The 106,688-nt window shown below is 46.5% G+C and overlaps 4 protein-coding genes across 9 annotated transcripts; 2 read left to right on the plus strand and 2 right to left on the minus strand.

The window, feature by feature from the left end:
• Nucleotides 1–253: 253 nt before the first annotated feature.
• RAG1 (recombination activating 1) lies at nt 254–3,358 on the minus strand. The gene has a single exon (XM_010201405.2). It carries the CDS (start codon nt 3,356–3,358, stop codon nt 254–256), a length of 3,105 nt encoding a protein of 1,034 aa, XP_010199707.1.
• Nucleotides 3,359–10,418: 7,060 nt separating this feature from the next.
• TRAF6 (TNF receptor associated factor 6) lies at nt 10,419–32,345 on the plus strand. 6 transcript variants are annotated; one of them, XM_061998353.1, is made up of 8 exons: nt 10,419–10,905; nt 11,979–12,110; nt 17,782–18,108; nt 24,259–24,409; nt 24,976–25,134; nt 26,021–26,092; nt 27,405–27,482; nt 28,269–32,345. In XM_061998353.1, the coding sequence occupies exons 3-8, from the start codon at nt 17,813–17,815 to the stop codon at nt 29,148–29,150; spliced, it is 1,638 nt and encodes a 545-aa protein (XP_061854337.1). In that variant the 5' UTR covers nt 10,419–10,905; nt 11,979–12,110; nt 17,782–17,812; the 3' UTR covers nt 29,151–32,345. The 6 variants fall into 6 exon arrangements, with proteins under 6 accessions (XP_061854337.1, XP_061854339.1, XP_061854342.1 ...); XM_061998355.1 differs by having other exon boundaries at nt 10,419–10,526; XM_061998358.1 differs by having other exon boundaries at nt 10,419–10,526; nt 12,006–12,110.
• A 3,254-nt stretch (nt 32,346–35,599) lies between these two features.
• On the minus strand, nt 35,600–60,894 carry PRR5L (proline rich 5 like). The gene is made up of 8 exons (XM_061998180.1): nt 60,716–60,894; nt 59,137–59,217; nt 55,806–55,854; nt 45,242–45,299; nt 42,305–42,396; nt 38,906–39,046; nt 37,230–37,356; nt 35,600–35,931 (listed from the first exon to the last, which is right to left on the minus strand). Exons 1-8 carry the CDS (start codon nt 60,883–60,885, stop codon nt 35,600–35,602), a joined length of 1,050 nt encoding a protein of 349 aa, XP_061854164.1. The 5' UTR covers nt 60,886–60,894.
• Nucleotides 60,895–90,562: 29,668 nt separating this feature from the next.
• Nucleotides 90,563–94,961, plus strand: COMMD9 (COMM domain containing 9). The gene is made up of 6 exons (XM_061998551.1): nt 90,563–90,833; nt 90,913–91,038; nt 91,421–91,560; nt 92,282–92,316; nt 93,253–93,356; nt 94,078–94,961. Exons 1-6 carry the CDS (start codon nt 90,777–90,779, stop codon nt 94,216–94,218), a joined length of 603 nt encoding a protein of 200 aa, XP_061854535.1. The 5' UTR covers nt 90,563–90,776; the 3' UTR covers nt 94,219–94,961.
• Nucleotides 94,962–106,688: the final 11,727 nt, after the last annotated feature.

Consider the following 106,688-nt stretch of genomic DNA (forward strand, 5'->3'; position numbering starts at 1 on the left):
AATAAACTGAAGACCCTTCTTTACAACCTATGCTCTCCTCTCACATAACAACCAGTAATCACACCACTCCGTTCCCTTTTGGAAGCTCCCAACAGGTGTGGTGCTGGTCAAACTCCACTCAGCACCCTTAACAAGCAGTGTGAAAATGGGTATTTCAGAATTCCCTGTACCTCTACAGGCCTGCAAAAAAAAATAATGCTGCCTCCTTGTAGGAAGACACCATCATAAACCCAACACCAAACACACTTCGCATCTAGAGTTCCACTGCATCGTTGTTTTCCGAGACCTCTGATAGCACAGAATCACCTAAACTGTCTGCTGGGTCAATGGTGAAGCCCTGGCTCTTTAACGTTTTATGAGCATTCATGAACTTCTGCAGATACTTGGAGGTATACAGCCAGTGGTGCTTCAAGACATCCTCCATCTCATAGCACTTGGACTGCCTGGCATTCATTTTTCGGAACCTCCTGAACAGTTTGTTTCCCGACTCATTTCCTTCACTTGCCCAGGCCCCAATGGACCCGTCTCTTTCAATGATCTCAGGAACATGGGCAAGGGTTTTGTGGAAATAATTTGTAATCTTGCCTTCATATCTGTACTTGAACTTTGTAGACAGGAGCTCAGCAAACCGCTGTGAATTGTAGCTATACTGGCACAGCAACTCTGGACACTCCTTGGCAGGGCATGAGGATCGCCACACTGGCTTCATCTTTAGGTAGAGGTCCATTAGTTCTTTTAGGGCTTCATGCCTTTCCTCACACTTTATCAATTCACACACTGCCTCTACCGTCTCTTTGGACATGAGCTTTCGAGCAAAATTTCCACTCATCCTCATCACAGGCTTCAAGTTCATCTTCTTCCTGAGGTGTTTGTCAAGAGTCAGCTGCCACCTCTTCCTCTCCTCTTTAGATGCATCAGGATTCTTGTAAACTTCACCGATCTCCATCTGGAAGAGCCGGTAGAACTCTGCCGCATTGCCAATGTCACAGTGCAGCGCGTCTATGGAGGGGACAGTCTCAATAAAAGGCTTGGCTGAAACACCCTTCACTCTGTCACGGAGCTCCTGAACGGATTCGTGGTATGGGTTGGACCTCCATATCTCATACCGCTCCAGATTCTCAGCGTGGCTTCTCGTTATGGAGTGGAAGACCAAATTCTGGGATGCCTCCAGGCGGGTTGCATCACACAGGGTACAAATATAAGTGGAGCCCGAGGCCTCCAGCCCTTCCACCTCCCGCACGAGCTTCTCATCATATCCTGTACCCCTGAAGATGAATTTGAAGGTTCTCAGGATGCCTCCCATTTCAAGTAGCAGTTCACTGTTTTTCATGGCCTCTCTCTCTGCTATGAGGGGGCTCAGGATTGCCGTCAGAGTCTCATGGTCTGACTCGTCAGCCAGCATAAGGCACAAGGGCTTGCAACACAGCTCTGAATTGGGCTTTACTTCTTCGAAGATCCTCTTGCTTTCATCCCCATGTGCTATAGCAATGTTCATGATGGTGAAAGAGAAGCGAACAGCCTTCTCTGGGACAGCAGGCCCACCTCCGTGCTTCTCACTGACATCTCCCATCCCATCACAGGACTCTTTTACTACCACAGTGAAGGGGCCATTCAAATAGTCATCCAGGTTTTTTGCTTTCATGCCTTCCAAGATCTCCTCCTCCATGTCCTTTAAGGCACAAACCAAGGCAGCATCGTATCGAAATCTCTTTGCAATTGTGTCTACTGGGTAGTCATCAATCAAAAGTGGCAGCCCCGAGAGTCCATCTATAATCCCCACTTCTGTGTTGGTGGATACATTTTTCAAGGGAGGTTTCCACTCAAAGGGGTGATACCCTGGCAGGAGAGCTTTCTCAGCAGTGCGGAGCGCGTGCAAAGGCTGAAAGATCTGCCTCCCAGTGACAGCTTTTACCGTTCTGTACATCTTATGATATTGGCTGCAGCTGAGAAACGTGTTGACTCGGATTGCCAAGCAGACAGCAGGGTGAAGTCCAGATCCCCTGCCTTGCATTATAGCCTCCAGTTCATCTGCTTGCCTGTGCTCATTTTTGGCTCTCAAAGCCAGCAGGAACAGGGTCATGCATACAGCCTTTATATCGCCACCCTCTTCTTTCTCAGCAAAAGCCTTGACTTGCCGTTTCAGTTCTCTCAGACGATGTTTCTGAGCTCTCCTGGTCAGAGAAAGGAGATGCTGCCTAGGTCGGCCACCCTTATTTATGTAGCTGTAGAGCTCTCTATCTTTCATCTCCTTGTGGCGGGAGAGGTGTTGCCCATATTTTCCATGCAAGATCTCTTCATCACATTCTTTTACAGGGCATCTTATACCCAGGCCATCAAGGATGTTCAGGAAAGACTTCACAGGGGTGACCAGATCAGTGGGAAAGCAAGGATACCAGCAGGAAGGGCAGTAGCTGCCCATAACCTTGATGCACTTTAGGATGCAAGTTCTGCAAAACAAGTGTCTGCACATTGTTTCTACTGGATCTGCCAAAATATGCTCACAGATCTGGCACGAGATGGATTTAATGAAATCGACTGGGTAATCGACTGCAAGCAGCTTGGTGCTGAGATGCACATTCTTGCAGTTGACAATCTCTTTCATTACCTTTTTGTTGTTTATGTGTGCTTGGTTCTTTAGAGCTCTGTTTTTCCGAGTGTGTTCCATGCCGGCCTTCACACGCTTGCTGGGCTGTGCAGCACCAGCCTGGCTTTTCCTCTTGACTCCCCGGCTGGTGTCATGGCACACAGCACAGCTTGGGGAGTGAGGCTGCCAGTCCATCGTGCTGTTCCTGGGAAAATAGACTTCACATGGAGTATTGCTGAATTTTCTATGGATAATACTCCAGCAATTGTGACAAAATCGAGTGGGATGGACAGTATCGATGTCCCCTCGCACATCGATCTTAAAAACCTTAGCAATAAGGTCTGGCCAAGAGGTTGCTTTTTTCTCCTTCTTTCTCAGAAGCCACAGAGTTTCCTCATCCACTGGCCCATGCACTGGATAAGTTCTCTTGTAACAGTCAGTTTTAAAGGGAACTCCACAGATGCGGCAGAGTTGCTTCAGGTTGTTTTGATGAACTTCATCGTCATGTGTTTTCACATCATCTTTCTCCTGTGCCTGACCTTTGCCTGTTAGGTCCATCTTTCCTCCTCTTGGCACTGCTTCATCCTTATGCAGCAGGATTTCATTGTTGAAAGAAGTGGCCTCTTCTGCCTGTTTTTTGTTTACATCCTGGCTGTCATCAGAAAGGTTTTTTTCAAATGATCTCACTTTAAACAGCTTGAATTTCCATTCAGAAAATTTTGTATGTGGGTGCTGAATTTCTTCAGGCAGGTCCATTTGCGATGCTGTTGTCATCTGCAAGCTGCGAGAAACTAGATCACCTGAGAAACAGACAGAAGCTGCAAGTTAGCTTATCTTCCCACTTAATAACAACACAACAATTAGTGGTTTCTAATAGGACAGTTCTAATCACTTTAACTGAGAAATGCTTTCAAAGTGAGTTACTCCTCCAAGACACCCACTGATTGAGAGTCCCAGACATATCTGTCCACTCAGGATCTCAGATAAGTACCCTAATGTGTTTTGACTTTTATCCTGAGGTACCCATACATTGATTAGATCACCAAGACACCTTACATACAACCATTAGTCACACAGTATGAATTTCCAAATCTGCCCTTTCCTTCTTACACCAGACTGAGCTTGCCTAAGCAAAGATGCTATAGACAATAGAATTACATTTGGAAAGTTCAGTGGCTTTTTTGTCTGAAACTGAACTCAATTGGTGTGTGAAAGACACAATTTTGTCTGCCTCATGCTGTATGACCTCAATCAGCAAGACCACTGCTCTCACACAACCTGTTAGTCCCTGGTCTGTTCTGAAGTGTCCCATATACGTCACTTGATGTAGGCAAAGCAGCACATTCTACTCCATTCCAGGGCAGACTTTATTCAGGCCTCAGTTCTGTGAAGTACTTCAGCATGAGCTTAATGAATGTGAGTAGCTCCCTTAAGGCAGGAGGAGTGTATCATCTGTTGCTGCATAGTGCTCTAATCCCCAGACTCTATAGGAGACATGGCAATTCATACAGGCTGCAGATTTGCTCTGGAGAGAATGTCTATACATGGTAACTTAGTCATCTGTTTAAGTACTTTGCTGAGAACTCTCTCTGTGAGGATTACTGGTACTGGAAAGCAGAAAAAATGTCTGTTCAAATTTGACACCAATTTTAGCCTTCATAGAGATTCAGCCAGAAGTAATATCAGCATGGTTGTCATGGAAATATGGTATTGTATGGAAATCAAACGCAAGACTTTCACCTCAAACACTGAAACTTTTTGCTGCTGTGTCAGACTTGCATAGCAAAATTGTGCAGGGACAGCAACAAAAGTGACTGACCTATTTGTCATGACCTGGCTACATGAAGTGCACAAAGTAAACCAACTGCATAGAGGTGATACAGTTATATTTTCTGATTTTTTTGTTTTTACTGGTCTGGTTGGTCTGAGTAACAAAAAGGAGGAGGAAAACTGTACTTGAAGACCATATAGTAGAACTAGAAATGACGTGGGCATGGCTGTGGTTTCTTTAACTGATTATATTGCCACTTAACAACGTCCACAGTCTGCTAGAAATCTCAGCTCTGTGACTGTTTGGAAGGTGTCCTTCATAGGAAACACATCCCAGTCATGGTCTAAAGTAGTGATGCCCTGAGTGTATTGTAGTCTCTGAGATTTATTTCATTTATAACCTTCCAATAAAGCATCACTTCAGTACAGTCTTTCAGAGTCCATGGGGAAAGGACTGCATGCTTCCAGATCCAGCGTGACATCTCACCCCTCTCAGCTGCATTTAACTTCAAAATTGCTTATTAGGCCTTGGCAACCAAAATTTGGGTTTGCTTTCTTCCCAGCTTCTCTTCATTTCACCCCACTGAGAACAAGCTGTCCCCATTTGCCTGCATTGCTTGGTCCAGCTGCCTGTGCTGCTCAGCGCCTGTCTCTGCACTGCCCATCACCTGGCTAGCCTGGCAACACACTGCCATGTACACTGCTGCTCACAGATCCGTGGTGCCTAGCTGTGCCCAGGTATAGTCAGAGTATTGCTACTGTCTTGCATCCTTGGCTGCACCCTGTGGCAGACCTGGTAAAATCTAACTACTAAGCAACAGCCCATTTGCCTCTGCATAGTCCTCTGTTCCCATTACCTGCAGGGTAATTGAATAGCAAGTCACCCTATGCTGTCCACAGAGCCTTTTCTTCTACATAACACCCTAAGTGATTCTGTGAAATTTCACCCTCTCCAGTAGCACCTTCAGAGCCTCTTAAACCATGAGCAATGCCTCCTCAGGGCAGTATCTAAGCCATTGTAAAGAAACAGCCAGCACCAAGTACATTTAGAGCAAAATATGTAATACTTTCTCTGCTCTTCTAACCTTTTGACTAAGTGCTGCCACAGTGCCATACTCATCTCCAAACCCATGACCTAACTCTTGCTATTAAATCACCAGCTCCAAGGAATCAGACAAGGTTAACCCCTGATAAAGAAAAGTTCAAGCATTCTTTTTCTTTTTTTTTTTCTTCTCTTTCATTGAACATGCCCTGGAAGAAATGAATGACAACGAAGCCCTCTCAGGTCACCTGACCTTTGCCTTCTGCAGCAGATAATTGTGGCCAACGGGCTATTCATCAAACACTTTGAATTGCCCACCTCCCAGGCAGTGCAGATTTCAGCAGCTCTCTTGGGAGAGCTAGAAACATGCCCAGAGCTATGAGTATTTCCTTCTACTCACTCTAAATTTGCCTGTCTTCTCTTATTCTAGTTGGGGGTCACACTGACTGGTCTTTCTTCTCACTGCTCATCCCATCCAGATTCTTGCTGCACAAACCCCAGGTACGAACCCCTAGCCGTGGTTATTTAATCGATCCTGACAGTTGTGTTCAGTACCACTTCTTTTTATCTTGAAAAGGGAGAAGAAATCCCTTTTCTTTGCAGGTTGCCATATTTCAGATATTTCTAAAGATAAGCAAGATTGCAATACTTTTACTCACATCAAGGAAGGCCTTGCTTTAGTCTCACCAAAATTACCAGAATGACCTCTGAGGTGAGGAAGCACATATAAAATCATTGACCTGCATGTTAAACCAGGTAAAGGAACCGACATTCAGATGTCCTACAGAGCATCTGGGTTTTTGCCATGAGTGCTGCCAGCCTACCTTTAGCTCACTGTCAGTTTGTAGAGCTGCTGCTATGCCTGCCCAGTTTGCTCCAAATGTCAAGCTTGCTTGCTGTCTCTCCTGCATGCTCTCACTCTTTCTGTGTCCTCTCTGCTTTTTAAAGACACTGCAGTGCTGTTTATCTCACTTATCCCTGTCCCTCTGAGCTCTCAGTGCCACCCTGGTGCTAACCACAGGTTACTGCAACAATACAGAACTCAGATCCAGGTGGCACCTGGCAATTTATGAGGCTTAACCACAAAATTCATGTAAACAAGGTCTTCTTGTGTGAGACTCCTGGGCTCTGAGACAAGTATGCAGACTCTCTCTGGGGAGCACCTGCGCTGGTTTCTAACACAAAAGTTTGCATTTGGCTTTCTTCTTTATTGTTTCAAAACTGTTTTTCTTCACTGTTAGCTCTTGGAGACGAGAATCTGGTGTCTGGTCCTACATCAAAGCTATTTCATTCAAGTTCAGTGGCTCACTTCCTCAGGTAAAGGGCAGCCAAGCTGCTGGCGTTTGGGAGAATTCACAAGAGGAATCACAAAATGTCCTTCCTCCCAATATCAGTAATTAATTTTCAAGGATATTACCTCTTTGGTGGTGTGTATATAGGGTCTTGAAGACTCTGGGAAGACAGGACAAATCAACAGTGTAAAAGCTAAGCTATATACATACTGAGTAATCAGGTGTAGGCCACGGGTGATCGCAAACAGTGAACAGTAGAGTCTCTGTTTGGGAGAAACTCAAACACCTGTGCTTGGTTTCCACAGAGCAACTGTCTCAAAAACTGACTCAAAGTGGAAAGCGACCAAATTCTGTCACACAACAGCACCCTGAAAGTTTTCAGTCTCCACACATAACATTATGCAAAAATTCTACTGATCCATCAAGTCCTGCCAAATGTGAACATAATTTCACACCCTAGAAGTACAAATTTGCAATGGCAGCATAACTACATAAACACCCACCCAGTCACTTTCCTTTCTCGGTAGACTTTGTGATCCTACAGGACTCAAATCCATTCCCAACTTGCACACTCCTCCCTGACAAGGTGCCTATGAGGGAGGCCACTGTGCTTTTCCTGCAGCTCAGAAGCTCCCAGTTACTTAATGCAGATCCTACCTGACAGCATCTTACATAACACTGATGGCAGCCAGAGGGAAAATCAGCAAAAGTTGTAATATTTGGCATTTGCTATAGCTAAAAGATGTGAGAGGATTCCCTCTCTAATATCTGCTCTGATCTTACCATGCTTCCAGTTCTTATAATCGTAGAATGATTTAGGTTGGAAAAGGCCTTGAAGACCTTTGAGTCAAACTGCAAACGTCACACTCTGACTACACCACCACTAAACCATGTCTCTAATCACCGTATCTTTAAATACCTTCAGGGATGGTGACTCTACCACTTCTAGGCAAGAAATTGTTCCCAAGCTCCAATCTAAACCTCCCCTGTATGTATGGAATATGTAATGCGTGGAGAGAGTAAGCAAAGTTCGAGGCCAAATCCCAGTCCAAAACAACTGAAGGAGAGTGTGAGGACCAAGTGGAGTAGAGGTTATTCTATCCTAATCATGGAGATTATTCTGGACCACAACAGTAAGGGTCAAGAATGTCATGGCTGAGGCATTTATAGACCTCTGAGAACGTTAGATGGCTAGGCCCTGATCCCAGCTCCTCTGCTATCCCTGCCTTACTTAGACTTCTTAACAACCTGCCTGTTTTCACCATTTGCTCCCTAGCATTTGAAGAGATCTTTTCAAAAACGTATCAGACCTGGCTGCAATACCAGATATCAATCAAAATCACTCTCTGCAGTCACATATTAGTTTCCCCCCTTATCTTGAAATGGCAGGCACAGCTCCCTCACAATATTATATTGTTAGTATTGTGAGATTTTGAGGCTCTTTGAGAAGTAGTTAAGCAAATCCCTCCCTCTGGGGTGCTTATTTAAAACTTCACTCAGGTATCTGGGTACCCTCTGGCCCCCAGGGAGCTCGAGTTCCTGTGCAAACAGCGCTAGACAGACCAGCCTAGTTATCGAAGCAGCCACGTGAGCATGTGCCAGCCTGGTCAAGTGCTTTACTTCCAAAGTACACAGGAAATCACCTTGAAAAAAATATTGTCTTGTAGGGATACTGTAGGCAACTAAAGGTTTTGATCGATCTCAAATTGCTGCAGCTTTGTATGTGTTTTACGTCCTTATGAGTGTAATTGCTCGACGGTTTCAGCTGTTGAGATCCGACAGTTTCAGCTGTTGAGATCCAGTACTGGAAATGTTTTCCCTGCGCGACTGGCACCACCGAGTGGACAAAAGCATTTTTGCATCGGTATCTGTTGCAGCGTGGGCTTTAATACACGACTGCGGGCCTGAGCGTCACGTAAAGCACAGAGATTGAGAAACTGCTCTGAACAACGCCATTGCCGTTACACTTGGAATAAAAACTTCAGAGAAGTTCCTTGAATTCTCAGTTAAAACAGGCTGGACATCAGGGCTCTGGGTACCTTACAGATTATTAAAAATAGTACTTAAGCTCGTAGAAAACTCTCCATTTCAGGATATCTGTTTTACAAAGCTATGTAATGATAAATTTCTTCAGTTTGTAGCTGATGAAAGTAACATTCAGCTTGTTCCTTTGGCAGGAGAAAAAGAAAAGCCAAGAAAGAATCCACAAAGCTTTAATTTTAAAATTTATTCTTAATATAACTGGTTTTCTATTGAGACAATATAAATCACTGGAAAACTGTTACCCCAAAACCTCCTCCCTCCACAGTTTACACCCTTCCCAACACTGAGAACAGAAGTGTTTGTTGGATTCAAATATGTGTTAGTCAGAGATTCTTGCCAGGAAATCGCACTGAGCAAAGAGCCAAATTCCCCTCGTTTTTTTTTAAGGAAATGAAGCTGTCTTTGTGTTCACCCCGTCCAGTTTTTCGCTTCCTTAAAATTGCCCCTTGTAGCAAGCCCCCAGGAAAGGTTGGCCCCCTCACCCACCCGGAGGGAGGGCACCTTGCTCTGGATCCTGTGGGACTCCCCTGGGTCAGCTGAGGCCGAGGTGGAAAATTATTTCCATTTTATGTCAAGAAACGGCTTTTTTTTTGTGAATCCCAAGCCATTTGCAAACACACCCTTGTTACCAGGATAGAGAAAATGTCTATTTTGTTGTTCTTCACTTAGTTGATACCAAATTCCAAAGACTTAAGACTCCTATAGACTCATTTACAAGCATGATTTGGAAACTAAAGTGGGTGATGAAGAGGGAGAGAATTACAAGAAAAGAGTTTAAAGTATCCAGAGTGACGGAAAGTATCCGGAGTGACGGGTCTGCTCATCTGTTGTGCAGACCCCTTAAGGAGGAGGCTGCAAAATGGGCCTGAGCAGCCACTGAGGGAGCGAGCCTGACGGCAGCAGGGTGGTCAGGTTTTGTCTATAAATGGAGGGACAGAGCAGAGAAATTACTTCAAAAGTTATTTCAGCAAGACCACAGCGTCCAGAGCAGGGTCTTTGCTTCAGCAACTGAGAAATCAATACTACAGTTAATAGTTGAGCTAAAGAGCTCAAATGAATACATGCCAAGCATATCACCAAGATCCTCAACTCTCCACCCAAAACATGCCAAATGTCACCCTGTAGTGTTAGGTAGTGTTAGGTGGAAATAGGCGGGGAGTTGTTTTTCTGAACTGCATCTAAGCTGTTGTGCTTTTGCCTCTTTAGGTGCCCGTGTCAGAAGCCCCGATTCCCCATGCACCCTGCACTGAACAAAGGAACGCAGCTTTCTAATACTAAATGGAACGTTAGACAGTCCCATCCAAACCGGTTTTCGGTAACACCCTCCACCAGCTTCCAGCACCTTAATGGTGCTCAGGACCACATGGAGGGAATCCTGATGGTCATCCCTAACGCCACCCGTAAGCGCAGCGTGAAAAATGGCACGGTGGTGATATTAACAGCTGACACAAGAACTGGAAACGGTTTTATTTGTGTGTGATGAAAGGGATGAGGGCTGCACCGGGGCCTGTGCCGCACGGCACGGGGAGAGCGCCCCGACGCTTCCCGCGCAGCGGCCCGCACGCCTCAGGCGCCCGCCGCCCCGCCCCTCGCTGCATTGCGCCTCCGCCGCCGCGGCAGGGGGCGCTGTAGCGAACGTGCCGTCCCGGCGCTTGTCTCAGAGAAGGCGGAAGCGGCGCCCGGCAGGGAGCGGCCCGTGGGTGAGGGCGGGCGGCCGGACGGACGGACGCTGCCGGGCCCCCGGGGCCTGGCGGGCGGAGGCTGCGGCCGGCGGCACGCCGGATTCTGCAAAGCTGTAAGCAGGGCCTGGGTTCGCGGAGGGCGGTGACTGGGGCCGAGCGAGGCGCGCCGACCTCAGCTGCCCCTAAACTGGAACTGTGCCGCGGCCTGCTTCGCCGGTCTGGCGGCGCCAGGGCCCGGGGCCCGCCGGAGCGGCGGGAAGGGGGAGGTTGCCGTGTGCCTTCCGCGACCCCCCGCGCTGCCCGCCTGTGCCGCCCGACAGCCGCGGGAGCCTCGGCAGCCTCGGCAGCGGCTGTTGTCCGAGGTGTTGGCTCCTGCGCAGCCTCCGGGACGTCCCCTTAGAAGAGCGCTCTGTTTTTCCGTCTGTGAGACGCAGACACTCGATGAATGTTTCGGGAAGGTGTTGAAGGCCTGTAAGAAAGCCTTGCAAGAAGGTTTGCTGGTTTTGGTTCTATTTTGTACACGGTGCCAGCAGTACCTAATGTTTAAGATAAATTCATTAACGCGGTTAGTAAGTTACGACTTCGGTAGTACTATCAGTTTCATCTGGTTCAGATGGGTCACGCTCAGCCTTTTCGTACTTCAACGGAAATCTCAGTCGTAGGTGGGAGGAAAATGATCTAATTATATCCCTTATACCCAGTGGTTAAAGCTAGCCGAAAGTATTTCTCCACGTTTGCCTCTGACAAGCTCTGCGTGGTACAAGGCTGACCGTGAGTTATGTGGGTTTTGTTGTGTCTTAGCTGCTGCTGACTAGTTAAGAAAATACTGGTTTTAAACTTTTGGGGAGGGAGATGTAGGAAAAGGAACGGGGCATAGGGGAGGGCCAGGCTGTTTCTGGCTGCACTGACAGCTCATTTAACATCTCCTGTGTGTTCTGCCTTTTGTTCACTGCAAATACTCGTGAGTGAGCTGCTTTGTCCTTTCATTGTATGATAGGGCTGTAAAACTAGTCCCACTAGTATCAGAAGGGAAAAAAGGTCACAGAAGTATGCTGATAAAAGCACATGGATTTATTTTATGTTTATTTTCATGGCAGGTATTGCTTTGGTCATAATTATTCTGCATGTTCCACGTTACCTTCAGCTGTTCCCAGCAGCTAAAGAGTTGTGAAGCTCAATCAGCTTTGCTGAATGAGAAGTTGTCAAGACATAAAATGACTTTTGTAGCATTTGTATCACTGCACAGCTGCTCTCTGTTTATAAAACGAGCTACTGTATTTAAAAAGCCAACACACACAATAGATACTTATACTGAGAAGATGTCAAAAGATGTCTGAGGTGAACATGCATTTTCTTCACTTGTTGAACTTTCATGAGTTTAATATGTTAAGAGTAACTTTTGTATCTCAGTAGCACAAATCATCTAAACAAATACTAAAAGTTTGGGGTCCTGACCAATTCTGAGTATGAAGTGTGTCTAAAAAAGTAAATGTAAAGTAGCGTGAAAAGGAGAAATGTTTCAATTGTTTCAAAACTTGTACTTAGTTCACTGTTTCTCTCTGCAGGGTCTCAAACTGTTTTACTTATGCCAGGTACAAGCCTAGTGCGTGCTGAGGTAGACTAAACCTGGCCTGGAGACTGTACCTTGTGGAAGTGATGTTTGTTCAGAACCATACTTCTCCCTGCCCATTTCTGAGGTACTTTCTGTCCTGGTGTCTACTTTGTCCCCGTTATGGCAGAATCTGAAATTCTCTACAGATTGACCGAGGGATATAAAGAGGCCTAATGCATCTCTAAAGGTGTTTGTAGTGTGCAGAAGGAGAGCAGAGTCCCCGCCAAAGTAAAGAGTTAAATAGTATTGTACTTCTCACTAACATGCTGTCCTTGTATTTGTTGTTCTGAACAATTCTCAGTGAAATGTCTCTAGAATCAGTAAGTGGAGGAAAGGTTTGAGGGATTTTATTTTGGGTTGGTTTTTTGATGATGGAACATTTTGTTGTTAAATACAGCATCATGCACTTCAACTGCTCACAAAAATGACATCTGGTTTAGACATGGTTAAGTAGGATAGAATAGAAATATAACTGGGAATGGACCACCATCTAGTCTCCTAACGCTTCAGCATAAAAATACATGTGTGATGGAGGCCTGACAGCATTCTCTCTGAGCAAAGAGAGATCACCCAGAAGACTTCAGGAACCCTCAAAACTGCTCTGCTCTGGCAGCAGGAGTTCTCAATAGCATCTAATGAGCTTTTAATGTTGTTCGATTGGGTTTATCTCAAACAAAAAGCCTTTAGGCTTGTGTGTTTTAAGTATAATAGTTATCCAAAAGTCTTGGAAGTCTTAACAGTTACCGCTATCGGAAAAGAAGTTGCTGTCTCAACATTTGCAACGTTCTTGCAGGCTTTAACAAGAAGCCAGAGTTTGGTTTTTTGTGGTTACAAGTTCTGCCCGAATCTCCTATTGCTTTGGCTTGTCTAGCCATTTGATAACTTTGAAATGAAAGTGCTTTATAGGTATTAATTAAAAGGAACTTGCATAATTTTAAATGTTCTGCCCAGATGAGGCCACAGTGATGATAGTTACAAACCTCATTGTGCAAACACACAGAACTTATCAGTTGTCAGTAGACCCTTGATTAATATGCCTGGGAATAAGTGTTGCAAGTGTTGCTTCATAAACAAATTATCCAAAAGTCACTCCACAGGTCTGTCAGTCCCATGACCCAGAAATCTGTATGTACAAAGCTGTTCTCAGCGAGGAAGAAGAAGAGAAAGAGGAAAGTTTTGCCAGTTTTCCTGTCAGATGTGGCATTTCATCTCTGACTCTGTCAATTATGTTTGTGAGCTTAAAGGAAAAGAGAGATTTGGAATAGGCTTCTGTATTGATTTCTCTATTTCTATAGCTGCTCAGTGTGAATTTTATGGAAAAAGGCATGTGTGAATTAACTGTATTAGATACTAAGTGATTAATAAACATTTTATCATGACTCTCTGTACAGTGTTCCTTCACCTTTGCCAAAGGTGAAGGCAATTGTTCCTTATTTCAGTGTAAATAGGATACAATGCCTGCTCTACTTACAGTGTAATTTTTCAGGCAAACTGAAGAAATCTCTAAAGAGGCTTCCGAGTTACACCTGTGGTTATTTAAGTTGCAAAAATCTATAAAAGTGCTACCTAAACTCCATTGCACTGTGGGACTTCAGATCAGAGCTGTGTTTGGTTGCATGCATTCATTTGAAATATGAGTGGGTTTTAATTTGGTATTGAAATTGGTTTTGTCAATCATAAGGTACATTATTCTTGCAGGAGTTTGCTCTTCTGCTGTGACTGTGCTTTCTCAGACCAGCCTAATCACTTGGCCAGCAGTGTAAATAGCAGCACAGCACCGGTTAGAGGAAGAACAGTGTGGGGATTCCCTGTAGTCTGAACTGTATCTTTTCTGGAGCATGATGGTTTGATCCTTAGGGCATTCTAGCTTTCTGCAGCACAAATAATGATCAGACAGTTTCTGTCAATTACCATTTGGTAATCAAACAATACAGTTGTCACCTTGGTGAGAGAAGTAACCTTTGCTGGCTCCAGGACTTTGGGTATCATATGTGTACAAGCTAAAACGCAGTATCTCTCCATTCAGCCAGCCTGATAGGGCTTCCTAGCTTCCACCACAGGAGGGCATTTCAGGTATGCTGCCAAACGCAGTTCTAAGGCTTTCTCTGCCTGAGAAGTATCGTGCTAGCAAAACCAGGAATTACTGTGTGTCGATCCAGTTTAATTTCAGTTGTTCCTCAATCTAAAGGCTAGATATTGTCCAAACAGAAAAGATCATATAACAGGCTACCAAAGTGCTTCAAGTATTCAACTATCAACATCAAAAAAAGATTGACTTCTAAAGGCTGTCCTGTGGTGTAGACAAGGTTTTATAAATCAATATTTGCATATTGTTATACTTGTGTCTGACTTCATTTTCTTGAGTGCAGAGGAAGAAACACAACACTTATCAATAGGAAGAAAAACTGGTGTGGTTTGGGGAGGATGTTTGTTAGGTTTTATTTCAGTTATGTTTACTTCACAGTCAAAAAGAAATAGTAGCAATTTGATGTGACTTCTGGGTTTGGGTTGGTTTGGGTTTTAAAATCCATCCTCTTCTTGCCTGTAGCAAAACTGCTACAGTAGGCTCACAAATTGTCAGCCCCATCTTCTTCAGGGGAAGGATCTATCATCAACATTGAAGTATACTCTTCTCTAGCTGTTTTTACTCTAGTACTGCTCTGTTCAGTATTGATCTATGATCTATTGATCTATGTTCCTACTCTTGGAGAGTAAAATAAGTGCCACAAGAAAAAGAACTAATTCCTAATAGATGGATTGTTTTAAAGAGTAAGAGCAGTGTGGATTTGGGTTTGGAAAACTGTACCTTTCCCCACACCTACAGATATGTGTGGAGGAAGGAAGATTTTCCTCACAGATAAGGGGAGGAGGAGAAGTCCTATCTCATATATAGAACATAAAAATCTGGCTCTTGATCACCTTGTTAAGTTGCCTCTTTGTGCTTGAGTTTCCCCATTTAAAAAAAGGAGCCAACGATGATTGCACTTTTTTTTTTTATGAACCCCTTGGTCATAGACAGACAAAAAGCTCCATGTGGGAGTGGAGTATGCCTCTGAATAAGGGGATTTTTGTTGAGACTGGGATGTTGGCTGGTTGCAGTGACTCATTCATTAAAATTACTCTCGCATAGGATTTTTTGTCTCTGGAAGCTGAATGTGTAGACCTGCCATGTCCGTAGGAACAGTTTAAACAGGCAAAGAAAGCAGCACTTGTGCAGTACTTGAAGCTACAAAGTGTTCATCTATCAGGATTATACTGAATCAGATCTTGATTTCTTCCTTATAAGAATAATACTACAAATAGTGTGGGTTTTCTTCCTAGATGCTGAAGGGATATAGGTTCTCCTTTTTTAGTCTCACTAAATGCACCCTTGTGGCTTAGAGTTATGTGAAGTTTTGAGTTGGCACTAGCCTGGGGATTCTTGTCTCCTGTGTGCCAGCATTCCCACTCCATTGGCCCAAGTTATTTCTTTCGTGAAATATGGTCTCTGCAGCAGCTCTTAAATAAAACTTACATTAGTTTAACAACAAAAATAAGTTGGATTTTTTTTCTCCAGAGAAGAGAGACCTGCATCATCTTTGAAAGCATAGACTCTTCTGCTTCTGTTCCGAGTCACTGAGGGAGCTGCTCAGTTCCAAGGGATCAAACTGATCCTTGTTAGACTATGCCTGCAGCAAGTGTTTACTTTGTATTGCTGTTGTGTTTAGGAGCCTTGTGATAAAGCCTGTTGTGGTAGATAGTGTGCAAGGCTAATACCTGGGGGCAAAGAAGAGGAATAAAAGTAAGTATCACTCTGTGGGTCCAGTTCCAGACAGCTCTGCTGCAGAGCTATTTGTGCACAGAGTGAGAACTGCTGACCAGTTCAGCTCAACCCTCAACTGTCAAACTGTGATTTGAGACCCTCTGCCTTAACTGCACTCCAAAAATGTCAGGATTGTTCCTCTTCAGATACTTCTCATACTTCTCCCTACCTCAACAAAATGAAAAGTCACATATTTACTCAACAGAATAAAAGTTATAGTTTGGTTCTAACTGTAATTGACCTAAATATAGTAACTTGGCCTGTTTGGGTTTGGTTGGTGATCTGCCTGTTTTATTTCTTTTTTGTCTGCATAACTGGAAGAAAAATAGCTGCTACATAGTTAGCATGGGCAGTACTGCTAATTGTTTATCATGTAAGTGGCCTAAAGCATGTTTCTGTAATGTTGCATGTGTTGAAAGGGTATTTCCAGTAAATGCTGGTTTAGACTTCTTGCCATTAGTATTTCTGTTTATGTGATCTTCAGGTGTCATGTAATAAGTACTCAGATAAAACTACCTGGTTGCCCTCCTCCTGTCCTTGAACATTTTGTTAAGATGACTTGTGATGTTCAAATTCTGATAAGAGCATGCAAAACTTCTGTTTTGTAAGCTTGTGTTCAAGGTCATACTGTTCATTCTGCATCCCTCACTGCCCCCAAAGGCTGTAGCCCTGATGCATGTGGACAATCCTTGCAGTTCAGCTCTTGATTAATACTTAAGATTTCCAACTGTAAGATGCTTTAAATGATGTGGTGGTATGGCTGAATGCAGTATTTGAACACTGCAAGAGACTTTTGCCTGTACTGCTGTGTAGAAGGAGATCATATCTGGGCTGAGAGGGCTCGTTTTGCATGCTGAGCTCTGTAACCTTCAGCCTACTCATACTGCCTTGCACCTGGTGATAACCTCTGTGTTTCAAAGAAGTGTCATTTATAGAAAACTAACCATGATAGGATTATAAGAAAATGGTTGTAACTATTAAAAAAATCAAGGGAGATTAAAATTTCTTGGACTTTTAGAATTGTTATTTGTTTTCCTGACCCTTCTTTAAAGTTCCCTCATCCAGTGTAGAAATATTGTCAGTCTGTTTGGGGTTGCTAGCATTTTTTGTTATTTCACACTTTTGAGTTCCACCTGCTTTGGGAGCTGTATTTTAGCAGCAGGCTTTACTATCCTGTTTACTGCTCTTAGGGAAATGTAACTTTTACCTTTTGTGCTTAGTGTCATGTCCCTTTTCCTCCCTGCCATCTACTTTGGAAGAGGGAAAGGAGAACAAGAACTCTATTTGAGTACTAGTAATTCATAGATAGCTCTTGAGCAGTGGAAGCACTAGCCTTATCTCACATGGCTTTAAATTGAGTCAAACTACCTGTTGACAGTTTTAAAAGATTATCGGTGGTGCTGTGTATTTAAATTCCATTTGCAGCACAGCATCTACTTGCTTTGGGTACTTGAACTTGCATTTTATTTGTGGGCATGCGATTTAACTGATTTGAAACCTATACTGTGGATCACTGTACACAGAAAATGTTAAATAACATTTATTCTTTGCAAGGAAAATGTGGAATTGGGCTATTGTCATGTGATAAAACTTGGGTTTGTGCAGCATTTTTCTCACAAATGAAATTTGAATGCTTTAGAAGTTAGTAATACTGAGACTGCTTATGTAAATGTACACGGCAAGGAGAAAGGGTATTCCTGTTACAGCAACTAGGTAGTCAGATGGAAGAGATTACAGAAAGGTGTGTGTTTAGACTGGGCTGACAGGATGCAGTGCTCTTTCCTATAAGATAAGTGAAAAAGACAGATAACAGAAACTGGGACAAAACAAAAACAGTCATTTTGACCAGAATCTGCGCCACTGTTCAGTGTTTCTCAGCAGAAAGAACATTTGTTCTCGGCTGGAAAAGGTCTTGGAAGATTTTAAATTAACGCAGCTTTTTGCCTCATTGCAGAGCATTTCAGTGCAGCACTTGACCAGCTACTATGAGCTTGCTACACAGTGATAGCAGCTGTGGGGCTCGAGACATGGAGAGCGGCTGCTGTGCAGCCATGGCCAGCGCCTGCAGCGTCGGGGCCAAAGAAGACAGTGTGAGCGTCAGCAGCAGCACTGCGAACCCACCCAGCTCTTTCACTGAGGAGACACAAGGCTATGACGTGGAGTTTGATCCGCCCTTGGAAAGTAAATACGAGTGTCCAATCTGTTTGATGGCTCTTCGGGAAGCAGTGCAGACGCCGTGTGGGCACCGTTTCTGCAAAGGCTGCATTGTCAAGTCAATAAGGTAAAGCAAAACACTGCTATATAAAAACAAACCTGCATCCCCTTAATCACAGAATCTTAAGGGCTGGAAGAGACCTCAAAGATAATCCAGTCCAATCCCCCTGCCAGAGCAGGACTACCTGGAGCAGGCCACAGGAACACAGCCAGGCTGGTTTTGAATGTCTCCAGAGACGGAGACTTCACAATCCCTCTGGGCAACCTGTTCCAGTGTCTTGTTGCCCTCACAGTGAAGAAGCTTTTCCTTATGTTTCTTTGGAACCTCTTATGCTTATTTATGATACGTTAAAGATGCTTTTTTAAGAAACACCATGTATGGCCCAAATGTCATGAGTTGGAGGTCGCATGAGCTTAAGATATTTTGTCATATATGACATCTACCAAGGTTATGAACCTTAAAAATTTTATTGATTAAATAATAACCTTTTAAAAGTAGCCACATCCTCCAAATCAATTACATTTTCGGCTCAGGATTATAAACCCTGTCTTTTCCCTATGATGAAAAATAGAGACAACTACAGACATGGTTTCTTGCTACACATACAGCAATTCATGCTTTCTGTTCTTCACTTGAAATCAGCTGCTTCCTCGTTGAGCTGGAAGAGGGAATGTAATGAGGGAATAGCCTCAAACAAAGCATTGAGAGAGGAGAGTAGGAGTGGGAATGAGATAAGGCAAGAATAGGCTGGGATTATAAAAATGAGTGATTCAGAGACCAAGGCAAAGTATGCTGGTAGAGTATATTTCCCTCAGACCTGGAATACAGTCATCAGTGTTCCTCACATGTCACTGAGTATTGGAACACATGGACTAGATATTATTATGCTGTAGGGTTTGCCCTTCAGCCTAAGCCGGATTTTTTTCCTTATCAATTGCTCCCTTAGCTCAAACCTCACTGTAGTTTGGTAGGAATTGAAATATTTAATTCTGTGTGACCCACATGTAGAATTGTTTAATTTCTGTCCTCACTTTGTACATCTTTATGTAAAATCATCAAACTATCTTCAGTGTTACATGGTTTTTCCTAGGCATTTATTCTTAGCATGCAAAATGGACAGTGCATTTTTGATTGCTTTCCAAACCATTTATCCACAGTTGTACTCCATTTTATTGTTGTTCTTGGTTGATCCTGTGTAAAGTCAGTAATTGAAGAGTATGCCAGCAACAGTCTTCTCTGAGTACAGTATTTTATGGGGTTTGTGGGCTTCTCTGGAGATTCTGTCACTGTTGTATCTGATGCTGCTGCCTTTCTCCATGGCATCCCTTTTAGATCAAGGAGGGAAATGAGTAGCAGAAGACAAACTTAATGTTGCATCCTCTACTTCTGATAGCACAAGAGCAGGCTGTTTTCCTTTTGAGCAAGCACAGGAATGTGTTGTGTGTTTACAGTACTGTTCTTGTTAACATTAGTTTCATCAATATTTCTCAGAAAAGGATGGAAATTCATTATCCAGAAAACGCAAAATACCTGTGAAAAGTGACTTGCTTGTGGATTCCGCAGAGGAAGCAGAGACACACTCAGTTTTCCACTAACCATACAATGAGATCACCCTGCTCCCTTAATCCCTTGTCTAGTTCACTGTGTTCACTTGCAAGAGAAGTGTGTCAGGCCTCACCCAGCTGCACCACTCAGTGGTACTCACATCACCAACTGCATGGAAGAGGCAAAGAACCCCAAACCCGAACTTGTTGCCTTTGACTGAATCCTGTTCCCCAGGCAGAAGCAGTTGACTTTGATTTCTGGCCTTTGCTTTGTACATTCCAACCTAAATTCTTTTGAGAGGTTGATGTACATCATTGCATACATGCTTGTAAGCGTGGAATTAGATGTTTATACTTGTTAAGGCTGTTACATTTTGGAATCCCTTACTTGCTCTCTCTGAGCTTGCTCTATTTGTTGATGGTAGCAGTTTTATACTCTTCAAGTTGGATATTTCTGTGAGATGAAAAACAAATCTTTAAACCTTCTCATGGGAGTATGATGTCTATAAATCCTTAAGGTAAATTAGTCAGCACATTACTCAGCTTTAGAAATGTTTACTCACCAATCATTTCAAAGAGAACAGAATTCCTAGGTTAAAAACTGAGAGAGAAAAAAGGACGAAATTTAAAATTACTGAAAATGAGTGCGTCATTTCCAGTCTTTCAGATCCTTAACAGCTACAGTGATCTTGTTTTTAAATTGCTCTACTTCAGGACTGAGTGAGGAACCACAGTGAACTCATGCTCAGAACATAACAGCTTGTAGCAGGTAGAGAAACTTCCTTCTTAAACCATGGGAAATGGTTTCCCTTCCTTTTTCAACCAACACAACGTTTACTCTGCACAAAGTTTTAGGTCTTAGTTTCAACAACCAGAAGCTTTTGCTTCTTTCACACCCTTTCCCTGTTTTACTTCACTTTTTTATAGATAGCATTGACTACTTCAGTGAATACTAAATGCAGGTGCAAAGCATTTTTCATCTTGGAGACTACAGTTCATCACTGTGCTATTTCAGGTTTTTCATTGACGGTAAATGTTTTCCCTTGTTGCCTACTGAAGTCTGTCTTTGGAGTGCACTTTGAGTGGGTGGTTGGGAAAGCAGAGCAGAGACTTCCAGTCTGAGACCCTTGGAATCCCCAGCAGGCTGATCTGTGTGCTTAAGTGGGTGGTTGGGAAAGCAGAGCAGAGACTTCCAGTCTGAGACCCTTGGAATCCTCAGCAGGCTGATCTGTGTGCTTAACTGGCATCCCTGGATCTAGCTAGTAAGTTGGAGTAGGTGATGGCTGCAGTGCGGTATTGATCTGGTGTGTGTAGTGCCAGCTGTACAGCATTGATTGATGGCACTGAGAAACTCCTACAGAACAAACGTGAAAACTGAAAGTGGTTTTTACATTTTCTAAGTATGGGGTTTTTTCCATTAAGTGATTGTCACAGCCTTTATTTGATCATGAAAAGATTGCTTCTCCTTGTTCTTCATTTCTCTACTGTCTAGCTCAAGTGAGTACAGGATTTTAAATGATAAAGGATGGAAAAGCAGTTTTTGAGTAATGGCTTCTTGTGACTTACACAAATAGTTGTAGTTGTCTGTGTTGGTTGTGGCTGCAACTAGAAAGCTTTTTTTTTTTAAACAAAAAAACCTTTCCAAGCCTGGAGTATTACATCTTACAGTGTCAAGGACGTGATCAGACCTGATGGATTTGAGCACAGTAAATGTTTGCCTCTCAGCTTCATTTAAAAAGATGCCAAAATCTTCTATCTGAAGTGTTTTGAAGTACTGAGGTAGTGAAGAAGCTTATCTACCAAAGGAACTAGAAATATTTTGTAGACAGTAACATTTGTAAACTATTACTGCATTAGGAATTTTAGAAGAACAAAGTTCAGATACGTGAGCTAATTAAATTTCACTCTAGTCTGTCTTCTCCTCAGTCTTAGGTCAGAGCTGCCTTAGGGCCTGTAGTAGAGCTCACCAAATATCAGGACCTGTTTTTTATGGGAAAATTAGTATTCTGAGCTGACAAGGGGCAGGAGGAGACTTGTGGGTGCTTGCAGCAGCCCACCAGCATGACTGCAGGTACAGTGTATGCCAACTGTGTCAGCCTCCAGACTGAATTGTTCTATGGCCACCATCACGGAGTAGCCTTTTCCTTCAAATAACATTATTCTGGCTTTACTTTTTATACCTATATTTTAATGTCAAGGGAAGTTATAGGACTGCTCATTGTATGTTGTGGGAGGTGCTTATTGTTTCACACTGTAGTGGGTGGCACGGGCCAATGTGATCAATAATTCAGGCATAGCAAAGCCTCCCCCGTCATTTAAATTACAACTGAGGTGCATAAACTCAGTTCTATGATAGCAAATGTATAGCAACATCTTTGTCTGTAGATGGACCTGAGCAGCCTTTTAAACACAATCCCAAAACTCATAAATGCTGTTTGAAGCCTGTGTAATATACTATGATAAGTTGTTGCTCTTTCCCAATGATATTCTTGGAGAAAACTCAAATTCTTTCTTCCTTTGCCTTTTGGCAGTTATTTGAACTTGGGGATCTGGTAATCATCATTTGAAATTCACGTGTTGTTGGCTTTTACTGTACATGATTGGCTTTTCTGTGTTGAAATAAGGCTGCTCCCTTATCATCAGGATACTGAACTGTACCATTACACTTCCCTGCAGAGGGCATTTGGCAGGGAGAGGTGCCTGTGGCAGCTGGTTGCCTGTAGGCTGTAGGCTGCCTGCAAAGCGCAGGCACGGTTCTGGGCCAATGGCAGCACGAGGGACTGTGAAACAAACCAGCACACGGCTCATTTAGGAGTGTGACTGTCAGACTTGTGGCAAGCTAGCTCTTGCAAGCAAAAGCTGGGAAAGGAAGTTCATTGTCTCTGTCTGAGGTCTCAGCTTTTCCCCGTTTCCTCTAGCAGCATTGCTGATGGAGATACTGAGCAATTGTTTCCTTTTCCGATGCAGAACACAGATTCCCTCCTGGTCTGCACAGCCCACTAGGTTCTACTTCCCCTCGCGCCTGCAGGCAGTGACAATGATCTGCCCTTTGATCTGTGTGCCACAAGTGCTCTCTGATATTTTTCCACCCCATGTGTTTTTCCATTTTATTGCTGTTTCCGTTAGCACTTCAGCATAGAAGCTTAGATCCTTATGCCTCCTTAACCATATTACTTAATTGTGGATGGATATGTTGACCTACTGCTCTCAGAAATGAACTGGTACAGGATATTTTTCCCAAGTAAAATTTAGTGGAGATGATCCCTTTTTCACTCGTTTTCTAATGATTCTTATGTTTAAAACAAAGGTAGACAGAGCCTCATGAAGCAGAACAGGCTGTTAATTCTTTTGTGCAAGTTGCATGCACCCATATTCCATTATCAGATTCCAACCTTTGGCCCATTAGTTAGCACTGACTTCCAGCTTGTTTGCTGTTTAAAATGGTTTCAAATACAACACCCTATTCCAAATTCAGTGTAATATAGAATCATAGAATGGTAGGGGTTGGAAGGGACCTTTAGAGATCATCTAGTCCAACCCCCCTGCTGAAGCAGGTTCACCTAGATCAGGTCACATAGGAACATGTCCAGACGGGTCTTGAAGACCTCCAAGGAAGGAGCCTCCACAACCCCTGTGGGCAGCCTGTGCCACTGCTCCGTCATCCTCACAGTGAAATAGTTTTTTCTTATGTTTAAGTGGAACTTTTTGTGTTCCAGCTTCATCCCATTACCCCTTGTCCTGTTACTAGCTACTATAGAAAAAAGGGATGTCCCAACCTCCTGACACCCACCCTTTAGATATTTATAAATGTTAATAAGATCACCCCTCAGTCTCCTCTTCTACAGACTAAACAGCCTCAGTTCCCACAGCCTTTCCTCATATAAAAGATGTTCCAGTCCCCTGATCATCTTGGTGCCTCTGTGCTGGACTCTCCAGCACTTCCCTGTCCCTCTTTAGCTGAGGAGCCCAGAACTGGACACAGGACTCCAGATGAGGCCTCACCAGGGAAGAGGAGAGGGTGAGAAGAACCTCCTTAATAATAATACTAACAACTCCTATAGTTATTAGCAATTTTTTTGTCTGGAGTTTTTTCACACTTCTTTTCTGTATAAATAAAACAAATTGAACGATGACCAACTGATCAAATGGTTGTAAAACAAAAACAATAAAATAAAAAGTAGCACCGAGTAGAGGAGGTGAATCTGGAGGGGAAAAAAAGAGACGTTTTTGCTTTTTCTGTCACCTATGATCACCTTGGCTGTTTATAAAGTGAGAAAGGAGAGAGGTCCAAGAATCTTTCAAAGGTTGCTTTGAAATGGTACGTGAAATATTCTTTGATGTTTGAGCTACGTGAAGTACTCGCAGAAGCAGGACCGTAAGCTCTTTGTTTCTTTACATCCTGCTCAAGTTTGTTTCCAGTATATGTGTCATGGCATTTGTCCAAATAAAAACTGCTGAGTTAGACAAGTGCTAGGATCCTAGCCCTGCCACCTCTAGTGAATTTCTTCAGTGTACTTCCTGGTCATTGACACACAAATGACATTGTTTTCACTGTTTCACTTTTTTAATGTGTTACTGTTTTAGCTGCTAATGTCTTGCTAATGTAAAAATGTGTTGAATGAAGGACAAAGGAAACTGGGAACCTCTTTTTCCTTTCTTTTCTGCATTGTAGAGATGCAGGTCACAAATGTCCAGTTGACAACGAAATCCTGCTCGAAAATCAACTTTTTCCTGACAATTTTGCCAAACGGGAGATCCTCTCATTAACAGTGAAGTGTCCCAACAAAGGCTGCAGTATGAAGATGGAGCTGAGGCATTTAGAGGTGAGAATAGTTTTGAAAATATGGAACCTTGTTTTCATAGACAGAAGTTTAAAATAACTTCACACAGACACTCATGCCCAATACCTACTGGTGCTGATTCAGTGCATTCAGTGTTTACTCAAGGCTGTAGCTACACATAGTTATTTTTTGGTCAGTCCTTAATTGTCATTAGGTGGTTCTTAAGTGAACACCATAGTGCATGAAAGTTGTACTAACGCAGCTTTCTCTTTAGGCTGGTTCCTGTTTGTCTTTTGATCAGCTGTATCTGTACAAGTTCCCTCGAGTCAGTTTACTATTCCCTCAATGCAGCCAGATATATTAGTTGAAATAGTAGTTCTGGAAAATAATATAGAAAGTTAAAGGTTAAACGTAAAGCTGGGTTTTTACCCGAGGGCATTGTTAAAGCTCTGAATCCATGAAGGCCTGGTCCTAGGAGTGGGCTGATAAGGCCACCTCTAGTCAGCACTGCCTGAAGGGAAGATGGTGACTTGTTCCTCTTGTACTGTGCTTCATCTTGAAAACCGATGAGGTTTGTAGTGTCAAACTCTTCTCTTGTCTTTGTTCAGGACCACCAGTTGCAGTGTGACTTCTCCACGGTGGAATGCCCACAGTGCCAAGGGGCCTTCCAGAAGAACCATCTGAAAGAGCACATGACTCAAGAGTGTCTCAGGCGTCAAGTCTGTTGCCCAAACTGTGCCACATCTATGGCCTATGAAGATAAAGAGGTACTTGGGAGATGTCTTGGCTTTCCACCTTCATTCACAGGGTTTTTTTTGTAAATGGAGCATCAGATTAAAAGCTATAGGGGTTTTGGTGTAGAAGAGCTGTTTGTGCTGCACAGACCAGAAGCTCCAAACTCAGGATATTAGTCTAGAACAGGTGAAAACTATGGAGAGGATTGGGCTTAAATACAACCGTCTTGGGAGACCCATGGTTTGAAAAGACTTGTGCAAGAATCATTGATTTTTAGCCTTGCCATCAGAGAGGCCAGTACCTGCTGCCATGTAACACACAGCAGTATTTACAGGTTTTGTGCCTGGTACAAAGGGTGTTGCAGGAGACACATCTTTAGGGGATGTCTGCGACATACTTGTGTCAGAGCATTTCTGAATTCTTCTCCTGGCTCTGTTTTTCACTTGGGTGACAACGAAGAGAGTCTTTTCCTTTTTGAGCTTCTGTTTCTTTATCGCACATGGATGTGTTTTATCTCAAGGACTGTTAATGTCATGGTACCATATTACAAATTGTCTAACAGAAATACCTCATATAGTCTGATGATGCAAAAAAAACTTAACATAGTGTTACTACAATTAACCATGAATTTCAGAAACTTCTGGATAAGTTCAGACTCCTTTGGAGTGAGGAAAAGATACCCCCAGCTTTATGAATCTTCTGTAAAATGAATGTCCAGTAAAAAAACAGCAATTATAGAAGAGATACTACTCAGGATAAGGGGGTTGTCATTGTTTCACAGTTGCAGTCAGCTAGATGCAAAATTTGCAATATAAATAAAAATGAACAGTGTTACCAGAAGTGATCAGCACTCTTCTAAATGGCATCAATTTATTGATTCATTCTTTCTTTCCTCTCTATTTGTGTCTGTTAACTCAGCTTCATGACCAAACCTGCCCTCTCGCCAATGTGTTTTGTGAGTACTGCAACACCATGCTCATCAGAGAGCAGGTAAGAGACCACCTTTCTCTCTGTTTAATCTGGGTCAGTGCTTTGCATTTACAGTGCTGCTTTAAGCTGAAATTAATCTTAAAGAAAGTGTGTGTTTTCTGGCTAATAAATCTCTACCTGGCTCTCTCGGAAAGTGCTGCACCCAGTGCAGGTGTGCTGCTCTTCTCAAATGCTACTGCAGCTTGCAAGTGAAGTCTGGTAAACTTCCATAGACTCTCTGGCTGCAAATCAGATGTTTAGCTGTGTTGGTGCCGCACAGGGGTGGGGCTGCTTGGCCTCGGTCTGCAGTGGAGGCTAAGGAATACCAAGCAACTGGCAGTGCTTGGGGTTGATATTGGAAGACAAGGAGTTGATATTGGAAGACAAGGTGTTGATCTGGGCAGAGAGGGAGAGTATAGTGGCTATAAACAAGTCACTGTCAAAGTGTAGATGCTGGCTGGAATTGTGCTTGTCTGTTACTATGGTGCTGATAGCTATCATTATTGCTTCTGTTCAATAACAACTTCATTGGCAGAAAAATGGTGTTATTTAATTTGCAGCCTATTGCTGTTTGAATGGGATGACAACTAGGGTAACAGAATGGGTAAAAACAACAAATCCTCTTGTCAAATCGGATGAGTGCTCTGAAGAACAGGATTGGGTTCAGTAACAACAAAGGCAAAAATCAGTTATTAGTTGGAATAATGAACTGCAAAAAGTTCAACAAGGGCAGAGAGAAACCAAAGTAGGTAATGGTTTACAGCTAATGGCTGAGCTCAAGTAAGCTCGTGATTTGCTTCACAGGGATAGTGAAAGAAGGCACCATGTTGGGCTGTGTCTGCTTAGGGCTTGTAAGGCCTCAGCCCAAGCAGTCCTGCTCTCGAGGTGAGGATGGACAGGGAGCATCCAGAGCAGAGAGATCTGGGAAACGTGGACCCTACAAAAAATAAAAGTAACTTGAGCTTTTTGAGGAAGAGGACAATAGAGACAAAAGGAGTGTATCCCAGTAATGCTTCTGAACAGAAGGAAGTAAGTGGCCATCTGCTTGAGGATAGGCCAGAAACAAAAGGCATTTGTTGTAGCAGGAAACCTTAATGCTTTCTGTAAGAACAATGACTACGAATTGTTAAAATACATCTGAGGAAGATACAGATTTTTTATCATCAGCTAACGTTTTTGTTCAAAACTTCCATATTCCTTTGAGAAATTACATAGGTATAAACTTCTCTGACTTTGTGTACCTGTTCAGAGCCCATCCAGCCCTGTTCTTGTAAGTTGTTATGAAAGAATACTCTTGATGGAAAAAATCATTTAAAGTCTGATTTTGTTTTAGATGCCCAACCATTATGATAACGATTGTCCTACTGCCCCCGTGCCGTGCTTTTACAGTGCCTTTGGCTGTCCTGAGAAGGTAAGCCTTCATCAGAACCATGAGTTGCAGGCTCTCTGCAGGGTTGTGGTGTTTGGGGCTTTTTTAATGTCTTTTCCTCTTCTTGTCTCGTTCACCAGCCAAATCCTCAGTGGCTTGTGGGGATTTTTGTTTTGAGGTATTGTAGTTCTGAAATACTACGTGTTCATGCATAGCCTTTCAAAAGTCCTTTACAAATTAAAACCTGTTGGTTTTAAAAACCTTGCTTTTATTAATTCCTGAGTAGTTTCACAGCTTTCATGTAATTTCTTCCAAAGTTGTGACCAAATACAGTTACAGCTCTTAGAATTCAGTGAAGAAAACCTGACAGTGCTTTACATTTTACTAAGTTGTAAAATTCTTTCATCTGGATACTCATATTTCTGGTTGTTTAATACGTAAAAATGGATCTTTTCCCTCCATCATTTCTACATCAGTTTTCACACACCTTTGCATTTGGTACTATGGAGCATTTTAGCAAATCAGTGAAGGGAAAGAAAATAAGTGTATGTTTATCTTTGACCCTTTTCACCGTGTCACTGCTTTGAGTTGAACAGTATTTGCCCCTGGCATTTGAACCTCTTTTTTATCGTGTGTCAGAACAGTGACTTCAACTGTGGAGCCCTTCGTGAGTAAAGTGCTGCTTTGTCACAGCACCTGCCTTTGATTCACTTTCCTGTTTTTCTCACGTATCAGAGGCTCATGTTTGATTATCTGCAGAGCCACCATCAAGGTGTGACTGCAGGTCGTGTTTGATACATTCCTAACGCCCCATCTCTTCAATTCCAGATGCAGAGGAACGAGCTGGCACGACACATGCAGGAATTCACTCAGGTTCACATGAGAATGATGGCTCAGAGTTTTCAGAATATCAGCGTTACTGCTGCAAACCCTGTGCCCTTCCTCAATGGGCTGCCCTTCGAGCCTGCCTTCTTATCACATGTGTCCCACGCCCCCTACAATTGTAACCCTGATGTTGAGAACTTCAAGGAAACCATCCATCAGCTGGAGGGACGTCTGGTCAGGCAGGATCACCAGATCAGAGAGCTCATTGCTAAGATGGAGACTCAGAACACTCACGTGGCAGAGCTCAAACGTACTATCCGCAGTCTGGAGGGGAAGATCACCGAAATGGAGGCACAGCAGTGCAATGGCATCTACATCTGGAAGATTGAGAACTTCAGTGAACTGCAGAAAGCCCAGGAAGAGGAGAGACCTGTGGTGATGCACAGTCCTGGCTTCTACACTGGGAAGCCTGGCTACAAGCTCTGCCTGCGCCTGCACATCCAACTGCCCAACGCCCAGCGCTGCGCTAACTTCATCTCCTTGTTTGTCCACACCATGCAGGGGGAGTACGACAGCCACCTGCCCTGGCCCTTCCAGGGCACCATACGGCTGTCCATCCTGGATCAGTCTGAAGGCCCTGACAGGCAGAACCACGAGGAAGTCATGGAGGCCAAGCCGGAGCTACTGGCCTTCCAGAGACCCACCATCCACCGCAATCCCAAGGGCTTCGGGTATGTGACTTTCATGCACCTGCAGACCTTGAAACAAAGAACCTTTGTGAAGGACGACACGCTGCTGGTGCGCTGCGAGGTGTTGACGCGCCTGGACCTGAGCAGCCTCCGCAGGGAGGGCTTCCAGCCCCGCAGCACCGATGGGACCCTGTAGCCTCTAAGGCCTGGCCAGGGCAGCCGAGCCACCAGCCCTGCTCCTGCACAGCAGAGTCCCAGCCTGCTGCATCTGCCATGTATGCTGGAGCTCTAAAAGGTCGTGGTTGCCAACACAGTTCGTTTTCACCTCAGTACAACTCGGTGGTTGCTGGTGTACACTTTTTTCTCTGTGTGAGGTCATGTGTTCAGGTATTTGGTATTGTTCTCTCTTAAAGTAATAAGCTACTTCTGTAGCAAGCTAAATGAAGTGTTGATAATCAAAACTTAACTGCCTACAGGAAAATCCTGTGCAGCTCAGTCAGGTAAAACTTAAGTCTTATCAGAGAAGACCTATAAGTCTTTTTGCCTTGGTGCCTTGGAATAGATACTGTTGCAAGGGAGGAAATGGCTACATTAATAAAGATGAGGGGTGGGTTGGTTGGTTGGTTGGTTTTTTCCACAGAGCTTGAGAGAGTTCAGACAGTTTCTCTATTGACTTACCTAGAATTTTGAATTGGTTGTGCTTCTCTTGAAATCTGAAGTCAGGTTCAGACTTTGCTGATGTCACTTGGGGCTGAGGTGTGCTCTGGCCCTTCCAACTCCCACGGACTTCTCAGGAAGTTGCGTCTCAATGTAGAGTTGACACTGGGATCTCTGAAGGACATGTGGTAGCGTTGTGGAGAAGGCTAAGTGACTCTGAGATGGGTTCACCGAAGAAACATTTGTAATGTCTGAAAGTGCCTCCTAATTCTCTTCATTTTGGTAAATCTTCATGTAAGTGTGTGTTGGGGTCTCCTCCCCATGCTGGGTGCGTTTCAGGTCATGAGCAGGTACATGACCAAAGGTTTGTGCTGAGCAGACAGGGTGATGCAGAGTTTGTTTTACTGCTGTTGAAACCTGAATCTGTACCAAAGTTGAAGCTGTGGCCTGTATCTGTTGGAGTGACCTCTCGGTGTTCGGGGCAACACATGACCTGCATCGTCTGATCTGGAGTCTCAGTGGCCACTGGCTGTAGTGGCACTGTGGGCATTTCCTGTCCTGTTGGATAACAGGAGCTGGGCCACCCTAAATGCTTTGGAGGGGAAGAAAAGCCTCTTAATTAGGTAGTGTGAGCTAAAACTGCAGTCCTGCCTGCTCTTAGGAAAAGAATCTGGCTTCGATGGTTACCTGTTTACCAAACACTAGATTCCCTATGCCAAGAACTCATCAGCTTCCTAATGCCCTGTCTGCTGCCATTTTCTGTTTGCATGCCTCTTGACCAGGCAAAGCTGAGTAGAGTTCAGGTTCACTGGTGCTAAAAAATTCAGTTTATCATGGTGCTGATAAAGTTCTGAATCTTGTCTTTAAAATGAGGGAAGAAAAAAGTTTTGTTCACCCCATAAGTTACATTTGTTCACACCATAAGGGCACAGTCTGATACCAAAGAAAGAACCAAACCATATATAAGCATCAGTTATTTCTCCACGGTAGTGAAACAACCTAAAGACTTGAGACACTGCAACTTAAGAGACTGAAGAGTTTCCAAATGTTTGGCCTTGTCAAAGCAATGTCATGGGCCTCATCAGTGGGGAAAGTGCCTGTGCTTAATGTGTACAAGGTTAATGACAAAGGGCCACAGTCTCTTGAACTGGGAGGATACTCTGCGTGCCTGTGTGAGATTATGAGTTCCAGGACCTAATGCACCACTTTGTCCATCATATCCAGATGAGCAGAGTTTCTTTTGCAGGCAGAACCCGTGAGCTGAAGAGATTGTGTTCGATGGAGGGCTGTCACTGCTGAGTCAGGAACTGCCTGGTGCGTGGTAAATGCAGTCAATCTTTGGCTTACTCTGTATATTCCGTATGTTCAGAGGACAGAGGAGCATATGTTACTCCACATAGGGAAAGATCCTTCCTTTAAAATTATTTTTAAACCTCTTCGGTAGTTCTTATATTGAAGAGCCACATCCTCTTCACTGATCTGTTTTGGATGTCTCAGGTCAGAGCATTCCCAGTAGTTTAACATTTCCAGACAAGCTCTGCAGCCCTTGACAAGCTCTGGTAGCCATTTTCCAGTGCTGCTGGTCCGTGGGTTCTGCCCCAACGTGGCCAGGTAGAACTCTGAGCCGTGCCAGATTCTTGCAGTGCCATGAGAGACTTTCCCAGCTAATCTACCAAGTATCAGTTAATTCTTACTGTGGTGAAAAATCAGAAATGTTCATGAAATGTTTGTTCATCTACTTGGTCTGTTTTCCTCTTCTCCCCCCATCCCCTTCCAAGCTACTCTTCGTTTCAGCTGCACTTCGAGAGCTTTCTCTTACCAATAGGAACGTGATCTTCAGCTGATGGAAGGATGCAGGAGTCTCTGTAGTCTTCATAGCTGTTGTCTTTTATTCAGCTTTCCAGGGTCAGCATGGAGAGCTGCAGTTTTGGTGTGAAAAGAGATTTTCACCAAAACAACCTCTTTCCTCTTCCTTCAAATCTAATCTCTTGAGAAATCATTTTACCATGGTGGATTGAGGTATGATTGCTAGAAGCAGAAAGGTATGCAGGGCTGAGAGTTGTCTATAACACCAATATGAAGAAATGGGGGAATTTAACTAGCTTCCTGGGTGATTTCTTCAGGAATGGGGTTCTTTAGTTCTATAACTCTTGATGCTTTGCAACGTTACTGTATTTCAAAGTGGTTTACAAAACAGTTTCTCTTATCTCCCAAACTTCTGTTGTGAGCGTGTTTTAAGTTGGCCACTCCTACTGTGTGTATTTGCAAAGCTGCTATGGCACAGATTTTCCAATTATAATATATTACAAATGTGTTTTCTTTTTGCATCTGAATGTCTTCCCCTGCAGGGCAGGGAAAGTTATTTTACTAGAAATGTTGGTATGTAATGTATATGTGGGAGCTCAGATAATGTGAGATGTATAGATTTTTTTAAGCAGTCTCATGATAGGCCTGGTCATGGTTGAATGGGTGAATCAAGGAATTCAGCTTGCTAACCAAGTCAAATCAGGATGGCCTTTCTGTTCTTACTTAGAGACACTTTCATGTCAAATACAGCGATTATGGATACAGAGGATTGTTGTGGGGTCAAAGGCTTGTACTGGTTTGCATTTGATCAGAAGGAAAGTACTCCTGTTCCCTTGGAGGTATCTACAGATCAGTTAATATATTTTGTAATTAATGCACAGCTATATTTCTGACAGGATTTTAAGAAATAAACTAATTAAACTCTGCACTTTCTGTTGCATCTTCATTGATAAGGAAGGCTGTTTGAAAAGATGAGCTGAGGCAGGACCTTGGGGCTTCTGTCTTGGGGGTTTCAGAGTTGCCTGGCTTTTAGTGAGGGACACCACGTGGGACAGAGCACCAAGGAGGCACAGAATGTATTCTAAGGTAGAAAACTTCTGTCATTTCCAAAGGGTGACAATGCTTCCTGGAAGGCCCAGCGAGGGTGGTGGATCATCACCCAGATGTTCTCATGGTCAGCCTCTCAGGTAAGGTGCAGCTCTGATGGGGACTGTGCTCTGTCACCTCTGGCGACATCCTGATCGCTTGTTACTTGCCACAAAAAGAGCACCAGGTTGAAGCTTTGTGGGAAGATGCTCTGAGCAGAAACCAGAGGGAGCTCCTCTGTCAAGAAGGGCATTGCTTCATGGCACTCTGCTCATGTGCCTCAGCCACACTGATGTGCTGGAGCCGGTTTAACAGCATCTGCAGGAAGGGAGACCTTGACCTTGGGCTCCAGGCCCTGTGGAGGGTACAACATTCAAGACCTTCAGATTCTGCTGAGGAAGCTTTGGGGTATGTACCAGATGTACATAATGTTTCATGCAGTGCAGGTAATGCCAAGTTAATTGTGACTGTCGTGGAGCTAGTTTGGTCCTAACAGCTGCCAGGAGTCCTAGCCCAGGGGCCATGCTCAGATACTCATAGTTAATCCATATTTTTAAGTGTACTAAATTCTGCTTTTGATGAGATGAAGTAATAATGGCCTTTCTTCTCAACAGGGAGGACAGGCAGCTGCACCTATGCACGGAAGGCCAATGTGCAGAAACAGGAGATGGCAGCAACAGAAAAGCAGGATCTCTTAGCACTGACAGTCCCCTCCATGCACTTACCAGCAGAGGTGTCCTAACGTGGAGAACAAACCACTTACCTTCAGCACAGGCGATGAGGAAAAAGGTCAGATGGGTTTGGTGATGGGAAGTCTCAGCTACCCAGATTCAGTGTGTCCATAGGCAGGTAGGGAGGAACAGGCCGGGACATGGTGACAAAAACCCCCTCCACTCAGACAGGTCTTGTGGGAGGTTTCTCCAGGACAAGCAGGAGGGCAGAGAAGAGCTGCCTCTGCACATTGTGCAGACCCCAGAGCAGAACCCCCTGCGCCAAGTGCAGGTGCCTTCCAGGCTGGAGCTCTGGCTCAGGGGCGGTATGTGCTCTCAGCTCCAGGGGCCTCAGCGCCCTCTTGGCCACTGCAGCCACATGGGCATCTTCCCCACATCTGCCTCTGAACGGGCTGGGCTTGCAGAGGCTGGCAAAGGAATGCTCATGACCAGACCCTCAGAGTGGTTTAAAGAACAAGTTTTTTTTACTTCAATTTTCAAAGTAAAGCCACCAGTTTTAATTCTCCCTAAAAACCAAAGGAGCTGTGGAAGTGCATGATTCAGAGTGGCTTGGTGCAAATTTTTGCCAATTGACACACACAAAATCAAAGTAATTCAAATTATACATACATGTAAAACAGAAGAAATTCAAGTTAAACCCAGGACTGGATGCCTATTAGCCCTAGAGATGATCCAAGAATACATCAGGAAATAAATAAATCATTCTAATTTCACCATAAACGAGGGTGCTGCTCAATAACCCATACGGTTTGGGTATTTACAGAAGGCAAAGGGGTTAGAGGAGAGAGAGAAAGCAGACAAGCATCCCTAAGAGTGCACTGAAATGCTGCAGGCTGACCCCTGAGTGCCCCACTGTGCCCACAAAAAGGCTTCAGCTGGCTGGAGGGGCCAGGGTCATGCCCCCTGAGCAGGATGCCAACGCCTGCCTCACACACTCCAGGGGCTGGTTGGAACCACAGGGACCCCACCACAGTCTGTGCCCATTCTGGGGCCTTAGGTAGGCTGGTCAGTCCAATTTATGAATAGGAGGGAACGGATCACAGAATGCATCTGAAGGGAAGGCACATCTTCCCCTTTTTAATGGGATTTGCCATTTAAGGCAGCAGTTCAGTTGCCCTCTAAGCCTGTAGTTACAGGTGCAGCTCTGCTGAGCAGGAGCTGAGCCATGTGCTCCAGTACATCTCTTCTGCTCCCCACCAAGCCCCCAGCCACACTGCAGAGCAGACGCTGCAGTGCCCACACACACTGGCACACTCCTAATCCTCAGAAGAAAAACAAACCCAAAGGCTGCCAAGGGGCCTCACTTTCTCCTAAAAGCAATGCTGCATTGAGCCAAGACACCACTGGAGGTCAGAAGCACTTCATGGGTAAGGGTGAGACGGGGCTTCTTCCTCACCCACACTGGCCATGGGCTCACCAAACCCACATGGTTGAAGCACCAGAGCAGCCCAAGAATTAAATCCTGTAGTCACCACTTGGTCTGGCACCACAGAATTACAATCCCTGAGTGGGGGGCGTGGGAAGGGGCCCTCCAGAGCTGATCCAGCCCACAACCCCCTGCTAAAGCAGGTTCCCCTCAAGCAGGGGCAGGTGGGTTTGAAAACCTCCCAAGGAGACTCCACACCCTTCCTGGGCAGCCTGTGCCAGGACGCCCTCAGCTCAGCACCAAAGAAGCTTCTCCTCCTGTTCCAGTGGCACTGTCTGTGCTCCAGCTTGTGCCTGTTACTCCTTGTCCTGTCACTGGCCACCACAGAAAAGAGACTGGCCTCATCCTCTTAGCACCTGCTCTGGGACTCCTGTACTCCTTAGTTCTGGGGAGAGAAAAGGAGTCTGATTTGTTCAGATTTGGCATTTTCACCCATGCCTTGGGAGGCAAAGGGAAGAGTCTCCTCTCACAAGCCACCTGAGCAGATCTTTCATCCCTGAGTTGAACTTTAAAAAGACAGATGCAGTCCTGGGCCATCGGTGCCAGCAGCAGGGAAACAACACAGAGCCTCTGCTGCCTGAACAGAGAGAAGGCAGCAGCAGCACAAAGTTGGTGCAGATGGAGAAAAGCAGAGAGGCGCCAAGGTTCTCATAGCAAAGAAAGAGAAGGAAAGCGGAGGCCAAAGGTCTGGACTAGCAGAGGGCGCAGCCTTACAGGAGACAGACTGTGCTACTCTGCAGGCCTCAGGGCTCTTTTGGGAGCAGCCCAGTACCTTCCCCCACCAACCACCATCCCAGAGAGGCAAAAATAAGTCCAGAGAGCGTTCCCAAAGACACGTCGCATCCCTTGTGGCCCCTCCGATGGCAGGGGAAGGCTGGGATTCCCAGAGCAAGGGCTGCATGGTGCGGCCCAGCAGGCGCTGACCCCCCAGGGCTCGGCTCAAGTGCCCATGCATGGCCTGGCCGCCGCCTCGGGCCCCTCAGCAATGCTGGGCTCGCTGCAGCACTGCCGCTGGCTGAAGCTGGGCTGCAGCAGGAGCCCCGTGTCCGCCCCGTCCGCCTCCTCGGCCACCATGCCCGCGTGCATCATGGAGGCCATGGCCAGCAGCTGGATGTCCGAGTGCGCGTTGGCCACCGTGTGCCGCCGGACGCTGCCGCACTTCTCCAGGTAGGCCTCGGCCTCCTGCTCGGCCAGCGGGCTCAGCGCCAGCTCGCTGGGCTGCCGGCTCGTGGGCCCTTGCGTCCTGGGGCGGGGGTGGGAGCACCTGCGCTCTGCAAGACAAGAGAGAAGCGGCAGCACTCAGCAGGGCGTGGGCAGCACCAGGGCACAGAGCGGCTGCCCCTGCTGCCAGGACGCCGGCAGCACCAGGCCACAGAGCGGCTGCCCCTGCTGCCAGGGCGCGGGCAGCACCAGGCCACAGAGCGGCTGCCCCTGCTGCCAGGGCACGGGCAGCACCAGGGCACAGAGCGGCTGCCCCTGCTGCCAGGACGCCGGCAGCACCAGGGCACAGAGCGGCTGCCCCTGCTGCCAGGGCGCGGGCAGCACCAGGCCACAGAGCGGCTGCCCCTGCTGCCAGGGCGCAGGCTCAGGAGCAGCTGCCTCCGCCCGGTGAAATCACACACAAATGGTTAAATGTGCCAGTGGCTTCTCTCCTGGGAGGTGGATGCCTGAGGGATGGATATGAGAAGCTGCCAAGGTAGGAAGCCCTGCAGAGGCAAGACAGTTCTGGTATGTCTATAAATGGCAGAATCAAGCAGACAACCAGCTTCCAAACAGTTTCAGGAAGGCCCCGGTGCCCAGAGTGAGATAACTGCTTTGTTACCCATTAAATGAATATTCATAGAATTGTATCGGTTGGAAAACACCTTTAAGCTCCTCGAGTCCAGCCCCTCACTTCCCCCTGCCATGGCTTTGGGCCTAAGTGCTGAGGAACACACAGCTCTGGGAGCCAAGCCTATGAGCATAACTTAAAACATCCACTTGGGCAATTATGTTCAGTAAAGCATTTTTTGTTAACCATAGAATAATTTCAGTTGCAAAAGCCCTGTATGCTCATCGAGTCCAACCCCTATCCTCACACTGCCAAGCCCATCACTAACCCCTGGCCCTCAGCACCTGAGCTCCATGGCTTTGCAATAGCTGCAGGCATGGGGACTCCCCTATCTCCCTGGGCAGCCTGGCACAGGGGCTGACAAGCCTCTCAGGGAGAAAAATTCTTCCTCAGCTCCACCTTAAACCTCCCCTGGAGCAACTTGAGGCCATTTCCTCTTATGCTATCATTCATGTTAAAGCTAACACAATGGGGAGCTTTAAAATCCAGCCCCTCTCCAGAGGGAGGGGAGTCTTTGCACCTCTGTGTGTAACAGTTCACTTGGGGTAGTAACAGTTCACTCGGCCCTGTAAAGCATCCAAGGCAAAAATCTACATTTGGAGCCATTTTGCTCAGGCCATTTGCTCAGGGTGTTTGAGCTGATGCTTCTGTCTCTCATGGTGTCATGCACTGTCCTTTTACAGCACAGATGTGCACTGCCTCTCATTAACCAACCCCACCAAGAGCTGTGTGTCTTACCAAGCAAGCAGGCACTGCCAGGGAAGCTGTGATCCTCACACAAGCCCAGGTATGGCGATACTACCTGCTTGACCAGCTCTTCCAGCTGGAGGTAGCCCTCGCTGGGGCCAGTAGGCTCATGGACACTCTGAAATGCAAACACAAAGAATCCGTGTTACCCTTACACCATTTTGAGTTGGATTTTTTGAGTAAAGCGTGGAGTCTGTCAAATACCTCTGTACTGGCATAGCCCAGCCCTATCGGTAGAGCATTTAGGGGAGCACAGCTGCTAGCCCCAGTGGAGGTTTGGGTGCCACTCTGGTCACCCTCCCTGTCCAAGCCATAGCCACAGCTCAATGGCCATCCAGCAGCTGGCTGGCTTTTTTGTGATGGAGGGCTGCTCAGGCTGAGCATCACACAGGATCAAACGGCAGCACTACAATCACCCCAGGGCAGCTCCCCCAGGAAACACTTCTCTAGAAAGCCTTAACGCAGCCTGGGCAGAGCACGGCCGTTGCGAGGCAGGACTGCAGGGAAAGCACGCTGTGCGCTCAGCTCACAGCTGGGGAGATGGCAGATAACACCAATTTAACAGCCATTTCAGAAACCCTTTACAGAAAACCTTCACTTCCTGAAAAGCCTCCACGAGCGTCCCTCCAATGCATCGCCCTGAGATACTCTGCTCTCGCAATTCTTTTATTCAAATATTTTAGTGAAATGGAGCTGGCATTTCAGTGCCTCCTGCTATTGCAGTCTGACTCACTGGGAACAGCAGAACAGCAAAAACTCACAGAATCCCCAAAGAGCGGGGCCTGAAAGGGCCCTCCAGAGCTCATCCAGTCCAACTCTCTGCTAAAGCAGGTTCCCCTCCATCAGGGGGCACAGAAACGTGTCCAAGCAGGTTTGGAAACCTCTCGAGAAGGAGACTCCACACCCTCATCAGAGAGATGTTCCCCTCCCCTCAGCATCTGCATAGCCCTGACATGTAACTCATACAGAAATAGCAGCTCAGCCACTCTGCAAGCAAGTTGCATTCCCTGCCACTCGTTGTAAGGTAGGTTGGAGAAGAAATAACGGTGAGAGGCACCCCAGCAGCCACCTGTACTGTGCTATTTTGCAGGACTGTAAGGCTGAGCAATATAAGAACAGTTGGTACACTTGGCTGTACTTGGCATGCTTGGAAAATATTATTTCCTTGAGGTCTGGATAAAGACCTCTCAGGAGTTCTGGGTCTCTCAGGAGAGGCCTTTGGAAGATGAAGTGTTCTGCCTGCTGCCAAAAGGCACTTCCCCCTTCCTGGGCACTCTGAGCCCCGCAGGCAGCCGAGAGGCCGGCACTGGGCAGCTGCAGCACAGGCAGTGCCACAGCCACTGCAAGGCAGAGTGGCCCTGCCAGTGACCAGCTGAGGAGCCAGGAGCACCAAAAGAGCCCTGAGACCGCACCTAGGTGGCGAGGAGAGGTAGCAAGGAAACACCAAAGAGCAGAATGTGGCCTTTTCACAGCAACATCCTTAGTTGTTCCCAAGAAAGCTCAGGACATTCAAGTTCATCCTTCACTCCTACATCTGCTGCTCCCAAACAAGCACACATCAATTCCCCTTTGTCACACCCTCCCCACTGTCCTTTCTAGAGTTCGTATCAGTTCACTGAGGCTGAGGTGCTCCCACAGTCTGAGGGAAAAGAGCAGAGGCTCCCTACCTGCAGAATTAACAGCATCTGGACAATGGACGCTGGGAGCTTTGTCTGGACCAGAGGAAGAATTTCTTCCAACTTCACTTTTAGTAAGACCAAGTCTCTGAAGCCAAGAAGAGCAATCTGGCGGATGGTCAACTCCTGACCCTACAAACAGAGAAGGCACAGAACAAGGGTGGTTGAAGGGCTGCGACAGCATCACACAGACATATGTGTGGGCACAGACAGAACAGTGCCATCCTGCCTGAGCTGCTGTGCCACAGCCACGCAGGCTGAGCTGCTTCTCTCTCAGTCTCTGTCCCACCATACTCTGCTTGGGGTGTTTCTCTCTTAGTCTCTAACCCACACAAATCCTGGCATGAGTAAGGCCTCAGGGGCACCACTATGTTTGGAGGGAAGCCAAGAACAAGCCTGTGTTTCACCAAAAGACTACATATTCATCCAACCCAGCTGCCAGCCACGTTGGTCACATGCATCGAAAGCCCAGGGTGGCTGCAGCTCCTGCTTCTGCCACTCAGAGCTGAGAAGTCAGAGATCTGGCAGGAAAAGAGGTTGGTGCAGAGTATTCCTTAACTAAGCCTCCCTCCAGTCTGTGTTGGACTCTCTTTTTGCTCAATGCACTTTAGATCTTGCTGACAAGACAAAATCCGCAATTCAGCCTATTACAGTGCTCAGAATTGAGGCTGGAGTGACTCCTGGGGCCAAACACCATGTAGAAACACAGCAGCTTTGATTCCCTCCTGCAAGGCACCTGGTGTCCTCCCAGTTCCTGTTGTGCCCCAATGACAGGAGTGAGCAGGCCTAACAGAGGAAGATGTCAGAATATTTCTCAGCACATTTAAACACAGTTAGCCTCCATTTGGCTTGCTGCTGTTACCACCTTTCGCTCTGCTCTGCTTCACATCCACACGACTTTCTCTTGCCCCACTGCATCTTAATTTTCCTCCCAGCCCTGCCCAGCGCTTTCCAGCCTGAACAATTTCCCCAGCACGTTAATCTCTGCCCTACAGTCTGTTTGGGAACTATTTTATGGTCTCCATAACACACTCAACAAGGCAAATATTTAGCTGGAAGGAATTAACAGCAGTTAATCATTAATTCGTAATCGGCTTAATGTCATAATTAACAGCAGCATCAATATGGAAATAGGAATCCAAGCCAATAGTCTGGAGGGCAGTTTGGCCATTACAAAAGCACCTTGCTATTTTAAACCATCCCTGTGTGCAGTGCACACAGAGGTGCAGAAAAACCCTGAACGTATCTCTCCACTATATCTCAGCAGCTGCACGGGTTTTATTTATATCATGCAGTTTACTCCCATTAACTTCATGCCCCATTTCAAAATGCAAACATCTTGTTGTGCCAAAGAAAGCAAGATTTGCTATTCTTTTTCCACACTGAGCAGTTACATCAACAGCCACAGCTACACAAAAGCCAGTGACCTGTTTACATAGTTTCCCTCTGTACAGCAATTTAACCAACTAGGCTGCTTTAAAGGTCATATTTCTGCAAGAGCTGCGTGCCTCGGGTTTACACTCAGCTGAGATAGGAAGTTACTTCTAGTTACTGCCTTCGATCCCACACGCTCACACCTTTGGCTGACTTACTTTCATTCTGAATGGGCAGTTGCTGGGATCATAGATGAGCACAAATAAATAACCACGTTGACATTTGCAGCAAAGGATGCAGAACCAACAACAAACTGTCTTTCCCACCTACCAGAGCTGCAGATGAACAACTGCAGCATGGGGAGAGGGCCATGCCTGCTGAGATCTCTCCATGCCCACACACCACACAGACAGGCAAGCACGGAGCCGGGACAGGAACGGCCCAGTCTCATCCCTAGGGCACTGTCCTGGCATAACAGCAATTTCTTGCCTCTTGTTGCACCAGCAGCTCTCTCTGTTGTAGCCCAGGGTAGTTAACTCAAAAATTCTTGCCTTTAAATCCATACATTTCTGCAGGACTTGGGGGTCTACAAAGCCTTAAATATGCTACTCGTTACCTTTCAGTTCCTCATCGTCAAATGGCAATACCTTCCTAACTTTACAGCTTCTATGAAGTATTTGAGTGACTCAGATATTGTGACAAGACAAATACAGTAAGAAAGTGATGCTTTCACAGAACCTAAGCATCCCAGTCACGTTTTTGTTACCACCACCAAGCCCCTTCCAAAAGCTGCATCCACTGCACAGTGACTTGTTCAGTTTCTCATTAGAGACATCTCATAGCAAGTGACAAGGCTTTTCTAGGCAGGGGTAGGATTCTTAGCACTGATAGGGATGGCACACAGTTCCCATGCTACACAGATAGCTGCAGTGCAGACAGCTCCCTGCCTAAATAGATAGGTCACTCTCTGACTGAGAATTAGTTGCAGAAGGGGAGGAAGGAAGGACACTATAATTGCACAGTGTTACCTGCCAAACACCTACCTTTAAGCATCTGCAGCAAGGAAAAAAGAAAAACAAACACAGCAGAAAGGTTAGTGTCTGTCTCTGCAAAAGTCCTTTCTCTGTTAGGAAATGCCAGCTTTAATGGGATTAGAAGAAAAGGGCAACCTTTAAGCTTTACGTGCTGCTTTTCAAACAATACAAGGGAAAAGTAACTTTAAAAGGCTGTGGAAAGCCCGTCATGTGGAAGAGGCAAAAGTCAAGAGGAGGAGGTTAGCATTTCCAAGAACATCAGTCTCCCCATGAGGTACATTTCTCTTTTCCTCTGACGGATGAGAGGATCAAAATAGGCTGGGGAGGTAATCAGACTGCTCATTTGGAAAACTTAACTAAAACTACATTCAAAAATAGTACAGCTCAACACTTGTGATGAGATACTCTGCTTTCAAAATGCCCAGTGGAAACAGGACTTACATAAAGTGCTTCATTCATCTGCTACCCAGAGATTTACTTGTCCCCTTATTAAAAGATTTTCCTTCCCAGAAGATTTTCCAAAGGTACAACTGGGGCATCAGCCTTCCAAAAGCAGTTTAAACTATTTAAACACACTTGCTCCCAATCTAATCTTCAGATATGTCCCCTTGAAGACAAGCTGTCAGCATTGTCATCTGCACCGACAGTCCCGAGTACTCCAAACCATAAGAACCGTAACTACAAATGGCCCACAGCTTCAGACCAGACAGTCCATCGGCTTCAGTGTTCAAACTCAGCTAGGCACTGGCAAATGGGAATAAGTTCAGCCTAAGGCACTGTGCTTACCCAGTACATTTCAGCAGCCCTTCTTACACAGGTAATGCTGACTTAGGCAAATTCTGCTTCCTCACAGATTTAGTTTAAAGGTTTGGAGACCAGATTAGCCACTGGCCAAACAGAGCTGCTGGAACACAAGTCTCCATGTGCTGTTAGCAGTTACATTGCTTCATCTGACTGAAGGCTAAATAAGGATTAAGATTACCTGGACTGGGTAGAAGATTGCCTGGAGCGTAGGAAGAGTCTCTGTGAAGTAGTGATCCCAGATTTCAGACAGGACATCAATGCGATCCTCACCTGTCAAACCAGAGATGAGGAGCAAGAGCTTTAGCAACAGTGACACTAAAATCAAGTTGATTTTTCCCACTACTCTCTAATTCCCTGACTAAGAGACACAAACCCACCCTTCACATTCACAGATTCCATCCAAAACTGGAGGTCACCCAGGTAAGCTTGGCTGTAGCTGGTGGGGCCCCAGGCTGCCACCAGCAATCTCCCATAAAGGGAACACAGCCGTGGTCAAAACCCTGTTAGTGATGAGTGAGAGGGCAAGAGGAAACGGCCTCCAGTTGTGCATGAGGAGGTTTAGATTGGAGCTGAGGAAGAGCTTTTTCCCTGAGAGGGTTGTCAGCCCCTGTGCCAGGCTGCCCAGGGAGGTGGGGGAGTGCCCATCCCTGGAGCTATTGCAAAGCCATGGAGCTGAGGTGCTGAGGGCCATGGGTTAGTTGGTGGGCTTGGCACTATGAGGGGAGGGGTTGGACTCCATGAGCTTAAAGAGCTTTTCCAACTGAAATTATTCCATGGTTAACAAAAAATGCTTTCCTGAACATAATTGTTTGAATAGATGTTTTAAGTTATGCCCATAGGCTTGGCTCCCAGAGCTGTGTGTTCCTCAGCACTTGGGTCCAAAGCCTCTGTTTCTTAGGATATTTTTCTTGTTCCAAAGGCAAAAAGTTTGCAAATTTTTTTAAAGTCTAAGATACATTCCTCAGAAACTTCAGGGGCAAATACAGACCCAGGTTTAATAACACAAACGTCTGACAAAAGGATTTTCCAGGACTCCTTTCACAGAGTCTCAGTTGAAGCTCACCAGTGGTCAGGACTTGAGGAGCAGTAATAGAAAATGTCTGTTCAAGACAGCTTTGAAGGCTCAGCCTTGAGATGCCTGAAGGCCCTACATGAGGAACACATAGAACTGCAGCTTAAAGCAGCCTTATCACTGTGCAGTGAAGTACTTTGCCCATCTGAAGACTTCCACACGGGGCTCTCGCTGTGCCTGCCTTCGGGTTGTGCTGCTTAGGGCATGGCCAGAGGGCAGCAGGAGCAGATCCTGCAGACAGGCCTTTGTGAGCAGAGAGCCCACCAGCGAGTGCAGGAGGGGTCAGAAGGAGGCTTCAAAACTGGGACTGCAGATGAGTAGCTACTCACCACCCCCAAAACACCCACCCAGTACCAGAAACTGCCATCAGTGAGTAAGTGAAAGACAGTAGGAAGCAAACCAATTGAAGGTTCACATTTTTCCCTCCTCTGCCTCCTCCTCCTCCTCAGGACCGCAATGCTCTGGCATGAGGATCCAGAATGAAATGTCAAAGATCACTTCTAAGGGGAAGGGGGAATCGTTTGTTTCTTCAAGAAAACATAAATCCTGCAGGCACTGAAAGAGACTCTGACAGACTGTATAAAGAAAGTTCATGTTAAAATAAAGAGGCTGTGATTCAAAGAACAGACACAGAAAAACACTGCTATGCCCTGCAGCAGGAACATGATTCCAGCTCCAAGTACTGGAACAGCAGAAATTTTCCAGGAAGACAGAGCTAACAGAGAAGTTTGTACGAGAAGTTCTTGTTGCTGTGACCACAAGACCTGCAACAAGCTCACACATTATGAAAGAAAGGTGCCCATGAGTCATCTGTCTCTTTCAGAGATGTCAGCCTGCACGGGTGAAGAGGCTCCAGTGGCACTTCAAACTAGGGACAAAAATAACAAGGTACAGGAAGAGGGTTTTGTTGTCTGCCTGGGAAACTCCTTACCCAAACTACTTGAGCAGCTGCAAACTACTCCCAGGCAGGTCCCAGCTAATTACAGACTGGAAGTCTTTTTTAATGCTAAAACAGACACTGGAATAGTTTTATGTGAAGCCAGGAAACAAAAAGCTGTGCTAAGCTGTGCAGCACCCATTCTGAAGGGCTGATGGTAGGGGGAACAGAGAAACCTGGCCTTCTTCCTCCCTTCCAGGAGGAAGGGGAAGCACACGCCAAGTAGGAGGCTGGCAACTGCACAGCTCTTCCAGGGCCTGAGCCATGCAGCCTCCTGGCTGGGAGTAACACTGCCCTGGGAAAGAATGGTGCAATAGAGTCCAGCACCAACAGCGAGGCAGGACTCGAGGTGTCCACAGGCACCTCATGATGCAGATACAGCACGCTGGAGATTTGCCAGGGATCCTCCCTACAGGCTACTAAACTGGGTCAAATCAAGCAGCAGCCTAGTTTTGAATAAAGACATGTGCTCCAGCCAGCTTGTTCTGCTTGAGCAAACTGTTCATCAATTTGACTAAGTGCCCACACATCCAGCACAGTCACTGCCCCACGCCAGCCTTCATCCCGGGCACCAGCACCCTGAGGGGCTGAATAGACCCTCATCTGTGACCAGCGTCTTTCCTGAAGGATTTCACATTCACCTGACTGTTTTTTCTTTAAATTTACACAAAGCCTGTTGTTAGTTCAGCTCTCAAAAGCATTACACAGTGACCAAAATCATTCTTACTCTGAGCTACAAATCGCATTGAGGAATACAAGGCAGAGGGCAGCCCTTGGCAGTTTTGCACAGGATCCATGTCCAACCCAGAATTGCTTGGAGCCCACATTCAACTGCCATACCCATGTTAACTGCCATGCCCACGTTCCTGCTCTCATGACAAAGAGGTGGCTGGTGGAAGTGCTGCAGCTATATTGCTATTCGATCAACTCACCATCCCTTAAGCCTTACAAGGGCTGCAAGGCAACCTGGGCAAGCCCAGGAGGGTGTGTGACACCCTAAGCCAGTACCAGCAAGGGCTGTACACTTTCCAGACATGCAAATCATCTTGTCTGACCAAACATCAAAGAACAACTCCGGTCCAAATCGGCTTTCTTACTATACTTGCCTTCATACAGCTTAACCTTCTCCTCTATAAACAGCAAGCCTTTCGCAAGGAGCTGGTTCTGCCAAGAGAGAACAGAGAGAGATATGCATTTGCCTTTTCTGAGATGCAAAATAAACATGGAAGAATATCTTTTTCAGCTGTTACCCACTTTGCATGCAGTTATCTAAAGGTTAGTCACACTGTAGCACTTTCTCCCAGCAACCACCACCAGACCTGGTCTTACTGCAAGTGCCGCACAATCATTAGCCCCATCTTGTTCAGCCAGATGAGAACAGAATAGACACAGCAGACATCTGCAACACTTTGCAGAAGTAGGAAGGAAGTACCTGTCCTGGGTCTCCGGGAGGGAGTCACATAAGCGACACCTCGGTCCTATGATGGAGGTGATCAGAGCGTCAAATGCTACAAAAGCATCCCACCCTCACCCTCCTTTGTACTCGCTAGGTGCCCGCCTGCCCACTAGCCACTGCAGCTCCTCAACCCTCCCTTCTCTCTTCCTACCTCTCTGTGAGGCTATTTTGTTGCCATACTGAGCAGCTGGATCCCCTGGGCAGGCAGCCTCAAGCTGCAGAAGAAGCGGCAGAATCCAGTCTTTCTAGATAAACTTAACTACCACAGACGAGACAGATGAAGACATCAATATGCCTGTTTGCAGTTCAGGACACCTAATTATCTGATAAGCTATCTTTTCCCATTTCCACAAACATAAGAGTGATGCAAAAACAACACCTACCTTTTTTCCCCTCTCAACTTCTCTAGGAGAAACAGAAAAGGTTTTCTGCAAAGCTTTGAGAATCCCAGGGAAAGGAGCTGCTACCATCACAGAACATGCTATTACTGCATCCTAAAAAGTCCTGTCCTACCACAGAGTCTTTTCCAACCAAAATGACTCCATGATTCTATGGAATGTGAAGAAGGCAAGGCTGCTCTGTGAAATTCTCTGCTTGCACTTGTACTTCTCTTTCTAGAGCACAAGAAGATGCTACATGTTAGCATCAGGCATCACTGAAATGTGCAGAAAATGAAGGGCTCTTCCTTAAGCAGCGTCTAACAAAACAGACTCCAAAAGTACTCCACACATAGGTTGAGGCTGAGGGAGTGAAGAGACACCCTATTCATAAGGAAACATCTTTGGATGCAGTGTCCTGGGGGAGAATTTCCATTTTAAAAAGTTGACAGATAGGAAAATACTGACATTAATAAAATTAGGGACTGAATTCAAGAAACTCCTTTTGCTTTGGAACCTCACTTTGTGCAAGGCCAGCTCTGAGACCTTTTGGGGCCAGAGCCACAGCAATACCAAGGAGAAATGTTTCTTTTGACATCTTTGTCAAGATTTCAGGAAAAAAAAAAGGCCTGGAAGAAAGAACAAGCTGTACATTTGCCTCCTGTGCCATGGGTAGCAGGGGAAATGTCCATGAAAAGTCTCATCTCAAGTCAGGACAAGACTGTATGGATGATGCCTTCTTCAGAGCATGAAAGAAGTGTGGTGGTGTACAACAGAGAGGAAATGCCCTTGGCTGTCATCCTATCTTGTGGCTACTTCACCCACATTAAAACATTGACTCATGCTTTGCTAAAACAGCTTACTTGTCTTAAATGAGCCAGATGTAAGTACTTTTGAGACACTGCTATATAAAAACAAACCTTCATCCCCTTAATCACAGAATCACAGAATCTTAAGGGTTGGAAGGGACCTCAAAAGATCATCCAGTCCAACCAGCCTTGCCAGAGCAGGACTACCTGGAGTAGGTCACACAGGAACTCATCCTGGTGGGTTTTGAATGTCTCCAGAGAAGGAGACTCAACAACATATATCCAGAACAGGAGGAATGGTCATCCAGTTCCCCAGTGGTAAGCTCTGTTAGTAGCAATAACGGTTAAATAATGTAGAATGCTTACAAGGGGAAAATAATTAATGTAATGAAGGCAATTTGGTCCTGCCAGCAAGTGGCTTTTGTAGAGCTGACACTAAAAAGTCTTTAGCATGGTCTTATTCCCAAAATAATGTGGAAGTTAGGTGCCTTTTAAATTAGTTGCACAAGAAAAAGAACATTTCAGGAGCAACACGTGGGAAACTGTATTATCTGAACCACTCATCCAAGTGACAAGGACCTGACCTTTACCAGCCCCAGCAGAGTGCCAGAGCAATCCTATCCATGCAGCTCAGATAAGCTGTAAACAGATTTCAATACTCCACTATTAACCAACTCCAGGAGTTTCAGCACAGGACAGTCCTGTTTGTCAGAGGTGCTATTGTGCACCCAGCTGAGTATGTGATGTCAGGAACCCAAAGCACTTCTGCATGTGCTCTTCCACACCTGCTCACCAGCAGCCTACAAATGACTCTTGTTCACGGCAGCTTACGAGCTCTGGGTGCCAGCAGATAAAAAGCACAGCTCTCTGGCCATACTGCAGACAACAAGGTACATAGAGAGGGCCTGCAAGAGACTGGGGAGGAACTTTTTACAAGGACCTGTAGTGGCAGGACAGGGGGTGATGTCTGCCAGCTGAAAGAGGGGAGATTAAGATGAGATGGAACATGGGAAGTTCCACTTGAATATGAAGAAAACCTTCTTTTCTTGTGAGCAAGCCCTTGTCACAGCTGTAAGACAGGGCTGAGAGAAATAGAAAGCAAGAGTCCCTGAAGAGCACAGGAGGAAAAGAGCTGCCAAGGGGCAAGTGAGCTGCTGAGGAAGCCTGCCTGGGGGACACTTGTAACCTGGGCAAGGGCCACGGCAACTTGGATAGATATGTTCACAGGATGAAGAAATAAAAGCCAACCTTTCCAAACGTTGTTATTAACTAATAGAAGGTCCAGTCTTCTGCAAAGATTCTCTATTGGAAGCTCTGGAGGGAAGTACTAAGTTGTTGGGATTTCCATTCAAATTTTGGATTTGCTCAGCAGAAAGGATTTGCTACAGATGTCTGGAAAACAACAACAGGACTTTCCAAGAAAAAAACAAACAATATGGAAAAGGAGGGAGGAAGGAATCAGGAATGGAAAAAATTATGAGGGGAAAAAAAACCCCGCAGTGTAATCCACTTACACTTATTTTTCCTGCCTGAGCAATAAAATAATAGTTGGAGTGCTACTGCACTTTAATCCTTCTAAGTGTTCTCAGTTTAGTAATAAAATACTTTATTTATTTTTTAACCTATACCTCAAGGTAATTACATATTGCAGAGAAAATTTACAGCTGGTCTTTAATACTGTGTCATTTTAAAGTTCTGTCTTCTAAAAAAGTACACACACACATATATGATGGCGTCACGCTTTTTTCCTTGTGTTTGTCTCAAGAAATACAAATTCCTTCTCTCTCTGCACTAGAACATTAGGTTTGAATTTACATACACTTCCTGAGCACTGTGGATACAATTTTCCAGCTACTTTGCTTACAGATTAGTGCTATTGATGCTTTCTACGTTCAAGAGATCTTTCTGTTCATGTATTTCACAGCTATGCCAGCAAGCAAAATACAGATTTGTGCACCTTTACATAGGGCAGCACAGTTCCACCTATTAAAAACAGATAGATTCATCATTACTCTGTAGTAAAGGATTTACAATGCTTTATAAATGTGTTATCAGCAATTCCCTGTGCTAAATAGACTATACCATCTCATTCTTAAGGTTTACTAAAAAAAGGAAACTCCACAAAGTTCCTGCAGATGTTTCAATTATCGTCTCAAATTTTCCCTTTTCCTCTGGTAGACTTTTAAAAAACCCCTCACAACAAAAAAAAACCCTACCTCTACACTTCATTTCCCCTCTCCTCATCTTAAAAATATCTGTAAATTCTACTTATCTGTCTTTTCTGCCAAAGTCACAGGCTCAGAAATAGATTCAATCTGAACATTTCCCCCTTGGATCAAAGCAGGTGGGTAAGTTTTCATTAAAAAACTTGCCAGGGTCTACTGACAAATCAATGCAATCCAACACCTGCAGCTGCAGCAGGTCTGTGTCAGACCTTGTTGAGATGACAAGGCCTGTGTTACTGCTTTAGCCCTGGTTGCCAGAGGCAACACAGAGGCACAGAGCTAAGAGGTAAAAAATAGATCTTCTCTTTGCAAGCAAGACTAGATAAAGACCTGCACCAAGCGAGCCTGGAAACACTCAGCTGCCACCTGTGGTCTCTGTAGTCTCTGCTGAGCAGGGCAGTTGTCCCCTTGCTGCCCTGGACCTGGGTGAAGTCCTGACTGGTCTCCTGTCCAGCTCCTGGCTGGTCCCTGCAGTCCAGATCTTTGGAGAGAGATGCTTTGCAACAAACAGATGCCAGCATGTGAACTCTCACTGGTTGACCACTGCCCCCCCCACTGCTTCTCTCACTACAGAAAACCACAATAGCTGTGCACCTCCAAAAAGTGCAGCTAAGAGAAAGCCATCAAGGAAGTGTTGGGAGATGGGATTTAAAGCTTCAGAAAAATCACCTTTCGGTTTTTTTGCCTGAAACAAAAACCCTCCCACAAGCTGTGTGTGCTTGTCGCCCCTGCAGACGAAGCTGTGCCGAAAGCACTGGGGATAAAGCTGGCTGATCCACCCCAGACCATGCCAGATCCAGCCAGATCTGGACAGGCTGAGAGTTGGGCAGAGAGGAATCTCATGAGGTTCAACAAGGACAAGTGCAGAGTCCTGCACCTGGGGAGGAACAACCCCCTGCATCAGTACAGGCTGGGGATTGACCTGCTGGAGAGTAGCTCCAGGGGAGAGACCTGGGAGTCCTGGCTGGCAGCAAACTAAACATGAGCCGGCAATGTGCGGAGTGTTCAAGCAGGAGGGCAAGAAGCTGAAATGTAGTTAGCCATCAGAAGCAACTTCACATCTCGCCTGAAAGCCATGTTTGTGCAGGGCAGAAGGCACAAAAGAATTGTGCTAATCAAAATACACTGCTGTTTTCCACACCACCACTACTCCTGGGGAAAGCAAGCTGAGCACCCACGTAATTACAGACAAATTTTGTTTCCCTGTCGTGTCTCCAAGCTGAACATGGCCAGTATGCCTTTAAAAAGCCACATTGAAATTACTGAATTAATACTAGTTCTTCAGACAAAAACAGAAGCTTGGAATGGGAGTAAACCAAACCTGAGCAAACCCAAAATACTTGACCCCATTTTGCTGGGTGAAAAAAGATCCGTTTTTCTTCAAACACATGACGGCATTTCTTAAATGCAGCCCCCTCTTCTAGCCAAACGTGTTCTAGTATCAAACCACACTTTTACAAGCTCTATGAGTGCAAAGACTCTGTTTCTTGGATAATCTGATGTTAATTTGAGAAAAAAAAAGCATCAGTCGAATTTACTTGGCAAGTGTTTTCCACAGGGTTATTGCCATTTGCACACAAACACCTACCTACTTCTTGGCAGTGTTTTACAAAATGCAAATCTGAGTGAGCTGCAGCATCTCATACCTGCAGCATCCCCCCTGTCTGTTTCTTTTCTCTAGAAAGAGGGGAAATGGTGAGAGAAGGAGAGAGATCATTTTGAGAATGAATTGCAGAATAAAAATGAAATCATATCCTAAAATGACTCTACTAGAGACAGCTTTGTTCAAAATGTACAAAAGAAAGCCCACTTACAGAGAGAAAGTGAGGTGAAGAGACTAAGGAGGAGAGCAGCTTGGGCAGCCCGAGCAGGCAGCGCTGCCTCCACGGCAGCCTGAGCCATGCCAGTAAGGCAGCGGCCATGGGGAGCCCTGTGGGCAGCCCCAGCCCTGCACCAGCCAGTCCCTGCTCCTGGCAGGAGTCCCACAGGCCATTGCGGGTAGCACCAGCCAGGCCTCATCTCCAGTGACCCCCACAGATGCTCTGCCCTGCACTGGGCACCCCTCTCCAGAATAACAAAGCTGAGCAGTTGCTATGGAGTCTCTGGAGCTGCTCCATGAAAGCTCAGTCCTAGAAAGAGATAGATGAAGCAGAAATAATTAGCAGCCCTGCATGAAGAGGGGTTCCCAGACAGTGAGGAGAGAAATACGATAATAAAGACCAACTTGACCCAAAAGAGTATTGCAGCCATACAGCTGAGCTCTGCAAACCACACAAACCTCTCCCCTCGTGCCGTGGCCATGCTGCCGTGGCCCCTGGCAGCAGGCATGAGGCAGCCCTTGGCCAGGGAAGAGCCACAGTTGCCTCTGCCCAGCAATACCCATCACTCAGTAGGCTACACAAGCACTGCCTCGCTGTGTAATGGGGAGAAGTGGGAACCTGGCACCTAGGACAGAAATGGTACCCTCACCAGGTTTTATTCTTTGACTAAGTAGGAGAAGGGGACATGCAGCACCTTCAGCTGCCAGCATGGCCTTACAAAGCAGCTTCCTAGAGGACATCCAGCATCACAGGAGATGCTGGGCAGGCTGCAGTCCCAGATAGACATGCGGTAGGGTCTTAAGGAAAACCTTTATGGGCAGAGGGAAGCAGGCACATTCTCACTGCAGCTACCTCACACAGCTCGCTGCCATATAGCGAGGTGGACTGATCACAGGCAGGTTCACTTCTCCCACCCTAACTGCTTGGAGGCAGAGGCTAGAACCAATTTTGGCTTGGATCCAGGCCTGTCTCCTCACTGCTGCTGCTACTTTCACAGCTCCCCATTCTCATCTTGCTACTTTGACTTTGTACAACACCCCGGCAATGCGGGTGCTCACAACGCTGTGGTTTCTATGGCTTTGCACACAAACAGAAAGCCTGATTCTGAGTCAGAAAGTCTAATTTCACTGCAGCAGGCTGGAAATCATCTAACAGCTCTGCTCCTGGTTGTAAGACCCCAGAGTTCTCACTGGACTGAAAGAGGAAATACAGTCTCCTCACCATCCCTCACCTGCCAGCACAGGCAGCAGGCATCAGGCTGCAGAGGCATCAGCTCTGGGCAGTGGATGCTGCCTCCGCAGCCCCTGGGGGCTGGCAGAGGCTACGCTGCCTGAGGGGAAGGGAGAGAGGGGTCTCAGAGAGACAGTTTGGGGTAAATATGCATCAAGCAGGCACTTCTGCTTAAGTGGTTAGCTATGCAGCAGCTAGCGTTTCCATTTTCCCTCTACCATGAGTTTCAAGATTAACAAGCCCCCAGGGAGTGAAAAGAAACACCTTTCCAAGGGTTTTGTTTCAGCTGCTGGCAGAACTGGTAAGATAACAGATCAATTTATCAACACTCACTAGTTTTGTATTTCAAAAATATTCTCAACAACCATGAGGGTCAGACAGCATGAAAATAAAGGGACTTTACCTGAAAAATCTTACAGCTGCCCCAGAGAAGTCCCAGTCACCACAACGCCCTGCTCCTCCTAATCCCAGTCTCTTATCTCCCACCCTGCTCCTCCTAATCCCAGTCTCTTATCCCCCATGGCTTCCTCCCTTTGTGGTTCAACTGACTACCACAGAGCTAACCCAGCAGTGGGAGCAGATGGTACCTGCAGGTCATTGGGCAGAGAGCTAGGTACAAAGTGCCCCTTCTCAGCAATAGGCAACTGTCAGATCTGTTCCTGGGCAAAGTCAGTACTGGAAAACCTGGTTAAGAGGAAGTTCTGCTTTAAGGCAGATCTGCAGCATGTATTCCATGTCCCAACTATCTGGCATTTTCACTCAGACTCTGATCCAAGGAGATGGCTTGTATATATAACAGGGTTGGCAAAGCAGTAGATTTATAAACACTAATCTCTTTCAGAACGAAACATCTGAGTTCCCACCAAAACCCTTACAGGAATTACAGTTCCCTTTCAAACACAAGACAGACTCAGTAAGTCTGGTATGATGATGGTTTGGCAGCAGGGAACGACTGCCTGAACCCCATCCGTTTCCTAAACATTCCTCTAGCAACTTCAGGAGCTAAAAACGGGTGATTTGCCTGACTGTTGGCAAAAAAGGCTTGTGAGTAACCAAGTCAAGTTGATGACAAAGGTGGATTTGTCTCACTGTAAAAGCTCAGTCCAATTTTCAGGGGTTAGAAAAATCACATATGTGCATGTGTATAAAATATACATCATGTACAAGCCAGAACTCAAAAACGATGGAAAATGGGATTTTAAAAACTATCTTAATGGCTCCCGTTACATGTGCTGTGGCATAAGACATTGAAAACATTTAAGTCAATTTATCACACCTAAATATTGCATCATCCACTTAGTGGCTCTAATTGCAGCTGGGATATTTAAAACTGTCTGGTTACACGTGAGAGTAGATCCATCAGGGTCTACTTCAGCCTTAGAGAACAAAACCTTGATTCTTGGGAGAGCCTTCTGGTGGACTTGAACATATGGAGGAGAAGTGCCTGTCAAAAGATGCACTTCCACTCCACTCCTCATCCTGGTGTCTCGCTCCCATCACCTCCCCCATGTCAGAGGTGATGAGCACAACAAGCCAAGGAAGCAGTTGAAAAGTTGCCGTTTTCTTTCAAGGCTGTTTTTGAGGCAACCCACCAGCCTTATTCAGCTCTGCACATCTTGGTGGCAGCAGTGTTGCTGTAAATCAGCTGGCAGCAGCAGTGAACCTCAGCCTACAGACAGATGGAATCAAGCTGCCAGCCCAGCATTGGCACAGAGATAGTACTCCCCCACGCCATGGCCTGAGGATTTTTGAGTGAAGACACTTGGGAGGGAGCAGTAGCTTTTATTCCTGCCATGCACTGCCTGTCTAGAGTCAGAAATAAGTCTGCATCTTAGCTTGCAGCAGGGAAAAGAGCTCATTTCCCATGACATCCTTTATGTCACAGTTTGTCTCATTGCCTGCAAGCACCAAGAGTTTTACTTCAGGCTACGTCTGATGGATATCATGTTACTCCTTTTAACTTGGAGCAAAAACTTCCCAGAAACAAAATTTGAGTCTCAGAGGGAGAGCAGCAGCTGCAGGTGAACTAGGACACAGACTCTGAGGTATGTGCGCAAGGGTGAAGAGACAGACTGACAGAAAAGCCAGCTGAGAGGTGAGTGCAGCCCAGTCCCCACCCTGCCTGCTCCCAGCGGCCAAGGCCACCACTGCCTTGCAGCACTGCAGTGTTGAGCACCTACACGATGACTGAAACATGGGCTGAAACATGGGCTGAAACAGTAGAGCCCTGCCATTGGGGTGAAAGAGCACAGTTTTAGCTCCTGCTCTAGCAGAAAATGGTGCTGGTGATCAGATGCTTCTCCCAGGAGGAGATCAGACGCCCTCAGCTTGCTAAGAGGGATGCATCACAGACACATCACAGCCCAGAGGCTGCAGCCTCAGCAGTCTCTGTGATCATCAACTATACCACTAAGAGATCTGAGGAGTCCCAGCTAATGCCACTAGCCCCAGCCTGACTGGGACAGGCCTGAGGTTTAGTCTAGGAGAGAACACCACATGCAGAGCCCAGTCCTGGGAGCCATCCAGCTCCTCTCACACAGCGACATGATGCAGCTGTGTGTCACGCAGCACTGGAACCCACCCAGGGCTTTCAGGACACTGGGAATTTTCAAATCCTGAGAGCAGCCACACATCAGCACCTCACAGGCCCTGGGGCTCAGCTCCACTCCCCACTCTGCCTTACAGCAAGAAGCTGCCTCTGGACCACCAGCCTTACACACCATGTCCCACACTGTAGTACCCACACCTGGGCACCTGACCGAGACCATTCAAATTTCTATTTGCCACATATATTTAGTTGCTAGCTTTCGTTTGCCTGTTTCCAAATGAGCAGGAGCAGTTTTTCACTGGAGGCAGGGGCTTCTGGCACCCCTGGCTCACAGCCTTTCTGCCAGGCTACCACCAGACCCCACTTACTGTCTAGTGTGAGGGATTCTTTGAAGTCATGTAATCTAATACTGATAGGAAACAGCACTAGTCTCCTTTTCCCCCTTTCTAAGCTGTTAGCGCAGTGCCCAGAAATGACAGCTGCTTCAGGAAGTACTGACATTTTCTCTCTCTCTCTTACTCAAAGGGAAGAAAACCCTTTCAGCAGCCTGCTTTTTTAAAATCACCACTACACTAAACAGCTTACAACACTGAAAGCCACCAGTGCTCTCAAAATCATCCAACACACTTTCACGTGGTTACATTGGAACCTCTCTCTACCCAGACAGTCTCAGTAAAAGGCAATAGCACTTGACGTTTGTGATTGACCAGGTCTTCCCTCATCTTTTGCTTTTTCACATTTATATCTGTGGGACTAAAAGGCAAACACTACCCAGGTTGATTTCCTGCTGATAGGGACTTCCTCCTCTGCCCCCAAAACAGACAGCCATTATCTCTCCTCTTCCCCTTTGCTGGCCTCTGTTACAGAAACCTACTCCTCAACTCTCTATGCTAGAGAAACTGGGTGAAAAAAACTTCTGTGAAAACGTATCCCATCTTCTTTACAAAGTTCAAGCAAATTCCTTCTTGATCTTGGGAGGCTACTGGCAGCTATTCCTAAGTGCAAAGGAAGATTATCCTTAATTTAGCACATATAACCCACCAATATGATTTTTCCCAAGGCTTTACGGCCCACATGATAAAAGTTCAGTACCTCCACCATCCTCCGTTTCAAAACAAAAATGAAACTCGTCAGCTATGTGCTTGTGTAGACTAAAAAGCTGAGGAGAACAAACATCAAAAGTAAGCAAGGAAACCATGTAATACCTGGAAGTAATCTGTGATGAAGGATCCAAGTTCACTCTTCAGCAGCCGTCTGCAGACAGAAGGAATGCAGCCATGAAGTAACAACCATCTCTTATCCATCCATCTGTACTTACAAAGATACCTGCGTATACACCCATGGGCCATTTGGGCACTGGCAGATTTCTTTGACATTCAGGTATATATTCTACAAATGCCCACAAAGGAGATTCCCAAATTATGAAGGAACGACACAGTTTCCCTGAAGTCATCTACTTATAAGCCACGTACCCAGAACAAGCAAAAAACAACATTCACCCCCCTGAATGCACAGAAAGTTGGGGAGACAACTGGAAGTTATTTAGTTTTAAACTCATCATTTCTTTCTGCTTTTTGTTTAAACCAAGACTCCCTCCATTTCACAGAAAACAGTGTATCTCCCCAGCGCTGCACTTCCTTTTCTCTTGGAAGGAGGTGGGAGGATAAGGAGAGGGGCAGCGAAGTGAACACACAAGCAGAAGCTGTGGCTTCCCCATGGCTACTGCATTTGAAAAAACAAAAACAAAGAAGGTAGATTTTTTAAGAAATAAACTCTAGACATTTCACAAGAGGAGTTTTAAATGCAGGCAGGCAGGAGCCACTGTGAAACAGCATTTCTGATCAAAACTGTGGGATTTTAAATCAGCCTGTGGTAAAAGTTATAAATTCTAATAAATACTTATATTTCAAAACTCCAGTATAGAAATCAGGCTTGTTTTACATCAGAAGAAGCATTTTAAAAAACCCAATTCACAAAGTTCAGAGTATTTGCCCTCTCAGCTTTGACTGTGAGCATAAATTCCGTGGTGGTAAATTCTGCCTTAAATTTAAAAGGTGCCCACCACTTTCCACTGCAAAAGGTTGCAATTTTTTGTGCTGTTCTAAGAGGTTTGCTTCTCACCAGCAACAAGTATAACCAAGGGTGCTCAAAAACGGCATTTGACTCAGGCACCATCCATTTCTCAGGCTGGGCTCTTCCTAACTACGTTGCTTTTTTCCTAATCTCTGCTGAAAGTGGATGTTGGCAGCCCCTCCCTCCCTAAGCATCCTGTGGCACTTCTGCACTTACTCGCAGACCCACATGCCTTCACTCTTCCCCTCCCAGAGCAGTTACATTTGCCCCACTTGTCTCAAAGTACATTTCTATTTCTGTTTGCCAGAAGCTCTTCCAACCAACTTTGGTAGAATCCAGGAGGGCTCTCCCCAGCTGATTGAGAAACCCATGGCAGGACTTTGCCTTGTGAAGGGAAACCAGGCACTGGAGGCTTGTACCTCAGAGAGAACCCACGGGGTCTCCTCCTGCTTCCTGCAATCCCATTCTCCTGATGGCATTTCTCACCTTTCCTCTTGCTGTGACAACTGACTTTCAGGACAGTAAAAGAAAACAAAAAAAGTATCCAGTGAGATAGTATCAAATCACAGCAAGATAAGAAGCAAAATGTTACCACCTGCTTATCTCCTGGTCCTGTCACTACTGTCCTACTTTAAAACTCCCCTGCCTTTCCCACTGTCAAATACATAAGCCCTGTGCAGAGTCCGTGGGTCTCCCAAAGCACTGCCCCCATGGAGAGGAAGAGAGGAGCACAAGCTCCTGGACACACCAGCTAAAGCTAAGGGCCCCCAGGCCTGGCTTCCTGTGCAACATCAAACTGGAGATCCACATCAAGCTCAGGGAGCTGCGGTGTGGGAGCTGCAACAAGCACTGCGGGGCTGTGGGCACATGTGCAAACACAGGGGCACACGTGTCCTGCGTCCTCACACCACATCAGGGAGCTGCTCCAATGCTCAAAGGGCCTATTTAGAGAATGACATTTGGAGACGTCAGCACTGCTCAGGGCACATGAGGACCATTCATCATGTGTCTCAAGGTGAGTGCTCCCCAGTGCTGCCTGTCCATGGGAGAGGGCACTTCGCCCCGACACCAGCATTGCTTACAAAGCACATACAGCTCACAAAGGATTTCCTGCTCCTTGCCAGGCTCTCCACAGTCTACATCCACCTGAGTAACCAACATGAAGAAAGTGTGACCCCCAGCCCCGGGGACTGCAACCACTGTGGCTCGCAACAGCTTGCCAGCCCGGCCACAAGCCCCACAGCCAGCCCTGCCTCTGCCAGCACCCTCTGCCTTAGGGTACTTCCAAAGCCTTATGACATTGAGTTTTCTTCTCATGTACAGAAATACTCATCCCATGGAGAATTTATGACTGCTCTGAGCACTTGAGCCTAACTTGAGGACTTCTGACCTGAGCACACTAAAATACCACTAAAGCACAAGACGCTGCCCCCACCCAGCTCTCAAAAGCAGTTACATTAAACTTTCACCTTTGGGACCAGACCAAGTAGGACAGAGTCTTGTGCCCAGCAAGCTGCATTTATTTTGAAAGTAGGGAAAGGGGCACTTAGTATGTGCTGAGCCCAAATGACCATTTCAATCTTGCCAGGGAGGAAAAATGCATTAGGGACAGGGGTGGACTGGATGAAAAGAGAAACTGAGAGTTATATGACAGCATCCATGATGGATGAATATGGATGTAGTGAGAAAGAGAAAGGGAGGGGGAAATACATCCATGAGCTCTGACAATACTGCTCTTAGCAGCGCTTGGAACCAATGCAAGAATAAATTGTTCTTTATCTACTCCACGGTCCTAACTATTGCTAACCAAACTTTCCAAATAATCAGAATGAAATCCCAGATAATGATGAAACCTGCTTAAAGATGTTGTAAAAATACTTTTAATCATCACAAGCATCAGTGTTAGAAAATGCTTGTTAGGCTGTTAGGGTTTTTATCTTTAGGGTTCATATTTCCAGATCTTGCTCTGCAATTATTATGTGAAGATTAAGCTTTTAAATGAAGTGTTGTGTTTTGCTTTCATTTTAAACCCTCCACAGTTCTGAGACGCTTGGATTTGGAAAAGAGATGTTACTACCATTGTGACTTTCCTGATAAAAATGCATAAAAACAGACAGAAGAGGCAATTCCCTGGATGGAGGAGGGACAGGACATAAAATCCTAACAACCCAAGTCAATACCTGTCCCATCGGTGTCAAAGCTACACATCCACACAAGTCAGAGAAACATTACCCAAGTGCCCATGCCGTTCCCTCCACTTGATTGCCAAAAAGCAGTAAGTTAGCCTGAAATCTCCAAAAAGCAAGGAGTTAGCCTGAAACCCCCAAGCTGTGCTTCAGTTTGCTTCATTCCCTGCTCCTCTCGCCAATACCCTTTAACTGCAGTTCTGCAGTGGAATAAAAACAAGCAAACACCAAACAATCAGTCACAAAAAAACCCTTTTCAAGCATTTCAGCAACCTACCTGATATTTTCATTGAGGGTGTAAAGTTCATTGTTCTGCAAGCCTCCTCCTTTGAACACATTTATCACTGCTGTTTGAACACTGCCAAAAGAGAAATGAGACAGTACAATATCCATAAATATCAGCCAGCAGTATGATTTAATGCAGTGCAACGTGAGCTGGCCGCCAAAAGCTGAGTGCTTAGAATGCGGGGGAGAGGTTAATTGCACTTAAATACTCCTACTCTTTCTCCTCTGGAGATCATCACTCTTATTTACCTACATCTCTCATGAGAGGCAGAGCAGGACCAGCATCAACTTGTGCTTAGTGTAAGCAAAGGAAAGCCATTACAGGGACAGTCTTCCCAAAGAACACATGCAGACCAGGCAGACTCTGGGTTGTTTGGATGATCTCTGCTGTGTGCCTCAGGCAAACTGCAACGAGGAGGCAGAGCTTATTGGCAGTTCAGCCAACGCCTCACACTGCATTGTCCCATGATGTGGACAGGACCCACCCAGCATGCAGTATCTGGAGGGCCCCTGGCCACACAGGAAAAGGTTCTGCAGCCCTCATTGCCTTCATCAAACCCAACTTTAAGCCCTGTTAATGGTTGTTAAGATGCTGCTGAAGGACCTTCTAACTCATCATTCTCTCACCAGCACAGAAGTCAGACAGTGAGAGCATACAGGGTGGTTTAGCAGGTCTGAAGTCCTGCCCTGACTAACAAGACGAGATGTCATCCCCTTACTGGTATTCCCTTCTGTGGGCTATTTGCACACTTCCCAAGCCCCCAGTCACTGTCCTGGCACAGAGCTGCCACGCTTCTGCCAGTCTGCCACACGGGTAAGTTGAGCTAGGATGGGAGGAGAGAGGGGTTTGCAGAAGACAGGGCTGGGGCAAGGTGGGAAAACCCACTGTGGGTAGCAGCAGACCATTAGATCAGATCAAGCCATCTCGCTCTTCGCCCTACACATTGTTTTTCCAGCTGCCTCTGCTGCATGACACACACTGCAGACAGGACTTGGCTGTCAATAGGAAATGCTGGTAGAAGCCACAGGCTCAGCAGTCAGAGGAACTTGACTGTAGTAAAAGCTTCATAATATGCAAATAAATGCCTGTTGTACAATAAGGAACCGGCCTTTATTACAGTACTAGGAATGCATTTTCCTTAATGGCACTTAAAAGATGCAACTCTTGACAAAGAGCAATTCTGGTTTACTTCAAGACAGTACCTCTGAACAATGCTGGCTGAAAGCAAGGCTGAACACTACTAGGTCTAATTCTTTCACCTCCGCAGAGGCTTCCGATGCTGGCAAAGCCTGGGCATGGCAAAAGTTCACGTGCGCTTATGAAGAGACAAGCTTAGCTGTGCCCTAGATATTGTCATTTTCTTCCCCAAACAGTCCTATCTCTTCTGCCCAGGACCATCAGTGGGGAGTGAGCCCTCCCTGTCCTCAAGGGGTTCCAAAGGCCCTCAGTACCTTTCCCCAAAGGAGGAATAGTGAGCAGCCATGTGGTCCTTGTTCCCAGGCAGGCCAAACAACAACACTGGTCTGAAGCACAAAGGTAAGAGAGGCCCAGCCCTTCTGATACTGCTTACCTGTTCCAGGCAGAGCTGGAGCTGAGCTGCAGGGCTTGCCGGGCTGCCTGGAACCGTGGCAGGTCACTGAGGACTGGGGAGCTCATGAACCGAGGCCGGGGCCTTCTGAACGAACCCATCTTGTGGAACTGGAAAGCGAAGGACGGAGCTACGCTGAACCCTCCAGTCATAGGGTCACCTGGAGTGGAGCAGGGCCGTCAGAAAGTCTCTTCTCATGAAGGTCCAAGTAACAGTCTCGATGATGTCAGTGAGTCTTCAAAAGCAAGGGCTCAGCCTGCAGCAAAAGCAGAGTCACCCTTAAACCAGCAGTTCCCCACAGCATCAGGTTGTGGCATGGACACACATGCCAAGAGGAGGATGGAACTGAAGGAGTCCTGCAAAGCAAAGAGAACGGAAAAGAGCAATTCAGAAAACAGAGGAGTGAAAAGATGCTATCCCATGAGCAGAAAATTGGGGCAAATCTCCCAGAGTTCTTCAAGAGTAGTCCTCTTTCCCATCTTGCCCCTTAAATTATGTCCCAACAGAGCCATCCAGAATACAAGCATGGTCTCTCTTTCCATTTCAGTTAGCAGAGGTGCCTAAACTCTTCTGTGAGAGGCACTTTACAAATACCTTTAAATACAGTTAGTCTCTCAGTCTGCATACAATAGTAGAAACTGGAGAAAGAGAAAACCATTTCACCAGAAATGAACAAAAGACAAACAACTGAGGAAAAGATGAACAAACACAATGCTTTTTTGAGAAATGTTGTGCAAGGAAATAAACCCACTTATTATCAGTCCATTTCAAAAAGGGTACAATAGGAAGCTTTCGCAAAAGAGGTCACAACACAATATTTTGAGAGTAAGCAGGATTCTTATGTTTGTTTTGTTTTCTACGAAATGGAAATTGCTAGATCAAATATGAAATGCAGTATTTTCCACTCTGATCATCGTCTCCATATGGATGAGTATGTAGCCCCAAGTAAACCACAGAAATAGAAGAAGCTAACTTGGATAAAAGCCACAGAAAAACTTTGGCAAAGCTTCTGTACTTTGAAATCTTCCCGCTTCAGACAAACACAAGCAGCAGATGTAGTTGGCAGTTTGGAGAACGGAGATGTAGAAGAAAGGAGAGAGGAGAGGGAAATAAACACAAGAGTTGTGTAACTGAACTGGACACAAAAGTTGTAAAGCGAAAATCTTCTGTTTCGCACTGTGTCTTCAGCGTGAGGTGAAAAGGGAGATGATCAGCTAAAGCAATGTGTGTCTGCACAGTGCTTCTAATTTGACTAGTGCTCAGCTTCAGGAAACTCAAGATTCCACTTCCCAAACCATAATTAAGTCTTTTACATGTAAGAGAAGAGCTTTCTTCCCAACTGGCCGTCCTCGTTTCACGCTGAGCTCACTTTGCCACAGGCACTGCATGCCCTGTGCTAAAGGAGAGCACACATGGAAATGCTGCCTGTGCTAGGCACTGGGACACACAGCACTTCATTTTTGGTACCACTCAGATACACGATGCTTCCGTTCTTGGTGCCATTCAGGAGATAAGTACAGCTCTTATTCCCTCACAAGCCACATGGAGTTTGCACAGATCTCTGTGGAACTGTAGCATGGCTGCAAGTGCAATTTTTTTCTGTCTTTGGACAACTCACAGAATCACAGAATCTCAAGGGCTGGAAGGGACCTCAAAAGATCATCTAGTCCAGCCGCTTGCCAGAGCAGGACTCCTGTCTGTTCTTCAGAGACGCCAGAGCCCAGGCAGTCTTTCCTGACATAAGCTTAGCCATGACATGACTGTTGTTGCTTGAAAGGGCACCAATCTGTTGATTGTGTGGCTGCTCTGTTCTAATTAAATAGTCTAAACTTCAAAAAACTAAGAATAAATGTAAACTATTGCAATCCAATCAGCTGGGCCTTCTGTGTGCATTTTGAAATAACTGGTCATCTGACATTGCCCACACGTTTTCAATCTGCCAGACATTTCTCTTTTGGTATTTGTAACCACATCAGAAATCAGAGGCAAAAAGCTACAGCACTGTGGAGAGTCAAAGGTCAGCTTTGCTCACAGAAGGTGAGAAAGGACCAGAAGGTGTCCAGAAAGCAAAGCCTACATGTAACAGGTGTTTCTGGTGAAAAACAAGTGCTTGTGCCAAAGTTTGTCGTCTCCGGGTTCTAAAGATGACAGTGTGGGGAAATGAAAGGGTGACAGCTCACCTCAGCAGTGCAGTAACATTTCTGGCTTAATAATTTTTACACAAGGAAAGCAGCAGGTATTTTTCAGAGCTATAAAATACAATATAAGTGTTTAAATCAATTGTTGGCATTGAACAAGGCTAGAAAGCGGTCGTAAGATGCCTGTGCTAGCCCACAATCATTTCAGGTGCCAAAACTGCGTGTGAGCATCTTTCTCCCCAGCAATGGAATCATTTGATAAATCTGCATATTAATTTGAGTTATATTAAGCTGCAAGGTGAAAGCTTAAATTCAGAAATGTAAATCAGGAGAGCAACCTCTGTGCCTTAATATCCATATAGTTAAATCTTGTGTAGGAAATTCTTTGGCCCATTCTGTGGAACTGGTACACCACTCTGAGCAGGAAGGTCTCTCCTGAGCTTGGGCTATGGATTTAGGAGCCTGATTCCTCAGCAGCAGAACTGTGGCATTACACAAGGCCCCATGACAAATTTCCTGACCTCTTCTTGCAAAGGGAATGTGCTTCTTTCTGCTCACGGAAACACACATGTTGTTTTCCTTAATCTCTGTTGAAGTCACTGTGGCAGATAACAAGCTCTTGTCTGCAAAGGGCAGATAAGACACCCCCTCTTCCCCCAACCCCAGTCTGCAATCCCGTGTTATTGTCACATCGACCTGACTTTAGCTTCTCATCAGGAATTGACAACAAGATCTTCAGCTTCAGGACCAGATTCAGAGTCTTATTTTAATTTCTTCAGGATTCAAAGATATGAACCTCTTCTATCTTACCTACACCAGTGACTGTTAAATGGCAAGCACAGCAAACTGTTACTTTGCAGGCAGGCTAGCCACCAAATGGTATCCAAACACAGTTGACCCTCATGTCTGAAAGAGACCATGTTCTCCCCATGCCCAGAGCCTTGTTTAAACTACCTTCACAGTTTCATAAAGCTCGAAGCAGCAGTGTCTTTACTAGAAAGCAGATTTTTGGCACAAGTAGTTGCAGATCCTGTGCACCCAAACCCAACCAACCATTTCCATCAGATCGGCTTTTCCTTTCATACCAATTAGTTTCCACTGCAAAATTTCTTCAACATAAGGCAGGCTTGGAAATACTGTTTCAGTATTTTCAGGGGATCTGGATTACCATATTGTTGGCAATGTCCATGGTGTGCATTCTGCAGAGTATAATTGTTTGGCTTTTTACTGAGAGAAACTATCCTTGTGACAAGAAAGGCATTAACACATATATAGGTTAGAAAGAAGGCCTTGTGGTATTAGGCTATTTTAGCTATTGGGAATTAACAGTATTTCACAAAATGCTCAGTACAGCAAGGAACAATTTTCCTCTTCAGTTTGCCATGAAAACCCTCACAGAAATGAGAAATATGCAGAAGTATTCAGAAACAGATATTGTCCCCCTGGAGACCTTCTGTCTAAACTCCCTCACACCTACAGCACCCCTTTCCCAGTATTAAAGTGTTTTAGAAAACTACAAAATAAAATTTACCTCTAGTAATCACAGTCTTATTATTTATCAACTACAGATTCAGAAAAAGTTTTACAGAGAAGCCACTTTATTTTTCCCCTTTCATACAGGGCAAAGGGAGGCACTGAGGTGCAGGATGTTGCAGCCACCAAGCAACACTCTCCTCATGGATTCTAAAAGGCAGGAAGAGCTGGAGACTGAAGTGGAGTGACTGTGTATGAGAGACAAACACACCGAGCCCTTCTCTCCCTGTCAAGTGCTGCAGCTGCTGGGACAATGCTTTACATGACATCTGGGCATTCCAAACTGCTGGCCAGATGATATATCCTAAAATATTCTCTCCTACCCTCATCTCGTTTTAATGGCCCTGCATGTCTCTTTTGGTAAGAGGCTTGTCATAAATCAGGCAGGTATTGCTCTTCCTTCCCTTCCAGCTGTCCTGCCTCCTGGTCTTTTTGTCCTCTTACCCTGATTATCATCTCAAAACTCAGCTATCAAAACCCTCCAGGTCCCTAACAAGGGAGAGATGTCATCTGGGTAAAACCCAGGTCTCCAAGTAAGCCAATTCTCCAGAGCTGGAAGTCAATATTCTGCACTGAGGGAGCAAAGCAGGACGATGAGCCAGTCTGACAACAATGGCAATTTATCCACTTGTAATTCATCACATCTGAGTAAACACTTTTAGGATTAATTTGAATCTTTATAAGCAAGGAATCAAGCATGGAGACAAATCCCTCTCCAACACACATAGATACAAGTATTTATAAAAACATTACAGTTATCAGGAATTTGTTACTGTTTGATCTCTGTTATTCATGAAACCAAGACAGAAATCATCATAAAATGATAAAAATCATTAAAAGACCTTTCCCCCCCAACAGACCATAATCCATCTGACTGGAGGGAAAACAGGATTGGGCAATATACCTAGATCTCTCTCTTGCCACTAAAGAAAGAACAACCCAAAGAAAAAGCTGGCAGAAATTCCTCTGAATTATGAATGCTCATTATCATCTTGGGCCAAACAAACAAAAAGCCTGTGGTAACTGCATCTGAGGAAACAGACCATTTTCAGTGCCTTGGATGCCTTCTCTGCAAGTCTCGGAAAAACAGCAACTAACCGAAGTGATGGGGCGGCAAAAACTCCAACCGCTTTGGCTTCATAGAGGAGAACAAGCACCAAGGCTGCCTCACACCAAAATCACACCAAAAACCCACAAGTCAAAAAGTAACTTTCAACCACATGGCAAGGGAGGGGAAAAGGCGAGCAGAGAAATCACAGGATTCTCAATTCATCCAAACAAGCATTTCCCAGGTCTCCTGAAGCAGAGCAATAGATAACAAGAGATTATCCAGACAGAAGCAATGTTTTACCATTTAAACTTTTTTTTATTTTTAGTGGTAAAAAAACAGCCCCTTCCTGAAGACACATACACTTGTCTGTTTTCCTCTTCTTTATATGCTTTGTATAGTTGTGATATTGATGACTCATGACCTTAAAAACACACCAGTTGCATACTGCAACATGCATCAGAATTTTTTGTAACAATTTCGGGTGTGGAAGAAGCATAATCTTAAGAAAAATCCCTCACCATACTAGGCCTGCAGACCCAGAATGAGCAGTTTCATCCTGCCTGAGACACAAAAAATATGCAGAGAGCCACGTAGATTCTTGCCAGCTGATTCTCCCTGCAGCCTCGTAAACCCTTAAGTATGTGGCAAAATCCTTGATTTGAGTCTAACTGACAAGATCTAAAGACACCATTTCTGTCAAAAAGCCCTCATTTATTTGCTACTCAGCCATACAAGAGTGGAAAAGCAGCCCACAACCTGTTACTTCAAGTCTCTTAGGTCATCACTACTACACATGCACATGCATGAACTTAGTTAATATGCTAAGATTACATGATTAGTTTATATGCTAAGAAAACACAGACAGCATATGCCACTCTTTAATTTACAACATGTTCAGTTCCTCTTACAGACCACAATGGCTCTGTTTCTTAAAAATAAACAAGGTCTGCTTTTCAGAAGAAGAGAAGATGATCAAATCTAGATTTATTCAACAATTAACAAAGGTCCTTTCTGGCTAGCTATGACCAGAAGCTGTCTCTGTAGATGTATGTCAGAAATTATCGAAAACAAGAGCATCAAAAATTTTGGAGGCATTCTGGGGCCTGATCTCAAGGCATGACCCTTCCTACTCTCATCCTTCATGCCTTTGGAAATATGATTCATGAAAAGTGTAGTGCTTAATTCACAGTCCATCAAAAACAATAGCAATCTAAATATTTACCTCAATACAGTTTGAGTTTCAAGGGTTTCAAGACCTGAAGCAGCAAGAAAATGCACTGATACTTTCTCTTGTAAGCAGTCCCTCAACAGTAGCTCTCCAGGTGTACAGCCCACGCTACGAGACAGTCCCAGTTCAGGAAGGTAAGTGGAAGATTGCAAGATCAGCCTTCAGGTCTGACGGTCTTGACAGTAGGATTCATTCAAGTTGCAGACTTTAAAAGAGCTTCTTCCACCCAGGTACTAACTTGTTTCTCAAAACCCATCAGCAAAACCAGCTCAGAAAGGGGAAGTGGCAAAGCCAGTGAAGTGACTTACCCAGGTCTTCCACTGCCCCAGCCAGGACCCTGTTCCCCAAACAAAAATATCCTTCTAAGTTCCTTGAATGAAGCTTTTCAAATTATTCCAAAGAGTTGGAGAGAAAAGAGATTCATTTGATCTCCTTCTCCTCTCCAAAGCTGCTTCAGTACTAAAAGGTATCAATTTGTAAATTACTATTCTTTTGCAGGGCTACTCCATCAAAAAGGCAGAAACCCAGTGCCCCAAAAAATAGTCTGGAGGTGTTTTACTGGCCTCACTTATCCTTAATTAAACTTGATAGACTTAAACTATCATGATGTTGTACGTGAGACAAGTGACAACAACAGAATAGGGGAAATAGTCCTTTCAGTACGAAGTGTTGGCACTCTGCTATGTGGCCATATACCTAATAATTTTACCACTCCTCTCTGACTACTCAAAACAAGATCTCATCTGCCCTATCTTCGTAATAGATGCCCTCCACAAAAGAAGACTCCAGTATGCCTGCCTTCCTCCTCCATCCTTCAAACTGGACACACATCATGCCTTTATTGATAATACATCTCAAATAGATTCACAAACAGATATGACTTGGCTTTGATAGCAGAGCCATGTAACATCTGAAAAGAAATTCAGTGGTTACCACTTAGTTATGCTTTGAGTTCCTGAGGTTAAAGCAAACCTGAAACTCGAAGTGAAACTCTGCTTAGAGTGAAAGGAAATACATGAGAGGAGGCGGGGGGAAAACCTGTGCTTATATCCCATCACGGTCTGAGAAGGTTCTCTGCAATTCAAAGACCATTGCAACCCCTTTAGAGCTGATGGCCAGTTAGAAGTCAGACTGCTGCTTCACATCTACATACAGTCCAGTACAGTTCCTCAGTACTACAGTGCAAGAAATCATGGTGGCACAGAGTCAGCCATGTGAACTGCAATATGAACTGAAGGGATCATGTCACAGTAAAGGACGTATAGTAAAAGAACTATTTCGTAACACAGGAGGAGCATCTAGGACAACAAAGTTATTTTGTTCCCTGCCACAGGTTTTCTGTGTTATTTCAAAAACACTTCCTAATTCTTTGAGCCCACATCATTCAGAAATGGAGAAAATTGTTATGGCTATTAAAAGGCACCTGATATTTGCAAAACACTCTGAAATGCCTGGGTGGAGAACAGAGAACACCTCATTAGAATCACTTAGCTGATGAATCTAGAGACAAATTTTAATTAGATGCATTAAGAAGTGATTTAACCTGGCTGAAACAAATTGGATTCGCTGTATAAACAACTGCCACATCATAAACTGAGCTCTGAAAGGCAAGAAGCAAAAACATAGTGGAGTTTCACTCATGAAACTGATGGACTGGATTGGACTGAAAAATGCCACCTCTTCTGTTAGATAAGAACCTTCTCCAACAGAGAGGAGGAAGAGATGAGAGGAGGTAAGGGGAGACACATCATCAGTGTCTAATTAACTCAAAGCATTAGTTTTTTCAGACATTCTGCAAAGCTGTATCCATGACAGCTACAGTAACCATCTTTCCAGACCCTGCTGTCCTAACCCACAGCAGTTCACAGGGATGATTTCAGCAGCATGTTTCCCTGTATCCCTGTTTTGAGTTTCACCCATCAAGAGGTAGCTCTTTAACACGTCAGAGTTAAAATCACCATTGCTTTGCCTCCGATTCTATAGCAAGGCTTTACTCAAGTTGTTACACTTGAAAAAACCACAACTGTTTCAATAGAAAAGTAGTACTATGAGGAACTCAGGCCCTCGGTTCAGTGGCCTGTCTTACCCCTGGACCTACAAGTCTTAAACTCTGTGGATTACAGATTGATGAGTTGTCAGCAGCACAGACTTATGGGAATGAGATGTAGCGTGAAAACAAGAAAAAAGATGACACTCACAGAAACAGCTATTTCCTTCTACTGTCAGGAATAGCATTTAATAGATGCACAAGTAAGCACATCCCTGCTGAAGCAAAACAGGCCAGGAATGTACCACTTGAATGACACAGTATGAGTAAGCCATCAGATTTTCTCCTGTACAAAAGGTCTTTGGATTGAATCAACAAATGTGTTTTTAAGACCAGAAACTAACTTAACAGCTTCAAACTGTTTGAAATCACTCCAAAGTAGCATCTGCTGCAAAATTCAGGAAATATGTGTTTTATCTCGTTCAAAACAAAGTATAAGGTAGGCTGAACAGTTTGTAGAGATCACGCCAATTTTGCTTAGCATACAGTTGTCTTTTATTTAAAAGGAATAAAAGCCATAGATGCTCAACAAGTTACCTGCTCTGTTTCAGTAGCTACCTGAGCAGCAGAACTAACCCAGCCCTGCTCTCCTACATCACATTCCCTTCCGAATTCCACATGTGCAGGAGGAGAGAATGCTTACCAAGAGCCCTTCCTTCAGCATGGGCTCTAAAAACACTTTCACAAAGCCCAGAGAAACCTTATTCTTTGTGACCTTTCCTTCCTTGGATAGATGTGGTGACATTCACAAACTAGTTCATAAAGTTACAAGAAGGGACCAGAAAAGGGAGAACCACAGGGGTGCATTATTAAAGATGCCAGGCAGAAGCACTGAGCGAGGGGAGAACACAGATTCAGAAGCAAAACAGTCCTATCAGTCCAAATGTAATTACATGTTTCATTTTCTAGGAATGCTAATCAGAAAGCAGGCAGGATATACTTCCTCAAAATCATACAAAATGTCAGCATCTGCAATTATTTTAGGAACTATCTCTGCTCCAGCTAGAATGACAACTCCATCATCTTTGCACTTTCTTGTGCTTCATACTTATTCCTTCTTACTCGTTTTTGTTTTCACATTCCTATTGCTGTTGTGAAAAACAGAAATATACCCCATGGGTATATTTGTACCCTGGGGCTACAAAACATGGCAGTTGAGCATCCTGCTTACACATCCCAGCCCACCCTCAGCCAGCTCTGGTATGACTGGGTTTTGGCTAAAATCCTCAGCACAATCGTCCACCCTCTGAGTTGCAGTCAGCCCCATCTTGTGGGGTGAGAACAGGTTGTTATGCCCTACTGACTAAGCCTTGGAACCCAGCACATACTTGGTGTATGTTTATGCTTGAATTCACATAATCAGAAACAATGAGTACAAGAAGCTGTACATATACTACAGGTGCCTCGAAAAGTCACACCTGAAAGCTGAATGCATTGAAAACGAGCTACAAAAAGGATGCAATTCTAGTACTTACTGCTGCTTCTAAGCCCTCGATGCATACAAATCCCATTCCTCCACTCTTACTGTAAGAATGTAAGCTACATCTATATGTTTCTCAAATAAAAGGTTAAATATCTCACCTGTTCTGTGTCTTTGGTTCCTGGAAATGTAAAGAACTGAAATTCTTCCAAAAGGGATTGAGAAGTCAGGAAATGTTACCCATGTTCCCGCTGAACTTTGAAAGCGAATGTTAGAAGTCGTCAGTCTCAACTGACATCAGACAGCCCATAAACGCACTGTATAATAGTAATTGCAAGAAATTCTGCCTTGAAGGCTGATGAGAAATGAGAAACTGTCACCCTTACTCTGCTCTAAAACTGTCAAGGAAATGCTGCTGTTAAATCGATGTAGCAACGTGGGCTCGAGTGTGCTTGAGCATCATGGCACAGCCGTGGCATTGCAGGCTGGTGGGTACCATTCCTGCAGGGCTCAGGGCCATGTACCCTGCCTGACTAGGCAGCTATTTCAGTCACAGATTCATGACAATCATAGAATAATCCACCTCTGGAAACCTTTCTTTTCTTTTTCTAGCTTCATTAAAAAGCAATAGGTTTTCCACCCAAGCCCACAAATTTTCCTTCCTCCACTAAGTTCTGGAAGTCCATGGCACTAAAATCTACAGGCATGGCACATGCTGTCTGTGCACGGTGCACTGAGAGAGTACATTCTTAGATTCCTGTTAAATTCACATCTACTTGGGATGTGAAGTCTGCTTTTTCTCGTGTTTTGGAACACAAGAGAATTGTGGAGGTTTTTTAGCTCAATACTCGGGTATCACTTTTTTAGTTCATGAATCTCTTACACATTACAGGTAAAAAGCAAAGGCACAAGCCTTCTACAGCAAGATCTCTGCACCCTGCACCTATGTGACAAGTCAATCCATCACAATAGTCTCTCTTGGCTGTAAAAAACATAAATAGCAGTAACAGGACAAACTGAATTCTAAACAGCAAACTGAATTCAGAACATCACAATTCTCCACTTGCCTACACAGAAATGCCACGAGATTTGGGTTGCTACCACAGATTGTGTTCTCAAACCTGCCATCCTTCTCATGGCTGACAAATAGCTGGCGTGACTTACTGCACCCATTTTCAGCAATGGGTCCCTTTTTATTGCCAGAATACTAACAAAGTTCTTCACAGGGGTGAAAGGATGGGATCTTAGCCCTAGCTAGGTGGTTTCTGAAGTTCAGGAAAGCCAGTTGCTCAGGAGAGCAGGGTGCCTTGTCCCCACTGCTATGCCATTGGTAACTACTGCACAGTTGGACTGTGGCATCTGTTCCAGCAAAGAAAAAAAATCACGGAGTCTCCACATCAGCTTCTGTGTCTTTGTGCATGCTGCCTCGCCATGAAACAAGATCTCCGGGGATTAAGCATGCATGCCCGTACTGCACTGTGAGAGATGTAAACAGCTCCTGCACACTGATCCAGGTACCTACGAGCTGAAACCTTTCACAGCACAGAACTACAGCGTTGCCTAGAAATACGCTCGGCACTTGCTGCTGACAAACAAAAAAATCCCTCTAGTTGAGACAGCCCACTTACATGAATAAATCGTCATATGACTGGAAAAGGCAGAAAAAACTACCAGTGCTTTGGGCTGCCCGTTTGGGCAGAGGCAGGCGGGAGCCGCGGCGGCTGCTGTCCCGCGGGGGCCGGCGGTGGCGAGGCACGGGCAGGGCGGCTGAGGAACCGAAACGGGGATGATGTCCACAAAAGCGGAAAACGCTGCGAGCGTTCCCAGGGCAGCGGCGAGGGACGGGCGGCATCGCCGCGGGAGAACGCGAGGGCAGAGGATGGGGCGTTCTGCCCGGGCACTCTGCTCCTCACACCTCTGTGCCCTCGCGCAGCCGCTGCGCGCCAAGCCAAGCCGTGCAGAGCGAGTGTGCAGGCAAAAGCTCCTTCCCTTCAGCCCGGGTTTCAGAATTACCGTGTCTCCTGGGAGGGGAAGGGTTAGAGCGAGACATTTGGTTTGGAAATGACTCACCCGGCAGCGCGATGCAGCCGGAGGGTCTATTTTTAATATTTTTAAAGGCAGGATTTGCCCCGTGCTTATACCTGCGCCCAGCTCCAGCGGCACGGCGAGCCTAGGGACGCGAGCTCAGCCTCCCCCGCCCCCAGCCGCCCGAGCAGCCCCTCCGTGCCAGCATCGCCGCCCGTCCGCGCCGCAGGGCTGGCCCGGGGCGATCGAACACCGGCGGACGCCCGGCAGCTCGCACCCGCACTCACCGCGCCGAACCGGCCCGGCCCGGCCCCAAACCGCCGCCGCCGCCGCCTGTGCCTCTGCCCCGCGACGCGGCCGAGCCCGTAGCGACCGCCGGACCCGCCGCTCCCCGGCAGCCTCTGTTGTACCGGCGGCCTCTCACTGGCTCCTCCCCGCACAGACAAAAGGCGGCCGGGACGGGACGGGCGGAGCGGGGGCTGCCTGCCTCGGCCTCGCAGCCCGCCGCGGGGTTGGGAAGCCCCAGCGCGTCCCAGCACAGTCAGGAAGTTTAAATTCTTCTGAGCCTTAGCGAGAGAAGGGGAAGGGATGGGAAAGGCCGGGAGAAGTGCGGAGGCCGTTCACGGGAAGCCTCGCCGCCCCCCGAGTCCCGCAGCCCACCCGAAAACCACCCAAAATCGGGTGGTTTTGGGCAGTAGGACCTGCGGCGCGGGGGAAGGGTCCAGGATAGAGCTGCTTGTATGTCGATCTCACTGTTCGAGCCTCCCCCGGTAGCCGCAGCCCCGCTCTGCTCCGCTCTGCTCCGCTGTCACCATCTGCGACAGGTCCCGCGCAGGAAACCGATGAAGAAAAATAAAATCACGTGTAATTCGGGGTCCTTGAGGAGATGAAGATGAAAAAAAAAGGCCGCAATTAATTGCCATCAGCGAGAAATCTCATGAAACGAGTCATGCCACTTTTGGAGCGCTGCGCATTAACTGAAGACGGGGTAACTTCTAAGCATTTAAAGGAGACAGACCAAAACTGTGAAATAGTATCTAACTGCTTAAGAGGCTTTGGTGAATTACTGTCTGCACGGTACTGCTGGTGCTTGCTAACCTAATGTTCGTTAAGAGAACCCAAATCCTATCTTCACAACTGAGTTGCATCTGGTGTTAAAAGGAGACCAACTGGTGCTGCTCTGGAAGCGTTGTGTCAATCCCTCAGCCCACGCTGGGATCCTTAAATGCTTTACAGTGGCTCTGTAGATGTTCACAGCAAGCTTAGAGGAGAACACTTCCCTCTGAGTTTGTAGGGGAGATTTTCTCGTGTTGGTCTCCTTACCTTTCTGTCTCTAGATGTGTAAAATGAAGACTGGCTGAGCTACTGTCAACTCTATCCACTGCCTGCTTGCAATAGCTGCATGTTACATACAGAGGATTTACTCCTAGGAAATCCTTTTACTCCTGTGAATCCAGTCAGGCCTTCACTGTGTGCTGTGCAGACACACACAGAAACACCTCTCCTATCCCAGCCCCGTGTGGCATACAATGAGTGTTGATACCTATCCAGCAAAGAAAGATTTAGTGCCTCTTTATCAACTACCAATTAGAAGCGCATATTGCTACTCATTCTGCAACTGCTTTACAGCCAACAGTTGCTCATTTTTCTGAGCCAGTGTTGCTGAGGTGGAGTTTAAGCAGTGTTTCCAACCTGTGGCTCATGGCAGAGCCAAGGAATGCAGCCACTGTGGGTGGGCTGAGGTGAGAATGGGATTTATCAGGGCTGAACCATTCTCCACTGGCCAGCAACAATCCCAAGGAGTTTGCATTTCCAGGCAGGTAGCATGCCCCATCCCAGAGAAATTCTCAGGTTTTCTTACAAAACCAGCACACAAACTGGCACCTTTCCCCAGATTTCAACTCACATGGTTATGAATCCAAACATGACGGTACGTTTCAGGTGAGGGCTGAACTCCTGCCCATGCAGAGCTGTGGAACTCTGGGCACATGAGGAGGAAGCTGCTTACTGTAGCCACAGTTTGAGCTTCAAGGCCACACCAGGGGGACATCACTGCCATGACACAACCCTACCACCACCACCCTAATACTCCTACCCTGGGAGACAGGGAGGAGAGAGCTGGAAAAATCCTTGCTCCTACACTGGAAGGAAAGGGGAATCCCCTTTGATCTCCTTGTTAGGAGATTAGCCTTCTGTGGACAGGAAGGAGTCCTTTTCAGTGAGACTGAGGGCCCCCAGTTACCTTCTACAGGAGCATAGGTACTGGGAAAACTCTAATGTACAGCAAGGGCAGACAAGAAGGCTAATTAGAAACACTAGCCCAGCACAGAGAGATGAAAGACTTAGTTGGGATTCATTTTACCCAACTTTAGCTATCTGAGATTTCACAAAACACCCCTAGTTTTCAAAGTAAGGTCAAGTAAATCCTGTCCTAGAGAACTTACCCCAGTGCAATAGGGCTGCAGTGAAAGGCATCTGAAAAGGTTTATGTTTATATGATTGACAGATGAGAAAAAATATCTTTAGTAGCTCATTCTTCCCTTTGGCTTTGGTTAGAGCAAAAGAATATAGTTTCCAAAGCAAGCTCCTTGCCTCACAGAGAAAAGTGATGATGCACAGACGGCTGCTCTCAGCACAAAGCCAATATACAGTGCAAAGGGGCTGCTGTGCACTTCCCCATGGCCTCAATCAGCTCTATGGCATGCTCTCAGAGAACTGAAAGCAGACACACTGACACCATCAACGACATCTATATAACACACTGATACCTGAAAAATAGCTACAGCCTTCATTTTGGTTTTGACACTCTGCCTCAACATCAGACATCCTGCTGCAGCCCACTCTCCAGCAAGACACCTCCAAGCACACCCACGCCTGGCTCTCACGCAGCCCAGTGTCCAGTAAAGCCAAACCACAGACAGACACTGACAGAGCTGACAGGTGAGACCTTTTCCTGTTTTACTTTATAATGCATTCAACAACAGGATGAATCCACAACATCCTGCCTTTGCTCTGGCTCTGTGATGGGCCTTCAGCATCATGTGCTTCTCAGAAATGAGTTCTGGGAAAAACCTCATAGTCTGGCTCATGAGGAGGGCAGTGAGGAGAGACATTGTTGCTGCAAAGCGTTCCTGGTTGGGGCCCTCATTTCCAAAGAGTTAAGGGTTGCAGCTGAACCCTTAGGTCACTGCCCTTGGATTATTCTCCTCCCAGCCACCACAGCCCACTCTCCCCTTCCATCTGCTGGGATTGCATGCATTTGCCCAAGCTGTGCAATGGAAGAGAGAGAGAGAGAGCAGGAACACGAGCATGGGAGAAAAAATGGACTTCAACTACAGTGGATGATTTTGGCAGCAAGGGAATAGGCAACAGCTACACTTGAAGTTACCTTGCAGATGCCAGCGACGAGTATGGGGCAGACAGCTCGGGATGAGCAGGGAGCAGCAGCCTCCTGTCCCATGGGGTTCAGACAGTGAGTATGAGCATGGCAGTGCTCAGGGACAGTCTGTGAGTTGTTTCACAATGCAGTTCACCTTCCTCTTGGGGCTGTAGTGAGAAATTCCATGTTATCAGTGACTCTGTGAAGCTTAAACAATTCCTGCAAAGAGAACAAAAAATATGATTTTTTTTCTTTAGTTGTCTTTTAATATTCACTTTTATGGTTTCAGGCTCAGGGAGGGGAAGGGAGGGAAACACAAGCTGTAAGTTTGAGGGTACATTGTTCATTTTACAAGTCAATGCTCTGGCACAAATGATATTCAGAAAACAAAGTTTAATTCCAGAGGGAAAAATGCAGCTATACTACATTTGGCCACAAATAATGCAAATCACAGCTATTCGTTGGCAAGAAGGATTCCCAGAAGCTGTAACACTGAAAGAGACCTAAAATAGCAGGAGAGCAGACATGCCTGTAACTACAAAGCTACAAAAAGTAGGCACTGTGGGAGAACAACTATGCTGGTTTGCAGGAGTGAGAGCATTATTATTGTGAGGAAGGAAAACTGGGATGGAATGAGGCCAGAAGGCTGGGATGAGCATGATTGCAATGGCTCAGCTATGAGAGAGCCTGGTGGAGCAGTTTCTACAGGAGAGTTCTTCCTGTGGTATTCTAAATAAGCACAACTCCAGTGTTTATCCCTTGGCCTACCAAACACAGTGGGCTAGTTGATCTTTTACAGAGGAATTTTCCATCTCTAATTTCTGTGATTCTAAAGCTACCTCCTCTGCAGAGCACTGTTTGTCATATCAGTAGCAACCTCTGAGGAGAAGACAAACAAACTAGCCCACAGGGAGGGAAAATGAAGAAAGGAAGTAAAAGCACGTTTGTGTGATATTTTACAGTCACATCACAAGCCATTGCCAGGCAAAGGCAGTGGCAACCAGTATTCCTCATAATGACCTCTGCTAGAAACTGTAATACAAACTTCCAAATGACACAACCAAGCAGAGCAGAGCCTTCTTTCCACCCTCTTCCTTTAACTCTCCCCGTCCTAGTCCTGACTTCATCTCTCCAGCATCTCCACCTGCTCCATCTCCCTCTCACCTTTCATCCCCAGGTCAGTAAACTGAATGTTACAGTTCATTACTTGGAATCTTATCCTTCCATCCTAAACCCTCTCCAATCTGGTTTCTATACCTGAGGCACCAGAGAGGTAGGTCACATTTTCTAAATGCCATGTTTTAGTCAGCAGCAGTTCCCATCTTCTCTGACACATCAACCATTTAACAAACACACAGCTGTCCTTTTGCCTTTATTTTTCCCTGAGGCTCCTCTTGGGGTTTCAGCTGCCTCCTTACTTACTTCATCATTGTATTCTCCTTCAGCTTCCTAAGGGAGGGCTTTTTCTTTTGGTCACTGTTCCTGCATCTTGTCTCCAGGTAATTTCAAACACACAAAAGCAGTTTAACTACTAGTGCATGGTTGTACCCTCTACTCCATTCCTCTCTCTTCCTTTTCCAGTTTACTATACTATACAACATATAATATGTATAAAATATACAATATTATACAATACATGCCCTTTCCCCGCCCCCTCATTTATGTGGGCATTGTTTTTAACTGAGACTTCTCTGTCTCTGGGTCCTCAAATTCAAGGAATGTCTAAATTTTGCAGATACTTTGTATGTGTCTCCTTTCACATCACATCTTTACTTATCCATAGAGCAATATATCTCAGCCTGCTTTTAGTTATTTCATATCAAAATTACAGTGATATCTTTTCCTCCAGCTTTCAGGCAGAGAGTTGTGCTCAATGGGGCAGGGTCTATTTGGAGACCTGTACCTAGTGGAGTCCCTCAGAAGTCAGTGCTGGGACCAGTACTGTTCAATATATTCATTAATGACCTTGATGGGGAAACAGAGGGCACTGTCAGCAAGTTCGCTGAGGATACTAAACTGGGGGGAGTGTCTGACACACCTGAAGGCTGTGCTGCCATTCAATGAGACCTGGACAGGCTGGAGGGTTGGGCAGGGAGAAATCTAATGAAATTCAACAAGGGCAAGTGTAAAGTGTTGCATCTGGGAAAGAATCACCCCATGTACCAGTACAGATTGGGGAATGAACTCTTAGAGAGTAGTGTAGGGGAAAGGGACCTGGGGGTCCTGTTGCGCAGCAGGATGACCATGAGCCAGCAATGTGCCTTTGTGCACAGGAAGGCCAATGGCATCCTGGGGTGTACTAGAAGGCCTGTGGGCAGTAGATCGGGAGAGATTCTCCTCCCCCTCTACCTTCCCCTCGTGAGACTTCATCTGGAATATTGTGTCCAGTTCTGGGCCCCTCAGCTCAAGAAAGACATGGAGCTGCTGGAGAGAGTTCAGCACACAGCCACAAAACTGATAAGAGTGGAGCATCTGCCTTATGATGAAAGGCTGAGGCTCTTTAGCTTGGAGGAGACTGAGGGGTGGCTTCATTACTGTTTACAAATACATAAAGAGCAGGTGTCAGGAGGATACAGCCAGGCTGTTCTCAGTGATGTCCAATGACAGGACAAGGGGCAATACGTACAAGCTAGAACATAAGAGGTTCCTTCACTGTTAGGGTGATAGAGCACTGGAACGGGCTGCCCAGATGGGCTGTGGAGTCTCCTTCTCTGGGGACATTCAAGACCTGCCTGAACATGTTCCTGTGCGACCTGATCTAGGTGGATCTGCTTCTGCAGGGGGGTTGGACCAGGTGATCTCTCTAGGTCCCTTCCAACCCTTAAGATTCTGTGATTCTGTGATATCTATGCAGAGCAGTGCACAGATGTCATTGCCCTTGCCACTCCCGTTAAAAGCAATACCTTTTACTTTCCATCCCTCTCCAGGTCCATCTTTCCCTGCTTATCACCACAGCTCAGCCTTTGTGCTGCTGCAGTTTCTGATGTCACAGTTTCATCCAAATCAGCTGTGATTGCCCATGAAAAAGCCATCTGCCACTCCCACGGTGAGCTCTGCCCTGCACAGCCATGCCACCATGGCTGCACAGAAAACTGAGTCGGGAAGATGAAGTGGTTTACAAGGATGACACTGCCCTTGCTCCCCATGAGGAGCTGGTTGATGGTACTGAAAGAAGGTAGTTGGCTCCTCTGTTGTGTGGGCTGCATGGATGCAGCAGCCTCAGAGCCCAGGGGAGCCTGGGTGCATTGCCTTGGCACGGGGAAAGCCCCGACAGTGGCAATGCCATGTGTGCTGCCTGGGGCTTGCTGGCAAGGAAGATGGCATCTGCAGGCTGTGCCAGTGAAGAGGTCACCCCTGTAGGTAATTTTGACAAGGCAACCAGCAGCTCAGTTACAAGCTGCGAAGAGGTCTGATATTTCACGTATCAGCTGTCTGCTGGCAACAGCTTGGGGTTATATTGTCTTTCAAAGCTGCACACCAAAAGGAGTAAGCACATGGTGTAAGACATCTTTCTTACAGCAAAACAAGTGAATCACTAGGTGTTAGATGACTGTTGTTGGTGAATGGATGACAAATCTTGCTGTTCTACTTACAGGTGGTTTCTCACGTGCCTTCCTTTATTCATGCCTGACTTGCTGTGATTCATTTGTTTAGTCTAGAAAAGAGGAGACTGAGGGGGGATCATATTAGATATTACAAGCAACTTAGATATTTACAAATATCTAAATGATGGGTGTGTGGAGGTTGGGACATCCCTTTTTTCTGTAGTAGCTAGTAACAGGACAAGGGGTAATGGGATGAAGCTGGAGCACAAAAAGTTCCATTTAAACATAATAAAAAACTATTTCACTGTTAGGTGAGGGAGGCCTGGCACAGGCTGCCCAGGGAGGGTGTGGAGTCTCCTTCCTTGGAGGTCTTCAAGATCCGCCTGGACATGTTACTACGTGACCTGATCTAGGTTGACCTGCTTCTGCAGGGGGGTTGGACTAGATGATCTCTAAAGGGCTCTTCCAAACCCTATCATTCTATGATTCTATGATTCTTCTATGATCTGTTGGTTTTCAGGCTGTCTGTTTTCTCTTTCTATACCTCACTTGCTGCCTATGCTACACTCCACGGGACAGCAGCAGATGCAGTGAAAGGCACTACCAGGGGTAGAGCTTTCTTGGTGAGGAAGGATGGGCTTTCATCCTTAAAACATCTACATGCATGCAGTCCCTCACTCTGATGGAGGTGTCAGAGCCAGCTGAAGGCAACAGATCTGTGTGGACACAGCAGAAGGACATGTTCACCTCCTGAGCACAAGAAACAGTGTAGTCAGGAGGAAAGAAGAAATCATGTGTCACACCAGAAGAGATCACAGAGACTCTGCCTGTATTTATATTCTGAAAGAATGCAGGAGAGACGTGAATCCCCGCAGCAGCTCCACGGCAAGGGGCACTGTGGACAGACAGGCCTTCTCCCCGTGCAGCGTATTCCTCACTCCTTGTGCAGCATATGCTGCTGATCTGGCACAGCTGCTGACAGCTTTGCCTCACCTCCCAGGAGGACTCTGCCTTCCCTGATAAACCCAGGGACAACAGAATGCAGCGGGGTGTCATGGTTTGAATTTATGGGTTTACAGCTCAGTGTTTGGTTACTCGTCTGCTCTTGACTCCTGCTGTGACAGCCAGGACATTTTTTCCAGAGGCAGCAGTGCTGAGGTTGAGTCAAACTGGAAGATGCCTTTAGTAGCAAAAGGACTTTATTTTGCCTGTCCAGGAATGGGGCTGTGATGTGGGGGAGGAGGCTGGGGGGGTGTCAGGAGGGAGAACAAAATCCTTGGCCATTCAGAGTTTATCTACATGGCGAAAGGGACTGGCAGAATGAGTTCTAACTGTAACTACAGCCCTCTTTCCTGAGCAGTTGAACTCCTTGCCTAGCACAGGAGTGTCAGCAACTTGCAGCACATGGGGAGGCTGGACTGTGAGAGGCTGAGAGGGCTTGGGGAACAAGGAGGAATACTGAACAAATGAGGAAAACTCAACCGATTAATAGATGCCTCAGAGGCTGGTGCCACCAACACAACTTTGGGTTTTTTGACTATGGTGAAATATTCACGATCCCAGGTCTGGTGACAGATGAAGTTCATCTTTCTCAAAGGGGGAGAAGGATCCTTGCAAATGAGTTAGTGGGGCTCATAGAAAAGGCTTTAAACTAACAAGTGGGGAATTTGAAAGGGGGAAAGATGCAAATACCCAGAGCACGAGTGATTTGTGGTAGTTATGTGGACGGTAAAGTGAAGGGCGGCTCATGGAGTACTCCTCCATGTTATCAGATGCCTCTGATCCCAAGTTACCTATTATTGGATAGAGCCTTGGTGCCACAAAGGCACTGTTAGTGAAAGGAAGGGTATAAGATGCTACAAGTGCTGTTCAAACAAAGTTGCAGACTGCGTATCAATCTTCTGCACAGGATGAATCTCTGCAAGCCAGTGGTGCCCGTGCACTTGTGGAAATCAGCCTGTGATTACCAGAGTAAAAGTCTTTAACTAGAGAATCCCACGTGCACATATCCATATTGCTTACCAATTTGGTGGCCCAATGGCTGTGCACAGACATGCTCCCCTCCAGACAGCTCACAGGGGTGTTTGACAGCAGCTGTGGAATCTGTGTCAAGGGCTCTGCATTTGGGTGGGAGAGAGTCATGTCCTTATTGGGTCAGTGTGAAGCTGGGTAAATTGGTTTGACACCTCTCTAGTTCTCAGAATTTTTCTCAGGCTCTCAGGTTTTGGATTGATTCTCAAAATCTCTCAGCTGAGACTGTTCTTTGTGTGGTACTTACCCTTCTGCCAGGAAAGACTGGAATTTCACCCATTCAAGAAGGAAATCTGAGATTTTGTGTGTGCTTGTGTGAAGTGCCAACTGACAACAACAGACATGGTGCTTTGCAACCAAAACCAAAATTCAACAAATAAAACAGCCTGCTGCTTTTCCTTCCTTCCCTCCCTCCCTTCCTCACCCTTTTCACACCTTGCTGAGGCACATGAATCAACTTAATTAAAAACAATTGTACCACTGAGGGACACTTCACAGAATCCCTGCATCCCTGAATGGTGGCGGTGGGAAGTGTGGGAAGCCCTCCAGAGCTCATTCAGCCCAAGTCCCTGTTAAAGCAGGTTCCCCTTGATCAGAGGGCACAGGCATACATCCAGGTGGGTTTGGAAACCTCCCGAGAAAGAAACTTCACATCCTTCCTGGGCAGATTGCTTAGGCTGATTGCACAGACCTTACAAGCAACTGGAAATAGAGAACCTGGCTGTGTACACCTCATGTCAGGGAAGCAGAGACTCCAACCAACTTGATTACTTAGGCATTGTAGCATATTGATGACCAGAATGGGGCCCTTTGCCCCAGTTTTCTGTTTCTAACAGTAGATGCCTTGGATGGCCCATAGGAACAGGCAAAGCATGTGGAAAGATGACTTCTTCTGGTTGTTTCTGCCATTATTTTAACCTTTATTAGCTAAATTAAAGCCAGGTGTTCCCTGAACTTCAATTACTCCTTCTTTACGCTTGCAGGTATGTTTGAATCTATTTTCACATCACTTTGCCAAAGTCTGCAAAGGACAGATGTCTTGCTGGGGAAAGCTCCATGGCACAAGGATGGCCAAGGATGGCACACGTTCCAGGGAGGAGGCAAAGAAGAACTGAGTTAACATGAGTTAAGCTGTGTTGCTGCCAAATATGTAGCCACAGCCTGAACTGCAAGGCCAATGAAGTAAATTCTAACTTGCCATGATCTGATTCCCTGTCATCTCCTTCTCTACACACTGTGATTATAAAATTAACCAAAAAGTCTTCCTCTGTTATAAATACATAAGATTAAGCAATGAAATCTTCTGACACCTCCATTACCCTTAAAAAAGACACTTTGCTGACATAAAGGTAGGGATTTTGTCTAATGGAAGCTGCAGTATGTCCAGGAGATGGACTGTCTGTGTCTATTTCTCATACAGCAGGGGCTGTACAAGTGCCAGGGCTGGCAGCTCTACTGGGAAGATGCGGATTCCTGGAGCTGCAGAGTATTATTGCAACTACAGCAAGCTTCCAGTGTTTACTGTACACATACAGATTGGTATGCAAGGAGATGGGTTGCCTGAGTAAATAAACAGAGAGGCCAGGGTCCAAAAGGGGCTGAACAATGGGGCTGGGCAGAATGCGAGTCTCCTCTTCAGCTGGACTTTCCTCCAGGAAATTCAGCTTGTAATAAAATCCTCCTGTATCCTGTGCCCCACTCTGGGGCTGTTGGCTCTGTTCCAGCTAATCATGGAGAGCGTATTTGCAGAAGGAGGTTTGCTGGATGCAACCAAAAAGTATTCTAGAGGAAACTTCTCTGCTCTAGATGAGAGAGAGTTGGCCTCAGCCTTTTGAGAGAGGTTCATCTGTGCAAGCCCTTCCCAGATGTGACTACTTCTTTAGTCAAATTGCTTTCCACATGTCAGACCTTAAAAATTCACCACCCACTGTGCCACTTTATCTTGAGAAACAGGAGCATTTGTCCAAACACAGTGATTCTCGTGACTCCAGCAGGAGGAGATTTTTAGACTCTGAGGCTCTCATTTCAAGATGCCTGGGGTATGAACTGCATCACATATGTACTAAATAGGTAAGGCAGTATTTGAGCCTTATCCATTTGGATTAGGGAGTCTTCTGAGCGTGAAGCTTCTCTTCAGAGTATGAAAAACTAAGGCATCCATTTTTCAAACTATGGCTTTAAGTGAATGGGAGAAAGGGACAGTTGGCACAGGAGGTTTTTAAGGGAGAACCAATATTCAGGCCCAAACCCAAAGCAGTTCTCAGTCTTTTGTAATTCAGAAACCAAATTGTTTTCTGGGGGAGAAAAAAAAAAAAGTGAGGAGTCTCTGGAACATTTTCTTACTGCCAGTGTGTGTCAGTTAGGAGCTCGATAAATACAGCATCTGACGTCTAGTTAATAAACTGCTGTAATTTTAGGAAAAATCAATTATATGTTACAATCACAGCCATTTTAACCAGAGATTTTAGCTGGAGTACTGACACTGCTCTTGGGCTTCCAACAGTCAGGGGTCAGCAAGGATTCCACTGCTTGAACTCACCCATTTCCGATTGATGGCCGTCGCCAGTGTGCGGATTGATGGAATTGATTGACACTGTTTGGAGCTTGTGATATCAGTCTTGAAAATCAAGGTAGTCAGGATCTCTGACTGCTTTAGTGTTTTCAATGCCACTCAGCAAAAGCTTTTTTAATGTGCTGCATATTCATGTCTGAAACTGGTTAAGTCATGATATTTGCCTTTTCCAAAACCAAGGTAGGGTTATTTTTTGGTAAAGAAACCAGATGTTTTCACCTCTTTTAACAGGATTTGGAAGGAGGCTATTCCTATTTTTACATTTCCTGTTCCAGGAAGGAAAGAAAGGGTTTTAATTTTTTTTTTTGTCACTACAGGCTTTTCTTCCCTAGCTGAATCAAATCCGAATCAATGGTGATACTGAAAGAGCTATGTTTCCTGTTTGCTTCTGCTTAAGAAAAAAACCTTCTAGTATGAACTGTTGAAAACACAGCATATTTTCCTGTAACTAAGTAACACTCCACTTTCTCCAAACACTGTTTAGCATTTACTTATCAATGTGAGTCTTTACATTAACCTGTATCTCAAATGCCTCACACTTTCAGAAGTGCAGACAGGAAAAATAAATAGAATGCTATATGTGTTCTTTTTGCACTACTATAGAAACCATTTTTCTCTGTGATCTCTGCCCCACCTGAGTTTGCTGAGTTTATTGAGAGAATTTCCAGGCTATATTTCCCTGTCTATGGGAGGATCCTGAACACTTAAAAAAATCACATTGAATCTTATAGTAAAAGCAGAGGGAATGCTAGCTCAGATCTAATTTGGCTTGCAATATGCTGATTTTCACCTGGGATGTGGGATTCTTCATGCATTTCCCCTTTTTCCCCCTCTCTTCCTGTAGTTCTATTGTAGTTTTGTGTGCTGACTCAGACAGTATGTTCTCTCTAGAAGTGGCTGCATTTTCAGCAACACTTGAAGTGCTCAATGGTCATACAAGTTATGAAATATTTTAGAAGCTACAGAATAAAATGACACATTTTCCTCACTGTTACCATTTACAGCAATGACATGTCACTTGCAGTGATACTGTGTAAGCACTAGTTCACTCATGATCACAGTCTATGGAGGAGTGAAACTCTTGCCTGGTCTCTTTCACATATGGGGAAAAAGAAAGAAAAAGTTCAGAGCCTGATTTTCGGCAGGTCCTCTCAACTCTGAAAAATCAGGTAAGGTTACATCTGCATGGTAAGCTCAAGTACAACATGACTTTATTGAGTGGACGCTCTATGCTCGCACACAGTTGGTGTTGAGGAGCTGATCTGTATACTCTGTGTATTTGGATTTTTTCCGTTCAAACCACTTTCCTTTGGATGCCCGGATGAATGTCTGTTGAGGTCTGAGCATGGTGCATGCATTTCTGGAGAACATTTTCCAGTTTAATTCCACTCAACAAAATCTAGTCCCTGCCCTCCAAAATCAGCCCCTGATGAAACACAGGCAACAGAGATAATCAGGAGATTTGCATTAAAAACACACTTCTGACCTGAATTAAGCCACTGGTGGAGTATTTCTGGGCAGGACTGCTCCACGGCTGCACTCTGTCCCACACTGACTTTCCTTCACTACCTGTTACAATCACACTGCACAGAAAAGGTGTAACAGTTAACAGATTAACAGTTAACAGTGTAACAGATCCATAGTTCTGCTGTGGTATAAGAGGTCCCACTTTCAGGTACATCTCCTGAAGTATAAAGTAACTACACTCGTCTGAACTACAACAGCTTGAATCTGAAGATACCTGAATTCACTCTGCTTCCTTTCCAGACATGCTGATTCAGAATATCTGAAGACACAAAGCCACTTTACTATCAAAAACCTTTTTTTCCCTTCTGTTGATTTAAGCATTTCTTTGTACTGCTGGGAGCATTTTTTCTTGAAAGCGGTGCTTCAGCTCCATGATATTTGTGCCATTGTACAATGAAGTTGCATAATGTTACCTCACTGTGTATTGGCAAGACCCCACAGCAGGATTTGGGCAGTGGTGCTCTCATGTGGCACTGGCATGAAGCACCTCAGGCAAAAGCAGAGAATCTTTCCAGGTATGGTTTGCCCCACTGCATTTACATCTCTTTCTGTAATCACAGGTTTGTGTGGTCTGTGGATTCACTGAAACTATAAAGTCAGACCTCAGTGCCCAGCTTTTCTTGCACACATCAATTCTCTTCCCATGGTGACACATACCCTCAGCAAACCCAGAGCTGCCAGAGGAGCACTCTGCCAATAAAACCATGTCTGCAGTTGTCTTCCCTGAGCTCCCGTTCTCCAGGCAGTGGCTCCCCAGCCAATAACACTCTGTCAGAGTGAGTATGGGAAAAGCAACCAAGTGCCCCTGTGCCAGGGCACCAGTAGCAGCAGCTATAAGCCAAGGAGTGACTTCCTGGGGCTGATGTTAGACTTGCTTTCACTGGGCTTGCCCTTCAGCTAGGCTAATTTTATAGCCATGTCAGAAGAAGATGGTTAAAACAGAGAAATATTGGGAAGCCTGGTTTAAACAGCAGCTATCAAAACAAATTCTAGCCTCAGTCACATCATGTTTTCAGACCCTGACACTCCTCAGCAGCCCTTCGATGCAGTCCCTGGCACCACAAGACCCCATGCAGCAGCTGATGCCACTCTATGGCATTGTACAATGCTGGTATTGTGGGGACAGGGAATGAAGTCAGATGGTTTGCCAGACGTAGCAGTCCGTAGAAAGCAAAACAAGCAGCACATAAATGCTCTGAAAATACACATATGCTTTTATTGTGGTGTACCTCAGTGTTCCCCGCCTGCTCTGTTTCTTAATCCAGAGGGAATTTGTGCTGACTCCTGGAGGAGAACTGAAGTGCTTAAGCTTTGGCCAAATCTGGCTCTGGCCTTTTTTTAGTGAAAGTATAGTTCTCCTGAGTCTTGTGGGCTCAGGAAAAATTACCCTTGGCTGTCATATCCAACCCAAACCAAACTGCATATGCAGTGGAGGCAGGGATACATATCCTGGAGACATAGGGATATGGCCTGGGAGTGCAGGGCCTTGGCTAGGGACATTAAAAACAGAAAGGTTTCTTCAGGTACATAAGACAATAAAGGATCATGAAAGAAACTATAGTTCCTGGACAAGCAAAATGAGAAACCTGGCGACAATTGACAAGGAGAAGGCTGAGGTACTCAACAAATTTTTGCCTTGGTCTTCACTGGTAAGTGCTCTAACCACACTGCCCACATCACAGAATCCAAAAGCAGAGACTGGGAGAATGCAGAACTGCCCACCATAAGAGAACATCAAATTCAAGACCTTCTGAGCAACCTGAAGGTGCACAAGTCCATGGGACTCGGTGAGATGCACCTGTGGGTCCTGAGGGAAGTCATGGATGAAAGGGCTCAGACACTATTCATTGTGTTTGAGAAGCTGTGGCAGTCTGGTGAAGTTCCCAGGGACTGGGAAACACAATCCCATTTTAAAAAGGGAACAAAGGAAGACCAGGGGGGCTATCAGGCAGTCAGTCTCAACTCTGTGCCTGGCAGGATCATGGAGCAGATCCTCCTGGAAACTACACTAAAACAGATGGAAAATAAGGAAGAAGGAGAGGAAGAAGAGGAAGAAGAGGAAGGAGAGGAAGGAGAGGAAGATCCACTCACTCTCAGATAAAGCATTTTACTAAGCACTGCTGTTGGATTCTGACCACGAGCTACAAACAGTATTTCAATTTTAATATTAAATCAAGCCTATCATTATTTCTTCATAATTAGAAGGCTCCCAGAGTGAGGAAATGGCAATGATAGGAGCTGGACTGGAAAGCAAATTCAGTAGGATGCCAGTTGTGCTTACTGGCAGGCAGCATCTGTGTTCTGAGTAAGTGACTCACAGGTAAATGTTCTCTCTTGCCACATAGTCATACCATAGCTGGCAGTGACACACAGATCCCCCCTCCACCCTTTGCATCTATCAACCTACTTGTCTGTACAACTGTTACCCAATGCAATTAAGAGTTTTACCTAGGCATGGATCAACCTGATTGTACTTAACTTTTGTAAAGTCACTGCTTCAGAAAAGCCCTGAAAAAAAACAGTGGCCCTTTTCCCCAGCTGGACACAGCATTTCAGAAGTTTTATTGCTTAGAAGACTTCTGCTTACCTCTTGCTGTAGGAAGTGATAGTTTTATTGGTCTGGGAACAAGATGAGCAGGCAGATTTTAAGAGGTCAATGATGCAATTACAATATTAAGTGATATCTGGTGAACGATTCCCACGTTTCCTTCAGGCTTACTTGCTCATGTTACTACGGTGGTGTTTTTTCATGCTGCCTTCATTCTGTATATCCTTTCACATCCACTATTGCTTATTGAATGTACACATTTATTAATGCAGGACTTTGTCATACAGATAGCTACATTACCTTCCTCGTGACAAAAGGGACTTGCCTCAATTCATCTGAAGACTGAGCAAGGACAAAAGAATATGATTCCAGTTTCTCTTAAACCCTAACCTCTAAACACTACCTTGCTTGTTTTTCCTTTGGGATGCTACTGTCAAGCCACTAACTGTAAACCTTTAATTTTGGAAACAAAAATTGGGATCACACCATCCTTCCCTCTGTTCCTTTCCAGTGTATAGTTTACAGACACTGCTGCATTTGTACAGGTGGGTGTCATGGGCTTGTGAGGAGCGGCTTTTGCTGAGTAATAGGGGGAGGGGGTTGCAGTGCAGATCTGGTAAAGGGTTCTTGGCCTTTTCCCCGGCTCTTGGGTTCAGACCCACCTCTGGCCCAGCTGTGCCAATCTGGTGCCTCTGCCATCACTATTTAAGCATGGGACTTTGAAGTGCTTGGAAGGAGGTGTAAGAGTGGTACAAGCAGGCTCCACAGTTAGAGAAGGAGGAAGGAAGGAGGCTCGCTGGACTGGAGATCTCTCTGCGACCCATGGTGAGAACACAGGCTGTGACCCTGCAACCCATGGAGGGCCATGGCAGGACTGAGAGCCCCCAGCAGCTCTTTGTGAGTGCACCCGGACGGGCGAAAGACTGTGTGAGGAGGCAGCCATGGCACAGGCCGTGCTGGAGCCTGGGGGCCGCAGAGTAGACCCACACGAGAGGCAGAGAGGAGCTGCAGCCTTTGGGATGAACACATGTTGGAACAGCCTGTGCAGGGCTGCCAGGTGTGTGAAATACCCCGTGGAGGAGCAGGGAGGACTGGTGTGGAGCCCACCTGCCCTGAGGAGAGACAAACGGCAGAAGCCATCAGAAATTGACTGACTGAAACCCCCATTCCCTGCTCCCCTGAGCCGTTCAGCAGGGGAGGAGATAAAGACACCGGGATCAGGGCTCTGAGCCTGAGAAGAGGGGAGGGGTGGGGCGAAGGTGGTCTTAAAGGGCTGGTTGTGCTCTTCATCATTGTACCACTCTGTGTTGTTTTGTGTTGGTCAGGTTTGGGGGTTTTATGGTTATGCTTTAGTTGGTGCTGGATTAAATTCTTTTCTGTTTTCTTCCCCAAGCTGAGTAGCCTGGTCTGTTTTGTCCTGAACCATAAGTGGTAACGAAGCCCTCCCTGTCCTTAGGGAGTTCCAAGGTCTGTGGTACTTAAAGCTAATCATGGTCTTTTGTCCCTAGATGGGCCTAAAGTACAGTGGGAAATGATTGCCGTGGCATCATTAAAAGAGGGACTACCGCCAAATCTTTAAGATACTTCCTCTAAGGAAGGAATAGATAGAGTTCGTCTGTGTACCTCCTTTTCCTTTCCTGCTCAGAGCGTTGAGATGTATAGTATGGTTACCTGAATAAGCAATTGCCAATTACAAGCCCCATTGTCCCCTCGGTCCTGCTGCTAAACCCCACAGCACACCAGTTCTCCCAGTCAGGCTCCATCATGGAGATGACTCCCTGTAGCAGAGCATCAGCTTTACTTGCCTTGCTGCCTGCGTGAGGTTAGATTTGGGTTAGGCTCGTTGGCGACACCATGCTAGAGAAAACAGCACAAACACATGGCAGCACTCCAGACCAGTTAATCACACTAATTAATATCAACACAAAAACAGTTCCCCCAGAGCCTGGTTTCCTGTTGCTCATAAAAAATGATGGAAATGGACATTCTCTCGGTTTGGATTCTTCTGCTCTTTAAGGTTTCCCAGCACGAGAGAGGGGAAACTAGGTCCTCTGCAAGAGGATGCCCCTTCCCTTGCCAAACCTAGTGCACACAGAATTTACATATTGGCATTTCGTACTCTGTATTATTCATATAGAACACGTGTGTATTTATATACATATATATATAAAGAATACTATATATATACAGGACAGAGGCAATGGAAACGAGGATGGGGGTGCTGGGAGAGAAATAGCGATGGGGAAGCGTGCCCTGGAATCATATGTTCTGGGAATTACAGAAAACAACGAGAAGGCTGTTTCCTTCTCAGTAAGTGGGTTCCGCAGGGGGCGGGGGCTGCAGACTCTTCGACAGGGGGCTGAGGTTTGACACAACTTCGAACCCCCTCCAGCGCCCGCACCGCCCCCAGACCCAGCCGCACTTCCCTCAGCCCCAGTAGTACCGCCCTCACCGTTCGAACCACCCCCAGCCTCAGCCGCACTTCCCTCAGCCCCAGTAGTACCGCCCTCACTGTTCGCACCGCCCTCAGCCCCAGCCGCACCGCCCTCAGCCCCAGCCGCACAGCCCTCAGCCCCAGCCGCACCGCCCTCAGCCCCAGCAGTACCGCCCCCAGCCCCAGCAGTACCGCCCCCAGCCCCAGCAGTACCGCCCCCAGCCCCAGCAGTACCGCCCCCAGCCCCAGCAGTACCGCCCCCAGCCCCAGCAGTACCGCCCCCAGCCCCAGCAGTACCGCCCTCACCGTTCGCACCGCCCCCAGCCCCAGCCGTAAACAGCCTCAGGGGCAGCGCCCTCACCGTTCGCACCGCCCTCAGCCGCAGCTGCGCCGCCCTCACCTCTCGCATCGCCCTCAGCCTGGCTCGGCCGTACCTCCCGCTAGCTCAGTCCCCGCCCCGGTCGCCCCATTTGCCTTGCCCCCGACTCCGCCCCAGTGACGGCGGAGTGACGGGACGGCCGCGGGTCTGGGGAGTGCGTGGCGCGCCGGCGCGGGGAGCGCCAAGATGGCGGCGGCGGCGGTGGGTGATGGGGAGTTCGCCGCCCTGCAGAGCTTGCTGAAGGTGAGCGGGGGACGGGTCGCCGGGAGCCTCCTCTGTCGAGCCGCGGCTGAGCCTGTCTCCGCACTTTGTTCCCCGGCAGGCACCGTCGCGGGACGCCGTGCGGCAGCTGTGCCAGGAGTGCTTTTCCAGCCCGCCCGCCTCGCTCGGCCCGCTGGCGCAGCGTGCCTGCCCCAGCCTGGCCGCCGGCCCCGCCGAAGCGGAGCAGGTAGGGCCGGGCCCCGGCGGGAGCGGAGTGGAGGACGAGCAGGGCGCCTTCGGGAGCGGGAGGAGCCGCGGGCGCCGGTCCTGGGCTCGGCGCGGGTCCTCGGGAGGTCGGGCCGCGCCCCGGCGCTCCGGAGGACGGCGGCCGCGGCTGCAGCCAACCCTTAGGGTCACAGTGGTCCGGAGAGGCCCTGCGGGAGGCGGAAGAGCGAGGCCAGCGCTCACAGCGCGGCGAGGGCCCCGGCTCCAGCCTGCCGAGGCTGCCGGCAGCCCCGGCGGCGTCGGTGCCCCTGCAGCAGCGCGGTCTCTCCCGGCTGCGGCGGCCGCGTCCCGTGCTGTATGTAACGCTTTTCGGCCCAGCAGAGCCCCTTCTGCCTCTCCCACAGCTGGTGTCTGCTTTGCACCACCTCACCAGGCACGTCGTGTACCGGGGCTTGACGAGGGCTGAAGATATCCTCGCTCTCTTCCCAGAAAACTTCCACCAAAACCTGAAAAACCTTTTGACCAAGATATTCTTGGAGAATATGTGAGTTTGACCTAACTACCATTTGTTTTCAGCTGGAAAGTTAAAGCTTTGGTGTCTGGTCTGATAAGTGGAGAGTCAGCAGCAGGCAGAGTCTTGTTTCTGTGAATTTTGTGTGTGCCTTGGGCACAGTCACACAGGTGAGGATGAGTGGAGTTCAGTGAAAGTGGACTGGAAAACAAAACACAGCCCGAGGGCTTTCACAAGACTTTTGGAATGGGTGTGGGCCTCATTCACATACTGCAAAGTCCTTTTTATCCTAACAACTCACTTGTGTGGTAGAGAAATGTTACAGGTGATGGTAAAACTCCTAGAGCTGGATTTCAGCACTACAGAATCTGCCCACGTAGCACCTGGATGTGTGTCTGCTTGGTACCTTGGCTGACATGGCAGAGCATAGGTGAAGTGGTGGCAGAGGATGGCAGTTCTGCATGCTTTTGCATCTCACTGAGTACCCACTGCTTTGATAACCCCGGGGAGAAAAGCACTGCTGTGAGTGAGCTGCATGTGGAGAAGACCCAGCAGTTGGTTGCCAGTTTGCCTGCGATTGTCCCCCAGTGACAGTCTTTCCGTGGCACCTGGCAGCACAGGCAGTCTCTGCCCTGCTTATTGCTGCAGTTTGCTGCCCCTTCTATCAGAGAAGCTGCTCCAAATGCTTTCCTCACCTCTTTCTTTTCTCAAAGCACTGCTGATACTGTTTTTTCTCTTCTCCACTTTCTCACAGCTCTGCCTGGAGAAGTGAAGCACAAGCAAGTCAGAGTAAGTAGCAGTTCACATCTTGATGCCACTGTCTCCTGCAGTCACAGGAGTTCAGAGTTTAGAACACTGCTGTATGACTGTGACATCACATGTCAATATTGTTTCTAGGTTAAAACGTTGGAGTTTTTAAGTGAAAGTAGGAAACTTTGTTTAGACCCATCTAAATACTTCCCTCAGTTTGACTTGAATAAACCCTTCCAAAGTTCCTTGTATTTATTGCTGAGAACTGAAAGATGCTGTTGAAGACCCTTATGATCCGAGGAGCTGACAGAGAACGCTTGCAACCAGCCTGTTTGGGCCAGAGTGTTGTTGGGAGCACCTGAATCTCAGCTTTTGTGCTCCTTTGTGCTGTGTTTAGGGACTCCCAAGGGCTCTGGGTGCAGGCAGCTCTGTTAGGTATGTGCCATTATGAGGGAGTGTCGCTACTTCCTCTCTGCAAGAGGCAGCCACAGACTTCTTGTTCCTTGGAAGGATGCTTTGGTTTAAAGCCTGGAAGGATGCTTCATGTAGGTTGCTTTGGTTGAAATGATGTGTTTGGTACCATTGGACTTTTCAAGGGCAGTCCTGTGTGCCTTCCTGTCAAAGTGTGCAGGTCCCAAAACAACTTGGGGTGAAACACTGGTTGGGTGTTGCAGGCACAATGCAGGGAGTGAAGAGGTGAAGACACCTTCCTGCTCTCCTCTTCCAGCTGCTCTGTGAATGTCCCTGTACTTGCTCTGTGCCATCCCTGCACGCAGTGATGGGAGAGCCCTGTTTGTCCCTCCAGTGGCATGAGAAGGCTTTCAGAGACTGGTTTATGGCAGAGTACAGTGCTGTGAAGCCATGTAGCAGCCCTGAAGTCGTGCAGTTCCTGGGGCTCGAAGGGGAAAGGCACGTCCCTGTTGGTGTGGGGGCCTGGGGCACTGCCAGGCCTCACGTGCTGTTCTTGCCCCACAGTCTCCCTCCCACGGCTGCTTGACATGGACTGGAGGGTGGACATCAAGACATCTTCAGACAGCATCAGCAGAATGGCAGTCCCTACATGCCTGCTTCAGCTAAAGGTAACCTCTGTGACCCTAAAGGATGTAGGATCAGAGTCATGGAGCCTGGCCCCTGACTTGGGCCTGTCTGCTGCCTAGAGGCATTTAACAGACTTCCTCTGAAACACCTCAGAGCCTGGCGGAGATGTCTCTGCCAAAAGCCCTCTTTTTCCTTGCAAGGGAGACATTTCCTTACCTGAGGATGTGAGGAAGCAGCATATTTGTTCCTAGTGTCTGTTCTTCTCTCCAAAAAAGAAGACAACAAATTTTGAAGTCATTGCCCTTGAATTCTAAGCCACTCAGCTGATGGCATTAGTTGGGAAATGACTTTTGAATACTAATAACTTCCTTCCCTAGCCATATCCGTCCTTTGGGGAGTATGGCTAAACCGTTTGTGTTCTGCACAATTCTGGGTCCCCCAGTCAGTAAAAACAGGATGAGTGGGTTTCAGAGGAGGCAAAACCAGTATGATTTGTGTGTAGGGGATGGGGTGAGGTATCCTGTGCAGTACCTGCTGAGATGTATTTAATATGACTGCACCTTCCTGCCAGGAGTCTCTGCGAAGCTTCCCAGGGCTTTTGGGGCACACAGCTTGGAAAAAGGGTCCTGGCCCTTCTGGGAGGAGCTGCTGCCAAATGCACAGCCTATTTCTGAACCTATTAAACACCAACTGTTACAGTAGTGCTGAAAAAACAGATGAATGAACTTTTCACACAGCTAATGTCTGCATTCACATTTTCAGATTCAGGAAGATGTTTCCTTATGTGGAAATAGTCCTGTTGTTTCTGCACTGACGGTGGAACTGAGCAAAGAAACCCTGGACACTATGTTGGAAGGTCTGGGAAGGATCCGGGACCAACTTTCTGCCGTTGCAAACAAGTGAATACTCAGGGACTTGGATTTTAGCAGCGAGGAAGTGTTCTCTACCCACAGCTCTCATAAGTTGCAACCCAGTTTAACATGTTTTCTGTTTTAACCAAACAATATGGAAGAGATTTCTTTGTTGTATTGATAGCTTTGGAAAAGTTCAGAGGCGTTCTTTTCCATGCCAGAAAGTGGTTTCCTAATATGTTGTTCAAGAAAAGCTGGTCTCTATTTCCAAAAAGGATTTGAGAGCTCAGAGCTTGGCTTAATCACACAGGTCAAAACTGGAAAGAGCAAATAGCAGACACTTCCTTGGCTACAGCCCTCTCTGCCTTGCCATGAGGATGTGAGAGGCTGGAGCTGGTTTGGGGCTGCTTGCCAGAGTGTGCTGAGGGCAGTGCTTTTGTGCTCTGTAGCACAGCCATGCTGCAGATTGTTATTACAGGATAATGCTTTGAAATAGGGCAATTATGCCACAACACATTCCCTTCTGACCAGCTTTATAGCACCACTTGCAAAATGACTAGTCTGAACAGCTTTAGCAGCAAGTGATTTCCTCTGAACAGAAAAAGAGTTCAGAAAATTCATGTTTGGATTTATTGGACTCTGAGCTTTGCCTTCGCTGCAGGAAAGTCAGGCTGGGAAAGCAGAGCATTGCTGGCTGCACTGCAGGAGCCCTTCTGTGGCAACATGTGCCTCTTGCCAAAGCAGTCTCTTGCGTGTTTGTATGAATCTTCATTTCATTAAAAAATGAACTGCTAATTGACTTTGTGAATGCTTTTCTCTAGTCTAGAGGAGTTGTCCTGGGTTACCTCAGCCTGTGTGGTAGATGTTCATGTTTGTTGCTGAAGAGGGATCTTCAGACAAACATACGATGACTTCAAGGTGTGGATCTTGGGTAATTTTGGGAGGAGATACTGATCCCAAGACTTGGGAGGCTGTGAGAGCTTGCCTTCACATCTTTGCCTCAAGTGTTGGATATTTTCTTGTTGGCTCTTACAATCTGTGGCAGGAGAGCTGGGAGTGCCCAGAACAAGCTCTCTGTCAGCCAGAGGGGCTGAGAGGGTCATTGAGCCAGAGGGTCATTGTTGACCAGAGTATGTCACAGTCAGTACCTATTGCAGAGACTGCTACCCTGAGAGGGGTTGATACACCTGGTCTTGCAGGCAACCATGCATTGTCATACAGTCCTAGCTTCCACTGCAATCAATGCTCTTTAAGCATTGATATAAGAGGACAAAGTGCTACAAGTCTTATAATGGTTTGGTGAGGGTACAATAGTTACTGTGTGGTATAAGCGTTGAGTTTAATGTATGAAATGTATATGTTCAAGCTCTCAAAACTATCATCTACACAAAGTTTTGGCTGTGCTTACAGCTGAGGTGTTAGCATCTCACTTCAAACAAGTTACTAGTAATCTTGTTTAGAATTGTTTTGACCTAAGTAAAAGATGTTAGTTTCAATTTGTTCAGTACCTAATTTTCACTGGAGGTAACAGTTTCTATTTGATTATTTGTGGGACACTGCCCCACTGAGGACTGAAAAAGGCTTTTTTTGATAACAATCTGTTTGATCAACCTGAGAGCCTTCTACAAGGGTATAACTGACTGGGTAGATGAGAGAGCAGCAGATGTCATCTACTTTGACTTCAGCAAGGCTTTTGACACTATCTCCTACAACATCCTCATCAGAAAGCTCAGTGTGAATTGGATGAGTCGACAGTGAGGTGGATTGAGAGCTGGCTGAATGACAGAGCCCGAAGGATGGTGATCAATGGCACAGAATCGAGTTGGAGGTCTGTGGCCAGTGGAGTTCCACAGGGATCAGTTCTGGGGCCAGTCTTGTTCAACATCTTCATCAACCACCTGGATGAGGGGACAGAGTGTACCCTCAGTAAGTTCACTGATGACACCAAACTGGGAGGACTGGCTGATTCCCCAGGAGGCTGTGCTGCCATTCAGTGGGATCTGGACTGGCCTGAGAGTTGGGCAGAGAGGAACCTCATGAGTTCAACAAGGGTAAATGCACTTGGGGAGGAACAACCCCCTGCACCAGTACAGGCTGGGGATTGACCTGATGGAGAGCAGCTCTGCAGAGACTTGGGAGTCCTGGTTGGCAGCAAACTAACCATGAGCCAGCAATGTGCCCTCGTGGCCAAGAAGGCCAATGGCATCCTGGGATGCATCAAGAAGAGTGGGGGCAGCAGGTCAAGGGAGGCACTGCTCCCCCTCTCCTCTGCCCTGGTGAGGCCTCACCTGGAGTCCTGTGTCCAGTTCTGGACTCCTCAGCTCAAGAGGGACAGGGAACTCCTGGAGAGAGTCCAGTGCAGGTCCACCAAGATGATCAGGGGACTGGAACATCTTTCTTACAAGGAAAGGCTGTGCGAACTGCATCTGTTTAGTCTGGAGAAGAGGAGACTGAGGGGGATCTCATTAATATTTACAAATATCTAAAGGGTGGGTGTCAGGAGGTTGGGGCATCCCTTTTTTCTATTGTATATAGCAACAGGAGAAGGGGTAATGGGATGAAGCTGGAACACAGAAAGTTCCACTTAAACATAAGAAAAAACTATTTCACTGTGAGGTGAGGGAGCCCTGGCACAGGCTGCCCAGGGAGGGTGTGGAGTCTCCTTCCTTGGAGGTCTTCAAGTCTCGTCTGGATGCATTTCTGTATGACCTGATCTAGGTGGACCAGCTTCTGCAGGGGGGTGGACTAGATGATCTCTAAAGGTCCCTTCCACCCCGTGATTCTATGAAATCTGTGCTAGAGCTCTTGTTAAGCAAATATCATCCTTTAAAAATCGCAGGAGCCTCAGTTCTTGGTGCCAGGAACAAATGTCTGGCTGGGCAGTTTCCTCAGCAGCTTTGGAACTGTGGCAATTGAATCATAACCACCCCTGCAAAGGGAAGCAGCTGAGGGAATTCACCCATCTGTCTCTTATGTCCCTTAAAAGGCTCATCCCACGAGTCTGTAGAGAGGTGACACGGGTATGACAGAAAGGATGGCAAGAGAGGAAAACTTGTAAGCGTCAAATGGCTTTTCTCCAGGAGATGGCGAGCGTGGTCTCCTGTGGCTATCCCTCCCAGCAGCAGCGCCAGCCGGGCTGCCGGCGACTCCGGCCGTTTGTCGGCAGAAGGTCCCTCACTTGCGGGCACCTTCGCGGGCTGGGGCAGCCGGGCCGTTGCGCTCCGGGGGAGCTGCGTGCAGCTTGTCACTCAGCTCGGTCAGAAGGACGAAGGAAGCCGCCACCGCTGCCTTTGGCCAGGTTAGATGCACGTTCCTGCGGGGACAGCTTTGGCATCTGCAAGGGAAAGGCTGGCGTTGTATTTAAGGGGATGCCCACATCTTGGGATGGTTCCCAACTGGCCCGTCTCAGACAATACAAGTCTCGCAGAGATTTGTCCATAAATAGCAGAGAGCCAGGTGCTGCAAAAAAAATCATCTCTGGAGAAGGAAGTAAGGCAGCGGAGAGAGGGTTCCTTCCCTCCCAGGCACGTAACAGCCCCGTTTTAAACAGTGCACTAAGCACAATGGCATCTAAGCAAAACAATGCATCTGATCTTTGCTCTCCACATACACACAAACTCCTACTTTTTTTTAACTCCCTGGTAGCAGTAACCAGACACGTCAAAACAACACCAAAGGCTGAGTGCACTGTGTAACTGGGAGTTCAGAGAAGGGCATTTACAGACCACTTTTATTTGGTTGGTATTTTTTTGTTTCTTTTTCCCCTCTCTGAAAAGAACAGCATGAGAGTGGACTTGGCCATCTGTCTCTCAGGATGTTCTCCCTTTCCTGGGCACAGATGGCAAACTTCAGACATCACCATCTACCACATCAGCCCTCTAAGCAACCTTATTTACTATTTCTACCCATTGCTTTCCACTGACCCATTTCTCCCTTCAGTGCTATCTTAGGAGCTCTGGTGAATAATAAAGGCTGATATTAAACCCGACTTCTTGGCAGCAGCCTGTGTGGGTGTGGGGACACCCTTCTCAATAAAGCAGAGACCCTGGAAATAAAGGAAAGCCGGATACGTTTCTTGCCTTGTCCTCAGGTAGGGTCACAGCCCAGGCTTCCCAGTTACTCGCTGCAGGAGCCACCTTCTCTTTTCCGAGGTAAGCAAGGCTGCTCTCTGCAGTGTAACGGCCGGGTTGTGTCCCCAGGGACAGCTTGCAGACACATCGGCCCATTTGCAGAGGCATGGCGTTCTTGCTTTGGAAATTGAGATGCTCCTGACATACTTCTGATAAACCACCCCTCCAGGCTCATCCAATCTGCAGGATCAGAAGGGGTACTAGTACAATTTTCCCCAAAAGAAGTAATTTTTGTGGCATTTTTGGTTAACATTTCTTCCTCTGCTTCTTCTCTTTCTTAACTCCGTCTGTATGAGGCACACTGTCATCCTCCACACCAAAGAGGTAGTAGTGTGGCAGTGAAAGAACACCATCTTATTGCAAGAGTTCAGTAATAATAAATGAAAAGTGCCATTAAAAAAAAATGTGTGCAGATTGTCTGGGTGCCTCTGTTGATGCGATGGAGAGAGCTATGAAGTCTGTGAGTAACTGAAAATGTACTCAACTTTCACGTGCTTAATTCAATTCATTGGTAATTCTCTAGAGAGGGGGGAAAAAGCTTTGGGGATGATCACTGCATACAAAATACATATCCTGGGCACTAATGATGTTTACTCTTAAGTATAGGCGGTCGATTCTCATTAGCAGGGATCTGGGGAAGGACTGTCAGCTGGCAGAGGGCTGTTCTAATGGCAACACTGGTGCCACTGGACCACCGCCTGGTTTTGCTTAGACCTCTGCATGCCCTAGGAGAAATCAAACCTCTCCCAGCAGCTTGGATGCAGGAACAGAGAAGCTCCAGGAGAGCAGCTGCAGCTTCCAGGCTCATCAGCCACGTCCACTCTGGGCAGTGGGGCTGAGTCTGGGCCTTTGCAGGAGAACATGGGACCTGCAACAGGAGCTGGGTGTTACAGTGGGCAACAAACTAAACAGGAGCCAGCAATGTGCTCTTGTGGCCAAGGCGGCCAATGGTATCCTGGGATGCCTCAAGAAGAGCATGGCAAGCAGGTCAAGGGAGGTTCTTCTTCACCCTCTCCTCTGGCCTGATGAGGCTTCATCTGGAGTCTTATGTCCAGTTCTGGGCTCCCTGGCTCAAGAGGAACAGAGAAACTGCTGGAGAGAGTTCTATGGAGGGCTGCCACGATAATCAGGGGACTGGAGCATCTGTCTGAGGAGGAAAGGTTGTAGAACCTGGGGCTGTTCAGTCTGGAGAAGGCTGAGGGGGGCCCTTATCAATGCTGATCAATCCCTAAAGTGTGGGTGTCAAGAGGATGGGGCCAGTCTTTGTTCTGTGGTGGCCAGTGACAGGACAAGGGGTAACAGGGTACAAGCTGGAACAAAGGAAGTTCCATTGGAACATGAGAAGAAATTCCTTCAGTGTTGAGCTGAGGGAGCCCTGGCACAGGCTGCCCAGGGAGGATGTGGAAGCTCCTTCTCTGGAGGTTTAAAAACGTGCCTGGACACGTTCCTATGCCTTCTGACTGAGGGGAATCTGCTTTAGCAGGGAGTTGGGCTGGATGAGCTCTGGAGGGCCCTTCCCATCCCCAGAATTCAGGGATTCTGTGAACTGGAGGCCTCAATGTCACCTCTGGGACCCCAGTGAAGCTGAAGTGGCAGCCTGAGTGGCAGTAAAGGCTGGGAACAGAGGCTTTGGAGCTGTGTGCTCGTCTCTGCCGCAACTCTCGAGCATCTTACTTTATCTCTGCCTTCTGCCTAGCAGGTAGACAGCTGGGAGGAGACAGGATAACTACCAGATCCACTTGATATTAAGCCCCTTGACGTCATTATGCAAAGGGACTTATCAGTGTACTGAACATAGTGCCAAGAAAAAGGTGTCAGTGTCTGTGCAGTGTGTTCCCTACGACAGCGCGGGCTGAGATGATTTTCTACTGCCTATAAAGAGAAGAGTGTTCTGCAAAATTTATGGCTCTCTCCAGCTCCTCAGGAGCACAGTACCCCACAGCTTTGATAACACAACAGGGTTCAGCTCCTGCACTAAAACCTGAATCACTGTTACAATGCACTTCAACGGTACTGCATCCTGCTGGGTTTTATAACTGAGAGCAAGTCCTCACCTCTCCCTGACCCACTTTAAAAGTCCGTCCTTCTACCTTGTTCATACAAAAGGCTTCAGAAGGAAACTGTGAGTGGAGGTCACAATGAAAGAGCAGGTCAGCTGTTGGTTTCAGAACTCCCTTCTTGCTCTATCTCAACTTCAGATCTTCCATTCAAACCAGTTGCTACTGAGATGATCCCCCTGATACATCCCATTCCCTTCTCCCCCTCTCCAATAGCATCTCATCCCTGAGCTCTGCCTCTTCCTCCCTGTGGCTGTGACCAGGGAGATGGATTTGGAAAAGAAATGCCACATATTTCATGTCCCTGCTGCCTGTGAGATGCTTGTTCCCAGGCAGGGGGAGGGAGGGACAGTGGCACTTGTGAATGAAGTGCGCCTGGATGATTCTCATCTGCTCACCAACACAAACTTCATTTTCACAGCTAGCTCCCTGCTTCCTACGGGAGTTTGGTTTTGTCAGAGTTGGCTGGTTTCCAGTCATTTGCTGTTGGATTTGCTGTAGAGAACAAATGTGTCCCAGAGGACAGCACAGCTTGGACAGGCCTTCAGGAGGGGCTGCAGAGCTTGCAGACAGCAGCAGCAGCTCACCAGTGGAGAGATGTATCACTTCAATAAACCGGAGTGAAGCAGATGCAGCGAGCAGGAAAGGGGCCTCAAAGGCTTCAGCCATCCTAAGCGACAATACAAATACAGGGGGCTCTGGCTGAAATCAACTAGGGACTTGATCATTGCCTTTTATTGCTTTATTAACCTGTTTTCATTCCAGCATTTATGATGTTTGGACATCCTATACCTGACAGAGAAAAGGTTGCAATGATTCAGTTATGTCCAGGTGTTGGCCTTTTTGGGGCTGGCCCACAGAAAGGTTACAGGTCCATTGCTATCCTCATGAGATCTACTCTGTGTCTATTTGTACAGAAAATGTCACAAACTCATTTATAATTACAAAGCAGCCCCTCAAGCCACTGTTTCTGTCCCTCTTCCTCCCCTGTACCTCACTGAAGCCCTCTGAATGCCCTGCCGAACACAGAACTGTCTCTAGAGTCCCTGCAATAGGATCATAGGGTCATTCTGGCTGGAAAAGACCTTTAAGCTCATTGAGTCCAACCCCTCACCTCACACTGCCATGGCCACCACTAACCCATGGCCCTCCGCACCTCAGCTACATCTATCCTCACAGGCAGTGGTCATGTTACCACCCAGTCCTACTGAAAATAAATACAAGCAAGCCCAAGCTGTCTCCACAAACCTGTGCCTGCCCATGCCAGCAGGAGGGCAGGGACAGCGCTGACACAGCCCTGAGACTATGGCCTCCAAGAAGCACAACAGCAAACAAGGACAGGGAGGGAGGAGGGAAGGGGAAGGATCAATTTTACTGTGCTCTCAGTGAGCAATGAGAGTGTAAACATTCACCAGTCAGGCCAGTGCTGAGGGATGGCAGCTTGGGACTGGCCCACAGCATGGCCTCAGGTGAACGCTGCCATCCAACTCAACTAAGGCTGGATGAGCAAAACCTATGTGCACTTGAAAAAACTGCTTGGATGAAAGACAGATCTACTGCTTCTGGTCTGAGCCTGAAAGGCCCCATGCACCATGCCCAGCCTGTGTCCTGCCCAGAGACCCAGGCAGTCCTTTGGAAGGGAGCTCTGAGAACAGACACTGCTTCAAACAGATAGTGGTCACTCAGCATTTGCAATTTGCCAGCAGCAACCAGAAGGCCTCCAAATAAGAGAATGAACTGCTGCATAAGGGCTTTGTGCTCTGGCTACTGACTGGCAACAACATCTGTGCTGTTTTGATGCGACAAGCTCTTAACCTTGCTAAAGTTATCGACACCCTGTATTTCCAGGTGTAAAGAATCCCAGCAGCTCTATCATGCTCAAGAGAAGAGATGGTGAGATCGAAACCTTTGGTCTGGGAGCCCAAAGAGCGTGTTACGGCAGCCTGACAGGGCCAACGTTTCCCTCCTTGTGCCATCTCGCTCTGAATTGCTCCTTTGTACACGTAGTGGAAGAGTTAACCTGGGGAGAGTTTCTGATACTGGCAATGTCAAGTGCCTCCTTGGCCCAGCATGTCCACAGAGGCCAAGGGCTGCTTCCTCATTAGCAACAGTAAGTTCAAAGCAGATGGAAAAACTGCTCCTTTTTCTCATCCAGCTTTCACAGCCCTTTGATTTCAGAATCCCTCAGCTGCCCTTTGACTTCTCTTGCCTGTCAAATTCCCTGGCAAGATTGATAAAGTCTGGACAGGAAGACACCAGTGAAAATTCTGGTACTGATCCTCATCCCATATCTGACCACATTAGCTGCAGTTTCTCCCTCTGCCTTTTATGAGGGCTCTTTGACTGTTTTCCTGTCCTTCCTCCATCACCAGTCCCACCAGTCGGTGAGTGCCCGCGCTCAGCTCTGAGCTTGTTGTGTTCCTGCATTTCCTGGGCTGCCATTGCCCTGAGCTGCCCTGTGGTGCTTGTGAGGGCACACAGTGCTTTTCCCACACCACAAGCCAAAAGCAGTGACATAAGGAGAGGTTTGGGAAGGACAGCAAGAGAGCAGCCTATGTATCACTGGCTGGAAAAGCCTCCATAGGCTGGGTAACCCCAGGACAGGGTCAGAGACATTTCCCAGGCGCAGCTCGTGGGACATTGGGTAGGCAGGGACTGCTGTTCCTGATAACTCCTTCCCTGCAGCCTAGAAGCAGCAAATGGCTCCTGGCCACCATGGCTGGGCCAGCCCATGGCCACCTGGGCAAGCAAGGTGAGATAGAGGCATTTCCTCGGCTGAAGGCAGCTATCCAGGCAGCAGGACTGAGCTTCCCACACAGGCACCAGCAAAGAGTTGATTCCATGTGATGGAAACAAACCAGGTGTTAATCAGGTTTTTGAGGGGACATTTGCTTATGCTGGGTGTTGATAATTCACCTTTTGTCCTCAAATCAGGCAATGTATGTTTTTATACACCCTGTGGCAATGCAGAGCTGTGCCAGTGGCATATTCCACATGGAGGATGCAGTACATGTAGGAACACGTTGAGCTTCCAAAGCCCTTAAGTGCTTCCAGAGACTTTCCCATGGACACCTCTTTGGCTGAAGCCAATGCAGGAAACACTGTTGTTGGCAGAGCAAGCCTGGCCCCAGGTTCCCATCTGCCTCACTGCCAGCCTCCTGCTCAGGTTGCTCCCCTCTCTCTGCCCGTGAGGAGCACTGGGAGGAAAGCTGGACCCTCATCTCACACAGAGGCTGAAAGGCTATAGCTCTGCAGGAGACTGCACAGTGAGGCTCAAAGGCTGCAAAACTGTCCCTTGGTGATTTCAGAGGGACTGGGGGCTGCTTCGCCTTCCTCCTCCCTTCAGAGAGCAGTCACAGGCACAGCAGAAACAAGGAGGCATTTTGTTCACAGCAAACAAAACTGACTTCTAGCTCAGCAAGTCGGAAGGGAGCAACACTTGGCTGCATGTTAATGAGGCTGCTGGGGAGGCTTCAGCCAGGAGAAGAGCACAAGTAATTTTTACTAGAAGTAGCAGCATGTCAGGCACCGAAATACCAAAGCTTTAGAGACGTCGGTGTATCGGATGTCGACTCACCTGGCACCTCCATGCAGTTGTGTGCAGGTGAGGGAAGGGATTACTCTATAGCTAGGCATGTTTCTAAAACTCATACCTCTCCTCCATCTTGGATAGCTGGGCCCAAAACAAAGCAGGGGCAGGGGGGTACAACTTCCTACCCTGAGAGACTTTGTTTTAGTTTGAGTGAATCACTTGTAACCCCTCAAAGTGCTTAACACCAGGGGAACAGCTGCCAGTGCCATGGCAGGGCCCAGTAATATGGCAGCAGCCACCCAGGCCAGGGAAGAGGGGTAAAGGAGCATAGAAGGATGTGAAGAGGCACAGAGGAGGGACACTCCATTGCCCCCATCAGGCACTTTGAGAAGAGCAGCAATAAAATCATAGAATCATGGAATCATCTTGGTTGGAAAAGCCTTTCAAACTCATCGAATCCAACCCCTCCCTCCCCTCACCCTGCCAATCCCACCACTAACCCATGGCCCTCAGGACCTCAGCTGCACAGCTTTGCAACAGCTCCAGGGATGGGAACACCACCACCTCCCTGGGCAGCCTGGCACAGGGGCTGACAACCCTCTTAGGGAAAAAGTTCTTCCTCAGCTCCAATCTAAACCTCCCCTGGAGCAACTTGAGCCCATTTCCTCTTGTCGTGTCACTCACTTGGGATCTGTTGGGGTTTTTCTGCAGCCTGCAGTCTTAGGGCAGATTCCACCACCAGTTTTTACTTTGGAATCAAAATAAGTAAATGATTTTTTTCATTCTCTCTCCTCATACACACAGCTGCTTATAAATCTGGAGTCACAGTGTTTGTGATCCCCAGAGAGAGGGTACAGTGCCATCAACTGTGGTGCATAGGGCAGCCCAGGGCTGGGCAGAGGGGAGGGAGGATGGGGAGGAAAGGGGCAGCCAGCTCAAGGGCCATCCATCTCTGGCCCTTCCTGACCAAGGGATATGCCCAGTGTACCACGAGACACTCCAATATTCAGAGGGTCACAGTTTTGTCTTTCCCCTCAGGCCTCCCACACTCTCTGGTACAGCATTTCAAATTGTATTAGTCTGCCAAAGAGGCAAACAAAACCAATTTGGTTTGGTGGTGTTTTTTTTTCCCTTTCCCAGGCATTGTTTACAATAGGAAGCAAACAAATTTCATTGCTGACAGACACAGCCCTCAAGACAGCCATGAGATGCACAGACACGGCCTCGTGCGGCCAGTCTGCAATCCCCTACTTATCACCCCTGACCTTTTCAGGGTAGAAAATGTGAGGGTTTTAATATCAGATTGTGGAAAGGTAATTAAACACCTTTCTACTCACACACTGGGCCATTTGGTGAATAACATGAATCCCGTGGTGGTTTGCTCTGATTTTTCCATCTCTTCCTTTACCCAGCCTCCTGTGTAATTTGCTCTGTCTGCCTCTTTCAAAGCACATCTTTCTGATGTCCTCTTCCTCTATTCAGATCACCATCTGCTTGCTTCATTAGCAGTCTCACTTGGGGGTGGGGTGGAGTTAGGAGGGCATTCAGCATTCAAAAATTAAAAGCCTTGGAACAAACATTATTCAATTGGGAAATAACAAAGTGCTGCTCTTTGCCATTTTTCAGAAGCTTGCCTGAAAGCACCCCAGTGCCAAGTTCTTGATACTTTCCTGCTCTTTTTACCTTTAACTGAGAACCACTGGTTTACTTGCAGACTAAAGAGGAGCACATGTTTCGTGCATTTCAAAGAGAGGTCATTAAACAATCAGGCTCTTATTCAATGGGTTCACTTATGTATCTGAGTGCATACCTCTCAAAGAAATGTGACACAACCCCAGTGCCCCAGCACCACCAGCCCCTCCTACCTGCCTTCAGAGGCATGAAATCTGCAGGGACTGCTCCGGGCTGGTAGGGTCACATTTGTTGCTGGTCAGCAACACATTTGGTTGAATGAGCAGACCACCACATAGCTTATCTAGAAAAATGCACAACGCCATCAAACAAGCAGATGTGGAAAGGGGAGCGTCTGCCCTGATGACTTGACGTGGACAGAGCCAATGCCACACAGGAGACACAGGATCGTTTTTCATGTCTCTACCAGGAAGCACACGGTTGTTGGGACATGATGGCAACTCAATGATGAAGGAAAAACCTGAGGTGTTTCTCACTGAACCAGATGGGCAGCAATGAATCCAGCTTCATGTCTGCATGCCCCCTTGGTTCTGCAGCACAGGGTGAAACGGTGGAGACGGAGCAGGAGACTATTGCATTTGATTTTTGGGTGATGAGGGCAGTTTGGCTGCAGGGAGTAAAATGAAGATCAGGCAGGCTAGAAGCATGAAGGGTCACACAGTGATTTGTCTCTCACTGGGCCATTAACTCAGCAGTAACCATCCCAGATGTTTTATTGGTTTAGATCCTGGATTTGAAAGGTTCTTCCTTAAACTGTGACTCCTTGACTCACCAAGACTACAGCCCAAGCTATAATTTCCCAAGAGAAAAAACAAGACACTTGAAAGACACAAACACCATAACTAACGCTCTGCTCATCTGCCCGAAGCCAGGGCCCTGCCTGCGGAGGAGTACACGGCCACGTCTGTCTGCAGGGGCTGCTGGCTGAAAGCATGCCTGCACTGGAGAGCAGAAAGCAGTTAGCTGTATGAGATTTACAGTTGGACTCAATCATCTTCAAAGTCTTTTCCAACCTAAATGACTCTGTGATGCTATGATTCTAAAAACCCCTCACACAAGAGGGTACAAAGCCTATACCAGATGGCTTTGTCCAAAATTGTGACAGAAACCA

Source organism: Colius striatus, chromosome 6 (assembly GCF_028858725.1).
Source record: "Colius striatus isolate bColStr4 chromosome 6, bColStr4.1.hap1, whole genome shotgun sequence".
In the NCBI taxonomy this organism is placed as follows: domain Eukaryota; kingdom Metazoa; phylum Chordata; class Aves; order Coliiformes; family Coliidae; genus Colius; species Colius striatus.

Excerpts from the sequence above, each read along its gene's own strand:
- TRAF6 (XM_061998353.1), top strand. The coding sequence starts at position 17,813 with ATGAGCTTGCTACACAGTGATAGCAGCTGTGGGGCTCGAGACATGGAG. Across the intron at positions 18,109-24,258 it reads TGCATTGTCAAGTCAATAAG|AGATGCAGGTCACAAATGTC; the intron begins GTAAAGCAAAAC and ends TCTGCATTGTAG. Across the intron at positions 26,093-27,404 it reads CCATGCTCATCAGAGAGCAG|ATGCCCAACCATTATGATAA; the intron begins GTAAGAGACCAC and ends ATTTTGTTTTAG.
- PRR5L (XM_061998180.1), bottom strand. The coding sequence starts at position 60,885 with ATGACTGGAGGGTTCAGCGTAGCTCCGTCCTTCGCTTTCCAGTTCCAC. Across the intron at positions 37,357-38,905 it reads AGATGCTGTTAATTCTGCAG|AGTGTCCATGAGCCTACTGG; the intron begins GTAGGGAGCCTC and ends TTTGCATTTCAG. Across the intron at positions 35,932-37,229 it reads TGGCAGTGCCTGCTTGCTTG|AGCGCAGGTGCTCCCACCCC; the intron begins GTAAGACACACA and ends CTTGTCTTGCAG.
- RAG1 (XM_010201405.2), bottom strand. The coding sequence starts at position 3,358 with ATGACAACAGCATCGCAAATGGACCTGCCTGAAGAAATTCAGCACCCA.
- COMMD9 (XM_061998551.1), top strand. The coding sequence starts at position 90,777 with ATGGCGGCGGCGGCGGTGGGTGATGGGGAGTTCGCCGCCCTGCAGAGC. Across the intron at positions 91,039-91,420 it reads GCCCCGCCGAAGCGGAGCAG|CTGGTGTCTGCTTTGCACCA; the intron begins GTAGGGCCGGGC and ends CCTCTCCCACAG. Across the intron at positions 91,561-92,281 it reads AAGATATTCTTGGAGAATAT|CTCTGCCTGGAGAAGTGAAG; the intron begins GTGAGTTTGACC and ends ACTTTCTCACAG.